General features: G+C 40.4%; 1 protein-coding gene across 2 annotated transcripts; it reads left to right on the top strand.

Annotated features, from left to right (window-relative positions):
* Positions 1-60606: 60606 nt before the first annotated feature.
* RIPOR2 (RHO family interacting cell polarization regulator 2) lies at positions 60607-140878 on the top strand. 2 transcript variants are annotated; one of them, XM_063096446.1, is made up of 22 exons: positions 60607-60768; positions 88355-88481; positions 89822-89977; positions 90704-90782; positions 92811-92834; positions 93958-94011; positions 97679-97828; positions 101263-101326; positions 108801-108844; positions 110019-110144; positions 110389-110537; positions 111915-112044; positions 115693-116385; positions 119590-119771; positions 122101-122269; positions 123747-123882; positions 125119-125280; positions 126241-126399; positions 128744-128946; positions 132539-132622; positions 135756-135846; positions 139650-140878. In XM_063096446.1, exons 1-22 carry the CDS (start codon positions 60726-60728, stop codon positions 139748-139750), a joined length of 3126 nt encoding a protein of 1041 aa, XP_062952516.1. In that variant the 5' UTR covers positions 60607-60725; the 3' UTR covers positions 139751-140878. The 2 variants fall into 2 exon arrangements, with proteins under 2 accessions (XP_062952516.1, XP_062952517.1); XM_063096447.1 differs by lacking the exons at positions 119590-119771; positions 122101-122269; positions 123747-123882; ... (4 more) ...; positions 135756-135846; positions 139650-140878 and adding an exon at positions 118410-118717.
* The last annotated feature ends 3301 nt before the right edge of the window (positions 140879-144179 follow it).

The raw sequence follows: 144179 nt of genomic DNA, 5'->3' as shown, positions 1-144179 counted from the left end.
CTGAGATGCTAACATCACTCTAAAATTCTCCCACCACAAGAAACAGTAATAAACATTTATTGAGAATTTACATGTGTCATCCCATTAATTCTTATAACAACCCTATGGGAGAGATACGATTAGCCCCATTTTATGGATGAGGACACTAAAGGATAGAGTGATTAAATATCCTGCCCAAGGTCACACAACTAAGTGGACTTTAGGATTTGAATTGCTTCTAACCTTCATTCACCATGCAGCGTTAGTGACCAAAAAATGAATCAAACTTAACCCTAATTAATAAATCTCTGAAGGTAGAATTTCAGAAACTGTGCTCCCTTGGTATGAGAGGATACGTGGAGGGGAGAAAGGGACATTTTTTCATGACCATTTGGCTGAGCCAATTGACTTTTATATTCAGAGATATTCAATATAAATAAGACCCTATATCCTATGTCTTTGCTATAAATAAGATTCTAAACTAGTCATTTAAAATATTCTATATTCATTTGAGGGGTGTGGGGGAGTGAGTGGGGGAATGTATGAATAAAAGTGGTAGTTTCAGTAAATTATAAAAATTTTATTTTATTGTATTAATATACAATGTAGTTGATTTTCGTGTCCCTTTACCGATTCCTTCCTCCCTTCTCCCTCCCCACTTCCTCTCCCGAATTATAATTAAAATTTGAAAGCACCCTCATACTGAAAATGACAAAATTCAGTCTCAGGGAAGTTAAAGGATATGCCTAAAACCATACAGGCGGTGACCTTCAGCTTAAAAATATTTCTGAAACTGTGATAAGCTGACCTGAAAAACAGAGCACATAGAAGAGTCATTCACATGAGAATCATATTTAAATACAGTTGTTTTTAAAGCATTTTTTACTTTAAAAGGTTTTCTTACTTATCTTAATGAGATAACAAAACCCCACTCTGGCCGTTGCCAGAAAGTTTCATTTCTCGCAGCCTAACACACTGAGTGCTGCTTTTCCTTCATGGGTTCATTTCAAAATAAACAGCCAGCTCTGCCTGCCCGTATGTTATCCATGTGTAAAATCCACTGTCGATTACACAGCTTTAGATTAATAAACGGGGGTGAGGAGAGAAGATTCCCACGCAGTGTAATAAATACTTCTTTTTTTGAAATGCTGATGACTTTAGTTCTCAAAACATTTACTTACTGAATAATTAGACTTTCAAGAGCAAGATGTTTATAGAAACCAACAAAAATCAGGGCAGCCTTTCAACAGAAACAATAGCTACCCTCCCACTAAAGATGAGCCAGTGGCTAGGCCTTGCTCTTTCCTTCCATCAAGATTTTTGTCAAAACTAAAAGCTCTTTATTATATGATTCCCCTGAGTTTTCTTATATGCAGTACTTCAGAAAGTTCGTAGAAAAATAGAATTGAAAGGTAATACGAATCTCTCCATGAACTTTTCAAAATACCCTCATGTTTGAACAATAAATGTGAAACTACTATCTTTTATTTCAGTGTTGGAGATATATATTTGGTCTCAATTTCCTCTAATGTTTCAGATAGAGCTGGCTCTTCAATGACAATAGAAGGTGGCTTGCTGGGTGTACCAAATTTCTCTGTTTTAAATTAAACGTTTACTTTTATTACGATTAAAAAGGCATACCCCCCCCCCCAAAAAAAGCCATGTTCATTGTAGAACTTTTAGAATGTTCAGAGAAGTTTTTTTTAAAAAAGGAAAACATTGGTAATCCTATGACTCTTTTGCTGTACTTTTTCTATATGTGTGGCTTATTTCTTGCAAAATTGTTGTCATACTATATATAAGAGTACTTAAAAAGTTTGTGGAAAAATAGAATTAAAAGAAAATACAAATTTTTCCATGAACTTTTTGAAGTACCCTCATATATGTATTGGGGTTTTTTTCTTAACATCTTATTTTCTAGTACAATTGAGTCATCTTTAAAAACACAATTTAATGGTGTATATATGTGCCATAATATATGTAACCATTTCCTTATTATCATACATTTGGTGGTTGACAATTTTTTTGTCATTACGTATAATGCCACAGTGAGTGTGTTTGCATGTATTCTTTGTTTCCTTGTTATCTTCTAGATGTAAAATTATTGCATCAACAGGAATGAGTATTTGGGGGATTCTCTCAACATGTGGCTAATTTGCCCTCCCAAGAGGCTGGACCAATTAACCTTCCACTAGCATTTCTTTAGCTGATAATGAATTTGCTTCTTTTCTTTTTTAAAAATGTTTAATTGTGGCAAAATACATATAGCATAAATTTACCATCTTAACCACTTTTAAGTGTACAGTTTAGTAGTGTTAGGTATATTCATATTGTTCTGCAACGAGTCAATCTCCAAAAGTTTTTTTGTCCAGCTTTATTGAGGATTATTAAATAAAAATTGTATATATTTAGGGTATACAATGTGATCTTTTGATATATGCACACATTGTGACATGATTACCACAATCAAGTTAACTTACATAGCTACCACCTTTTTTTGTGGTGAGAACGCCTGCGATCTAATATCTCATCAAATTTCAAGTATACTATGCATTGTTATTAACTGTAGTCACCATGCCGTATGCCAGGCCTCCAGGACTTATCCATCTCACAACCAAAGGTTTGTAGCCTTAAACAATATCCTCCTTTTTCCTCAACACCCCTTGCTTTTCTGAATTTACTGTTCATCTGTACTTCTGTTGAAATTCTCTGGCCTAGTTTTTTACTGTGCTATTCATCTGTTACTTATTTCTTTATATTTGTTTATGTGATTTGGAAGAGTTCTTTATTAAAGGATATTTCCTATTCTCTGATACTTGCTGTAAATATCTCTACATTCTTCATGCTTCGATAGACTTTTACAGCTAAAAGTTAGTAGTTTGGTGGAATTTCAAAATGAATATAGATGAGAAATAGATAGGTAGATATTTTTAGCTTTATTGAGATTTAATTCACATACCATACAATTGACCAATTTAAAGTGTGCAATTTAGTGGCTTTTAGTATATTCTCAGAGTTGTTGTATTCAATCAATTTTAGAATATTCTCATTACCCCAAAAAGAAGCCCCATACCCATTAGCAGTTACTTCCCACTTTCCCTTTCTTCCCAGCCCCTGGCAACCACTGATCTACTTTCTGTCTCTATAAATGTGCTTATTGTTTACATTTCATTTCAACAGAATCATACAATACTCACATGTAGCCCTTTGCGACTGGCTTCCTTCACTTAGCATGATGTTTTGAAGGTCCATCCATGCTGTAGCATCAATTAGAACTTCCTTCTTTTTTATCACCAAATAATCTTGCACTGCGTGACTCTACCACATTTCATTTATCCATTCATCAGCTGATGGACATTTGAGTTGTTTCCTTCTTTTGGCTAGTGTGAATAATGCTTCTATGAACAACTGGCATACAAGTTCTTATGTTTTCATTGCTCTTGGTATACCTAGGAATGGAATTGTTGGGTCCTTTGGTAACTTTAGAGGAACTGCCAAAGTGTTTTCCAATGCTGCTGCACTGTTTTACATTCCCACCAGCAATATATGATGTTTCCAATTTCTCCACATCTTCCTCAACACTTGTTATTATCATCTATTTGATATACACGTCCTACGGTGTGAAGTATTATCATGTGATCGTTTCCCTGAGGACTAATGACAGTGAACATCTCTTCATGTGCTAAATATCTTCTCTGGAGAAATGTCTATTCACATCAAATGAATATACCTTGACAGGTGCTTTCTTTTATTCACCGTTCATTCGTTCTTTCATTCGCCTCTTCCTTCTTTGCTTCCTTCCTCTCTTTCCATTACTTTATTCTCAGATTTCTGCCATAAGACAACCAAAGGAGCTGAAATGTGCCTGTGTCCTTCAGCAGTGGAGCAAGCCCATTTCCAGCCTCCTGGTCCAGGATTCACATTAACACATGTTTTCTATGAAGAAATCTTATCCCTGTCTCCACACATAAAATAAAGCCATTACTCAGCATTTCATAATTTATTAGTCAAACACAGATTTTTCAAGGTTGCAAAAGCTTTTAAAAAAAAATTATCCAGGCCTAACCACGCATGAGTTCCTTCTGTAACATACCCTGCCAAATTGTGCATCCAGTGACAGGAAATTTACTACCTCCTGAGACAGTCATTGCATTGCTGGACAAAGAACTTTACTCCTGGAGAGTTCTTTTGTTGTAATGAGCTAAAATATACCTCTCTGAAGATTCTACCTCCTAGTTCTACTCATGACACATTATAATATCTCTTTAAGATGTTATAAAACACCTGAGGCTTACCCAGATATCTGAAAACTTTATCCTATTACCCTCCTCTGAGATTTCTCTTCTTCAGGGTAAATATCACAATGCCTCCAACTGTTTCTCAAACATTGTGGCTTCTGTAAGGGGCCTTTACCATCCTTCTCTGAGTGGTCTCTTATTTCCCAGTGTAACTCCCAGGATGGGAGGTGTGAACTGACCAGGAGCAAGCAGGATGGACATTTTCTAAATTATGCAGCTTAAGATTGCATTAGCTGTTTCATTGTTGCTACTGACTACCTATGGTTGACATTTACAGTGAGTTTCATTGTCACCTAAAATGCCTGCATTTTTTTCCTATATGAACTGCTTAATAAACTCCATCTCTATATTTCTGCATATCTTTGAAGGATCCGAGAATATAGAATTTTGTCATAATCCTGGTAAATGTCATCTTGCTGAATTTAGTTCCATCAAGTAAAGATAATTAACGATAATAATAATATGAATAATAATATGTCAAAAGCTCTATGTTCATTATTATTCCATTTTGAACCTTACAAATACTCTAAGGGATAAGTACAATTACTCACCTCATTTCACAATTGAAGAATTTGAGACTTGGCAAGGTTCATTGACTTGCCCCAAGTCACTGCCATATCTGCTGACTTTCAAGACCCAGCTATCAGGCGATCTGCCATGTTGTCTCCTCCGCTTGGGAGCCCGTGCACACATCCCATAGAGTCATTGCCTTCCAGCATTCAGATTTGCCAATCTGGCATGCATGGCCTCTGTGGTTCCATCTGGCTCAGAAACTTTCAAACCACGGAGCCCTAACGGCTCCAAGCCTGCTTCAGAAGATGAGGGGCACCCGCCCCAATGTCAGCCCAGCCTTCAATCAGAGTAGCTCTGTTTCTCTCTGTTTTGCATCCCAGGCTTTCTCTTAACAGTGCATAGGAAGGAAAATATTACTGCCAAAAATAAATTTGCATAACATAATTTTTGACTGTGGAAAATGCCTCCAGACATTGCCAAATGTTCTCCTGGGAGCAAAATTGCCTTAGTTGAGAACCATTGGCATAGTGGAAAGCACAAGGATTTGTTACAGACTTAGGTTCTAATCCACAAGTCCTCCAACTGGAGGCCCGATGTAGGATATAGATGGTGCTTCTACACAGCAGGGAGTGACACCATCAGGAGCAGACACTGAAAATACCCTGAAGATGCTCCCCCAGGCAGAAAGGCTCCATCCGCTCTCTTAGCAGCAGCATTAGCTCAAAGCACTGTCAGATATATGAAAAACAGTCAAAGTCCTTATTTGAAAGATAGTGTAGAGAGGTCAAGGAGTAATGTGCCAAAGTTAACTGCATATAGAATTGATGTCTTACAGCCCAGACATGTGGCCCAAGGTCTGGGGTCTGAAGACCTGGGCTCCAGTCTCAATTTGAGTCCTGGCCACTTGGTCTCTAAGTCACATATCTTTTGTTAAACCTCAATTTCCTCATCCACATAGACATTAATGAAAATACCTACCTTTTAGGGCTATTTTGAGGATTAAATTTGATAATGTATTATCTCACAGGAAAACAACTAATATATTCTTTAGTTCATCCTGTAACTTCTGCCCTCGTGGAAGCTTTATGCCAGTTAGAAGAGGGACCAACTATACGTTATAAACAGATGTCCCAAGTACAGTGAGTCATGTGAGAAATGAGCACAGGGGGTGTCAATAGACAGGAGTTGCAGGGACTACTTGGCTTCTCACCAGCTGTGTGATCTTGGTCACTCTCACTATGCCTCAGTTTCCTCATCAGCAAGATGAAGGAGTAGGAGCAGAGGGTACCAGGGTCCTGTTTCTCCTGCATACTGTGATTCTGTACACGGTGGCAGTGGACAACATGTCTTTATCTTTTATACTGCACCTAGACAATATCGTAGACCAAACTTCCCCTGAAATCCTTCTTCTTACTCCCCACTTCCACATGCCCACTCACAGCCTCCTTCCAACTCACATCCCCAGAGCTCTGTGAAAATGAGCTCACCCAATTTCTCAAGCCACAGCATGCTCCTTCCCTAGCCAGTGTTCTGAGATCTGATATTGCTGAGCATGGCTGAGTTGGTTTTCTTCAAAGCCTTCTTCAAAGATTGACTAGTGCTCCCCCCCCCACTCCAATTATGTATCACTTCCCACTGGGGGACATTCCTTTGTTTGGACAGTTACTTAAATCAATCTATAAAGTTAAGAGGGAGAAAGACGCTCTTGTCCCTGTTCACCCTGCCTGCAGGATGTTGAGGGTAATAGGTTGTTACCAGGGAGAGTGATAGATCTGAAGTAACTCCACCCCTCCACCGCTCCCAAGACCCCCTTGAAGGACTCATCATGGAGAAAGAAACTAATACTTATGGAGCTCTTACCATGTACCAGAAACTCTGCCTTGTAGTCCTCTTTGAAGGAAAATGGCCTAAGCACATCTTGCATTAGATACAAATTCTTAACATGGCCAAGTTTAGAAGAAGCCAGGTACGCACAGATACTTCATTAAGCTCATCACTTGACCTTATTCTTTCCCTGGCTGTGTAATGTGGGTTCACCCAGCAGTGCTATACCCAGGATCGTGCCTTGCTCTCCATCCTCTTCCCATTTAGACAGAAATAAACACAGAGATGAGTCTCCTGCATGATGTGACTTCATCATGCATAATTGTTGAAATGAAAACCTCCTGGCTGCATATCTGCACAATGCCAATGATTACAGTGATTAAATCAATCAAGCCCAATTTCATAATCACCAAATGTATAATTTCCCAACTTGGCAGTGCCCCAACACGTGGCATCCCAGCTGTCTGATACAGGAATCAAAACCACAGTATTAAACAAACCATTGTGGGGAGGGGGGGCAATTTCATAAACTTGATACCGTATTAATAAGGATGATGTAACTCAATAAAATTCCATGAAAATTTTGTATTAAGATAATGAAATATTTGGTTCATGATTTCCCCAGTGGCAACTGAGTTCAGCAGCTCAAGTATAAAGAATCCACCTTACTTCCTACTTCCCCAAGAAATTGCCTCACTGAATGTTTTATTCTCAGAAAGAATTGTTCAATTACATGTGACAGGAAAGGTTTTCATCAGCTGAGGAACTTATTCCTAAAAACTAAACTGTCCATTCAAACTCTTTTAGACACATAGACACTATAAAAATTTGAGATTTATTGTTATGGTTATAGTTACATTTATAGTTATATATTTCTATAAGGAGCTTTGCAAGATGCATTAGCTGTGGTCATGCAAAGAGCTTGATGGTCCATCTGATGTGTGTGCTGCTTGATGCCTCTGGAGTTGACAAGATTGACATCTTTGGGCATCATTTTTAAAATGAGGAGAGCCTCAGATAGGAAGCATGGTCTCACCACCACTGTTCCTTCTCTATAGCTAAAGGGAAGAAATTGTACCAGAGCCAAAGGAGAAAGAAGAGAGATTATCTACTCCCTTTCATGCTTTTCGCCCTATCCCATTCTGTTGTTCTAATGAGGCAATCACTTAGTTTCCTGCTGCTGTTGATTGTACACATTTCAGAGCACTCTGTTTATTCGGATGTGATCATCTGAGATCCTACAGATTTCTAGAGTTTGAAACCCTTGCAAGACAGAGGAAAATGAATTTGTCCATAGTTGTGTCTAACATGTAATATATAATTTTGAAAGTTTTTGACTGGGATTGAGATAGGGCACATGAAGGGGCTTCTGCAGTGGTTTTCAAAGTTCAATTTCTAGACCTAGGTAGAAGTAACAATAGTGTTTGCCTTATAATAATTTATTAGCCATCCATTTGTTTTGTGTGTTTTGTTTATTTAGATTTTATTTTACAATAAAATGGTTTTTAAAAAGTCGTTGATCTGCATACAATTTGTAAAAGAAATTACAGATGGCAGAAAAAGGCCCACAAAGATGTCATATAATAAAATTATCAGACAAGACTATAAAATGGCCATGTTTAATATGTTTAAAGAAACACATAACTTTGAAAATATTTGCAGGAAACCAGGAACGATATAAGACCATGTAAAATAACAATAAAATTAAATACTCATTGGATGTGTTTCTCAGCAGATTAGGCACTGCAAAAAACAATTAGTGAAATAGAAAGTAGATCTAAAGACAACATTAAGAATGCAGCTCAAGGAGACAAAGAAATGAAAAATATGAAAGAAAAATTAAAAGACATGGAGAGTACAGTAAAAAAAAGATAATAGGACAAAGACAATATCTAGAATGTATAAAGAACTCTCAAATCTCAAAAATAAGAAAATAAAAACCAATTCAAAGAGGAGCAAAAATATAGACAGACACTTCACCAAAGAAGAGATGCAGATGGCAAATAAACACAAAAAGATGTTCAATATCACTAGTTATAAAGAAAAATGCAAATTAAGACCAAGATGAGATATTAATACACACCTATTAGAACAGCTAAAATAAAAAAATCTGACAATAGCAAATACTGGTGAAAATGAAAAGAAATTGGATGTTTCATACATTGCTGGTGCAGATGTAAAACAGTACAGCTCCTCTGGAAATTAATTTGGCACTTCCTCAAAAAACTAAACATTCACTTATCATATGGTCCATCAATCACACTCCTCAGCGTTTATGTCAGAAACTAAAATTTACGTTCACACAAAAACCTGTACACAAATGTTCGTGTAGTTTTATTTGTCATAGTGAAGAACTGGAAACAGTCAAAATGTCCCTCAGTAGGTGAACTGCTAAACAAGCCATGGTAGATCAATCACGGAATACTACACAGCAATAAGAAGTAAGGAACTCTTGATGTATATAACAACCTGAATGGATCTCAAGGACAGCATGTTGTGTGAGAAAAGCCAATCTCAAAAGGCCACATACTGTATGGGTCCATTTATGTAACATCCTGAAATGTTACATAGAACAAATGGCATAGAACTACTCCTCCTCTACACACACACACACACACACACACACACACACACACACACACACACACACACACACACACAACTACTGTTGTCAATTTCCTGGTTTTGATACTATTTGATAGTTATATAAAAAGTAACCATTGGGAGAAATTGGGAGAATACGCGGGACCTCTTTGTACTACTTTTGCAACTTCCTGTGAATCTGTAATTATTTCAAAATAAAAATCAGAAAAAGAAAACATAAGGTGTGAGAATTTTCCACAACAGATGAAAGAAACTTGTTTTATTCAAGAGGCTAAATGGATCCCAAAGAGGATCAATATACACACTCACATTCATATACATACACAAACACCTTTTTAAAAATTGAAATAGGATTGTGCTATGCATAACTCTTCTGCAGCTTTCTTTTTCTCTTCATATAGTGAAAATTCCATGAGATCCTTTTTATCCTTGTCTTCCCAAGAAAATGCCTTACATATTAGTATGTACATATTAATGTGTACGTATGTCCATGTACATAGGTACGTATCTGTCTATTTCACAAATGACTGCATAGCATTCTATTTTATTTTACATTTGTTCTTAGGTATCATCTGGAGATTTAAGAGTATACCAAATTTTTTTAATGAAAATAATGAGCATTATCTTTTCCTCTGATTACTAGGGATGGAGTATAGTCACCTCTCAGTCTCTTAGGACATTCCCCCATACCAAAGTCCACGAATGCTCAAGTCCCTAATATAAATGGCATAGTATTTGCATATAACCTACACACATCCTCCTGTGTATTTTAGATCATCTCTAGATTACTTATACAATGTATAATATAATATAAATGCTATGTAAATAGTTGTTATGCCGTATTGTTTTTTAATTCTTATTATTTTTTGTTATTGTAGTTTTTATTGTTTTTTCCAAATATTTTCAATTAGTGGTTGGTTGAATCTGTGGATCCAGAACCATGGATATAGAGGGCTGACTGTATTTGCTAAGTATTGACCTCTAATAAGGGCTTAAAAATTGGGATGCATGGGGCTAGCTGGTTAGCTCACTTAGAGCACAGCCTTATAACATCAAGGTCATGGATTTGGATCCCCATATCAGCCAGCCACCAAACAAACACAAAAATTGGGGTGCAGAAGGCATGCATTCTCTGCTGTGGTCTCCATAGCCAGTCAAAGAAAGGGCAAATGCAGGAGGACTAAATAATCCTGCTCCAGTGGGATTTGGAACTCCAATCCTCCCCAACCCAGGCCTCTGTCAGAACAAAGATATTTTAAGACATTCTTCCATTTCCAAACCACTGAATCCCAAGTGGAGAGCTCAGGAAAATTCAGTTATTGACTCTCCAATACCTCTACTGAAGATTAACAGGTATACATCCTATGACATTTTCATAGGACTAGTGTGGCCAGGATCATTTCTATCACCTTTTTACATACACCAATCTGCCATCTGTTTTAGTTATAAGATACCCACCTTTTCAAATGCTGTACTTTAAGTGGCTAAAAGCTCAAAACCTATGACAGTAAAGAAATAGGAAGTTCCCTTTATCCCACCTCTCCCAGGCAACACATGCTACCATGAAAAGCAAATAAAAAGATGATCTATCCATGGCATTAAGTGCCAGGAGAGACTAGTGTATTAAATATTTTTAAATGGAGCTAATATTCTCCCTTAGCACTGTCTTCTAAGCCTGTCCCTTCCTTTTCATTCCCACTGCCCCTTCCCTAGACACAAGCTGTATCATCTCCTTCTAATTAGTCTCCTTTACCTCCCAACTCTGTTCTCCCCAAACCATAATTAATGTCACATGAAAAATAATCGTAAAATAGTTTTTACTTATCTCTACTGCAAGGCCTTCCATGGCCACATGAAACCTATAATTTCAAGTCCAAACAATTTGTTCAAGCAGGAGAACACTAAACTGAAAAGAAGTTCAGTTGCAAGATATTCTCCTTACTCTAGTATTCAAGGTCATTTCCAACCTGTGCAATCACATTTCCCACTGTCACAGTCCTACACGAACCCTCCACCTTCAGGCCAGTTAGCATCACGGTTAAAAGCGTGGGTTCTGGCGCCAGACTGCCTGAGTGTGCATCCTGCCTCTACTATTTGCTGGCTATGGGACCCAGAGCAACGTGTGGCCTCTCTGGGCCACACCTTCTTCATATGTATAATGAAGTAAAAAAGTACCTACCTCACTGGATTATCCTGTGGATTAAATAAACTAACACTTATGTACAGTTTTTTTTTTTCTCTCTCTCTTTTTTTTTTTTTTTTGGCAGCTAACTGGTATGGGGATCTGAATCCATGATCTTGGTGTTGTAAGGCTGTGCTCTAACCATTTGAGCTAACCATCCAGCCTGAGTTAACATTTGTAAAGTGCTTAGAACAACACCTGTGCACTTCCATAAGCACAAAATAAATAAGGGCTTTTCTTACTCACTGCTCTGTTCTCAGCGCCTATGATAGCACCCACTTCATAGATACGGAGTCTGAGGCTGGGAGAGCTAAGTGTCTTGCCCCAGAGCACACCAATAATAGGAGTCCAAGCTGGAAGTCTACATATTTGACTTCAGAGCTGCTCTCTTGACCTCCACATTACACTGTATCTACCACATCTTCTGGCTTTTCACACAGGAAGGACTCCATAAATATTCAAATCGCTTACTAAAATATGTTGAACATTCTAGCTCCAGGCTCTTTTCATGCATTGTTTCCCCAGCCTGGAAAACACCCTTTCCAACAACTATCCCCCCAATTTCTTTCTTGGATGTTTGTGTCCCTCCAAAATTAGTGTTGAAACTTAATTCCCAATGCAACAGTATTAGTACGGGGGGCCTTTAGGAGGTGATTAAGCCATGAGGCCTGTGCCTTCATGAATCGTGTTAGTGCCTTATGAAAGGACTTGAGGGAACTAGCTAGGCCCTTCCATTCCTTCCACCTTGTGAGCACACAGCACTGAAGGCACCATCTGGGAAGTACAGACCAGTCCCTTACCAGATCTCAAACCTGCCAGTGCCTTGATCTTGGCTTTCCCAGCCTCAGATTTCTATTATTTATAAGTTACCCAGTCTCCCATATCTTGCTATAGAAGCACAAATGAACTAGGACAACATGCACCCCTCACACCATTCATTGTGTCTATTCTACACCTTCTTACAGTGTAAAGGGAGTATCTAAAAGTGAGTTAAATGTATCCTTTTCTGGAGGTTCAAGGAAGCCTAGAGAGACATCCTTTTTTCTCCCTGAACTTGGGAACAATTGAGACTTAGACAAGGAGACAGGCAGAAGAAAATAAAAATATTACCCGTATAACAGGAAATGCAAACAAACACATTTTCAAGGTAGATAAAGGCCGAGTTGGAGATGTGGCTTAGGTCTGTTGACCAAGTGATGGGCTAATCTTGACCCACCACAATTCGGCAGACTTACCTACGTAGTTATAAACAGCGCTGGGCAACCACAGGCCTTCCCCATGGAATGTTGCCCCAACACAAATTAGTGTGTGGAGGAGCAGAGGACATGCAGGAACTTGGCTCCAAAGAGGAGGGAAAGGGCTGACTGGAGCATGCCCACAGCCCTCTTCCAAATTCGCCAGTCAGCTAAGTCACCCTGAGCTGAGGACGAATGAGGGAGTGGTGAAGACAGGAGCATTTCTCCAATGTGAGTTCCTCCATTTAGAAACATAAAATCAAGGAAAGTGAAGTTCCGCACAACAGTCTCCAGCTGCCTTTCCCCATTGGGCTTAACCATTACGTCCATGGTCAACAAGAAGTGAGGCCCCCTCTCAGGGAGCAGACTAGCAGTCTATTAAAGCAACCCTACACTACTTCTGTGAGCCCGTTCCCCATTCCCAACCACTGTTCCTATGTGGATCCTCCTAGGACCTGTCATGGACATCATAGATTTTGCTCTGAGAGAATTCTGAAATAAATCCAACTTAAATTAATTCCAAGGCCACCAGTTATGATGAGTTGAATTACGTCCTCCTGAAAAGATATGTTGAAGTCTTAATCTCCAGTACCTCAGAATATGACCTTGTTTTTAAATGGGATCATTGCAGATGTAATTAGTTAAGTTAAAATGATATCATACTGGAGTAGGGTGGGCCCTAATCCAATATGACTGGTGTCTGTAGAAGAAGACGCAGAGACACAGGAAGAATGCCATGTAAAGACGGAGGCAGAGATTGGAGCGAAGGGTCTACAAGCCGAAGAATACGAAGGATTGACAGCCATTACCAGAAGCTAAGAGACAGGCACAGAACAGATCTTTCCGCAGAGTTCTAAGTAGAAACCAACCCGACTGACCCCTTGATTCCAGACATCTAGCCTCCAGATCTCTGAGAGAATAAATTTCTGTTCTTTTAAGCCACCTGGTCTGTGGTACATTGTTACGGCAACCCTAAAAAACAAATAGACCACCCTATGCCCAAGACTGAAAGTTCACTCTATTTCTCACCCCAACTATGTGCAGAAACATTACCAATGTAGATCATCAAGCATTAAAGAAATAACACCTCATTAGGCGTTGGTTATACTTCTTGGGAATAATCATTTTAATAACTGCATTCTGAGAAATCTTTAATTTCTTCTAGGTATTTATTCTTTTTTTCCTAGATATTAAAATAGAGTCTGTGCCTTGGGAAATAACTAAGAAAAAAAATGTGTTGAAGAAATATAATGGTGTTTATTTTGGCTTTCAGAAAGCGTTTAACTTGCATTTAACATTTAAGTAGCCTTTTGAGGAAGGAGTGGAAATGGGGCTAATGGATATTAATATTGTGCTAAATTAATTTTGTGCTTTGTCAGCACACATCCATCCATAGACCATTTTCAGTTAGGTGTGTATCTAAATTCTGCTCTGCTCATGTCAATATTATTTAGTATATGCATTTGTGCATATTACCATACTATTCCATGATAACCATAGTTATTATTTAGGGTTCTATAGCATTATTGTGAAACACATTTTGTTTATTCATTCACTGATTCTTAGGCATGGAGCTATTTTTACATTTTTATCTATTATAAATAACACACTTTAGGGCCGGCCCATGGCTCACTTGGGAGAGCGTGGTGCTGATAACACCAAGTCAAGGGCTGGGATCCCCTTCCTGGTCATCTTTTAAAAAAAAGAAAGATAAGAAAAAATTTTTTTTAATAAATAAATAAGTGACACACTGTGTGTGCATTTTTTTCCTTCTCTTAGATTATATCCTTAGGCTATTTTCCAAAAGACATTACCAGGTCAAACTATTAAGTTTGTTACATGTTACCAAAATACTCTTTAAAAAGCCTGATTCAGTTTACATTACCACCAAAAAGGTTATCAGAAGGATTTACACATTTTTAAAGTTTCATTTGGCAAATGTATACTACTAAACATCATGTACTTCTTCATGAACCTTGAAAACATTTTTTAAATTGTCATTATAATCAAATAACTTATGCAGTTAAACTACACTTGTCTCCAGCCCTGGCACAAGGGTAATTTCTCAAACATATCTGATGCATGAAGTCCTTGGGAAAATGATTTGCTATTTTTATGGGGCTTTCGCTTTACTTGTACAGCTAAAATTCACCAAATAGTTCTGCTATCACAAACTCTAAAACAGTAGGACTTGAGAACAGACTGGCTATTTTGACACTGAGCTGAAGAAAAAGAGATGGTTTTATTTGGTGTCCGAAAAGAAACCCAGGTTAATCCAACTCAGATAAAACCTTTGGTGCATACTCTGCTTCTTCTATTAAAAAAAAATGTACACACACACACACACACACACACACACACACACACACACACAGATGGATTTGGTTTTCTTTCCTTTCTTTCTTTCTTTCTTTTTTTTTTCCCTTTTTCCCCATTTTCTTGGGCGGGGGTGGAGTGGCAGTGATTTTAGAAGAAAAAATGTGTAAGGAATAAAATTTTACTTCTGCATTCCAAGACAATTCAACAGGGAAAGAATAGTATCTTCAACAAATGGCACTGGGACAACTGGATATCCACATGCAAAAGAATAAATTTGGACCTCTGCTTCACACCATATGCAAAAATAACTCAAAATGGATCATAGCCTAGATGTAAGAGCTGAAACTATAAAGTTCCTAGAAGAAAACATAGTGGTAAATCTTCATGAATTTGAGTTAGACAATAGTTTCTTATATGTGACACCAAAAACACAAGTAGCAAAAATATATAAATAAGTAAGTTGGATTTCATAAAAATTTAAGATGTTTGTGCATCAAGGACATCATCAAGAAAATACAACTCACAGAAAGGGAGAGAATATTTGTAAATCATGTAGCTGACAAGGGGCTTGTAAGCACAGTATATAAAGACCTCTTACAAAGACAACCCAATTTTAAAATGGACAAAGAATTTATGTAGACATTTACCCAAGGAAGATGTACAAATGTCCATAAGCACATAAAGAGTTGTTTGACGTCATTAGTCACCAGAGAAATGCAAACCAAAGCTACAGTGAGATACCACTTCACACCCACTAGGATGATTTAAATCCAAAAGACACACAGTAACAAGTGTAAGGAGAGTGCAAGGACACTGGAACCCTCACCCATTGTGGCGGGAGTGTAAGATGGTGCAGCCACTTTGGAAAATACATGACCGTATAACAATTTGTACATCAATATTCATGGAAGCATTATTTATGACAGCCAAAAGTCAGAAACAACCAAATTTTTATTAATTGATACATGTATGAACAAAATTGGTATATCCACACAGTGGAATATTATTCGGCCATTAAAAGGAATGAAGTATTGTTCTATACTATAATTAGGATGGACCCCAAAACATGATGCTAAGTGAAAGAAGCAAGTCACAAAAGACTGCATGTTATGTGTTGTTATTTACGTGAAATGTTCAGAATAGACAAATTCAAAGACAGAATGTAGATTAATGGTTGCCTGGAGCCGGGGTTAGGTGAGAAAACCGGAATGGGCAGTGACTGCTAATGGGTACAGGGTTCCTTTCTGGAGTGTTGAGAATGTTCAAAAATTAGATTGGGGTAATGGTTGCACAAGTCTGTGAATATACTAAAAACTACTGAACTATGCACTTTAAATAGGTAGATGTTATGGTATGTGAAATATATCTCAGTAAAGCTAAATGAAACATCTATTCTAAGTATATCTAATCCCACCTATCCCACCCACGGACATGCTACTCTTAAGATTTGCCATATTTATAAACTTTGTTGACCTTTCCTTTCTGAGAGGTTAGGGAATAGTGAAGGGGGACGTCATAGGAATGTTATGATTAGACTGTAGGAAAGGTATTCTTTCTCATCTGCATATTATATGGATGTCAAGTCTAATCTGTTTACTGTCCACATTTTTATCAAAGCCTTAGATATTAACATGGGAGACTTATAAGTCAAGCTGAGAGCCGGGTCGTAATCACTGACTCCCGTCTTTTCACCTACTGTCCAATCAAGCTCCTCCACAGCAAACCCTGAAGCCACTTGTTTTCTCCCCATCCCATTTCTGCTGCTCCAGTTGAAGGCAGCATCACTTCTCACCTACGTTGTTGCAAGAGCCCCCTAACAGTTTGCTCCACCTACCCTCACCTAGCAGCTAGAGTAATCCCTTTCCTGCTTAAAACCCTCCAATATCTCCTCTTATATTTAGGCTACAGTTAAAATTCCCTAAAGTGCCTCACAAGGCCCAGGATGATGGGCTTCAGTTGACCCTTCCAACTCTAGGACTCCCCACATCCCACCCTTTCTACCACTCCACAGTCTGCTCCAACCATACTTCATGTCTTTCAGCTTCTGTGCATAACATTCTCTCTTTCTCTCTTCTCTAGGCCCTTGTACTACTGCTTTCTCCAGCTTAAATATTTCTACCTCTACCTCCTACTTTTCACGCAGTTCCCCCCACTAGTCTGTGTCCAGCATACTCCTTGTGCTTTAGGAGTCCCGTGGAAGTCACTTCCTCCAAAAGTCTTTTCTGACTCCCACGGCCCTATCAAATGCCCTTGCTGAGAATTCCCCCCAGAACCCCACAATTTCCCCTATGATAAATAACACTCATTGCATAGAATTGGAATTGCCTATTCACTTTCCCCAAGCCCCCACAGACCTAAGTGACTTCAGCCAAGTTACTTAACCTCTCCATGTTTTATTGCCTCACATGAAAAATGGAGATAAAAATAGCATCTACATCATAGCCTCACTATGAGGATTACATGAGATAATATTTGTAAATCACTAAGAGTAGTGCCTGGCACATTGTAAGTGTAACGTGTGTATAAAATGTGTTGTGTACACCTCTAGACTATAAGTCCCAAGAGAGATTTTTTAATAATCTTATTCACTGTTATATCCCTATAAATGCTATTGAATGAGTAAGTGCATCAATCAATTAATCAAGGAAATGTACAGATAATTCAAAGCTAACTCATATTTTCAGGATCCAGGAGAGATGGTGGATAATAAATGAAACAAGTTTTCAATGAACGCAAGAGAAGAGAGAAGCAAATACAAAGAGTTTAAATTAGTGGAGAAATGATAGGTTATTCAGTAAATAAAATTGGGATCATTCATTAACCATCTGGAAAAAAACAAGGTGAAAATTTACTCACAGCATAAACAAAGATAATTCCACATGCAACTAGTAATTGAAAAAGAAAATCTTAAAAGAACCACAAGAATACAAAACTGAGTATTTATCTGATCCTGGGGTAGAGCAGATCTCTGCAAGCATGGCACAGAGCGTAATATTTATTGGTGTGAAAAGACATTCTCTGTATGTTGAGAGCTGTATAGATCAGTTGTTAAGAACCCGGCCTCTGGAGGCTTACTGCCTAGGTCCATATTCTACCTATACCACTCATGAAACTTCGAACAGTTTACTTAGCTTCTTTGGGCCTCAGTTTTCTCATCTAGAAAATGGGGATTATTGTTATAATTGCGACTACACAGTGTGTTGTGAGGATTAAGTGAGCTAATATTTGTGTATCACAAATAATATAGGATGATGCCAGATAGAACCTATTTTTATAAAATAGATTATATAAAAATTATGTCAGCTGATTATATCTCAAAGGTAAGGTTATGTGTTTCTTCCTTTTTACTGAAGTTTTTAGTTGTTCTACAATAAGCATGCACTGCTTTTAAAATAAGAAAAAAAACCCGAAAGTTATTTTTAACTTAAAATTATTTTAAAGTCTTATTGTAGAATATTTGTGGCCATACAAAAGTATTCATGATTTGTTGTAAGAGGGAAAAATAGATTTCTAAAATAGCTTATGCAGAATAATTACAATTGTGTAAAAAATGCTTATTTAATATAAAGATATACACAGTCATGCATGGAGAAAGCAAAGAATTTACAATGTCAGCAGCGATTATCTCTTCGTGTTTGAGTTACACGTGATTTTTATTTTCTCCTTTGGGTTTTCTTATATTTCCTAAATTTTTCAATATGGATATGATTACTTATGAAGCCAGAAAAAAAAGTTGTGATTTTTTTTTTTTTTTCTTCTTAAGAGGCAGCATGGACCTTGGACAGGGTAAAAGATAGGTTTTCATCTGAAACAGAGGGGAAGAAAGGAAGGTACAGATTTAAAGATGGAAGAGAAGGAAGCAAGAGAGTCACACCTGAGGGTCTATATTTTCTCTGAAATAGAAGGTGAGATACAGAGAATGGTTTAAGTTTTGAAATACCTGGCTAATTATAGATAGGTTTTAAAAAGTTGTGAGCAGGGATGAAGGACCTACTGTGTTGAGAAACCTGACCTACTAGTGTGAGCTGTGAGCCTTTTGTCTCCGAGTGCTCAGAAGTGCACACCTAGGAAATGGATTCATCTAAGGCTGATGAGAGGTTATGTATTCGTCCATTTCTGTAGCTTATAACAAAATATCTGGAACTGGGTGATTTATAAAGAAAAAGAAAATTTATTGCTTACGGTTTCTGAGGCTGGGAAGTCCAAACTCCATCTGATGGTGGTGACAGTGACCCAGGGGTCTCACATTGCAAGATGGTGGAAGCAGAAAGAAAAGACAGACTCTTCTCTCTTCTTTTAAAGCCCTCAGAAACATGCCCTGTAACCACCATTATTAATCCATTCACTACAGCAGGGTCCTACAATCCAATCACCTCTTCAAGGCTCCACCTTTCAATTACCATAATAGGATTTCCCACCCTCTTCACAGTCACAGTGGGGGCCAAGTTTCTAATACATGAAACTTGGGGGACACAATTCAATCCACAGTAGGTTACAAAGGAAATCCACCATGCATAGCAGAAGATCTGGCAGGTTATATGTCAAAACATTAGCAGTGGTTATTTCTGGCTCTTGAGACTATGGTTGGATTTTTAACTTCCTTCTTTAATATTACTTGCCTTTTTTTACAAGACAAGAATTATTTAGTAAGTAATTTTTTGGGCCAAAAAAAAAAGAAAAAAAGAAATTATTAAAAATGCAAACAATGCAAGTAAATATATAGATGTAAACTCTTCCCCCAAAACATATCATCCAGAGATAACCACTTGTTCACATTTTGGCCAATGTCCTTTTCTCTAAGCACATATGTCATTACCTTTCTACAAATCAAAGTATAGATGGCCACCACTCTTAATATTGTTTTACTGTTTGCTCACGTCTATATATAATAGACTAGGAAGAACTCTCTTAAGTTCTCCACATCCACCAAATTGTCTAAGAATCTCAAAGACTTTCTCATTCTAAAGGGCATAAATTTTATTATCAATGCCAGGAATCCTGGAAATTGGAAAATGTCATTGATCCAGGATATGTTGTTCATTTCATTACCCCAGGAAGTCACTGTGGAAGACTGGGCCTGCACAGTTCAGCAGGTGCCACTCCTCTGGTCAGTGAGCAGTCACTGTTCGAGCAGTCACTGTTCACCCAGTCCTTGCCTGCCCTGCTCTGTTTCTGAGCCTGGGCTCCACAGTTAGCGTTCTCCCTTGCCTAGTCAACACTCTGCCCAGAATGACGATTGTGTTTACATCTAAGGACACTGACTAGTGATAAGAGAAAATATTCCTGAATAAGGAAGCCACTTGCAGAGTTCAAACCAGGCCTCCTCTGTGTATTCTCAGCTGCTTGTGTTGAATCCACGTTACCAGTCTCTCCTCAAAGTAATTTTATTTTCAGACTCTGCATTAGTGTGCTCTGGCTACCGTAACAAAATAGCATAGACTGGGTGGCTTAAGCAACATAAATTTATTTCCTTATGGTTCTTGAGGCTGGAAGTCCAAGATCAAGGTTCTGGCTGTAGGAGAAAAAAAAAAAAAAAAAAGAATCTTTCTTTTCCATCTTAGGTTCACAGCTGAGGTCCCTGTAACAAAAGACAGATTAACAACAGAAAAGCACACAAAGTTATTTAAAATAAGTTTTAGCCTCCAGAAATGAAGACCTAAAGAGACAGAGAAAGTTGTATATTTTTATGCTTAGATTTTATGAAGAGTTGTGCAGATGTATGATTGGGCAAAGGGGTATGATCAAATGGTCATTAACTGGGGGGAACCTAGCAAGGACTGTTTGTCCAAATTCTTCTCTGTGTCCTTGTGTCTTCAGAAATAAGAACATACCTTCCCTCCAGGTATAGGGAGGGTACTTCTCAAATGAGGGTCCAATAACCTGCTTCAGGGGGAAGGATGTGGGAAAGATAAGAGTGAACTTCCTGCTTCTGCTGTTTTCTCAAGTGCCAAGGTGCCATATTTTGGGGTACCATGTCCTGAACCCCATCACAGCAGATTCAGTTTCTGGTGAGACTTCAGTTCCTGGCATATAGACAGTTGCCTTCTCACTATGTCCTCACGTGGTCTTTCCTCTGCATATGCACTTGCAAAGACAGAGGGCTCTCTGGTGTCTCTTCTTACAAGGACACTCATTCCATTGGAACAGGGCCCCATCCTTATGACCTCAGTTAGCCTTCATTACTTTCTTACTCTAAATACAGCCACACTGGGGATTAGACTTCCACATATGAATTTTGGGGGAACCCTTACATTCAGTCTATGACAGGGTCTCACTGAGATTCCCCACTACTTCTATACCCAGCACTTTCCCCTACTGAGCTGTCACATCTACTCTATGGCTATTGCTTATTTGCACATGTACATGTCCTCCTTCCTAGATTTAAAAAAAAAAAAAAACTTTCATAAAGCAGGTAACATACCTTATTTATCTCTGTCCAGTGGTATGCTGGAGCTAGCACATGCCTGCTTATGAGAGCCAATTGTTAAAGTTTCAGAAATGTCATGAGCTATAAATAGCCATGATTTAAAATTAAATTATATAGGTGTGTAATTAAATAAACGATACTTAAAACAATGTTAATAAATACTCATAACTCATGACTTCCTAATTACTACATTTTATTACTATCTGTAACCTGGAGGTGATTTACATCTGTTGTATCTGTTTGGTGGAAACACCGTGTGCTACCGTGCATCTCTTTCCGACTTTGTGTTCAGTGATGTGGTGTTAGTAACCATGATGGGAGCGTTTGCACTGTGAAAATCAATAAAGACTGCAGATCATCTCCCCCACCCAAGAGCTAGTGATCTAGTCTCTACCAGCATACCACTCACAGTCTGTACCCCAGTAGCTAGCATGACAAGGTGCTCAATAAATGTCGGATGGATGGATGGATGGATGGATGGACGGATGATGGGAAAGAATAATAGAGGAGGAGAGAGCAATAGAGAGTTGGAGACAGGAATAACAGTCACAGGAGAATGTTGGCTAGGTGGGGCATTTAATCTGCCTTTACCTTGCAGCCTGCCCAGCCAACAACCTCAATTGTTCTATTTCCTTCTTTTGTGTGTTTCTCATGTTGTGTTCTCCCACATTGTGCAAAAGAATGCAATTTAGTGCAGAAAATGTGGTCTTCCTATTTCTGAATTCTATGTTGCTTCATCAAGTTTCAAAAGAGGTGTAAATTTTACATTCCAGTTCATTCCACTGGAGACAACAGTGTAGCAATGCCCACTGAAGAACACAGGAAGCCCCACATTTACCATTCACTATATATATTTACGACCCGATCTGGCGGAAGGTAAGCAGGGGTGGAGTCCTTTTGTGGCAAGATAGTCTTTACCACAAGTTCCGTTCCCATATGCCCTCCTAATCCAGTGAGTATAAAGAAAGAGGAACTAAATATTACTGCTAAAGCTGATCATTCTGTGTATTAGGGACCAGTGAAAATCCTACCCAGTAAATACCAGAAGCAAGGTCTGGACTTTTTTTAACCTACCAATATCTACCATGATTTTTCCCTTGTATCAGTTTTTGATGTTTTTATTAAATGTCTTTTAAACAGTTTTCTTTTATACAGTTTTCTTTTTGCATAAAAACAGGGGAAGAACTAGGAAAAAGAACTATAGCAGCAGAAGCCTGAGGCAAAAGAACTGGAAAGAAAGTAGTGGAGAAACATTTATTATTGTTATAAACACCCTTGCTTTGGAATTCTTTATTAGCAGCTTACAAAGGGATCCTTTTATGGAAGTCTTAGCTTTGTCAATAAAATCTGAAGACCCCTATTCCCTTAGTTGGCAGACAACACCATGTAAAAATACCTATTTAACTGCAAAACTCCTGGATTAGCTGATTAATTTATATGAGAAAATGTGTATTTGTCCCTCTCTCAGCCCTTGAGAAGACAACACAAGTTCTTCCAAAGATGACAGCCACAATCAGGCGCTGTGTGATGATGGTTCTTCCTCCCCATATTGGGAGGTGAGACAAAGTTCACTGTAGGGCAAAGGAGTGTTCCCAGCTATCTTGACACCTGGGACCTGGTCACCACCCACTGCTCTCCTGAGTGCTATTTCACCACTTCTGTGTTGACATAAACCTCCTAAAGTCTTTGATCACTGATGCCTAGAGAATTGCTGGGAATCAATTACTCATCATTTTAAAAATGTTTGTGGAACAGTGATTCCCAAGCCTCATGCAAAGGTCTTTGCCTTCTAGGATCTCACAGTCTAGCAGAGCAGACTGGTTTAAAAACTCATTTTAAAAGGACCTGGATCTTATAGCTGCAAGTCTAATGCCTGGACTGTGTTCTGTGAAACTGCAGAGGTCAGGATGGAAAACAAGCCATTTGAGAAACCAGAACTAACACAGCAAACCCTATGCACCCAAACCCACCCACTTTGCCTGTGAGATATCTGCACTGTGGGGCTTTTTCACATGAATATATTTTCCTCTCATTTGGATGGAGCAGTTCAGTCATCCCTGTAAAAGCTCCCCTGGCATGGGTTTCCACAATTTTGACTCTTTGGCTCTTTGAAAGGGTTTTGGCTTGTTCCAGTGACCTTGCAGAGGTACACGTGTCCTATTGCCTATTCACCTAGTTTTTGTCCTTGATCACCCTGAGGACAGACACACTGAACTCCCTTCTTACCTCATACAGAACTCAGAAAAACAAGCAACACACACTCCTCTTTCTTAGGGAAAATGTGCCTTTATTGCTATTAATATTGTCATCATAACATAAACCGTAAGATCCCAGGAGTGTGCAGGAGCAAATGCAGGACCCAAATTTTCCTGAGGGTAAATGTAGGATTATTGGAGAGGAGATGAGGGAGGAAGAAAAGGGAAAGAATTTTGCGTTTAAGACAGACATTGCCAACTTTCTTCCCTCATAGAGTGATCTGGTCCCAACAAGTACTTAGGATTATTATTATCAGATAATATCTGTATTCAATAATAGCACATTACAATGGAATAAAGTTTTTATTAGATACAATCCAATGAAAGAAACACTACAAGGTCCCATTCCAAGAATATTTGCTACTCAGCAACCTGCTTCCTACTGACCCTAGGGCTTTTATACCAGTCTATAAGTAACAACCACCGAACCACGTGGGTGCAACAGGCAGCTGGTTGTATTTGCAAAGTTTTTGACATCAGGTCATGTGTAGGTTGAGCAGTGAACACAGATGGGGAGTAGAACTGCCCCTGCCTCTCCACCTCACCCACACACAATACTTGACACCTCCCCTTTTTTGGTATGTTGTTAAAACATTGGACGACATTTTATAAGAAAATAATTCGCCCAGTATTCTAACATTTCTATCCAGTTGCCACCCCTTCCAGGGTGTGGGGTCTGCACCCCAGAGGCTTTCCTGAGGGAAAGGAGCTGGGCCCTCCTGAACTCTTAAAAACCAGCTTCAGATCTCTAGGGAGGTCTCTCCTTTAGCTCAGGGTGGTCAGTGAACCCCCTGCCCCAGGATATTAGAAGATGGGAAGTTGATATTCACACTGCTTTTGGCGTCTGCCAAGTCCTCCTTGGAGGAAGCACACAGACTCGACTTTACCCACCACTGCCTCCTTTTCTCCAAGTTTGTGTCTTTCCCTGCAGAACTGAGAGCCCCCAGAAAGCTAGCCCAACCTATTTCACAAAACCCGACCCTAAGGGTATCTTGAAAAGCACTGAGACCCTCACCTGCAGAGCCTGCGAGAAGAATCTCACACCTCCCATAGCCCCTACTGCTGAACTTGCAGGGATTGGGGTCTATAACCCTTGGGTACTTCAGCCTGATGGGAGAAGTCTCCAAAATCTGCAGCAAAAATGACTTTTAAAACCTTCAACTTCATGATAGTTTCATGAGGTTTGAGTTTTGTTTCCTGCTTCTTGTTTTGGAGGGCTGGCTGCTTTCTGCTGCCCCCTCCCACTTGAAGCTTACGGGGCTTGTTTTCTTCTTGCTGCCTTCCCCTGCTCGGGCCCCAGAGCGGCTACACCCTTGTTTATAAGTTTTGGTTCACGGGGCTCAGCTCTGTTTGTGGTCTCAGAGAGGATGGGTGGTACCTTTTAATCTGTTATCACACCACGTATGGTTTAGGAAAAGAAAAAAAGGTCTTGTTTTGAAGAGGTAAGCAGGAGACACTGACATGGATATGCAGAGATGAACCATAGGTTGGTTTTTTTGTTTGTTTGTTTGTTTTTTCACATTTTGCAGCTAAAGAGAAATCACAGAACAGGGACAAGAGGGAGCTCAATGGGAGAAGAAAGGAAGCCAGTGCTGGTGCCTTCAAAGAAAGATGCAGTCACAACGAGGTTTCTCTGTGGGCAACCTGAACTCACATTAAAAGGGAAAAACCTCTTTTGAAATATGCAGAGTGATTAAGTACGAAGTCCCCGTGTGCAATCAGCTGAGAGGGACAGAGGGGCCAGAGAGGAAGAGGAAGCTGAGCTCATCTTCTAGTAAGAAGTAGCTTAGATGTTTTCTCCAGGGTCAAGTTCTGCGTTTAGAATGGAGGCAGCACCTTCTTTTTTCCTCTTTCTTTCCTTTCTTTCTCCTTCCTTCCTTCTCTTTGTTACTCCTCCTCCTCCCCCTCCTTCCTTTTTCCTTCCTGGGCTGGCTTTTTCCTTTAGTTAGAGGGAAGAGAGAAAAGGTAGCTCCTCTTTTCACTAAAGTTCGAGGCTGCTGATGACCCGTGAGGAAACAGGGAAGCGTTTGGACCGTCCTCCTTCCCCACCAGCGTGGTGGCGTCTTCTGGCCACGTTGTTTGCAGGGAGGGAAGCAGCGTTTGCTGCTCCAGTTCTTGGAGGTACAAGCTGTGGATCACTGTCAAGCTAATGACGGGTTGGGGATATTGGGAAGCCCGAGACAGGGGAACAAGGTCCCCTTAGTCCCGCCTGGGCAGGACGGTTCCATAATTCAGCACCCAGGACACATTGTCTTCTCTTTTACTCTGGGGTTTTGTTTTTGCTGTTCCGTTCTTTATTGGGATTTATATTTCAAAACAAAACATTAAAGGAGGAAGGAGCCTTCAAGGTTGAGCCTGCCAGTGCACAAAGGAGAAGTGGTGATTCCTTTGTCTATAACTCTCCATTTCCTCCATCCAAATTGAACCAAATGCATTTAGGCCTTTCTGGATGCCCGACAAAGCAGGTGTGGAGCTTGTGCAAGGTGAGCCAAGAGCCTGGGAATGAGAGTGTGAGTGTGTTCGGGGGTATCCAGGGCCCACCTCTGCCCTGCAGCATTGATAGGCACGGGAGCCACATTTCCCGATATTTCAGACCAAGCAGTGTCTGTGGATATCCTCCCACAGAACCTTTAAAAAAAACAGATGCAATCTGGGAGTATTTTTCTTCCAAAAGAAAAACATTCTGCCTTTTTCCCTCATGCTCACTGGCTTTTCCTCCCTTCCTTCCTTCTTTTCTTTTTTCTTCCTTCCTTCTTCCTTTTTTCTTTCTTTTTTTCTTTTGCATGGTTTTCAAAATGTCTTTCTCCAAATTATTTTTCTGTTCTCTGTATAGTCAGAGGTCACCGAGACACATATATTGAAGAGAAGCTACACTGGGAAGAGTTTTCAAAAATATTTGGCCAACATCAGAACGTAACGGGTCCCAAATTCCAAATCCTTGTCTCATTGCTTCCCCAAGGAGAAAAAATTCTGAGGCTATGAAGAAACAGGTCACGAGACAAATGGGTCACAACCCTAAAAGCTAGTACATGCAAAGGGATGGAGCTCCTAGGCCTAGCTTCTGCAGTGCCCACACCCCATCCACCTCTGCTTTCCTTAGGCTCACCAGGGTCCTTGATCACAGGCCCGGGCCTACGGGGCCTGCTGTGGTCCTACTCTGCTCCATATGAGATCTGCACCAGTCGTCTTTGGCTGTCTAGTTTTTAGAACCCAAAATAAATTTTGAAAAACTATGTCCCTCAAGTATCTAAAATTTTTTATAATAAGTTTTGAAAGTTACAAAGGATGGAATTTATGGGGTTACATATATTAATCTCACCATTGTCCATATAAAAATATACATGAACATGCTCTTTGGGATTTGGGAATTTGCCTGATTTCATTTTCTTGTTGAATTTATATTTCTATTCTATTTGCCCCACAGAATCTTATCCTAACTGTTAAACCAACTCCTCAGATAAATTAACAAAGTTTTATTTTAAGCTTGTCACAGAGAATGATTCCTGACGGAGTCACTGTAAATATTCTCTATTGATAGAGATTTGATTGCGGGGGAGGCCGTTAAGATACTAGACCTCTTTCTTTAAAGAATTTCTAGTTTAAGATCATTAGGCTCAGTATAAAACCAAAAGGTAGGCAGGTAGGATAAATCAGTATTCCAGAAGGGTTCTAATCTCATTAAAACCTATTGGAAAACTGATAGAAATTTTTTAGGAATGCTAGATAACATTTTGTTAGGAATGCTAGATAAGTCCCAGACGGCAGTGCTGATGCTATCACAGCAACAAGTTCTAGTTCAGCTTGATGTTCCCTCCTCATAATGAAATGTATTTTTATACTTGGAATTCTTTTTTGAGTATTCTATCATATTTCTCTGTAAGAAAAAAGAAGTGTATATATTTTTTAAAATTTTTCTTGTGACTGTGGTTTTAAATATTAAAATATTTGTCCAGATAGAGTTACCATTACGATTATTATTGACACACCGTTGATCAAGACAATATAAATATATTACACATTTTGATAAACAATTACCATCTTCAAGCCTGAAACCAAAATTGTCTTGGAATTGTTTCTCTTAATGAGATGGATGGGGTTGACTTTCTTTCAATTAGTTCATTTATCCATTGATGAATACTACTTTTTTGCTATAATGAGACAAGATTAGTTATTTTTTTAAATATTTTATTTCTATAGGAATAAGCACTAAAAAGCCAATTTCACAGAAATAAATCAATAAGAATAAAGGGAATTTTGTTATAGTATTATCACCCAATTCTTTGTGTTAAATGGATACTTCCTAGTGTACAATTTTAATTTCCTTTTTACTTCTTTTACTATATTTTATATTTATTTTCTTAGTGATTTCCCTGGAGATTACAATTCACTTCTTAATTTATAAAAATCTAGTTTTAGTTAACACCACCTTAATTTCAATCGTATATAAAAACGTTGATCCTCTGAAGCTCCACTCATTCCTTTCAATTTTGCCATTATTGTCATACAAATTACATCTTTACGTACTGTATGCCCATCAACACAGGCCTATAATTATCGTTCTATGCAGTTGTCTTTTAAATAAAATGGGGGATTACAAACAAAAAATACATTTATACTGTCTTTTATGACTACCTATGCAACTACTTCAACCAGTTTTCTTTATTTGTCTTATGGCTTTGAGTTACTGTCTAGTGTCCTTTCATTTCAACCTAAAGGACTCTCTTTAGCATTTTTTACAAGGCAGGTCTACTGGTAATGAATTTCCTCAGCTTTTGTATATCTAGAATGTATTTATTTCTCCTTTATTCTTGAAGGATAATTTTGCTGGATATAGAATTCCTGGTTGACAGTTTTTTCTTTTAGGACTTTAAATATGTCTTTATGGTGTCTAATGAGAAATCACTTGTTGGTCTTATTGAGGATCCCTTGTATGTGATGAGTCACTTCTCTCTTAATGTTTTAAGATCTTCTCTTTACTTTTGACTTTGATAGTTGATTATGATGTGTCTTGGTGTGGATTTCTTTGAGTTTATCCTACTTGGAGTTCTTTGAGCTTCTTGGAAGTATAAATTAATCTTTTTCATCAAATCTGGGAAGTTTTAAGCCATTATTTCTTCAAATATTCTTTCTGTCACTTTTTCTCTCTTTCTGAAACTCCTATTATATATGTTGGTATGCTTGGTAGTATCCCACAGTTCTCTGAAGCTCTGTTCATTTTTCTTAATTCTTTTTTCCTTCTGTTCCTCAGGGAGAACAACCTCAGTTGACCTCTCTTAAGTTTGCTGATTCTTTTTTCTGCCAGCTCAGATCTACTGTTGAACCTCTCTAGTGGATTTTTTATTTCAGGTATACTTTTCATCTCTGGAATTTCTACTTGGTTCTTCTTTTTATAATTTCTTTTTTGTTGTTATTGTTGATATTCTTCCTTCAATTCTTTCAAAACAAATAATTGGAAAGCCTGTGATTTGCCAAAGGATTAAGTACCAGTCATTTAATGTCATTCACTTTTTAAATAACAATGTGTCATATTGTCCCTTGGTTTGGCACCCAGGGATTTATGCACCACAGAGCAATCTCCCATCATAAGATTTAGAATAAGTGAGATATATGCCTCTCTTTAAAAGTTGAGAAAGTTTTACCCTCTCATCTGTCCTTCTTTCTGTGGAAAGAAATATCCTCTTGGATCTGAGGCCACAGACTGGGAAGGAAGGTTGTAATTCTCTCCACACTTTCTCCTTTAATCTCTCACAAACATGGAGTACTATTTCCTTCTACCTTCTCAAAGTTTATTTCCCTCTGTATCTTCTCTCCACCACTTCTCTCACTCTCTATAACTCCCATATCAAGAAAGCTGCCTTGAGGTTACAGAAAGATAGGAGGGCAGACTACCCAATGATTCCTGGTAACCATTGTAAAGCTGACTGTAGGGCCACAGGGAAAGATTCCCATTTCAGTTAATGTCTCCAGAACCCTGGGAGGTAAACTTTATTATCAGTGACAGTCACAGGATATCTTTACTGGAGTAGCTTTGAGATTGCATTCTGGTTGAGACAGAGGGTACAGGCCAGAGAGCAGCGCTTAAAGTTGTATTTATTTAACCAGCACGATGTATTTTTAATTTATTAGTTGTATTTTTAATTGAGGGCAACTCGAGGGGCGAGTCAACAATTGCTCAGCCACTAACTGTTGTTCCATTTTGCAGATTCAGAGTCAGATTCAATAACTTCAGCCAAAGAGATGAGTAGTAGCAAAGCCAGGATTGAAACTCAGTCCTGTCATATCCAAAAACCAGTGTCTTTTTATTCCATTTTTTTTTTAAAGTTGCTATTGCACACTAACCATTCCTAGCCATTGTACCCTTAGCCCATGACTATAACTTTGCCAACCATATCCAATGTGAGTCTCACCATATGGACTGATTTTTTGCTGGGCTCTTCTCTCTCCTTCCTGAGGGGAAAACATGGATTTGTTCAGTGGGAAATTACCCTTATTGTCTTTAGTCCTGTTGAAGAAAACTGTCCTGGACTTTTGTCGGCTTGTCCTGCAGGTTTCCCCAGCACCTCAGTGAGTGGCCCTGAGTGTGGCTCCTGCAGCCTAAAGATGCCCCTAAATCTGGGAGAGGTGGGCAGGAAGACTTCCAAAGGCTCTGGTAGGGTTGTCATCCCATGGGGTTGGTTCCTCCTCCTTGCAACATGAAAATAGGAACACTGAAAATTGTGTTCCTTTAGTCCCAGCTCTTTGGATGTAGCATTTTGCAGTTAGGCACATTTTATGTGCATCTTTACTGGTAAAGTTGACCAAACATAAGATTATTTCTGGCTCTGTGGTTTTTCTTTACCTTCTTTTTCTTTCTTGATTCCAACCACTCCTCACAGTTTCAATTCCTCTCTCCCTCTTTGTTGTCCTTTCTGTTTCTGGACATTTTTTACCCCTAATTGTTTCAGATTATTTTATCTCTTCAAAGTTTGTGTATCTGAAAATTAAGTATTTTAAAACACTTTCTGGGGGGAGTGGGAAATTCTCCAGAAGTGCAGAGAGAAGATTGTGAGACTTTTCTTCTGCTGGAAACTAAAGCCCACGTTGGATGGTGACATTTTCTTACCAGCGTGGCTTCCTCCTCGAAGCACTTCACAGATGGTATTTTTTTTTTTCAAAGCAGCAAACTCTGCAGAAGTGTTTAAAATTGATAAATAAATCAATGATTATTATAACCTAAATTCTCATACCACAAAATAATAATACTGTGTTGATTGTCATGTGTTCAATACAACACATGTACAGTTGCTTATATACTTAAAGGTTTCCCACATTACCTGAAATATAGTAGGTATTCATTATTACTTTTCAAATGGATAAATAAACACAGGAATGGGTGAGTAACATTCCTCAAAACGCAGACCTGGTATGGCACAAAGTGGGCACCAACTGTTTAGAGTATAAAAGCTTTGCCATGTTCCTGTGTTTATGACTTTGATGAAGTTCTGTTGCTAAACTTAGTCCAGGTTGTCACAAATCAGCCTTTGATCAAATAGCTGGTTCATAGTTACCTTTGATCTCTTCCTCAAATCCAATTATTGGAGGACTGAAAAGCAAGGTCCTTTGGGTCCAGACTCACTCCTCACTTCTTAGTCAAAACTACTCTCTGAAACCTGCAACTCCCTTAACTAAGCACTGAGTTTCCCTAGCTTTAGCCTTTCCTTTCTAGTGTGCATTTGAAGGGGATCAGAATAGACCCCCCCCCAACCCCAAAATATGCCATGTTAGCAAAAGGAATATTTCGAGCTGAAGGCAATTGAGAAATATAAGCAAAGGAAGAATTAACTGCCCTACTTCTTTCTGCCTAAAAGCAAGGTATATTATTTCCCTTTGTAAAGGTGATATAAATCCCCATTTGTAAAGGTGTTCCTTCTTTCATACCAGGAAGGTTATGACTCTTAATCACCAGAGATAGCACTGAAAGGAGTCTACAGAACAACCTTTATCATCATACATTTCCTGTTTACCTTCCCAAAATTGACCACCCCTAGGACCACCACCCCCACCCCACTTCCTTTGTCTACTCACTTCTTCACAATGTATCACCCTTTGTTAAAATGGTATTTTAACAAAGCCCCCAAGTCTAACCACTTCTTTGGGGTTTTCACTTCTTTTCTGTTCAGTCCCTGTGCATGTAAAAATATTAATAAAATTTCTATGTCTTTTTTCCTATTAATCTGACTTTTGTCAATTTAATGTGCAGGCCCCGGTAATAGAACATGAGGAGAGAGGAAATTTTCCTTTCCTCCCTTAAAGATTTTAGGGCTAATTCCTAAGTAAGAATTCTTGCTCTCTCATATTCAATTCACACTAGAGCTTTCTGCCATTCGTTTAGTCATTATTTACTCATTTTAAAGATGCATATGCATACTGGCCAGCCACCAAAAAGAGAAGAAAGAAAGAAAAGAAAAAAGAAAAATGCATATCAACCAATGACTTTCTGCCTGGCACTATGCTAAGAGACTGGAGATACAAGATTTAAGAAGAAATGGCCCCTGCCCTTGAGGAGTGAAGGACGGGAGTAAAATAGACATATAAATAAATAAGTGGCCCAATGGAGGGGGGAAGTATTTCCACTTGGGGATGTCAAAAAAGGCTTCATAGAGGAGATATTCCTTAGATAAAGTCCTAAAGACAAGTGAATATTCCCACATTGGTAGGACAGACAAGAGAAAGGGAGCCTTCCAGGCAGAGGGAGCCACGTGAACAAAGGCTTAGAATGCTTGAAGTTAGGGGGGCTGCAAAGAGCTCAGCATCCTTGTAGCATGGTGTTTACAGAGTGGATTCTGGGGCCTGGATCAAATCTCAGCTTCGCCACCACTTACCAGATGCATGACCTTGACATTTCGCTTCTCGGGTCTTAAACTAAAATGGAAATAATAATTATACCTATAGCGTGAAGTTGGTATGACAATGAAGTGAATCAAGGCATTTAGAACGGTGCCCCTCAGCCAGAAGCCCCCCATGCTCCCAATTCGACATGGGGCTGGGGCCAAAGGCCTCAGCCCTGCCGCACTGATGTCGGCATCCAGCCCGGTGATGACCAGGCAGCCTCCACAAACGCCCTGGGCTCCCGGGCCGGAGTTGGGGGCACTGAAGGCCTCAGCCGTACCCCCCACCTTCCCCTCCGTCCTCCCCTCCCACTGCTCCACGACAGCATCTTAAAATGTAAAAAAATAATAATAAATAAATAAATTTTCTTTTTAAGTAATAAAAGAAAAAAGATAAAGAACTGTACCTGGCACTATATAAGTGTTAGCTAGTATTTGTTTATATATATATATTACATATATATGTATATAATTTTTTATATATTTTAGAAACATTTTTATGTATATTTATATTTTTTATATATATTTTTAAGATACATATATATGTGTGTGTGTGTGTGTATGTGTATATATATATATATATATATAGCCCATTTTGGACATTTATGTAGATATAATCATACCATTTTTATGAGACTTTTTAAAGTCAATATTGTGTTTTTGAAATTCATCCATGTTGCTGCACGTATCTGTAATTCGTTAATTTACCTTCTTAGTTAACACATCATGCGTGTACACCTTATCTCTCTACGGTGCTTATGAACTTTGGAGAGCAAGGACCATATTTTCTATTTTCCTTCCTTTCAAGGAATTCTTGTTGGCATTTGTGATTTGCTCTTTGAGATTGTTAGCTATGTTTTTAAGATATCTAAATTGGAGAAGAGGACACTGAAGGAAACTTACTAAGGTATACTGCAGTTTAGTACACAGCGTAGTGAGGGCTCATTCTGTATCCCTAATGAGGCTTCAATCAGACAAACGCCCTAATCTGCCCTGTGAGAGATTTAAGTTGGATAATTATAACTAGGTATTCACTGTGTATCATGTGCTATGTCAGTTCCTTTACACAAATTACTCTATTTAATCCTCAAAACAAAGCAAGCAAGGTAGCGTATTAGTTTTCAAAGGCTGCCATAACAAAGTAACACGAACTGGGTGGCTTCTACACAGGGATTTATTGTCTCACAGTTCTGGAGGCTGGAAGTCTGGGATCAAGATGTTGGCAGGGTTGGTTCCTTCTGAGGGCTGTGAGGCAGAATCTGTTCTGTGCCATAGCTTCTGGTGGTTTCCCGGCATTCTTTGGCATCCCTTGGCTTGTCTTCATGGTGCTCTGCTTGTGTGTGTGTCTTTGTCTAAGTCTCCCCTTTTTGTAAAGAAATCAGTCATATTTAATTAAGGACACACCCTACTCCAGTATGGTATGAGCTCATCTTAATTAATTACATCTGCAATGACCCTATTTCTAAATAAGGTCATATTCTGAGGCACTGGGGGGTTGGGACTTCAACATATGAGTTGGGGGAGGGGAGGGAGGACATAATTCTACCCATTTTAAAATAAGGAAATAGGTCTAACTCACTGAAGTGGAATGGCTGGGACCCTAGGGTTCATTTGGTAACTTGGTGATTCTGAGGTGGGAGAACCATATTTGGGCCTATTTTAATTAATTTCAATTTATGTAATTAATTCTACTCTTGACCAGAAACATCATCGGAATGAGAATCAGAGTAGAGGGCGGTAGAAGTGTCAGAAAGGAGGCATGCAGAGGAAATCAAGAGAGAGGGACAGCTCCAGCTGCCTGCCTCTCAGTATTTCTCACTGGGGTACTACTGACATTTGGGGCCGGACAGTTCTTCCTCTTGAGCCACCATCTCACGCATTACAGGAAGGTTGCTATCCGTGGCCCCTGGGCACCAAGACATTAAATACCAGAAATAACCACCAGTTACTGTGCAGCCCCAAACACCCTACACATTTCCAAGCTCTCCTCTAAGAATGGTTCCAGCACTGATTGAGAGCCGCCAAAGATCCCAGCAGAACCCAGTCTGTACCCAATCTTTCGGAACCTCACAGCAACCAGCACAGGGACGAACCCACTGCTGGTGCTCAATTAGCCCTTAGTGACCAGTTCTTGAATTCTTCTGGGGTGATTGTGTCTCACTGCTGGACTTCTTCAGCCCCGTTACCCATCCTCTGGGAGAAACTAGTGCCATTTCAAGGGTGCAGTTACAGGAATAGGAGATAGGTTTTCAGCTTGGAGGGCAGCATTGGGAATCTCCTCAAAACCACGCAGTAAGTAAATTTGCCAGAAATAAACACCTTGGGTCAACAGCTCCTCATCATCATTTCTATTTGCTTTTTCTGAGCTTCTGACTGCCTGAGAGGTCTTACAACACAGCGGAGAGCTCTGGAAAACCCCAAATGAGGTTGCCATCCCACTCAGAAGCATGTTTATACAGCCGTGCAGGATCTAACACACTTTGGGTAGTTCAATAGGGTGATGCCAGGCACTGGTACTCACTCACGTGAGAGCACATTGGCTACTCCTCCCAAAGGGACGAACTGCTTTTTGAGTTACGTTTTCTTCTTTCCCCTTTAGTGACAAGTCTGAAATATTAGATTGAGTAAACATTGTGAAATGGAAGTTGTTTGATCAAAATCACTTATCTATTCATTGACTATAAATTTAATTGAGCCAATGAGAGTCTAGATCTGTGTTCAATTTGGTTTAAATGTTATTAAGTTTCCAATCCTCAAACGCAAGAGGTTTGCAAAAAAGAAAAATACAGCTATTACTGAAGAAAATAAAAGCTCTGTCCTCCCAATGCCTGCTGTGGTTTAGCATAGTGGCTTGCTTTACTTTCAGATAAACTGTCATTGAAGCAAAACCAAGATATGAGAAACGTGAACTCCCTCTTTCAACACTACCTATTGTGCTCAAAATCATAAGCAAAAAAGTTAAGAGCCCACTTTGCTCTTTAAGAAAATATGAAAGTTGTCACTTTGAAACAGAATTCATTGCACTTAGGCTTTGAGTGATATCTGTATTCAGATCCAACCAGATCTGCAGCCCCCTTCCTAAAAGTTCTTTTTTCTCAGTGGTGAAAATTACCCCACCTGGAACTCACTCTTCAAAAGGCTCAAGAAGCCTATTCATATGAATGAAACTGCTTTCTTTAGGGCAAATGCGGAAGCTGCCCTCCCTGAGGACTTGGGCAACCCTGGGAAGGAAATCGCTCACGCCACCTGCTCACTCGGGAGGCAGTGGCAGTGTAGCTGCTGGGACTGCCAGGGCTGTGCTTGCTGCCTCGTGCTCTCTGTGCCCCCCAGGATGCAGTTTCTTGATGCTGAGGAGGTCCTGGTCGATGAAGAGGATGATATTTTTGGTGAAGGTAAATGCATCTTTCTGGCAGGAGCCATTCTGGCCTGCTTTGCTTTGTTTTGACACTACTGGAAACTTTAGTTTTGCTTGGGCAGGGACTTGAGTATTTTTTTTTTTTTTTTTTTTTTAAAAGATGACCGGTAAGGGGATCTTAACCCTTGACTTGGTGTTGTCAGCACCACGCTCACCCAGTGAGCGAACTGGCCATCCGTATATGGGATCCGAACCCGGGGCCTTGGTGTTATTAGCACCGCACTCTCCCGAGTGAGCCACGGGCCGGCCCAGGACTTGAGTATTTTGAAATGGTGAAAATGAAACATTCTGAATGAGATCGTGGATGTGCATTTTGATTTAGGCACTGAAGGAATACAAGGCAAGAGATGGGACAAGGGAGTGGAGTGGTTTCTCCAAATACTTTTTTTTTTTAAGTGATGTCTAAATAAAGATTTATTTTAGGTCAGAAAATAATACTGAGTCTTCCCCCTTTTCCTCTTCTGTGCTTTCTTTTGTCTATCACCTTAAGGGAAGTCTGTCATAGTGCTTTGAGCACAGCTAGGGTAGGGGTTGGACAAACGGACCGGGAGTGGCTCTCCATGGTACCATATTGCTTTGATCTGCATTTCCCATCTCTGTCCTTCTCTCTCTCTCTCTCTCTCTCTCTCTCCACACACACACACACACACACACACACACACACATTTATTTGGCACCACAACTTTCCATTCCCCGTTCCCTTTTTCTTTTCTCCCCGGTGGGGATGCTGAAGTACTGGTAGCTTTTGACACCCACTGGCACCATTTAATTTCCATTCTCATTTCTCTGCTCTTCCATAAATTGACCTATGCAGTGGGATTTGACTGTAAGGGTTATGACTTTAGAGAGCTAATCTAGTAATCTATAGCTGTCTTGTTCAAATGCTGCCCATGAGATTGGGCCATAGGCAAGAGCTTTTCTGGAACTTGTTGGAACTGCCTAAGTGGAATCTGAACACAGGGACCTTGTGAACTTGGTTATTCTTCATAAGAAGCCATGTCTAATAAGTTTCTCTAAAAGCTCTATCAAGTATTGTGTGTGTAATTACCCAAGTAATACAAGTTCATCAAAGAAAAGTTACAGTATCACATAATAAGAAACCCTTGTAATCTAGTCATCTAGGATGTAACCACTGTTAATGTTTTGATATCTGTCTTCGCATTATTTTGTTCTAGCCACAGAGATATTTAAAATCACAATTTGAGTTTTTACCACAACTTAGATCAGTTGGAGGAATATCTACTTGAGCTCCACGGCTGCTTACTGAGTTCCCAATTCAGTTAGATGATGGGCATTTAGAGACACCATTACTCTGAAGTTTGAGTTTGATCTTGGGCTTTATTCTTTCGTTTTCACTTGTATTCGAAGATGTTTTCTCTGATTATACCTACTTAGATACCGTCTTTAGAATTTAAAAAAAGTGTTCACAACTAGGAAGATAAGCCTAGATGGGACGATTTGGTAATTATTCACCCACCCCTCCTTCCAGGAATGACATTCCAAAATGCCTAGCCCGTATTTCATACCCCCCGAGGGCTTTTTCTTTCACAGATGGCAGTGGTGCTAAAGAGCGCCATCTACAGGCTGACGCGCTGCGCCTTGGATTACGTGTGCCCCACCCTGAAGGGAAGAGTTAAGACCTCGACAAAGTAAGGCTTGATGAATGTGGAGGATTTAGCGTTTGTGATTATCAAGGTGATTGTTTTCACCTCAACAACCATGGTGTAGGGTCAAGTTGAGAGACAGACAAGATTCTCATTCAAATTCTGCCTGGTACTACCTGTGTGACTTGACTTCGGTTTTCTCAGTGGTGAAACAGGACAGTAATTACCTATGGGGTTGTACAGATCATAGTCATAGTAGATTCATAATATTTGCATTTCACTTCAATGTGATATGCTTTATCCTTTCCAAATTGATCATCTCATTTAACTTAATCCCTAAAGATTAGAAAGAGAATCCTTGCAAGACCAACATTCAGAGTATTTTTAATTCAGTTTTCATAGTCATGGCTCATGTTTGCTAATTTCTGCAAAAGCTTGTCCAACTGCTGCCTCATTTTAAGCAAGCTCAGTGTGGGGTAATAGTTGCGAGCTTCAGCTCTGGATTTGTACTTCCTGGGCCTTGCCAGTTAATTTACTCTGTGACCTTAAGCAGTTTACTTAATCTCCTATGCCTCGGTTTACTCACTTTAAAATGGAATACAAACCTCATAGGGCTGTGTGTGGATTAGACAGTATTATAGGGAAAGTGTTTAGAATAGTGCCTAAGACGTGGTAAGTACTCAATAAATACTAATTGCTACTGTGTATTTATAAATAATGGGTTTATAGAACAGTGACATCTAAAGGGGATTCAGTACAGAGTTTTTTCTCATATCTGATTAACCTGATAGGTTCAAAATAGGACTTAATGTAGAAAACTTCAGTTTATAACAACTTTTCAGGGTTTCATATGATGGAAACAGTACTGGACAAGTAGTGAGGAGCCTGGGTTGCAGCCTTGCCCCAGCTGTTACATAGCTATAGGATCTTGGGCAAGTATTTCACTTCGTTGAGCCTCATTTCTTATCTAAAACAATAGAGTTGATTACACGTTTTCTGAGATCTCATTGTAAAAGATTACACCATTCTACTACGTACTTTTCTGCATTGTGGCATGTATCTACCTGGAAGAATTCATACTTGTTCTAGGTTTCATCTATGCTTTCTGCTCACTTAACATGCCTAAGAAAGCAGAAAGCTTTTGGTACAATGAGCTTCCTCTGATATACAGAAAGGAAAATGCCCAGAAGTTTATTATTAGGGCAACCATATTTCCTTGCAACGGACACGTTTTTAAAGGACCCTTTTCCCTATAGAGGAATACAGATTTAGAATTTAAGTTCATTTGGTTAAACACATGTATATAAATCCGTTTAGATATATGGGCTGCATAAAGGTCTGGGAAGAAAAAAAATGAGTCATGCTCACAATGTATTTTTTTAACTGCCTTTCTGAGATCCTGTTTGCTTCTCTATTGTTTTCTGTGGTTAAAGAAAATGTTAACATTCACTGAGCTAAGAAGCACTGGTGTCTAACTTTGCTCTTGTTCTAGAGCAAGGTCGCATATGGTTACTGAGAGAGAGAATGGTCCTCCACCCACACATCAAACCTCAATATTTATTTTCTCTCTGTCTCTCTTTCTTTCTCTATCTCTGTCTTTATTTCTGTCTGTCTCTATCTGTCTTTTTGTTTTTGTCTCTCTCTCTCTCACACACACACACAGACACACACATGCACAGCCTTAACTTTGCTTTCTATACACCAACGACATCATCATTTCATTTAGAAAATGGTTACTATCAGGTAGACTTAATCTTTCTTGGGGAAATGATTGATTTGATTATCAAGGTATTGAAAAATTAGTAATTACAATTAGAGGCTCTTTTCTCATGGATGTTTCAAACTTATCAAATTAAAGGGCTCTCATCTGTTTTGTCACTTTGTGATCTTGACAGCCAGTCTGGTGAATGTTAGTGGAAACAGCTGGATGGGTAGTAATGGTAATAATAACTGTAATGATGATGATGATGATGACAACTGAAAAAAGAAAAAAGGAAGGGCCATGCGCAGTGGAGACCCTTAGCCTGCTTTCAATAATGGAACAGAATTCACGTGTGGGAGGAAACAGTTCTCTACATGGTGGTCAGTATTTTAGCAGCCAAAATAACTCGTTGGCACAAGTTAAAGCTGCAGTTGCTTCTTTCCTTAGAAACCCTCACTGCCTCCACTTTCAGCACTGCTCAGTAATCTGCTGTCAAATGCAATGATTAGAATAACAAAACACCAGAAGCCCAGAGTATGCGTGCAAAGTATTTCTCAGGTTCTTACATTCCCTGGACATTTATGTGCCTTTTAAGATCTTGCATAAAGACCACAGGAAACTGCAAAGCTTTTGCCAGCTTTTCAAATGACTCCTAGAGCAGGTACAGTGCAGCGTGGCACGAGAATACTTTTCCCATCTTGGATGACTGTATCTAGGAAAGTTGTTTTAACCTCCCCAAAAGTGGAGGACTCTTCCAGATGGAGACAAACTGGCAAAAAGACATCCATCCAACCCCTAACTGCCTGTTGCTCTTAAAGAGACCAACAGATGGTTGGAAAAAATGCCACTCGCTTTTGAACCAAACCTTCCTTCTTTCCCCAAGCCAAGCAAGTTAGCACTCTTTCCCTTTGAAAGGGAACTTCAGCTCAGAGAGAGCGAGAGGATTGCAAAACACTAATGAGAAAAAGAATTGTAATTAGGATAGATGCCTACTTTTTGTTTTTCTATGTAGACTGTTTATGAAACCAAGGTAGCTTTTTAAAAAAATAAGTAAACTATTATGCAATCTGTTGTAATCGGGTATATTTTGATATTGTTTACTGAATTACATTTGCCTGTACCAAAATTAAAAGAAAGAAGAAAGGAAAAGAGATTAAGTTAAGATTGTGTACAAAACCAATAAATTCTGAAAGTTCAGACTGGTGAAGTCATTCCCTGCATGGAAAAAGTAAGAGAAATAGAACATAAAAGTGTGTGAGCCTTGGCTAGAAAGAATTGGAGCTTTTTGTTTGATTATGTCTCATCTTATATCATATAAATTAACATAATCATTGTTATTCAACTATGTTGAATCTTTCTCAAAAGATACCTGGGGCGCTGAAAGGGACCCAAATGATGGGATTGAAGAAGTGGCAGGAAGAGGCTGCCCTAGTTTAGAGGGTTAAAAGAATTGGTCACTCTTTGCTTTTGCCATTTGCCAAGATTGCTTGGATCAATTTCCACTCCTGGATTTCTGGATAAATGCTGTGGTTGGAAGTCATTTTCCCTACTTTATTTGTCACCAGGTCTGGAGCAGACACAGACCTCCCCACAGTAATTCATGCCTGTGTGACCTTGGCCTTGGATTACTGCAAAACATTCTCTTCCCATAGATGTCTAGGAAGCTTTCTTTGGCTGGTGCCAAAGAGATGGTGTCATTTCAGGGGCACGTACTAAAATAGCACATTGCACTAAAGCTATGCAGCTTGCCTTAGCCACCAGTGCACCCCTCTGATTTATGGTCACCAGTGACCTCAGAGCAACCTATTTAGATCAGGCCAATGCCAAAAGGGGCCAAATATTACAAGAAAAAGCATTTTTAAATGTTTATTTTAGTATCTCTATGAGCAGCCAGCAAAGTCTTAACTTTTTAGGAATAGTGTAAGACATATTAGTGTATGTCTTCTACAGGAATTGAGATGAAAACTAAAAGTATATGCATACCCATTTTTTGTGTGGCAATTTTTTTTAAAAAGTAAAAGAAATAAGTAGTTATTATGACCAAAACATTGAAATATATTGGGAGTATTGCCTTTCCTCTTCTCTCCTTGATAGAAGCCACTTCACTTATTCGAGCCAACATGTTTATTAAAGAGATGTGATTTATCCATTTAACTATGCCTCATGTATTTTATTGTGCTTAGCAAGTGTCAGCTAACTCAACTTCTCATTTCTTTTTGGATAGCTAAATTTTGGCTATTGATTGTTTGCCAAAAGCTGTGATGCTTAACTAAGATGTTTAAAATTAAGTTGATTCTGGAAGAGGTTTTACAGAAGGAAAATGTATTAGTTGAGCCAAATTAAAATGACTGTTTCAAGTACCAGAGGAAGGATAGAGAAAAAAAAACTAGTGAATGGTCCTAGCAATTGAAAATGGAAAGAAATAAAATGAAACCAGATATGCAGTTGCTGGTGGGATGTTGAACTTTCTTGTACTTCCTCGCCATTCAGTATGTTCCAGGTTGTGTCAGTTGCTGTTTTCTGGGGAGCCTGAAATGTGGATGTGCTTGGCTGACTGTGAGGGTGATAATTCCAAGCATCTGCATACCCCAGAATGAAGGAGGGATGTTGTGGAGAATCTGAACTGTTCAATCCTTGTTGATGACATATCTGGTCATGTAAGCTGAAAAACCACGTCACTTTGTGCCGTGTAGACAGAGCATCTCATCAATCATCTAGAATATCACTTCAGGAAAAAAAAAGAACAAGCTACTTGTTCACTTTTAGATGTTTTTAAGAGAAAGGTTTGACCTATGCTGGGATAGCAATCAAAAAGCAGATATAATAGCCAGTTTTACTCCAGAAGGCAAATTAGTGATGATTTATATTATAATTTATCTGTATCTTAAACTTTTCATGCCTCACCTTGCTTAACAAGTGCTTCAGGCCAAAGAAACTTAAAGAGACAATGCTGGTTACAAGGTAAAAATCTTGGACCTTAAAGTAGAAAAGTGAGGAAAAGTGAACTTTTGGGGGAAGGCAAGGTGTTTCTTCTCCCAACTGAAGGAGAGAGAAAACACACTTGTATCAAGCTGTGTAAAGACTTTCATTAACAGAGAACCTAGTAAACAGAGAGCAAAGATCCGGAGGCTATTTCATCTTCTGCTGGATGCTAGATTTAGCCCTAGAAAAATCACCATTTCTAAATAAGATAAAGAGAAGAGTTGCTGCCTTCTGGAAAGTGATAAGGTTACGGGGCTCCCTTTTTCTGCTCATTTTTCCTTCTCTGTCTTTGGATTACTGTGCGTTAAAAGTTTAAATATTTCCACTATACAATTCAAACAGCAACCAGGGGAAGATCTGCTGGTCCCTTCTGCCTCTTGACTTCATCCTAAACCATCCATTCTGAGTGTGATGTAATGAGCTAAAATATAAGAAGAAAATAATTTGCCTTTCAGATCACAAATTGTGTCAGCTGGCTGAGCTATTGAATACAATTTTTTTATTCTCTCTAAATTGGCCTTCAGAAAGCTCTGAGAGGAAATAAATATAAAAACATTTTCTATGGTGGGGTTTTTCTTTCTGGTTATAACAGCACAATGCACTGACAGAATGGTATTTAAAGAAAAATGTGCCAGAGATTCAAATATGCAGATATGCTTTGTGGAAGGTACTCTTAACTGCCTTCAGATAAATTATGTGACTAAAATGCTAGGAATAACAAACTCTTTCTCTTCAACTTCTGATTTATATGCTGAGGGGTACCAAGATGTCTTTGGGGGTGGAATGCACCTTGACTCCCTGTTAATCTCCACTAGCATCTCTAAAAACTTAAAAATAAATTAAAAATTTAAATCTTAATATAAAGCAAATAAAAAGCTTTTTTAGAAAATATTGCTATTTTGAGTGACCTGCATTCTATAGTCTGGGTAAAAATCACGTGCTTGCTCTGCAAACAGCTTCCAGAGGAGGGCCAGACCCCTTTTCCAACCATATTGCTATACTAAGTATTTTGCATACAGAAATTCTGAAGCTACTGTCATTCTTACATTTTTTTATTTTTGCCATTCAGATGTCCAGGCTGAGGGAAAGTAGCATATATGCTGTAGAATGAGCAAAATATTTAAATTCGAAAGACCTAGTTCAACTTACTAGTTGCTTAACTTTTGGCAAGTTACCTAACCCCTCAGAAGCTTTAATTTCCTTCTTCCACATGGGGATACTAATAATAATTGTGATGGTGATGATGATGATCATAATAATGATGATGGTGGTGGTAGGGGTGAGGGTGATGATGTTGGTGGTGGTGAAGGTGATGATGACGGTGGTGGTGATGGTGATGATGGTGGTGGTGGTGGTGATGGTGATGATGATGGTGGTGGTGATGGTGATGATGATGGTGGTGGTGATGGTGGTGATGATGGTGGTGGTGATGGTGGTGATGATGGTGGTGGTGATGGTGATGATGGTGATGCTGATGATGATGGTGGTGGTGATGGTGGTGGTGGTGGTGATGATGGTGGTGATGGTGATGGTGGTGGTGGTGATGGTGATGATGATGGTGGTGATGGTGATGATGATGGTGGTGGTGATGGTGATGGTGGTGGTGATGGTGGTGATGATGGTGGTGGTGATGGTGATGATGATGGTGGTGGTGGTGATGATGGTGGTGATGGTGATGATGATGGTGGTGGTGATGATGATGGTGATGGTGATGATGATGGTGATGGTGATGATGATGGTGGTGGTGATGGTGATGATGATGGTGGTGGTGATGGTGGTGGTGGTGATGGTGGTGATGATGGTGATGATGGTGATGATGGTGGTGGCGGTGATGGTGGTGGTGATGGTGATGATGGTGGTGATGGTGATGATGATGGTGGTGGTGATGGTGATGATGATGGTGGTGATGGTGATGATGATGGTGATGCTGATGATGATGGTGGTGGTGATGGTGGTGGTGATGGTGGTGATGGTGGTGATGGTGATGATGATGGTGGTGGTGATGGTGGTGGTGATGGTGATGGTGGTGGTGGTGATGGTGGTGATGACGGTGATGATGATGGTGGTGGTGATGGTGATGGTGATGGTGGTGGTGATGGTGGTGGTGATGGTGATGATGGTGGTGGTGGTGATGGTGGTGATGATGGTGATGATGATGGTGGTGGTGATGGTGGTGGTGATGGTGATGATGGTGGTGACGGTGATGATGGTGGTGGTGATGGTGATGGTGATGGTGATGGTGATGGTGATGGTGATGGTGATGGTGGTGGTGGTGGTGGTGATGGTGATGATGGTGGTGGTGGTGGTGGTGTTGACGGTGATGATGATGGTGGTGGTGATGGTGGTGATGGTGGTGATGGTGGTGGTGGTGGTGATGGTGATGATGATGGTGGTGGTGATGGTGATGATGATGGTGGTGGTGGTGATGGTGGTGGTGATGGTGGTGGTGGTGATGGTGGTGGTGATGGTGGTGGTGATGGTGGTGGTGATGGTGATGATGGTGGTGGTGATGGTGGTGGTGATGGTGATGATGATGGTGGTGGTGGGGGTGATGATGGTGGTGGTGGTGATGATGGTTGTGATGATGGTGGTGGTGATGGTGATGGTGATGATTATGCTGTTGGTGATGGTGATTGTGATGATGATGCTCATGGTAATGGTGGTGATGATGATGATCATGAAGATGATGATTATTGCCCCTTCAAAAAATGGCTGAGGTTAAAGGAGATAATGTATGAAATAACAAAAAATCAGTAAGGGCTTACTACATAAATATCAGTTATTATTTGACTATGATTTTCTCAGCTGTCCCTGTCTCACAAGTCTATATAAGTCCTCTCTTCCACTCCTGTCCTTTGTCACAAACCAGGAAGATCTGGCTTAATCAAAGACACAGGCTGATTAGAGCAGAGCTACTGAGACTTCTCACTTCAAATGCTTTCCTGGGAATATAGAGATACCTCTCCCTCATGAATTAGCAAGCCTGGCTGCTATCTGATCTCCACCGTGTGACCGAGGCAGGGCTCAGCAGACCCCCATTGCCTGGCACAGAACAAGTATGTGGTCTCTTACCCATTTACTACTGCTTTATTCAATCTGGTCTCCCTCTGAAAATTCTTTGAGCAACAAAGAGCAATCTAATCTATGGCAGTTTTCTTGTGTGAGGGGCCGCTTGGCTTGTCCAAAAATGCTGGAGATAAAGAGTCCTCTCTTTAGCAGTATCTTTAACTATGCAGGACCTGTTTCCCGGATAAATATTTACTTGTGGTAAACACATCACAGTTACTGCCTCCCATCACCCTTTACAGGGTTCTTTCAAAAAGGTAACCTGAGAAAGACTAAACTTTCTACATTTGTTAGAACATTTCTAATTTGAAGATAGCACCCATTGAAAACTTCAACTATATATGTTACAGCATTTTAGGACAGTAATTAAGATTTTAAAAGAAGTCTCTACAATGTCCCCTGAGGTGGTGCTCTATTTTTGTTTTTACTTTCATTACCCTTTAAATGTTTTCAGTGGTAAAACCTCCTGGAGGAAATCACAATAAACTGTTTATGTATTATTTGTGTGTAAATAGAATTGCACACAAATGTACAAGAAGATAAACATTAGCTCAGTTGCTTCATAATAATACGACACGGGGCAGAGAACAAGTGAAGAGACTCAACCCTCTGTGAACTAATCTGCAAATATTTATTGAGCACCACTCGTAAAAGTTATGACCAGGGCACATACTTGGTCAGTTAGGTCAGAAACGGTACCAGCTGCAGCAGGGTAGACCAGGAATGGATTGACCCAAATTCTACTCACTCCTGGACAGAGGACTGATGGTGGTGAGAAGCATCATCTTCTCGGTGTGAAAAGACAATGTATTTTATTTACAACAAGGACTACTTTTCAGGGGACAGAAAAAAGCCCTGTGAATCATTCTAATGATGATACGCCCAGAAAGACAGGTATTTATGCCTTTATCTCCCACCAGGCAATCCTGAGAACTGCACACAGTGGGTCAGTGGCTCTCGGGGCTGCTCTTGGCCTAGACAGGGGTGGCAAGCCACGGCCCACAGGCCAAATCCCACCTGCAGCCTGTTTTCATATAGCTGACAGGATAAGAATGGTTTTTACAGATGAACATTTGCAATTGGTTTGGTGATAAGGATCACTAACCTTGAACCTCAGTGAAGCAAAATGTTATCCCACCCAAAGAAAAAGAATTCCATTCTTCCTCTTAGGAGAACATTACTACAAAAAAAAGTGCTCAATTATTATTATGTTTTGAGTTCTGTCAACTAAAAATGTGTGAAATTACATTTTCTTTCTTATTATATGTATCTACATAATTTCCTCATTTTTACTTCTTGACCCACAAAGCCTAAAATATTTACTATCTGGCTCTTTACAGAAAAAGCCTGCTGACTCCTGGTCTAGATCACCAACTTCCTTTTTTTTTTTTTTTTTTTTTTAAATTTTAGTTCTGTAGCAGTTTTTTCTTTTTTTTTCTTTCATTGAATCAAAATTGATTATACGTATTTTGGGGCTTCAACATTGAGATATGTTGATCAAATCAATATTACTAGCATATATATTGTTACAGATCATAATTATTCCTTATACCCCTTGTCCAATCTCTCCCCATCCCCCTCTCCCTCCCTCTTCCTCCTCTAATTGCCCTAGGTTTCTTCTCTCCATCTGAAAGAGTAATGGTTACTCTGTTGATTTGCTGCCTAGATGATCTGTCCAATGCTGAAAGGTGTGTTCAGGTCCCCCAATATTATCATAGAGCAGCTGTTTCTTCTGTCACTCTGAAATGGGCTTTGTGGAGAGAGACATCGTCTTCTTTTCTTTATCTCTGCTGGTGACTCTCCTTGTGTCAGTGCACTCCAGTGGTTGGCAGACCATCTGCGTGGTGGTTGTGGTGTCTAGCCGCTTTTGCAGAAGCTGTGGTTGTTAAGGTGGCTGTGGTGGGCCACCCACATGGAGGTGATGTTTTGGGCATGCTCCTTAGCGCTGGTGGTTTGCCTGGTTGTGGGGTATGTCTAGTCCCCGGCTCCATGACTCGGGTCACTGGGTGGACACCAAGGCACTGGTGCAGTGTGCCTGGTTGTGGGAGTGGAGTCCAGTCCCCTTATCCATACCTCGGGTCCCTGGGTGGGCCCTGAGGTGCTGGTGTGGTGTGCCTGGTTGTGGGAGAGGGGTCTAGCCCCCGGCTCCATCCCCAGCATCCCCTGGAGGGGCTGGCAATGTGCCTGGTTGGGAGAGGGGGGTTCAATCCCCAGCTCTGTACCCCAGGCCCTAGATCTACTACCAAATCATTTTGCTTCTTAAGGTCATTGAGAGTTTCTTAACCATCTCTTCCTTGACCCCTACCCCTTTTCATGTCTGTTGGGAGGGTCTTATCATTATCAAATCCCCACTTAAGAGGGGATTTATCCCCATTTATGGTTATTATAAGACTTTTAAAGAGAGTATATGTCATCATATTACTTTATTCTGTACTACCAGTTGGAAGGATGATGAAAAATTAATGGTCTAATTCAAAATGCCCTTAGGTGGGGTGGGAGCATGAAGAGAAAGCAACATCATTGTACTAGATTGAATTATGTCCCCCTAAAACTCCCTGAAACTTGAATTGTGTCCACCCAAGTTTTATGTATTAGAAACTTAGCCCCCACTGTGACTGTTAAGAGAGTGGGAAATCCTATAATGGTAATTGAAAGGTAGAGCCTTGAAGAGATGATTGGATTGTAGGACCAAGCAGTAGTGAATGGATTAAAAATGGTGGTCAGGAGTGTGGTTTTGAGGGCTTTAAAGGAGAGGAGAGTGTCTCTCTTTCTCTCTCTGCTCTCTCTGCTTCCACCATCTTGCAATGTGAGACTCCGGGGTCACTGTTGCTGCCACCAGATGAACTTTGGACTTCCTAGCCTCAGAAACTGTAAGCAATAGATGTCATTTTTCTTTAAAAATCACCCAGTTTCAGGTATTCTGTTATAAGCAACATAAACAGACTAATACAATCATGTAAGGGGAAAAACACATCAGGACTAAGGATCTATTCTCCAAGCCCTCCAGTAAGTTCAATTTCACACTTCAATAAAGGTGAAAGAAAATAGCACACGGAAAGTGTCCAGGGTCCTCTGTACCATTTCACTCCCCATTTGACTCTTTGGGTTCCATGTCTCTGAGATCTGAAGCCCTTGGACCTACTCATAATGAGTTAGAGATATGCAAACGTGACTCAAGGCTGTCTTGGCTCTTCCACACACACACCAGACCCCCAGTTCACCAAGGAGTGATGCAGCCAGGCCTCAGGGAGCATCTCCCAAAGAAACCACGAATTGGAAATATAAGTACTTTATCTTTACATTAGGAGATTACACAGGATTAGCTGAGCTTTGATCATCCAAAACAGTGCTGGCTCTTGCCCACTGCCCTGCGTCTGCAAGGCAGACCAGCGTGTGTCTGCTCAGCCTGCATGTTAATTTGAGAACAAGGAAGTCTTTTCAAAACAGACACAACAGGAGGGAGCTCAAAGCACTGCCACACACACCCATGCATGTTGCGTGGGGGGCACTATGCTACTGGTTGCTAAGCATTAGAAGAAGCAGGAATGTTTAGCTCTATTAGGCATCTCTGAACAGTTCCAACTTGCCATAGGGGGAAAAAGCCTTGCTATTAAAAAGAGTTAGGAAACTCTTGTGCGCTGTTGGTGGGAAAGTAAAATGGTACAGCTACTGTGGAAAACAGTACAGTGGTTCCTCAAAAGATTAAAAATAAAATTACCATATGATCCAGCAATTCTTTTTCTGGGCATATACCCAAAAGAATTGAAACCAGAGTCTTGAAAAGATATTTGTATGCCATATTCATAGCAGCATTATTCACAACAGCCTAAAGGTGGAAGCAGTTCAAGTATCCATTGACAGAGGAATGGATATACAAAATGTGGTATACACATACAAAGGAATATCACTCAGCCTTAAAAAGAAATGAAGTTCTGACACATGCTACAGCATGGATGAACCTTATGGATATCGTGCTAAGCAAAAAAAGTCAGTCACAGGAAGACAAATACTGTATGATTCCTTATGTGAGGTACCTAGTGTAGTCAAATTTATAGAAATAATAAATAGAATGGTAGTTACCAGGGGCTGGGGACAGGGAGCAACGGGAAGTTGTTTAATGGGCATAGAGTTTCAGTTTTGCAAAATGAAAGAGTTCTGGAGGTTGCTGGCAGAACAATGATAATATACTTTACTGAACTGTACAATTAAAAACAGTTAAGATGGTAAATTTTATGTTATGAATATGTTATCACAGTTATTATATATATATCCACATTTGTTAAAAAAAAAAAGAGTTAGGAATGGGTATACCATAAAACAGAAAAGTATGAGACAATTCCTGAAAGTCTGCAGAGGAGTTGCTTTGTCCTGAGCCCTGTAAGTTTACCAGTAGGGAACCGAATTTGCACAAAAGGTAGAAGTGGTTCTGGGGAGCGACTCTGACCAAGGCTCAGTATATGTGACACAATCTTAGAAAGACTGTTTGCTTCTTAATAGCATGAGTAAGAGTTTGGTATAAGATTCTTTCTACTCATTTCTGCCTAGCTGGAAATCAATTTTACGATCTCTGCATGAATACTTTGAGATTAGCATTTACTGAGACTCCTCTACAGAGGAATAACATAATTAGGAGATGTGATCCCCTCGGTTGTTTATTGATTCTTTAAGGATAAAAGATTTATTTTTCCAGTCATTTAAAGATTATCTATTGAAAGCCTACCATGTGCTTGGTTTGGTTCTATTGTGGTTCTTGGGATACAGCAGTGAACATAGCCCTTGTGAAGTTATAGTGTAGTGGAGGGAGGCAGATAAGAGACAAACGTGAAACACGATGTGTCAGATGCAGGTAAGTGTCATGGAGGAAAACGAAGTGCAGCACGAGAGGGACAGGACACAGTGGCCAGGGAAGACTTTACTGACAGATGCCCAGCGGCTTAAAGGAAGTCAAATCTGACCATATGGACATCTGGGGAAGAATGTTCCAGGAATTAGTGAAGAGGCCCACATGGCTGCAGCTCAGTGTGAGCAAAGTGAGATCCAAGAGGTCTGGGGGAGTCCAGTTCTTGTAAGGCCTTATAAGGATTTACATTTTGACTCTATTTGAGATGGGCAGCCATTGGCCAGTGTTGACCAAAGTGACATAACCTGATTAGCCTTACAAAAGAGTCATTCTTACTGTTGCCTTGAAGGTAAAGATGAGGGTATAAGGGGCAAAAGCAGAGGCAGGTTAGGTAACTATTGCAGTGATCCAGAAGAGAGCCAATGGGAATCTTAGCAGGGCTGCTGCTGATTGGATACTGGGGGTGAGGGAAAGTAGTCAAAGATGACTCCAAGACTTTGGCCTAAACATCTGGAAGGACATTGGTTTTTACTGAGATGAGGAAGGCTGCCAGAGGAGCAGCTTGGGGTGAAGAGGGGTACTGCTGTGATGGACAATCAGGAGTCCAGTTTTGGCCAATTAAGTTTATCTTATACATATAAATAGTGGATGACTTAATGAAGTCTCATTCTAAGTACCCAGAATAATGGGCACTCAAAAAATATCTGTTGAGGTGTTGACTATAAGGCAGCATATACATCAGTGAAAATTATTCATAGATTTATCTGTAGCTTATGGGGACTGGACTATATAACCATACGGACTGTTCCATTAAAACCGGGGAGTTCAACAAAGCAATGCAAACTGTCCAGAACACTAAAGGGAGATGAAAGAAAGATGAGAGGAGAAGGGCAGAAGTAAGCTGTCAGGCTTCTTGGGGGTAAATATTTGAAGGTGAGTGCTTGACATCCTTGGGAGCAGTGTTATGATAAACATGATAACCATGGAAATGCATTTATGAACTCTCCATCTTCACGTGTTCTCCTGCACTTGGCGCTATGCACATCAAGTTCAAGTGCTTGCATTTTGTGGTGGGGGTTTTTGTTTTGGTTTTTTTGGGGGGGATTGCTCCAAGGCTCTATATAATCTTGGCAGAAAGATACCTAAAGAGGTTTTTGGTCCATCGTTCTAACAGTGAGCCATGGGGTCAGTCCTACTGCTAAATTCCCTCCCTTCTTCCCCTTCCCCAAGGAGATTTATCAGCTTCCCTGAGTCACACATCCACTTAACAATCAATAGCTAGCAGGCAGCACATTCGCTTTTATTTCAACCCAAATCCTACAAACTATGTCTTCGATCACTTTTTATTCTAATCTTAGGAAAAAGTTGTTCTTTCTCCTGGAAGATAGTCCTTTGTATCCTCAAAAACCATGAAAAGAACACAGTAACACATCAGTAACTCTCCAAACACTGAAATAGCCAGGCCAATATTTGTATTCCACCGGGCACTACTGCTGACAAGAAGGCAAGTGTATTCTGAGTGGTGAAGAGGCCAGAATGTCTGTGAATTAGGATCTGAAATGCAGAGGCACACAGCCTACAGCTGTTGAACTTGAATTCCCCTGTGAATGCAGCACCCAGGGCTGAGAGGCACTTCTTAGAGAGGACCTGCCAATGGCGAGTGGTTATACTCACTCTGTCTTAGCCATCATTTTGTGTGCAGAGAACAAGTGAGAGCAGGTGTTCACATTTATCTTCCTTAAGGAGCCCCTTGAGGCTCTTTGGAGAAGGGTCAGTAAAAAAAGAAACTGAAATAAAGCTTTCCATCCCCCGCGTCTCACTCCTGCCAGCAGACAGCTGTTTCAGACTCTTCCTGCTGCTGCTAATGAACACATGGCTGGGATCCACCAAAAGATATTTAATATGGGATTGCTTGGAGAAGCCATTGCTTTGGAGATTTGCTTAAACCAAAGCACTTGGATTTGTTACCATTGCTGTGAAATTTTCACCTCTGGCAGCCCTGGCGGGAATGACCTATTTTGAATGTGACAGCTGATTGCACTTCGTCGGCGTGAATAATTTATTAGATGCAAGAGCACTGTCAACGTAGTGATATTACAGCAGCCTTGCTTGCCTGGCTAATTAAGGAGGATGACAGTGCTCTGTCCTGTTGTCACAGCTCCTATCTGATGCTGCCAGGGACGTGGATTGTGCGTGAGCAGAGAAGGAAAGAGGGAAAATGGGGCCAAGGCCTAGCTCCTGCTACCAGAAAAGGCTTTGTGGGTTGAGCAAGCTGTGCTGCAGGAGTTAGATTTCCACCTTCACATCTGCAAAGTGAAACTGTGCGGCCCACAGGGATGGATCTTGTATCCGATATCCTGATTTTGCATAAAATGCATATTAGTGGGGGGAGGTGCAGGCTGTGAAAGAGTGACTTAGGAAGGGAAGAGGCATCAGACCCTGAAGCTAGCTAGAATATCTAATGGTTTCCAGGCCTCGCAGAGGAGGCACAAGCCTTTTTAACACACAGCTGGATTCAGAGGCCAGGAGGGGAATATGAGACATGGTGAGAGGGAGAAAGAGCCACACAACCAGGAGGAACCTAGTTATGGCTTCAGAATGTGTCCCCCTGTGTTTTGAAGCTGCCTCTCTCTAGCTCTGCTTGAGTAGCAGTGACAGCTCATTTAACCTCCCTGAGACCTCAGTTCCAGGTGTAAATTAGCCTCTAAAATAATGTCTATGAAGATTGTGAAGATTAACAGCCAGTGACAAAGTCTTAAGTAATAGGGCTTCTGGGCACGTAATTCTCCCTAAAATCGCCTCCTGAAGTTGACAGTCTCAACTTTATGAGTTAGGAAGGAACTGACCTTTCGAAAGATGTTTGCAAAGTTGGGGGCAGGGAGAGGGAACAGAGTTAAACAGCGTTACATGCAAAAACATCCCTGGCCTAAAATGAAAAGAGAAATGAAAATTAAATGAAATTAAAGAAACTACCTGAAGAAATATTTTAAAAATATGAATGACTGGATAAAAGCAAATTTTTTAAATTTTCTATAATCAGTAGGCAATTATTAATGAGTATCAATCAGGGCAATATCAGGAAACAAATGGCTACCTCAAATTAGAGTAATTCAAGGAAGGTTTATTTACAAAGAGATGAATTACAAAGGGGGCGGTACTGGGTACTGGGGCCTGCTGCAGCAAAGGTAGAACCACTGCTGGCCTAAAAAATGGGAGAGGAAGAAGATGCCAGAGCATGCATGGAGAGAAAGCTGTGTAGAGAGGGTTTCTGGGAGGACAGCAGTCATATTCAATGAAAGGACACTGCCAGCCCAAGGTGATCTCACAGGGAGAAGCCAGGGACTTCGTATTCTGACCTCACTCCTGTCTCCTACTGGGGATTCCCATTGGCCAGACCCGCTGGACATCACAGGGCAGGGCAGCGGTTGACACAGGGAAACCCCTGGGCAGAGAGCAGGAGAGAGAAAGATGGAGAGTGGACAAGGAAGAGACAACACAGAATAACCTGCAAGCCAGGGCATGCATCAGGCCCAGCAACACAAAAGAAATAAATCAATTTGGAGAACCTCATGGACAAATCTCTTCTTTTAATGTTTCCCCTGAAAATGAGAGAAAAGGGGAGGGATTTATTGTGAAGCGAATGTCAATTTAGAACCTTTAAAAAAGCCTGCATATCACGTACTTAGCATTGTGCTTACACAGAGATATTGATAGTTTCCAATCACTTCTACATTCACCATGAATTATTTTGTACTCACTTTTGTATCTTTGTGTAATTATACTTCTTGATTAATGTATACTGTTTACTTTCAGCCTGTGGGGTTCAGACCTATAAAAATTCGTAACGTTAACATTTTGCCAGAATTTTTGTCATTCTAAATCACTGGTTCTCAAAATATGATCTGAGGACTCCTGAGGTTTTCCAAGATCTTTTCAGGGGGTCCCCAAGGGCCTCAATATTTTTTAAAAGTATAAAAAGGTCTTATACTTTAAAAGTATAAAAGTTTGCAAATTGTTGGTCTAGATTATATTATTGCCAAAAATGACCTCTATATGCAGTATAATAATAGTGCATGAGAAATCCAATCTCAAATTTCCAGAAATAAATGGACTATTTGCTACAGTCAGGGTGTATTTTATTTCCCATCAGCTTTGAACATGTTGCAGATTATCTTCTACCCATGCAGTCTTCCAGGTCACTTGGTGCAGAAGCTAGAAGTGGCGACAGAGGTGGGGTTTAAGATTGGGATAATTTGCCCAAGAACCTAGGCCTGATCTCAGCATCCCTGGGACATTCATTCCTGGGATATACTAAAATGCTAAGTATGTTGGACGAACAAGTTTCTCACTGTGCAAGCCGATATGTGGGACAATGGCAAGGAAGCAGCCTAAGATGTCTACTCCTTTGAGGACCTTATCATCAGTACCAGACACAGGCAAAGGATAACGGGGTCTTGCTCTCAGCCGTTCAGAAAGCAGCGACAAGGATCCCGCTGTCATTTGTCAGGTAAAACATGCTTCTGTAGGTGCAGCTCAGATGCCAATAAATGGAGGCTTGTTATGCCAGCAGGGGCAGTGTTTACTCTCATCACTCATTTAGTCAATATTTATTGGCTTTCCTCTACACTCATTAATATAAAGGTTACTTTACTGTATGTGGCACAAAGCATAACTCCTGACATCGAGGAGCTTATAAACTAGTGAGGAGAGGTGGATTAAATAGCTACAACAGAGGGCAGGTACGTGATTGGGTCTGTACTCAGGGGACAGAGGACTTACAGGAGGACTCAGGGTAGAGCGTGAATGGCCAAGGAAGGTGTCATGAAAGAGGGAGTGTTTGAACAGGACATTATGTGCTAGGCAGGATTTTTAGAGACAAACCTCAGAGGTAGGAGAAAAAGTGATAGGCAAGGGCTCAGCAGAGAATTTCCAGGCAGTAGAAGTGGCCTGAGCAAAAAGGTGGGAGCAGGAATTGTTAAATGTCAGAGTCAAAAGGAAGTTTGGCAATCAGGTTGTCAGATCCTTCGTTTGACAGATGAGGACAGAGAGGTCCACAAGGTTGAGATTTTCCCTGAGTTCTCTATTGGCAACACTGAAAAAGAACCCAAGAGACTGAACTCTTCCCAGGGCTGTTTCCTGGATTTGTGGCAGGAAGAGCCAGAGCCATGCATGGCAGAGTGGTCGGGGTGCCAGAAAAGGCTCCTGGACCCACACTGGAGTGTCCGGGGGGCTGGATGCCTATTTGCACTTGATCCAGACCAGTGTTTCCCAAAGTGCATTCTGAAATGAGTGCACTAGAACCATCAGTGTGCTTGTTAAAACAACAAGGGGGAAGGGGTGACCTGAAAATCTGCATTTAAAACTTCTTTCCAGAGTGATTTTGTATGCACTTCCTAAATTAGAAAATTAAAAATAAAGAGAGTGGCAGAAAGATTGGTCTGAGCAGCAATTGAATTCAATAGGTGTGAACAAGGTGGAAGGCAAAAAGTGATAGTTTGAGAAGGGAGTTCAAGAATCTCAGAACTGGCAGCATTCCATGCCATAATCTGGCCATGCACTTGGGTGGCCAATTGCCTATAGAGAAAGGTCATAAGAGTTTAGAGGGGACTTCAAAATCAGGGTGTTAGATGTGCTATCCATATGGATATGAAGAATCATAGTCATGAAGAGAGACTAGATCTCTGTTGTCTCTCTCCATGACTAGTCAACTAGGCCAAGAATAGAAGCCAGAATTCACCAGCATCATAGGCACAAGGTATGTATAAAAATATAGGTAGGGGTGGGTAGATAGAACTGAATCTCTAAGAGACCTTCCAATTAGAGCATCAACTTCACTTCATAATGGCAGGGGGTCTTCAAGCATGTTCTGAATTCTGCATTACATATCTGAAGCTCTAAATCAGGTAACTGAATTTGTTGCATTTTGGATGCTCTTCTGCTTTCTTCTGATGAATTGTGTATTTACTAGGATTGATTGATGGCAGAAGGAACAATCAGTTCAGAAAAAACAATTGGCTTGGCCTGTTATGTCCCCCAACCAAACACTGGCTTAAAAAATGCTCTTGAGAAAACAGGAGACTGTTGAAAGAGACCATTTTCAGTGCTGCTGAAGTTCAAACACCCTGCTTTATGGTACCAGAAATAATCACAGTTCCCATAGCACCCACAGTACTTCCTCTTCCATCACACACACTCGCTGATTTACACCTGTTCTCCTCACCAGACTTCATGAGGCAGATTCCACGACTGCTGGGATCGCCTCTGTGTCCCCTGCCTGCAGCAGAGTGCCTGGCACTTGAGTTTGCACTCAGTGACTTGTTGAGTTAATAGCTCTCATTTGTACTTAGGGATGTTTTCTTTTCTTTTTCAAAAAAAATTCTTTTATTTATTTATTTATTTATTTTTTTTGGTGGCTGGCAGGTTCAGGGATCCAAACCCATGACCTTGGTATTACTAGGCTGTGTTCTAACCAACTGAACAAACTGGCCAGCCTGAGGGGTGTTTTCAGTTAAGATTGATATATGAGAAGGGGGAAAAAAACCAACTTGTGTTAAACTGTTTTTCTTTGGAAAGAACCATTCCTTTCTGTATGCATGAAAGAGCAATGTTTCCCTAGATGAGGTTGCAAGGTTTCAACCAAGGGATCTGAATGCTCTGTTCAGTGAAGTTTTAGGGATAAAAGAATCCAGCTTAGGGAGTACTAGGAACCTAGACAGAAGTAAATGGCATTATAAGAGAGAGAGTGGGGACAAGGAGAAAAAACCACCCAAGAATGAAGACTTTGGTGGCCACAGCAGGGGCAGTGATTTGAGAGGCAGTGTGAAGACCTTTGGACTAAGCACCAGGAGACCTGGTATGGGCTCTTTATTTGGTTATGTGACCTTGGGCAAATTAATTAACTGCTCTGGGATTTGGACCAGGTAATCCAATAAGTATTATGTCCCGGTTGTTTAGACCTGTGCTGCCTGGTTCCCCACTCATGCATGTACCTGATCTCTAGGAATGCTAGAAATTATGGGTGCTATAAAGTCACCCAGGACAGATCCTATCTCCAGGAGCTTCCAATCCAATGAGAAAAACGGAGTCTGCTTGCCCTTCATCTGCCATACTCCCATGTTGTGCTGCCTTCCTGAGGGAGCTGGCCCAAGGGGGGTGCAGCTTACTGTACCCTCTTCCTTACCATTCAGAGCTGCAGTCCTGAATCCAGGATGCTGAGTGGGGCCACCTCAAGGAAAATCTAAAGGGAGCAGCCTGGGGACCCACTCCATGCTTCTCTCTGGTCTCTGCTCTGTGTGTACACATACACGCACACACTCTCACCTGCCCCCCACACATGTGCAAGCCTCAGAAAGACAGCCCCCAACCCAAAAGGGGAAGTTGAAGATGGGGAGTGGAATGTACTGCAGTAAAAAGTGCATTCGATTTGGAATCAAACCTGAATTTAAGTAACATCTCTTTTGTGATCATGAGCAAGATATTTGCTCAGCTCCTCAGAGTTATCAGTTTTTTCATCTTTCACATGGGGACGGTAATGGGAAAAGGGATTGTGCAGGCTTCAGCGAGGTGTCTGTGAAGCACCTAGCATCATCTGCTTATACCCTCTGTCCATCCTCTTCCTCTTCCCTCCTATAAATTTTGTACGTCACTGACAACAGCCCCATTCTTGAGTCAGGAAGGCAGTGGAGGTGGAAAAGCAGGGAAATGGAAAGTCAGTTTCTCTCCAGGGTGGGGGACAAGCCCTGCTCCTCCCTCCAGATTGGTCCTACGTAGCCTCCTAGCACTGATGTCAATCTGCAATAGCTGTGTACCCATTTCTTCCAAAACCTCTACTGCATATCTGTGCTACTTTCCATGTCTCTTTCTCCAGATTGAGGCAAATAGAGAAATGTTTAGAACCATCAACTCTACACAAATAGCCATAATACAAGGTAGAAGGTGCTGGGCATGTTGAAAGTGAGATGCTGCAAAAAAGATGAGCAAAGATGTTAGAAAAGTTCTGGAGTGACAGGGTAGGGAAAGGGACCTGGGAAAAATGGATGCGGAGTGGGGTATTTAAACTGGATCTTGACGAATAGATGTGGCTCTTTGGTAATGGGCAAAGGCGATGCAGTTGGAGATAGACTGGGAGGTGAGATTGACAAAAGAAATAAAAGGATGAATGTAAGAATAAAGGGATGCTTCAGAATGGCAGGGTTATCCACCTTGCATTCAATATGTAGTTAAGGAGCTCCTGCTCTGTGCTGGGAGTACAGTATAGAAGACAGAGGTGGTCCCTGCCCTATGAGCTCACAGCCTAGTGAAAGAGAGACAAAAAACAAGTAAACAGGCACGTAAAGACATTACAATTTACAGTTGGTGCTAAAAATGACACAGGGTATTGAAAATGAGAATAAATGGGGGAAAGGATGTACTTAAATACATGGGTGATCAGGGAAGGCCTCTCTGGGAAGTGGCTTGGTGTGTGGCCTGAGCTTAGTTGAGAGGGAAGAGAGAGGTGTGATTGAGGCTGAAGGGACTGGAAGGGATTGGCTCGCCAGGGTCTTGTAAGCATTGGTATGGAGTTTGGATTTTATTCTGTACTCCAGATGAGAAATCAATGCAGGATTTTCAGCAGGAGAGTAACCACAACTACATTTTTAAAAATTACTTTTTCTGCGGTGGAAATGTATTAGTTTTCTGTTGCTGCAAAACCAGTTGTCATAAACATAGCCATTTAAAATGGTACACGTTTATTATCTCAGTCCAGGCACAGCTTAGCTGTGTCCTCTGAAGAGTGAGAATCTGTGACACAATCCTGTAGGGTCACCACAGCCCATGTTTCACAGGTGCCCAAACCTAGTTTTTGCACATGTATCTGTGTCGTAAACCATTTTGTACATAAACTGTGTCATCTTGTACAAGTTACATTAAGTCTCTTGAACCTTGGTTTCCCCATCTATAAAATGGGAATAATAATACCTATTGCAGGATTATAGACAGGAGTAAATGATTATAAAGTATCTGCTCTAGAGCCTAGGATATAAGAAGATAGTCAATAAACTGTAGTGTTCAGTACCATAAAAATTGACTCAAGTCATCCAAACTCACTAGAGACTCATGTATTGACCAGACTAACAATATTAAGAACATATGAAGAATAACTTGCCGGGCAGATTGGAATATTCATGTCACGTGGTCAGTACGCTTTGTCCTCTGAAGGAATGTCTACATGGGAAGACTGAGGGCTGTCAGAAACTCTTGTAAGTTGGAGGAAGGGCAGACGGAGGTGGGTCTCTGGGAAAATCCAGCTGTAATGAAGGGCTTGGACTATCAAGGCACTGTCAGGCCACTGTTGGTGGTATAAGGCAGAGATGTGGTAACAAGTGCTCACTCTTGGGTGTTCTTTCCAGGCATCCAGCAGACTCTGTTCCTTTGATCATATCACTGGGTGGTTTATGACACAGTTAATTAGGCTATGGTTTCACCTGCTTGTATTCTAGGCCTGAGATGCAGTCCCTTGACTGCAATTGGACACAGGTGTTTCTTGAGTTGACACCATCTCCTAAAATGTTCCCTTTTGGTCATTGCTCACTGTCCAAGCTCATTGATTCTTACAAATTCCCTCATAAAGTGACTGAAGCCCAATTTAGGGAAGGGTGGATAGACCTTGAGGTATTGTTCTATTTAACATTCTAAATATATAATGTATTCAATATGGTGGCTTTACAGATGAGGAAACTAAGGCACAGCAGGGATTTCCTATTTAAGAGTGGAGGCAGAGTCCAGACCTCGTCCCTGGATCCTTGTAAACTCCCAGTGCCATACAATTTCTGCTCCAAAAGACTCTTTCCATGGAATGTTTTTGTCTGTCAGGAAGACCCAGGCTTTCCCCAAAGAAAGCTTTATGTATAATCCAAATCCACCAAAACAAAATAAAAAAGAACTGTTTCTCCCCATCATTTTGAGATCTCTGTCCTAATAAGTCCTAGTAGAGTGCCAGTAAAAAGCAGCCCTCCCCAGTGGGGGCTTTCCAGCACAACTCTTTGAGCCAAGGGCAACCACTCCTCACCCACACCCCCGACCCCCACCCCCGCATTGTTTTCCATGCGCAGCCTCTGTTAGAGATCCCTAACGGTTAGCCTGAAGGGCCGGTCCTAGCCTCGGCTGGTCTCCCTCGCCCCGTCCCTCCAACGCGGTCTACCCGGCTCTCTCCACCGGTCTCGCCCAGCGCGGTTCCACCGATCGCTCCGAAGCGGCCACAGCCGTTGTGCCCGCCACCAGCCCAAGGCAGGCACCGAAGCGCAGGCTCCTCCTGGAGTGGGCCCAAGTCACTGTCGAGCAGCTGTCTCCTCCCGCCCACCCCTCCCTGCACGATGACGCCGCCGGCCCCCGCGCCCGCCCCTCCCCGGTCCCCGCCCTCCGCGCTGGGCCGTGCCCGCTGCGCGCTCCGCCACCCTCGCGCCCGCGCCCCGCAACTTCGTCCCGCGCACCCAGCGGCTGCGAGCGACGCGGGAGGGCAGCCGGCGCCCGGGACCCGCGCGGGGACCCCGCTCACCCGCGCGAGCGAGCTCAGGCTGTCCGCAACGCCAGAGGAGCGGGCAGCCCCGGGCACTGCATGGGCACGAAGGGTCCGTATGCCAGTGTCCCCCTGTCATGACAAGGAGCCTTCGACTTTAGGTAGGTGCACCTTTTTATTTGCCCTCTTTTTTTTTTTTTTTTTTTCCGTCTGATTTTGCCTACAAGCCGGTGAGGACTGCGTGAGGAGGGGGCGTCCTCGGCTCTCTCCACCCCGCCGTGGCGAGTTCGGGCATCTGACGCCCATAGGTAGAGCAGGGAAGTTGCTGAGCAAAGGCTCACTCGCACTGCTTGCAGGCACAGCTGAAACGCCTTGAAGAGTTGCAGGAACGGGCCGAGGAACCCGCGGCAGTGCCCGGGGCTGGGGCGTTTCTGGGGTGGGCAAGCGCCGGGCCAGACGATTTGGTGCCCTGGGCGGCGAGGAGGGCTGTGTATGCGAGCGCCCCCGATGGGGGTCCCGGGGGACCCCCCTTTTACCGAAAGACTTCCCGACTTCGGCACTCTCAGCGTTTCTGGAGAATCCAGCTCAGGGCTGTGATCGCGGTCTCCAGGGTCTTAACTTGCCCCAAAGCTGCCTGACGAAGCTCGGCTATGAACCAGCCCCTTCCTCTCCGTGTCTGAATTCCACATTGGCCCGGTGAGGGTGGGGGTGGGGAAAAGAATTGGGAAGAGGGGCAAGACAGGAGCGATGTGTTGCCTTGATGCCGACCTGTGTGTGGAAAAGGTGGGGGGCTGGAGAATACACCTGAGGACAGGCGCACCCCAGCAGGTGTCTGTGGGCGGAGCGCGCTGGAGAAGCGAAGCATCTGCAGCTCTGTTGCCCGCGACTATAACCTCCTGGCTCCGTCCCCTAGGGCAGGTGGCAGCGGATAGACACCCCTCACTTTAGATGGTAGTAGGTGCTGTTTGAAATTAGATAAGCGGAAGCCATTCAGGTATTAAGGTGGCAGAAGACTATGCGAAGTGACAGCTCCCTCAGGAGCAAGAGAGCAAGTGGAAAACCAAAAGGACCAGGCTGATTCTCCTGGGGCGGGGGTGGCAGGAAGGGAGACTGGCAGCCTCTCAGGTTCTTGTCTTCGAGGTACCTACATGTTGCTTGGGTGACTGAAGAGAAATGTATAAGCTTCTTATCTGGGAAACAGTTGTGATCGTCTTAGAAAACACATTGAGGCTGTATTTCCTCCCTGCTCCCCACTTCCTACTCTCTCCCGTCCATGCACTTAGTTGAAGATCTAGGACTGTGAGCAATTATTGCCCTCATTCCCAAAGATATTGCACCTGGCTCTCCCTATGGGACTGAGCATCTGGAATGAGCATTTGCCTTTTTGTTACCAGATGCACGATCATTTCTTCCTTTTTGTTTTCTATCAGGTTTGTCTAGCCCTAAGAATGTTCCCTCCTCCTTTCCACCCGACCCCAGTATTCCTACTGTTACTTCTTACTTCCCCTCTTCCTCTTGCTCCTCCAGCTTTTTTGGACCAGCCTCTGAGTTTGCCCACTCACACCGTTTCCCTCCATCAAACTGTATTTTAGCTGCTGTCACAAGCAGGGGATGTCAACGGTGAACTCTCCAAGAAGCAGCAGCCTCACGGCTATTCTCCAGTGGTTAATTAAGAAGCAGCCAGTAGCTAGCCTCCTTCTGCAGGAACAAATTGCAGGGGTGTGTCTGCTTAGGGTAACAGCAGCTTGAGGAAAGGGCCTCTCCCCTTCTCTACCCGCCCCCTCCCCCAGCCCTGCCCTCAGGATGAGCCTCCTGTGCTCAGCTGCCCCCTCAGCTCAGACACTGCCAAATCGTGCCTTTTCCCCAGGAAGGGAATGTGTTTGCCTGTCCGAAAATTTACTGCATCCAAACATCTGAAAACCTGAACACTGGTCTCCTGTATTTGTTGCTTTTTCAAAAGACACCCCCCCCCATTGGTGTTGCTTCCCTCTGACACTGTATGACACTCTTCCTCTGACACTTTAATGTGAGATTTTGCTTTGAATATTTTATCCTCAGTATAAATATAAAGAAATAGCAAGCTACAGAGTGGGGGAAACTGAAAGCATGCACTAGAGACTTGCATAGAATTCTGATTACCCAAATACAAATTCCAGAAATGGCTCTCCTTCCTTTCATTAACTGCAAAGTAAGGTTATTTCCAGCAGAGAAAGGATCCATCTCATTTCAAGGGTGACCTGGAGAAGTCAAGGGGGCTGGGGAGGAGATATTTATATCTATAAATCTTGGTAGTGAAACTTACATAAAAATTCTACTCTTTAGTATTGAAGACTTGAGACCCTGCCGATGACTGTCAGTTGTCCTAGCCTATGTCTGAGGTCACTGAAATGGAAATATCCCTACTATGATAAAAATCCCTACAGCCCAGCTGTGATACCAACCACATGCTGGCTTCTAAATATTACATTTTTGGTTAATTCACAGAGTTTTGGTTCACCCCTCTGTCAAGAGACTAAAATGCAGACAAAGGCAGCTATGGAGGGTGAGCAGCACAGCTTTCAGATTTCGTATTAAATGGTCAGATGGTGCAAACAGCAGTCCCTTGAGTTGAAGAGTTTGCAGACCAGGGTTATATTTTATTGTTCGTTGCATTAAATGGGTTGGAAAAAAAATAAAAAGCTGTCTTGTTTTTATTCTGAAAAGAAGTCAGAAGTCTAAAACCAGTTTCTTGCTTTTCTTGGGAGGAAGTGGTGGTAGAAGAGAAAGTTCATTTTATTTATACGATGGTTGCTCCTCGGGGCAATGGTAGATTTGACTTCCCACTTGGGTTTCCTCTGCACTGGTGGCTGTGAGCAGGGCCTCATGCTTGTGAACAGCTCCTTTACCAGGGTTATTTTCATCTGCCAAGCTGAGCTCCATGAGCTGGGGGAGATAGACAGCTTGTGTTTGTGGCCATTCAACCAGAAAGGAATACCAGCTGAAAACAGACAATGAAGCAAGGCAATTGGGGATGGGAGCAGGGAGACGAGGTACGATAGCCCAGTGGCACATAATTGGTTCCCCAAGGGCAAACCTAGGTGTGGGATGGTGTCATAAATCAGTTGACATGTAAACATCCTACAATGTGGCTATTAGAAAGATCTGTTCAGAAAAGGAAAACAATTATGAATATGTGCCTTTTCATCTAGAAGGAGCCCTTCTTTTGGCTTCATTTCTCTTCACTTTTGAAATCATATCCTTATAGGCAGTTTCTCAAAACAACATTTTCCTCCTGAAAACGAAAACCTCACCGTTATGCACATGGGAGCCTTCAAGTAGATTCAACTGAATAAAATCACTCAATATATCATGTGTCTTGAAGGCATTGATACTGAAACACCCAGATGTCTTCTCTCCTCTTCTGTATCTTTTCTCTGAGGCCACCAACTTCCTCTCTGGGTTAATGATCCAGGTTTTTGTACTTGGTTTGGTTTTGGTTTTTAAATTATAGTAAGCTCATCCCACTAAGGCTGGAAATGTTTCCTAAAAATCTAAATATAATAGCTGTTTTTCTGAGTGTGGCAGGCTATCTAGAAAAGATCATTTACACATGGCCCCATGCTGGGTTGCCCTCTCTCAAAGGAAACCCAGAACACAATTAAGAAAAGAAGCTGCTCTAATTTATTTTATTGTGCATTGTTTACATGACACTGATGAGGGCTGTGTGGAGGAGATGAATGTTTTCACACGTTCATTACACTCATTAAAAAGGAAATTAGATTTTTTCAACAGTGAAGGCAAATGAGGTGCAATATTACTATGCTGTGTTCCATAAGATCAAAATGAGCACTCTGCCAGACCAAGAAGAAAGGAGTCTTAAACAAAGGTAGTATTTTTCACACTGTTTAAAATTCAAAAATAGAATTAACTGATTAACAATCATTTTTAATTCCAAGGCAGATTTTAACTCCAAGTCGACAGTGTTGTGTAACTGAGGAGAATACCACCTTTTTCAAGTTAAGCATGTGTTTACTGAGCAATTCTTCTGGGATCTGGCCAAAGTTAGATTTCTCACTCAATATAAAAGTGTGAGATATGGATTACGCCTTCCAGGGAGTGCAGTCTGGTAGAGAAGCAGAGGAACCAATTGTACTGGACAGTATGCTGTAGGTGGTCACACTCGTGGTTTGCTCCGTATACACCTGCTGTTACAGCGTAATTATCAATAGCATCCTCTTTTTCTCAGTAGTGTTCAGGTTGGGACGATAAGTCACATGGTCACCTAAAATAAAGGGCTACGGGAGGTCAGAGAAAGGAGAAGCCTGTGATTGGAGTGGTCAGTGAAGATTTCATTCCTGTGCCTATCGCAAGATTACAGATAAATGGAAGGGAAAAGGGAAGACTAACCAGATAAGAAGACCAGGAAGACTGTGAGCTCCCTGAGAGCACAGAGGATCTGTTTTGTCCTTTCCTATATCCTCAGATCTTACACGCTGCCTAGCCAATAGTAGGCACTGAATATTAACTAACTGCATGTGAATCTATATTTAAGATCAAGACTGACGGTAGGAAAGTTCAGGACAGTGAGGAGGCATGCCTCACAAGGAACAGATAGGAACAACTGTGAAGTAAGGCTATTGTTAATAATGATGATGATATTAGAACAAGGTTAGCCAATGGCCATACTAAAAACCAGCCTTATGTACAGAAAACAATGTTGTTTAACTCTTTCTTGTGTTCGCCTCTTACCTTTTGGGTTTAATGCTATTGGCCTTCACCTCTAGCCCTAGACATGATCTCTTCCTTCTCAAGCAAATTGTTCAGGAAGGAACTGAAGAAACAATGACTCCATTGTCTTCGAGCTCATCTCTTTCCTTGTCCTCCAGGAGAGCCCTTGGAAGGGAGGCAAGGGCAGGGGGCAGGGAGAGTACCTTAGAAATACAAAAGCAGTGCAGACAAACACAAAGAGCACATGCCTTTTTCCTCCTCGTAATAGGAAGAACAAATTCAAAGTGACAGTTTCCTGGAGCTAATGCAATTCCCAAGAGGTTAATCCCGGCATGGCATTTGATTTCCTCACTTTTTGCTACATATGAAGTCCTGGACTGACTTGGCTTTGGCCTTAACTATGACATTCACTTTCCAATTAATGTGTACCCATACTAGGTGCCCTGTTGATATGCGGAGATTCAAGGTTAACCTACCCTGCATGAGATGCCAGGATAACTACTAGCTGGCAACTCTTGAATGGCAAGGCCGTTCTTTCAGTCTGTAAGGTTACTGGTAGCCTTTTCGCCACTTTGATATGATCCGTATCCTCCCAAGTTCTAATGTAATTTAGTGTCGTCTTGGTATGCTTCGTCCTCAGAAATAAGTGAAGCTTATAAAAGAGAGAGGTGAAGCTGGGATGATGGGCACACACAGGGAGTTCAGCATTCATCAGGGTTCATTGCAGAGAACAAAATCTACTCAGCAGAAAGGACATGGAATAAAGTTGCTTACAGAATTGTTGGGTCAGGAAGGCCAGGGAAACCCACTTTAGGTTGGGCTTTCCAGAACGACACATTGAAAGGCACATTGTAAAACTGGGCTGCTAATGGAGCCACTCCCTGATCTACAGTCAAGAAGCTGCCTACTGATTTGAGAAGCTAGTGAATTCAGAATGAGGCTGCCACAGCCATGGTCAGGAAACAGCCAGCCAGGAAGCCACCACAGAAAAACCAGTCACTCCATGAAGGTGGCTGCCAGCAGTAATGAAAGAAGCAGGACACAGTATGGTAGGCAAAATAACAGCCCCCCAAAGGTGTCCGTGTCCTAATCCTTGGAACCTGTGAATAAGGGACTTCGCAGATATGATTAAGTCAAGGACTTGACAGTATCCTGGATTACCCAGGTGGACCCAGTTTAATTATATCGGTCCTTAAAAGCAGAGAATCTTCCCTAGCTGTGGTCAGAGAGACTGCCTGTGGAAGCAGAGTCAGAGAGATGTGACGTTGCTGGCTTTGAGGATGGAGGAAGGAGCCACCAGGGAAGGAATGTGGAGGCCCTAGAAGCTGGAAAATACAAGGAAACAGATTTTCCCCTAGAGCCTCCAGAAGGGAACACAGTCTCGCCAACACCTTGATTTTAGTCCAGCTGTCCTCCAGAACTGTAAGATAATGAATGTCTGTTGTTTTAAACCACTAAATTTGTGATAATTTTTTATAGCAGCCCCAGGAAACTAATGCACCACATTTCTACCTTCAGATCTTGTGCAAGTGCATCTGAAGGAGGCCCCCACCTCTCATGTGGAATCTTAGCTGCAGGGGATTCTGGAAATGTTTGTCTTTAGTTTCCCAATCTCCCTACAGGAAGGCACCCTAAAGGGGGATGGAATGATGTGAGGGCCAGTCGAGTATATCCAGTGCAGCTGCCACGGGAAGTCATGAGGATCTTGGGGAGCCACAGGTGTGTATGCAGGGTACTCTCAACTACCCTTCTCTGAGGGATGGTGTCATGTGGTAGAACAGAAGTGGATGCCTGAGATTTTTAGGAAGTTTAACAAGTGTTATTAAGTCATTAAGGGGGAGGGGAAAGGAGGAGGCACCAGAACAGTTGCCTGTTTTGCCACATTAGAAGTAACTATCTGGAGACTGAAGAGAGATTACTAAGTGCCTATATCAGGGACAAGTATAGACTTTCTACAGCTTAACTAGTTACAGTCCATCTATATGGCAGACTATATTTTCCAAAGATGGCCTCAACAATATCTCCCACCACACATGATCTTCCTACAAAGTGACTCTGATACTTCTCCAATCGAGAGAAGGGGGTCTATGTTCCCCTCTCCTCAAAATTGTGCTTTTCTCAGTCAATAAAAATGTGACTTCTAATGCTAGACTAAAAAAGATAATTCACCTTCTATCTTTTTGGCTGTCCTTGAGGCTGTCAGCCACCATGTACACTGTCTGACTGTCCTGAGACTGGCATGCTGTGAGGAAGCCCAAGCTAGGTGACTGCATGGAGAGACCTGAGACTAGCAGGGAGAAAGATGCCTAGGCAGCTCCCAACAACTCCAGTCTGTACTGTTCCATGTGTAGCCACCACCTGACTACTGAGAGACGGCGAGCCAGAACTGTCCAGCAGAACACTTCCCAATGCCTGACTTACTGTTGTTTCAAGCTACGACATTTCGGAATGATTTGTCACACAGCAATAAAACACTAGATTTGTCCATACAGTCAAATGCAGAAAAAGGTCAATTAAGAGCACAGTCTTGTATATTCCTATCAAGTTTTTCACTGTGAGGTAAATATGACAGCAGTGAATTATAGAACAGCCAAATCTAAAGCCCACTTTCTCCCCCTGTAGAATATTGGCCTAAGAAACGCATCCTTAAATTTTACATCAGAAGCAAACCATTGCACATTTTGGTTTGTTTGGTAGGAGAGGATTTTTGAAAGTAGAATTAGTAGCATTGAGAAGGAGTTTCAAACTGGCTAAATCAACTTGTGAATAAGCAGGAATCCAAATAACTTTTTCAAGTAGAGCTGTCTCAATGTAGCAAGTATAGGTGCTGTAAGCCTTTACTTTGGAGAGTATCCTCAAACTGAGGGCCTACTTCAGAGACAGAGAGAAACAGAAGAGCAACTGGACTAACAGCAGTGATCTGCACCCAAAGCACAATTGGCCATGGCTGGCAATCCCTTACTTCCCCTAGCAGACTGACTGCTAGTTTTCCTCTTTCTACCACTTCTTTTCTGCACATGCCTCCTTTCTTGACACCTAAAGTTTGCCATTCCTGTAGTTCAAGTTCAAGGTCCCATTGAGAATACATAATAATACAGTCCCAGTGGTCATACCTTATATTTCTATGGATTTTTGCAGTTTTCAACAACTTTCACATCCATTGTCCCATCTAAACCACAGACTGACCCTGTGATGTAACATCAATGCCCCTGATTTCACAAATGAGGAAACAAAACAAAGGAGTTCATTGGTTTGTCCAAGATGGCAGTGCTGGTGTGCATGAAAGGCTGGGTTAGCGCTCAGGTGTTCTGACTCCTCCTTCAGTGTCTCTTAACCCCAGGATTCCCATGTGACTAGCCTTTGCAGCAAAAACAATGTTAAGCTGGAGAAAAGGAGGGTGATTTTTTCTGCCCCTTCAATCACCAGAATATGGCCTATATGAAGCCAAAATTCACTGCGGGCCTGACGTATGACTATTTTCTCCTATTACCTGACTAATGCCCTCAGTTGGATTCTTTGTTTTCAAATGGAAACCTGCCCCTACATTAACATAAGGAAAGTCAGGAATTGTTCCCTTTTCTGGCTCCCATGACATTCCAAAAAAAGTTTGCCCTTTGAGTTTTGTCCTAATGGTTTTAGCCTAAAATAGGATAGAAATGACACGTGGTGTTTCTTTTTCAAGGGTCATTTTTTTTTTTTTAGATCCTCAGTGTGTGTTTCTTCACATTAAGATATTTTCCAGATGTAATTTTTCTTTGGCTCTCTGATTGTCAAAAAATGGCTCTTTACCCACTGATGGAAGAAAATAGCCAAAGCAAGAAGAGGCTAGGGGGCTATATTAACTCAAGGTGTTTTCATAAATGTGAATATACAGTTATCAAACTAGAGGTACGGAAAAAACAAATATTGAAAGGATGTGTAGTGTTTCACTTAGGGGACTAGTCTCCTTCCTTTGTAATCCAATTGGGGAAAAATAAACCTGGTCCAACCCTGCACATAGGATTCTACATATGGCAAAAATTACTTCCCCTCTGTGCTCTCCCTTTAGGTAAATCATGTGATCCTGAATGCAGGTATGAGGGAAGGACTTCCTGGGCACACGGGGAGTCTGAAGCCATTGCAATTTTTAAAAATAAGTGCAAATTCTGAATTACAGATGTGTGTATATGAATCTCATATTGCTTGATGACATGTAGCCTCTTATTTAATGAAACACTGAATCTAAATAAAAACTTTATGTTATAATAATAATGCATTTAATAGCATTTCTAATGTGCCAGGCACATGTGTTAATTCACTGCATCCTCACAGTAACCAGAGGCTCTTTTATCATCTCCATTTTATAGATGGGAGAATTGAGGCCCCACAGAATTATTAAGAGGCAGAGCTCAGTTTTAAACCTAGGCTATCTAGCATGAGAGTCGGGACTGTGACTGTAGATGTAAATACAAAGACTCCAGATTCAGAGCTACAGCTCTCACAGCAACTGCCAGTCAGTCGTGTGTTCAATAAGCCTGAGTTCTCCCACATAACTTAGCTGGGTTGTGGCTGCCAGATCTTTTGGTTTAATGACTCATAACACAGACTGTCCATGTAGGCTGAGGTTCTCAGTTGATATCAATGTATTAATGAGACTCTTTGAGACTATTGTAATCACTGAGAAGCTTTCTCACATTATCCAGCTGAAACGTTCACTATTCCAGGTAAGTAAGCAGTGTGTCTGCAAAGGTAGCCCTATCACTGGAAAATAAAATGGGCACTTTTTCTGCAGTAAGCAATGCATCCTGATAAATAATGCCCTGCAAGCCTCCTCCTTCCTCGTTGCAAACGACTGTCTCTCACAATGCCTAAGTGATGTGAACAGCCTCACAAAAGGAGAACGAAAAAGGAGAAAAAACAAACTTGAGAGAAAAAAAGAAATCATTCCTTTTCTTTTGTGAGGACTATTGTCTCATCCATGCCCACATGTAAATTATCCCTTGATCAATGTTGTCTTAATTACTGAATGTAGGAAAACAAGATCATTGTTAATTTATGCAGTTTTAATTTAGGCAGAGGAGAATTATACAGGATAATTACCTGCAGTTGAAGAAAAATGAATAGCGTCAGATCTAGTTAATACACGCATGGTTTACCCTTCTATCTCTTTATTGGAAAAGATTTAAAGTGGTAACCAATCTGAATGATATACAAAATTGCATTGGTTTGGGAAGCAGAGTATTTTTTTCCCTTTGATTTGCATCACAAATAGAGTTCTCAGATTTGGACTGACTAGATTTGAATATGATCTCCAGAACAATAGCTGTAATTCACTGACAACTCTTATTTGATGAGAAGTGCCCATTTTTCAAAACAGTGCAAGAGAAGTTATCTTCATGGGCTCTATGCAAGCCTGAATATAATTTCTTTTATGGGGATAATTCAATGGAAATGGTGATTATTTCCTTTATCAAGATTATGGGGGATTTATAGTAATGATCACACCACTAGTTCCCATGTTGTCCCTGAACCTTCACGATTCAGTGTCTTCCAAAAACTAAAACTAAAACAAGCAGCTGGAACAAATTAGGAGGCAATGAATGGACATGGATGGAAATTTCCTGTGACTTTTGTCAAGGAATAGATAGCTGCTAAGGCCTCTTTGAACTTGAAACATGGTAGTTGAGAAAAGACAAAGACTTGGATAAAGTTTACTGAAAAAAGTGTACTCCATGATCATGATTTGAAACAAGTTATAATCATGTACAATAAAAAGAGAGAGAGAAAATCAGTATCCAAGGGAAAACCCAGAAAAAGTAATATGTCAACAATAAAGAATCAATGTTCTTGCTCTGATTAGCAGTAAGTATTGTTCTGAACTTCCTTGTAGCCAGGCAAAAAGGGGAACATGGTAAGGTAATCACTTAAATTATTGCTATCAGAAAGAAAGAACAGACATACAAAATATAGCAGTTCCCTACAGGGCAAAATCCCCTAACGATGAATTATAAAAGAATTGTCTTATATGGGAACATGTACGTAGGCTGTTAAGTTGAGCTAGCTAACCCGAAGCATTGCAGTAGAGTTCGAAAGGCAACATTGGGCTCATCTTCACTCTCATTTCTTATCTCTCCATCAAGCTCTCCTAAAGATCCAAAAAGGGCAAACAAGGGAAATCTCATGAAGAGAAAAAGAAACATCTATATTTGGACCTCAATTGCCCTTTGGGGGTGGGGGGGGAGTAATAGTACTTATCTAAGGCAAAGTTATGTGCCATAATCAGATTTTGTCTTCAGAAAATGTTAGCACGAGGTGGTAAGGATGACTTACCGCTTGCCCCACACCTCCTCCCATGGAAGTTCATCTTAGACAATTGATTTACAACTTCATAATAATCTTATTACTGGGCCCAGTTTATCACTTGAGATTTTACATTCTAGAAAACCCAGTTTGATTAGCAAAACATAACAGAGCACAAAAACATAAAATTATTATTGTTTAGGTAAAACCATTTGTCTTTTCATCTTTGACCTTGACCATGATAATGATGATGATGGTGATGGTAAGTATCACTTTAACTGAGAGCATACTTTGTGCAGAGCATTATACTTTACAGGCTTGATTTCCCTTAATCCTCTCAATATTAGGGTGATGATCCCCTTCATACAGAAGAGAAAACCAAGCAGAGGTCATTGTTCCAAAGAGGAGGTTCACACCAATTGTGTGACTGCAAACTGATTATCTAACCACATACCGCACAACTCAGTGTGTCTACCTGTGCACTTGTGTGTGTTTAAGCTCCTGGATCCTGCTACTTCCTTGTTTTCACTTTCTACCTCTCTCTACTCATTATTAAAGACACTGGCTGTGTGTGACAATATCTAAGATTCTATGTAACTTCAGACCCTCAGTTAGAGAAGTGATGGCATGAAATTGTCTCTAAGACAACTCTCAGGAGATACGTAATATATACATGTGTAAAGTTTGGGTGTACTTTCATTTACTGAGACAAATGCTCTTACTTAAACAATTTTCCTTGACTCTGGAAGTGCTAACGGAAACATGGCTGGTAAATTTGATACTTGCCGTTTCCTGCTGTGAATATTAATTGTGGCATACACTGTAATCTGGAATCCAACTCCGGAGGGTGGCAGAAGGGTGGGGGGTGCAGTGACTGGCTGTGTCCAGCCACCTGTCCACACTGTTGCCCCCTTCTCTCTTTGCCCTGAATACCCCAGTGTGAACAGTTGGAGGGCATCTGCTCTTGGGGCTGGAACACCCGCATTGCTGACTCAGAAACAATAGACCCCTCCTGCCAAATGATGTATTTTTGGTGCAGAGAAAAATTCTATCCCTTCTAGGGCTCAAAATACATTCTTATGTGAATGCATGTCATTTTTGAAAGACAGTGCCTAGTTCACATTCTGAAGTCTGCTCGTCTCATTTGATCGTATTCAACACCCACATTCGATGTTCTTTATACTTTCAATTCCAAGGTCTTGCCGTGAGGTTTGAGAAACATACAGTGTGGATGGCATCCTTCCAAAAAAAAATGTTCAGAGCAGCTGATTGTCTGGAGGATGTTCATGAAAAAGCTGACAAATTACACCATAGAAAATCAACTTTAAAAAATGCCTGCTTAGTGGTAAAATATCCTAAGATCCTGCACCACGTTTAATACCAACTGCTTTTCTAAATAGGAAGAAACAACTATTTTTTACCTTCTCGACAGACATTACATAGTCTCTATAACTGTAGCTTAGCTCAGCCTACTCACCCAACTTTCAAGAGAGTTGCACAGTACTTGCAAATGAGAGCCCAGGTACGTTATAAAGTTCATGAAACCAATCTCCTTTGAAATTTTTCCACTCTGGGAGACACTCGGGAAATCTCAATGTAGACGTTATTAAATTGGAATTGACTTGATAATATTTCATTCTCACTGTAACAATAAGAGTAATGAACCCTTTCACTGTTCTAAGCAGTTTACATTCATTAACCTATTTAATTCTCATAACGACTTATGAATTTGGTCATTTTATCATCTCCATTTTACAGATAAGGCAATTGAGGTCTTGAGGGTTAAGCAATGCGTTTGAGGCCACACAACGTAAAGCAGAACTGCTGGGCCACAAACCCAGGCAGGCTGGATTCTTTGGTCTCAACACCCCTGACGTGGAAGGTGTTTCTTTTGTTAATGCAGCGTTGGAAAACAGAGGAACAGATGGCTGCAAGTTCCAACTCTGACACGTGCCTACTTTTAAGTCTTCACAACAATGCAATGGAAATGTTCTTCTTGAAATCCTTAGATTCCTAAAATCATCCCCCGTAAGCCACTAAACAGAAGATAAAATCTTATCCTGTTTTTCTGATAAAGACCTGCAATGCCTTTTTGAATATTTTTTGTAACAAAGTTGGAGTCAAGCAACCACATAACATTAATGACTCGGGGTTTTTTTTACATATTAAAAGAATGGAGGCAAATATGGTTGATGATTACTGCATACTGTGTAAATGGAGAAAAATTAAACCCTAAGGAGACTTTTTTTAAGTACCTATGCCCAGGCCCCACCCCAGATCAACTAAGTCGGAATCTCTGGGGATAAGGCTCAGACAATGACATCTTTGAAAATCTCCCCAGGTAATTCTAATTCATAGCCAAATTCGAGAACTCCTAAATTAGATGGTGCATTCTATTAGGCTCTCTCTAGAGGTGACTCAGAGTTATATCAATAGGAAGATGAGGAGACTGGAACAAGGATAAATATTTATTTTAGTGGAGCCAATATCTTCAAATAAACCCAACAACTCAGTTCCTAACAGTGGACATGACTTTGCAGATTTAACCACAAAAGTATAGATGCAGGCCATTACTCCCTGAATAGCAAAGATTACTCTTTTATATTTGTTGAATCTTAAATGATGTTATTATCATTATACTGTGTTAACCCTTAATGACCTTAATGAGCACCTCATGGTGGGGAATGGTAGCAAAGGGCAAGGGAAGGATGGGAGACACCAGTTTACTTTCTTGAACTATATGAGCATGGGATTAATACTGATCGACAATGTTTGTGGGGCCACAAGGTGAACCATTATTTGATCTCTAAAGGGTCACCTGCTCCTGGTAGCAACCAGTACTAAATTCTTTGGAAGCTCCGTATGGTGGAGAAGGCCTCTGTCAATTGGCTTGAACACCTAACTTCCCTATATGGAGATTATTTCATCTTTTCACTTTTGCATGGCTAACGTGACCCACAACAATCCTTCTAGTTTGCTCAAAGTATGCATTTATTTCTTCAAGTCCTGACAGCTGAGATTTCTCTATCCCTCTGTTTATGGTGAAAGTCCCAGAATAATTCCACAAGCTTCTCCCTATAAGCCAGAGTTCAGAGGCAAAATCTGAAGCTTCCTGAAAACACAGTTCCCTTTCCCCGTTGGTCTGTTCCAAGTCCGAGAGAAATGGTGTCCAGTTTGGGGTTTCTGTGTTTACACAGATGTTGACCTGAATGGAGTGGAAAATTGGGTAGATCTGGAACTTATTAAAGCCAGTTAATTTGACCACACTGGTCAAAGCTTCTTATTTGCTTTGAGGTGGGATAGGGTAGACCCAGCAAGCTAAAAGACCAAACTAAATCTCTTTCTTCTTCTAGAGAAAATAGACAAATGTATCTTCTCTATGACCTCTTTATCTGCACTGAGATCTGAGGACAGGGTTTTTCATGTGTTGCCTTCATCCTACACCCCCCATTCTTAAATTCACTGTGTCCTAGGGTGCTCCATAAAGGGGATAAATGTTAAGAATTACTGTGTCTGAGAGTACACATACCTGCTTTATGCTAGATGCGTGCCCTGATACTTGAAAGCTATTCGGGATTGTCTTATATCAGCACTGGGTTAGTAGACACCTAATATGTTAATAAAATGTTCAAACATACACATAAGTAGAGTGAATGGGATAACAAATCACTGAATATCTATCACCCAGTTGCAAAGATTGTTAAGATCTTCTTATATTTGCTTCGTGTATCCCTTTGGTGATTGTTGCTGTTGAAGCATCTTAAAGCAAATCCAGACTTCACGTCATTTCACTCCTGCACGCTTCAGTGTGCATCTCAAAAGCATGGACATTTTCTGGCATAACCCTCATCTCTTTTCATGCCTATCAAAAGTAGTAGTACTTGTTTAGTATCATCAGATATCTAGTCCATGTTAAAATGTCTCCAAGTGTCTCCAAAATGGCTTTTCAGTTGGTTTGTCATCATGATCAAAGTGGGGTCTACATCTGCATCTGGTTGGTATGTCTCATGCATCTTGTTATCCTCCTCCATATATTTTTTTTTCCCTCATGAATAAATTACTTGATTATTAAGGAGTCTGAGGCCCAGTGAAGTTCTGTCAGCAAAGGTCTGTTCCTTGCCTGATTTCTCCCAGGCTGTCCAAAGAATCAACACCTCTCACTTTGTTGTTTATAACTTCCCAGGCTGATGGGATGAGGACTCAGGAAAATAAGTGAAAACGGCTTTCTCTCCTATGAACCAGAGAAAAAATTTAAAAGACAAGGGCCGAAAGAAGTCCAAACATTGCAGGGTGAAATGTAAGTCCCAGAAAATAAAAAGTGGCTCTCAAACAATTCTGGTGTGACCCAGAGGACAGAGTATGTTCTGTGAGTGACCATAGGGAATGACGTTAGGAGAAAACTGGGTTTAAAACTGGTGAGAGGGAGATCAAGTGGAGCATTAGGGGAGAGGAGTCTTGGGGAAAGTCTTCCAAGCGTCATGTCCCTGCTCCATAAAAATGGATGTGACTCCCCTCGAGGTAAATTGGCTAAGGACAATAAACACACACAAGTGTCGTAGAGAGCTAAGAGTAGACGCTATCTTATTAGCCTGAGTGAGAGCTTGGTGTGATTCTATGAGTTATGTGGCCACCTGAGCAGGGAAACAACGTGACTTGTTTGTAATATGACATTTCACATGTATACAAATAAGCCTCTAATGTATTCTTTTGTCTTTGGTGTTGGGAATTTGCCATACATTGATGAATCCAGTGCTGGATACATAAACATTTGTTCTTTATACTAAGCTGTACTTAAAGCTAAGAATTAGATGGATTTCTTGCCTCATTACTGTCTTTACAGCTTCAAATCCTTTGGACAAAGCAAGGGATAGTAAGAAATTATAAAAACTTATGGTGTACAATAAAAAGGGACATGTTTCTGCTTTGTTGATAATCTAGGTATTTGCACATAGCTATACCTAACTGCTTTGCATTCTGATTATAAATTATTTGTTTTTGGCAACCAAAAATAACTTAGCAGATGTTATGCATATGACCACCTCTTGGTATGCAGCAGCAAGGACCAGTAATGAAACCACTATCCCAATTATAGCAATTTAATTTGCTAAAATTACCATGCATAGAACATGTGTACAGGCCTCTGGGAAGCCAGTCAACTTTGAAACTGCTGGCATATGACGGCACATGCATACATAGCACGGCCTTATCCTGTTAGGATCCTAGAATAACTCTGTGACACTGGGTTCTTCTGCAATGAATCAGTTTTGGTTTTCTTTCTTCAATTTTTTTTTTTTTTTTTTTTTGGTCAGCTATACTTTGTTCAGTAATAAATCACATGATTTCATACAAAATGCCACAGATTTAAGAAGACAGGTAAAATTATCAGAGAAATTCACTTCAAGGCAGAGAGAATTAAACATGATGGATAAATTTCAACCTATTAATCCATAAATGCCAACATTCAACTAGCTCATTTCCTTAGTAGAAACATCTTCCTTTTTCTGTGTTGCTAAAAAAAAGTTAAAACATTAAATTTAACGAACACTTTTCTGCTTTTATCAGACTGTAGTACAAACACAACAGGTCACTGATTGATGTGACAGGTTCACTCCAACAGCAATATCCCTTTATCCATTATTAATTTTCATAGTAATTCTGTGTTCTGAGAAGGCTTTATTTCCATAAGTTATATTTACATAAATGAATCAGTCTGATAGCTAACAATAAGCAAGTGAAATCAATCAGAACACAGCATCGTTTAAACACTTCTAAAAACTGCATTATACAAGCTGTAATCAAGAGAATGAAATATATAAGGTCGTGAAATTATTTCACAAATACAATCACAGAATAGAGACTGTGAATAATAATATGTATCTTCCCACATAAATTCTTGAAGCTTTCCTTCCCTGGATGAGCGCTCACTCCCTTGAGGGGAGAAAAAAGCAAAGTTAAGCAGCTCTGGGGGCCAAAGCAGAGAAAGGAGTCCAGGTGCTCTAACTCTGCATCCCTTGATGATCACCAGGCCCCTTTTCAAACCTTTAGCAGCAGCACTTCATACCCGCATGTATTATTTTCAAGTCTATAATAAGATGCCTGAATGCTAAGCATTTGAAGTGCTGCTTTTAAAAGTGTTGTCATAACAACAGGAATAAAATGACGAATGCAACTGAGTTTAAAAGGACTGCCTCAGTGTTAAGTCCATTGCTTTACCTTCTGCTGCAACGGTTTAACCTCCTACTCAAAAGGTCATGATCATATGACAATACCATAATTGAGTCAGTGTTTTTAGCTATATTTGCCATCACATAATTTCTAGGCAATCCTCCATCAATTCAGTTTACTTCTTAGGATGTCCAGAAAGAAATTAATTGGACATATGAAAAATTTATTAGTTTGGTTATGCAGGCTGTATCTGAAAAGCTTTCATTTAAGATAATTTCTTCTCCTTTCTGTAAGGTGAAATATAGCATGCAGCTTTATTTATAAGGCTTGATTTCACTTTTCTCCTGACTCTCATGCCCATTAACGAACACCAGCGTTAGTCACACATGTTGGGCAAGGGAGCGAGCACATGGTACATAATTATACTTCCCAGCACACTGTTGGGTACATTCGCCTAGAGCCTAATGGCTTTTTCTGTTCAGGATTTCCAAAGATGTAGCTCAGTTCTAGTGAGAACAATAAAAAATGTGAGCTTATAGAAATGGTACTTATTTCAGTAGAGTCAAATAGCAACAGAAGAGACGTCAGTATCATGTTGATGCTATTTTGAAGTAAAGAAACAACAATCACTATCAGCCAGAAATGAGTTGCCGAGCTCCTTGCCGAGCTCTAGGGACAAACAGGCAGCATCCAAATATGCCTGAAAGGCTGATAATGCTGGGCATGGGGACATTTTCTTCTGTGGAGGAGCGTTTTGTGTTTTTTAAATTTTTTTTTAAGTTTATTTTAATTGACACATTGTAATTGTACATGCTGATGGGGCACAATCTGATGTTTTGATACACATATATGTTGTATAATGGTCAGGTCAGGGTAGTTAATGTAACCATCAGCTCATGCATTTTGAATATGGTGATCAAAAATGAGGGTTCCTGGTGGGTGTATTTTTCTCTCAGCAGGATCAGCAAAGCTGTCTCTGAAAACCATGTCCCCAAGAGATGTTCCCTTTTTGATATACATGTGTTTTGCTATTTTTTAAAATAGGCAAATTTGTTTATTATTGCAAACAGCTTCAGCCTTCATTTAAGTGCAAAATGCTCTTTTTTTTCCTAACCAGAAAACAGTTGTTCCTGTTTTGATGTGTGGTGTGCACCAAATGAAGGTCTCCAAGTGTTCCAGATTTTGTATTTTAAAATGAGTTATGACAACATGAGTCAAAATCAACCCAATCCCTCATGAGATTTAAGCGAGTTTTATGTCCCAAATCATTTCTCTTCTAATTATCGTGAGGCCAGCTGCTACTCACTGCATTTATTTAATACACCAGAACGAAAGAAGAAACAGAGTTTTCATTTTCCCCAAGGCTAAAACAGTGTCAATTATCTAGAAATTTCTACAGTTGACTGCCCCAATGAATAGACATGCTATTAACATTTCTTCTTTACTCTTTAAATGACTCAGCCAGACCCTTAAAATAGCTTCAGCATACTCTGCTGTCATTGCTTTGAGGAGGAATAAAAGAGAGAAAAAGGGGAGAGCAGTAATGTCAGATTACTTCATCTCTATGTATTTCTTCACCTGTACAATGCGTATGGGTTTATAATTAGCACATTCCATTTGATTGATAAAAGTCAGATATCTTCAAATTGCAAGCTCTAGTTAGTAGGAAAGATCATTACTCCACACTAAGCCCTTTACATAAGTTATCTTATTTTCTCCTCCTAACAACCTTAGTGACTTAGGTATTATCCTCATTTTATTGACAAGAAAAATTGGGGCAGAGAGAGAACAGGTGGCTTGGGTGAAACCTGGGTCAACTTGGCTCCAGAGCCAATGCTTTTGCTATCTTACCCTGTACTGAGCATCAGAGAAGTTTCAAAATGCAGCTGGTACCCACCCTCAAGCTTGGTTAAAGAGAAGAGACAGTCAAGAAAATAATTAGAATACAAGTGAGTTACCAAATATGTTAATTCCCACAAGTAATTCAAAGTTTTGTAATTCACAAGGTGAGATTCCTTTGGCTTTGCTGCTCAGAAACTGCTTCAAGAAACAATTGGCTCTTGCATCCAATGATAGTAATGGGTTATAACCCACTGGATAAAATAAGGATCCATGAGTTCATACTGACAAAGAAATAAGTGAATGAATAAAAAGATTAGGGAAAGCTCTTTCTTACAGTAGATGGAAGGATGGAGTTCAAAGAGTACCATTTTGCCACCAACATAGTAATAATTGATTTGGGCAAGAATCATCAATAGATGCTGAAACTCCTGGGTTAAAGAAATAAGATATTTGCATAGCCTCAAAACACCTCCTCATCAACTACCTATCATTTACAAAGGCAAAAATGGTAACTGTCTGGAGGAGAAACTGGCCAACAACACCTTAACCAAGTGATCAAAGTTAACATCACCAGTACTGGGACCATATCTGTATCCTATCTGCAAATTACTTAATGGAGGGGGAGGAATGTATATAAATGTGTTCATGCAAATTACTCTCAAAGGATTCAGAAAAAATAATATGTATGTGTGAGTGTATGTATATATATTGGGGCAATGACAAAGTAAATGTGGCAGATGTCAACAAATGGTGAATTTGGATGAAGGGTAGATGAGAGCTTTTTGTACTTGCAACTTTTCTGTAAGCTTCAAATTATTTCAAAATCAAAAAAGAATTTTAATTGACTTTTGAACTGGCTTCCAAATTGCCCGTGGTTTTCATCCTTATCATTCAGTTTTTTTAATTACCTAAAAATTGTCATCTTCAAAAAGCTACCATGTCAACCTTCCCCAGCTTCTACCTCTTTAGCTCACTTCTGGATGTAGCCAAAGTTTTATCTTCCCTATGAAACTTCCTGGCTATTCCTGTCTCATTTACCTCCCACTCTTTTTAGAGAACTCCTTGTTGTAAATTATTATTAACAGCTAGTCTTATTAAGCACCTACTACATACTAAGCCTTGTGTGTATTGTCTCATTTTCACTGCACAAAAATCCTCTGAAATGTTCATCCTTTTATGCAAACAAACTGGGTTTCAGAGAAGTTAACATGCAAAAGTTCAAATAGCTGTAAACTGTAGAACCCAAAGGGAGCCCGGATTTGTCTGACTCCACAGTCCACATTTTTACCATCTCTACTCTGCTGCTTCCCTTGGAGCATTAGAAAAAGGTACCACTTAAAATTTCACTTTGTGTTATTTCTTACATCAAAAATTGTCTCCCCTCTGCTTTATGTACTGTCATATTGTCTTCTCAATTAAATTATTTTAAAAAAATTTTTTTTTAAAGCAGAGCTCAGTCTTAGGTTCTCTTTGGATCCTGGACAACACGTAGCATCCTGCCAGTGCTGGGCACATACAGTGTGTTTAAGAATGATGTGTTGATTGATGGAATCTTAGAAAACAGGGAAAGTAAATAATTGATGTCAGTCTCCAGAGATTCTGAAAAGTAGTTTTTCTTTTTCTTCCTTTGTTTTTTTCCAAGTTAGTTGAACCTAAGTCTTTATTGTAGCAATCATCATGTTTCTCAAACACTTTACCTTTTGTAAAGCACTTCCTCGTTTTCTGTGTGTGTTTAAGCAGAAGTCCAGCCATCTACAAGGATAGGGGGAAGTCAGTTTAGAAGACACCCATGTATCCCTGTGATTGTAAGATTGGATGATGCTTTGATCTCAGTTGAACCTTACAGTGCTCATCTGTTAAAATGGGGAGGAATTACTACATTTATTCTACAGATACAGAATCTGGGGTTCATCGGGCTTAGTACTTGCCCAAGAGGCCAGTTAGAACACCTGCCCATTTCCCTTGCAGAGGAGGGAGACTATGCTAGGTTGTTCCATAAATCATTTCATCCATTCACCTCACTTGTCTTAGTCAATCAGCGCAAGGTATCATGCATGTATTTATTCTTTGGTTAGCAAACAATGTTGCCACTTGAGAAGCAAATATTAGACTGCCTTGATTTATTTTAAAACAGCCATACATTAAAAAAAAAAAAAGCTAATGACAAATATATCTACTTAAAAAAAAAAAAAAGATTAGTCAACTGTTCTGTAATAGGTACCTTGTGACCATATAATATGCAGACACCTATTTTTAGAATTCATCTTAAATAATCATTTAGCAAGGCAGGCTATTTACATCTGGCCCGTGTGCCTCTTTCAGACAACTGAATTATACTTCTGCTCCTGACCAAGATGTAGGGGGAGCATAAACAGGATGGCATTGTTAGGAAAGGAGAAAGGACGAACCCGAGTTGGGCATGAAGACATGACTCAGAAAGTGCCGGGGGGGGGGGGGGCAGTGTGCTGCATCTGACGTGGCCTCGCTGGGAGAAAAGATGAAATCATGAAAGCATCCAGGTTTCAGGTGGTTGCTTATTGATTCATCTTTTCCTTTCCAAGTCCTGATTTCCTGGCACTTCCTCTTGCAGAAGGAATGATAACTTTTTTAGAAATTGGTAGTGATTTCTTAAGTTTTATTGATGTAAAATTCACATACCATAAAATTTGCTCATCTTAAGTGTATAATTTGAGTTTCAGTAAATTTGTGCAACTGTGCAACCATCACCACAATACAGTTTTAGAACATTTCCACACCCCATGAATGTTTTCATGGCTCCTCTGACTGCTCCCATCCCTGGCCTCAGGCAAACTCTTGAATTGGTTGCAGAATTTTTTACTTTTGCCAGTGACCTGCCAACTGCTCTGTTGGTCAATTGTCTTGTCTCAGAGGGTTGGTCTCCATCTAGCTTGTGACGATGGCATAGCTTTGAAATGGACAACTATCGGTTTCTAAATTGGCATTTTGCCCTCATGAAAAATGATTTGGCAAGAACTGAGATAACCTTACTACCTTCATTCGGAAAACACAGACTTCTCTTATATTTTCTATCAGTAAGGATCTTTCAGAATTACCTGTCTGTGTTCTTATTAGATAGAAAATTTGGTTAAATTTTTAGAACAAGAAAACACCATATGAGTTAAGACGATAACATCCAGCTATTGTGTGCTTGTATTTTTAATTCTGTGATGCTCGATGTGCTGCAACTCAAGCATGTACAAATGCTCATGTACTCTCCTATTTCCCATAGAAAAGCCCTGGTTTTATCCTTGCAGGAGCTTCCTTTGCCTTTAGCCAAAGCTGCCATATCTTAAAATCAGAAATAAAAAGCGTATATAATAAAGACTAGTTGGTTTTATTATCCAAAGGAGCCCATGGAATATGGGGTAGACCTGAGTATCCTTTTAAAGATGGTTTAAGAAAAAAGCTAATTTATAAACCCTTCAGCATAGCTCTAAAAAAAGAATCTGATAGAAAAAAGCAGGATACAAAATTTAGCATGCAGTATGCTCAAATTATCATGCTTTATATGGAGAGGGAAGGTTGAAGAAAATCAAACACACCAAAATTCTACTGGTGGTTCTCTTTGGGTAGTATAAGCAATGCGGGTCTTCTCTCCCCGTCCCTCCCTGCCTTCTTTCTACTTTTCTGTATTTTCCTAATATAGGAGAGTGCTTTTATACTTGTAAAAACTAAAAATAATCTAATGAATCCTATTTCCTTTAAGGAGTCTCAGTATATTTAATTCTAACCCTCAATATTGAAATTTCTTCTAGACCACTAGTCAATTTGCCCAGTTGCTTGGTAGGTTATTAATGCCTCCAGCACTTTCACTCTGAGCTAGTCAGTTTGGAGATCCATGCCCGGCAGATGTTGAAAGGAGGTCGGCCAGTTGTTGGACTATCAGGATCCTCACCTAGCCGCACCAGCCTCATAGTGGAATTGTTGAAATTTGAAGAGAGGCTTGCTAACTCAAGCTAATCCAATTCCCAAGAACGTACAAGCCAGAATGCCAATTATAAAAATAGAATGGGAAGTAGAACTGTCACCTAGACTGCACTTCCCAAACATTTCCCACCACTTGCATAAGCCTGCTCTGTGATGGATGTCCTTCACTGCCCAACTCCAAGCAGCCCTCCCATGTTGATTCCTATCAATTATTCTTAAGAGTGAGGTTATCTCTGAGTTCTTTGAGTAGCTAGCAATTTCCCTGCTGAATTGCAATCATATTCCACTTTTTACTTCAGATCCAACCAGAGCAGTGGGGTGAGGAGGGAATCTCTTGATCCCTTGATCTCTTTTTATCTGCCTCAGTGCTCTTGACCAAAATCTGCCTTCTGATTTGATGAGTTACCTTCTAATTTAAATAGACACAAGGTGTCCAGGTCAGGCGGTGGCTCATAGCATCCACAAGGCCCAGTGTACCTGTATCACAGTGTACCTGTATCTCATTGTAATTCAAAAGATGCTGCTGTGTGTTTAATTGGGACTTTGCACTGCATAGCCAAGGAGAAGGCAGCAGTTTTCATTGTCTGAAGAATGGGGAAGAGAAACAGCTGTGGCTTTCAGGCTTCCGTGCCAAAAGGCTCAGCTGAGATAGGTAGGGTTTTTCAACTCTTAGTCAAGGTCATTGGGATTCTTTCCAGAAAGATCTAGTTTCCACTGGTTATGAAAATGGCAGGGCAGGGGTAGCCACCTGGTGTGATTGCAGGGAGGAGGGTCCTGCAACAAAGTAAACGGGATTTAATACACAAGAATGAGTGTTATTTCTGCTGGAATTTTCAAAAAGACCAGATGAGGAGACAGTAACGTAGGGACTGCAGGCATTTTTCAAAGCCCCAGCTGTTCCAAGTAGCAGCATCCAAAGACAAGTTTGACGTTTTATGTGGAATTTCTTGCTTATTAGATATGGTATTTGGTGCCCCTTAGCGATATATATCAGGTATAGTGCATACTACCAGGAGAACAGTCTCACCTCTAAAAGTTTTGCAGATGAAAATAATGAAGTTGAACTCATAAGGACTTCATTGGGGAATATGAATAGTTCTGATGTAATCAGAATTTATAAAAGCTAATACATTATTTCTTGGAAATCATTTCTCCTCCAGAAGACGTAATATAAACAACTACATAAACATAGTTGTTACCGAACACAGTTATATCATATGATGTTGTATGTGAGCTCTCTCTTCCCTTCACTCCCAACTCTAGACAACTCCAAATGTCTGCAGTTTCAAAAAGAACTTTGCATCATATGAATAATACATGAATACATTTCCTCTGTAAAAATTAATATGATGCAGAAAAAAAAAAATGTTCCTATCACTCAATCCCACTTCTCCTTAGCTGTCTGTGTATACTTTCAGAACTTTTCTATTCATGAACATAGTTTTATATAATTTTGTTTTTAACATTCCTGGTATCATACTCTGTTTCATTCTGCAGTTTGTCTTGGGAAATCTATGTGGGCATAGTGCTGTTAATGCTACTTAGTATTCCACACTGTGGTTATACCACAGTGTATTAACTAACATTTCCCATTTTCCCACTGTTACAAACATTGACCATAATGAACATCCCTGTATGTGTCTCTGTGCACTTGGGTATTTCTCTAGAGCAGATACCAAAGAATAGAAGTGTCACATTAAAAGGATAAGTGTGTTTTACATTTTAAATAGATACCACCAAATTATTTTCCAAAATTTTAATATCACTTTACACCCTTACCAGGCATGATACTGCAATCAAACTGCATGCAGTTCTTTCTTCAGGTTAAGGCTTTTGGGCCAATGGAGCACCTTCAATTAAAATGCTAATTACTTTGGCAGGAGTAAGTATATCCTTAAAACCTGAAGATGAGTAATATAGGTTTAGGGGCAGTTTTGCTGGAAGCTGGAAAGACAGCAGGTCTATTGGACTTTCTAGGAAGTCAAGGAGTGGTCTGAAGACATAGGGTGCTGAGAGGTAGGAGTGGGGTGGTTAAAAAGATAACAGAGAGCTGCAAGATAACTTGCAACTGGGGAAGAGCTGGGGAAGCTGGAAGAAGAGTAGCAAAGAGCCATCACCCTTGCATCAGAATTAGGGGATATGGGGAAGCAGGATGTTGTATACTCTTATTCTTAATACCCCCTCCTCTACCCTGCCCCAAACTATTCCTTTATTTCTCCAAGAGCCTGATGTTGTGCATGTGCATGCTTATTTTACGATTCTCCTTGGGCAGTGTGTCAGCCTTTAGGGGAATTGATGGCTGGATAAGGATCTCAGCTCTCAGCCAAATTCTTTCCTGATAGATAATGATTTCTCAGACCACACAGGCATACAAAACGCTAACAAAACTGCTCACCCAGTCACGTTCCCAGTGGTCATCTATTCCACATGTAAATTTAATGAAAAGTTTCTGAGGATTTTTCCCCTTCCCAAAGCATTTTACAATCTTAGAATCCTAGATAAACATTTGTTTCATTCTCAAGAGCCTTTCTTACCTATTACAGAAGAAGAGGAAGAAGGAAAATTATTTTACAATCTGGTACATATGTTTTACTCTCTAACATTCAATTCATTTAATGAGTCAGTTCAATTTTGCAAAACAGAGTTTAAGACTGAATAACATTTTTTAAAAGTCAGATTTGGTAAATTCTTATTTATCAATAATAGGTTATTTTAACAGAAGTTTTAAATTTTCAACCAACCTGATTTTTTCCCTATCACTAGTGCAACTGACTGTATAGTCAAAATTTCTTCTAAGGTGGTGGCTCCCAAACTTTGCTGAACATCAGAATCATTGGGGAACATCTTAAAAATCCCCATACCCATCTCAAACCTCATATTAATTAAGTCAGAATGCCGGATGGTGGGATTCAGGCATCTGTAAACTACTGATCCAGTGGATAAGAGAGAACATTTTCTTGGTTTAAAAAATACAATTTCTAGGAGCTACACAACAATGGTACAGTTAAATATTTCAAATACTCTAAGTCTTTTCCTGTGACTAAAGAATGTCCATAATGCAATAGACGTATTGAACAATAATCTACAAAATGATACAATACAAATAAAATTTGCCAAATTAAGACTTTAAGTTCGGTGTTTGCTTATCAAATTATCGGGTGCAGAAAGAACATAAACCACCATGCTTTCTCGATATTTACTAGAAGTTTGCATGTTATAGATACAGTGACAGCATAGGCCTGCTTTACGGGCATAAGGAATGTATCCTTAATGAAATGTAGACAGACCCCTTAGTAACCAGCAGAGAGCAGTGAGGAGAACTTTATTAAGGATTTAAGGGAATTGGGGTTATTTCTGAGCCTCGGGGGTGGAGAGAAGTTACTGGAGAGAGCCTTATCTGCACCTGCATTTTGTCTGGCCATCCCTGCACTAATTTTACTTTTACTGCTCATACATACTTCTACTTCATTACTTTTAAAATCCTGAAGAATGCCCCAAAACTTAAGCTTCCTCTCGCCAGCTGATATGGGATTTGTGTCCCACCCAGATCAAAGAGCAAGCCTATTGCCAGACCTATTGCCGAGTGAGTCAGCACCTGAACCCTGCAAGAATGCATAGGAACTCCAGAGCTGCTCTCTCCTGGAGAGGGTGGGAGGGGATTTAAAAACCTGCAGCGGCTTGGGGGAGGGAGCTGTTTGCTGTTCTCTGTTTGGGGCAGTAACTCCAAACCTTCCTTGCTGAGCTGCTGTGTAGCTTTGATGAGGGCCTAGTGAAGTTGGTCTTTGCATTATATCTGGATGCACAACAGGAGAGTTCTGCTGCTGTTGTTTAGTAGCTCTTCTTCCTTTTTCCTTGGGTCTTTAAAGGGCATTTGTTATTCAAACACACCAGTTTGGTGTCTGCCCACCTTTACAGTAGCTATCTCACCTTTTTCCTGCTAGCACGTCATCCTCTCTGGGCTGAAGTCACCTGGTAAGACAGTGGTATGTGCCTTGAGTCTTCCTGATCTAATGAGACTAGAATTACCTAACAGTTCTAGGGCAATCCTTTGGGAGAAATAATCTTCGGCAGCTGAAGTTGTGTTGTGATAACACATCTTGGTCCATTGTGGTGAATCTTCACGAAAGCCCAGCAGGCAACTGGGCTTTCTGGGCAGGGGTTGTATGCTTTCTGCTCTGTTTCTCTCTTACTTTTCTTCCCTCTCTTGCGTTCTTATCTAACCTAGATTACCACTTCTTTTGTGAGCACTCCCTTTACCCTTCTTATTTCGCACTGCCACAGTAGTGGCACAATCTTATCTTTCAAAATAAACTGAAAGATAGAAGAGAGAACAAGTTTAAGTAAGTTCATCTCTAAAGAAACCTAGTGTTTTTAGCCTATGACTTCTAGGTGTAGAATTCCACCTTAAGATCCGACTACATTTTGAGTTTGATACAGGACCTGTCTGAAGCTTTGATTTGGCCTATTTGTGTGTTGTTGTTCTTGTCTGGTTGTTGCAAACAAACATTGCAAAAGTTTTCATGTTTGTGAAGGTAAAGAATTCTTGAAGGAAACCTAAAGTGGTTGATAATATTGTGTGATTTATATTTATTTTTGTCTAGGTAGGTGGATATCTTTTTTATTTACCTGAGAGTTGAACCCCTCGGCTTAAAAAGAACGTGCCATCGGGAGGACTGCCACAAGCATCTAATACCCACATGACTCACTTTACCTTGTGTCACAGCTTTTATCATTGTTAACAAGCTTAGTGTATTTTCTGTCTGGAACCTGCTTGTAAGTTCCCATAATCTTTCCACTGTGTTATAGGACTACCAACCAGACTCCCAGAAATCATGTTGGTAGGATCCCAGTCCTTTTCACCTGGAGGGCCCAATGGGATCATTAGAAGCCAGTCCTTCGCGGGTTTCAGTGGCCTTCAGGAAAGGCGATCCAGGTAAGTTCTGTGTGGTTCTCTCCTGGGTGCAGCTCAAGAAGGAAGTGAGCTTTGATGTTCTGGAGAGGGTCTGTGTGCATGTGGCCTCACCAAAACACACACACATACACACACACACACACACATGCTATTTTAATCTTTTTCATGGAAAAGATGTACCAAAAATTAAGTGCTGTAGTTTCTTTTCTGTCATCTAAAATTTCTCCTGCAAAGAAAATGGCTGAGGATTTAGGATAAGCTAGCTATATACATATAGACCTCTGCCTACCCCCATCCCTTCTTGAGACACATTTTCCATTGCATTCAGATTTTGGAGACTATGTTTGGTATGAAGTTATGCAGTGGATAAAGACTATGCTTCTGCAGATTGACTCTGGGAAGCAGATGCTATTCACACAAGAGTTGTGAAAGTTAGTTTGCTGGTTTCCTTGGGATCCCCTTTCATCCAAAACAGGACGTAAGGGAACCCAAGCAAAAATCACAGGTAGTGAAAGGTAACAGGTCATAACATCATCTTCAGTTTTTCTTACATGATAACGGTCCTACCCTCCGAGGAACCTTACTGGGCTTTAACCTATATTGTTCCATTTGGTGCACATGGTGATGGCAGAGGAGCCTAACTAGTAACCTACCTGAGAGGCACCCAGCAGGCACCTGCCAGACTCGGAGGTCACCAGATCAATGAGTGGTCTGGCCTCTCAATCTCCTAATCAGACCAGTCCTTTGGGTTCGAGTTATCAGGTGTTCATCTTGCCACTGCAAACTCCCTCCCTGCCACTAATGGTGATGTTGAATTTTTATGTTATACTTAATCATAATTTACTCCGTAAACACAAAGCTTTTAAAAATGCTGTCCGTCCAGTGACATGTGCTTTCCTTTAATGTCATATAGAATTAGCCGTTCGTCATGCTTATGGCTCCTTTTTAGGATTCTTTCACATCCTATTTGAATTTAATGCTTATACATGATATTGCATAGTGCACATGTTTTTTCTGTTGAATTATATACTTCTGCCTGTTCATTATTTCTGCCTGGGACTGTTTGTCCTTGGCTTCCTACAAGGTCTAGTGCAATGATACGTTTTCACTGAGAACACACATCACCAAGCTTCAATTCTGGGTAACCTCTGCCCAGCAAAGCTTTCAGATTTCAGCAGTTAACAAATCTAACACCAGGAAACGAAATGTAGGATGGCTCCGATCTGTCAATATACAAGGGAACGTTACCTTCCCCAGAGGACGCTCATCAAACACAAGATGATTAAAGAGGCACTTCTTTGGTCAAATCCTTTTGGATTCTCAGGGCTCACAATTTTTTCTTTTCTTTTTTTCCCCCATAGGTGTAATTCCTTCATTGAAAATTCCTCAGCTCTTAAGAAGCCTCAGGCCAAACTGAAGAAAATGCACAATTTAGGACACAAAAACAGCAACCTTCCCAAAGAGCCTCAGCCTAAAAGGGTGGAGGAGGTCTACAGGGCCTTGAAAAATGGACTTGAGTAAGAACATTCAACCTGATGTTGCAGTCCATAGAAAAAGAAAATCTGTTTCCTTTCTAAAATGGCCAGGGGGTCAGAGAAAAGCTAATCTTATGAGACCATTTTTAAAATGTCTATTTCTGTAGTAGGTATTTTATTCTTACACCATGATTGAGGGAGGCTTAAACAAATCCCAAGGATGTGAAATATGTTGGGGTTCCATATCACATCAGTAACATTGAAGGAGGCCTGAAACAGTAATCTGTTTATATTTAACTCCATACAGTATTGGATTTTCCTTAAACAATGGTGGACAGGTATATATCCATTCCAGAGACTGCTGAAGAAGGGTTCTGAAACCTCCCTGAGTCTATTGCAGGGATCGTTTGCCCAGAATAAAACTTCCCTCGTGTGCAGTGAGACATCCACATTCAGTGTTGTATATAACTAGACGGAAATCTGTGAACCCAGACCCAGGACTGACTCCATGGGCATCTTTCCCCTTTGCTCCCCATTGGACTTTCAGCCTGACAGGAGTTCTCCTTTTTGACCAGCTGGATAGTACCAGATGCAACTGCTAGAACTTTCAAAATGTTGAAAGACTAGAAAAAATATAAAGCCTCCTCCCCAGCTACAGAGCCAGGTTTAGATTCTCAATCCCCTTTCAGCAGGAAAAGGTCAGCAACAGCTCCGGATTCCAGGTAACAATCACAGAGTTCACGAGCATGGCTTGTCTTATCTTTGCAGTGAATATCTGGAGGTTCACCAGACAGAGCTGGACAAGTTGACAGCTCAGTTAAAAGATATGAAAAGAAACTCTCGCCTGGTAGGTACCATCCAGTCATTAGGACGTTAACACAGTGTTTTGTTGTTGTTGTTTTTTTTTTGGCTAAGTATCTTCTTTTACTGGATGGGAGTGGGGAGGAAAGTTTAAGAAGAGCAGATCGAGGCTGGCCAGTTTGCTTAGTTGGTATAGCATGGTGCTGATAACACCAAGGTCAAGGGTTCAAATCCCCATACCAGCCAGAAGCCAAAAAAAGGAAGAAAAGTAGACTGAAGGAACAAAGTACTGGCTGCATCCTGGTATGTATTTTAGAAGGAAGAAGAGGTTGAGTTTTCTTCTTAATGCTTTATTCTTAATACTTTTTAATATTTACCAGGCATGTTTATGCAGATAAACTTTATAATCAGGAAAAAATTTTTTTTAAAATCCCTATTACCCCCCATCCCAAATAATATAAGAAAATGAAAAATTGGAGTTTTCCCAGCATATTGTTAGTATGTACAGAATTTGGAACCAAGAACTTTTACTTTATCTCCAATTTTTTAAAGATGTAATAGGTCATGATGTCAGGGAGGGAAAAGAGAGAGACTCAAAGGTCTGAGAAGTTGAAGGAGTCCTTGCGCCAGTTTGATTACACATTGTATTGCAAATTTCCTCTTTCTAGGGAAAGTAAGGACTTGTCTGGTTGAAGAGGTGTCTACACTGTTTTAAAGGATTTTGTTCAGTTATAAATAATATTACACCTTAATGTTTCAAGGCATGAGAAAGCCCAAAAAAAGTCTACATACGTGTAGACTAGTGTGGAGTGGGACTGTCACCCTTTTGTTCTGGACACTCTCGGGAGTTTTCAGTGCAACCTAGAGAAAATTTCTCTTTGAGGGAAGCTATAGGTTAGCAGTTGTTGGCTTTTCCTTTTTTTAGAAGATGCAGTAAAATGTATGAGGGTGCTTCAGAAAGTTCATGGGAAGATTTGTATCATCTTGTAATTCCATTTTTCCATGAACTTTTTGAAGTACTCTTGTATAGCGTTTTTTCCCAAAGGCTTAGAGGTTAAAGGCTTTATCAAGGTTAAAAGATTTTATATTCTATTAATGTCAGAATATAAATAGCCCCGATCTATGTGGAACTCCTTGTGGGATGGCCTTCAGAGCTTTCGAATGACCTTGACATCCTCATTGGCTGCAAACTGTTGCTCCTTTGCAGAGTGACTGGACAGAGAGGCTTCCGCCAGGACCTAGTGTGCGTAAAAACCCTTCAGATGGGGCATGTGAGGATGGTGCACCCATTATACTGTGATATTGTGTGCACACAGGACATGAACTTGCTTTAAAAATAATCAGTGAAAAGCATTTCACCACCCTCGAGAACTCTTCTTAAATACCAATTTTATGTGTTTAAATAGCAGAGCAAGTATTTTTTTAACACACATATATATACCATTACTACATTTTATGTTAACACCATTTATTTTTAAAAATTTAAAAGGTGAACATGAATTTATGTGCCCCTCAGTATGTAGACACAGGAGAGCAATCTGTCGGAAGAGCTCAGAGCACATGAAAACCTTGAAACTCTGAAGGGGCAGAGAGGATTGGGTGTAATTCTTGGAAAGAGTGTAAGAAGATACTGGCTTTTAAAAATACTCTTACTGATATTGAAAATAACCTGTTGAAACTCCACATCCGTGAAAATAAATAAATAAAATAAAATAACCTGTATTTTTACTCTTTTAAAGAAAATGTCAAAGGGCCGGCCTGTGGCTCACCTGGGAGAGTGTGGTGCTGATAACAAACATCAAGGCCACGGGTTTGGATCCCTATATAGGGATGGCCGGTTAGCTCACTTGGGAGAGCGTGGTGCTGACAACACCAAGTCAAGGGTGAAGATCCCCTTACCGGTCATCTTTAAAAAAAAAAAAAGAAAGAAAATGTCAAAAAATCTAGTGGAACTTTGAGGAACTGATCATTATTTCACAAGTAATGTGGAAATGCAGGCTAGATTTCTCTGTTAATATTAGTAACAATTTTGTGGAAGATATGTTTTAATCAGATACTTCTTTTTTTATTTTAGGGTGTGCTGTATGACCTAGACAAGGTAAGTTATCATTCTATGTTGGGATGTTGCTCAGAAATAAAACTCTGCCTCCTTAAGTAGACATCAATGACAGACCCTCTTAGGAAGAGTAAAATCCTAGAGAACTGATGGTTTTCCTAATCCTGGAAAAATTCATGCTTTTTCTGATAAGAATGATAAAAGAACTTTGATCTACAATAAAGTGTTTAAGGTGATTTCTGTAAAAATGCCACCAGGTTATAGAGTTTCTGATTGTTTTCATAAGTTTAAGAACTTCCCAAGTATTTGGAGGTCCTAAACTGTGTTGTTTCTAAATATTAACTACTATATTTTAATCAAATCTAAAACTTTTTTGATTGGAAAATATACCATTATTTTATGTGCCACTAAGAAAAAAAAAATGATTCCAGTTAAACTCTGATGGTTCTTTCTTTCCACTTATAATTTGTACTTTATACTTCCTGATAAAACTCTAATAGGCTATTTAGAAGTAGCGGGTTTTTTTTTTCTTTCCTTTTTTTTTTGTTGCATATGCTACTGTTCTTTCCATGCCTTTCTGTATACAGAATAACTTTATCTAAATGCTAAATCATGCTATATTCTTTTTGAAGATATTTTAAAGGGCAATTAAATTAAATACATGTAATAACAATAATGTTCATAACTCAAAGAGATGACATGTGAACAACTATGATTACCTTTGAGCATGCACAGGCAGCTGTCTGTCATTTGGCCAGTAGCAATTATAAAATGCACTCCAATTTCAGAGACAATAAAATCTGAAGAAAAAACAGACATCTTAGAACAGAAAATTATATTATTATGAAGAAATTTAAATATACTCCAATGTGATACTGTCCTGCTAGAATTCTGATGAATTCCATTTGATAGGCCTCCCTTGATACTAAATTGCAAGGATTTCAAAAACTAACTCAAGTTCATCTCTCAGAATATTTTTTAAAAATATTTTCTGAATTGATATTAGAGAATCTTTAAAATAACAACAGAAATTGGAGGGCAGGGGAAATATTTAGCATTTTCTGGTACTTTTGAGTATGAGATAATAAAAAAGATATTCTCACAAGCCTAAATCAATTGAACTGGAAATGGCTTCATTTTTTCAAACTTATTCTTTTAATTTCAGCAAATTAAAACCATTGAAAGATACATGAGACGCCTGGAGTTTCACATCAGTAAGGTAACTGAAGTCCCTGTTGTCTTTGCCTCTGTTTTTCAGTTCTCAGGGACCTATCAATACACCTTTGACTTGAGCGTAGCATCCACAGAGAATAGAGAATGGAGAATTTCTAATCTAAAATAAGATAAGCTGATTAGCAGTTAAGGCCTCCAACAGGTAGTAAAGATGGAGGAATAAGAACGGAAAGCCTGATCGTCTAGCACAGTTGGTTCTCTACTTCAGTCCCACATCTATTGAGTGCTTTCTGCACGGTATGCATGGTGCCTGTTGGAGGGCTTGTAGCCTCAGTGATGGATGGGTAGAGATGAGATTGAACCAAACTGACCCCACAAAAAACTTCATACTTGCCTAATTTTACCCTCTGGTCCTATATACATCTTGGTATTTCAAATACTTAAAGACAGTTGTCGTTGTGCCTCCCTAATTTTTCTCAAGCTCTTGATTCCTTCCCCATTTGGCGTGGTTTCCAAGTGCTTTTTCATCCCCATTGCCCCTAGATGTGCACCAATTTGTCAGGTCCCTGACATCTAGCCATGAACCCTGTAAATAGGTCGGTGATGGTCCAACCAGCCTAGTGTGGAGTGAGACTCTCACCCTCCCTGTTCTGGACACGATGAGGAATTTCTTGTGCAACCTAGAGACTATTTCCCTTTGGGGACAGCTAAACCCCATACCATTAGCAATTCCTGTTCCCATCCATACCTGTCAGCCTCTCTTCCAAGTGGAGAGACTGGGGGTTTTAGCAGATCTCTCTACTAGAAGTCAGAAGCCTGGGGTTCTAGTCCCAGCTCTGCCACAGACTCAATGGTTATGTCGTTGGCTGTGTGGACTTGGCTTTCCACTCTGTGAAATGGGCTGGGAAGGTACATGTATTCAATCTAGATGGTCCTAAGAATCCTTTCCAGTTTAAAATTCTGTGGTGATTTATATGTATGTATAGACATGTGTATGCTACTGCTTTTGTACATTCTCACTTTGACAGATATTTATTACATATGCAAATCTGAAATTGCTCCTATTTCTGTTAAACTCAGTAAATAAAACAATGACATTCATCAGAAGGTATTTGTGTGACAAGAAATCTTTCACAATTTATTCTGTTTAGTTCAAAAGATTGGCTAGAAAACAAAATCAATATTAGGAAGGGGGTATTTATTCATCTTGTACCCACTGTTGTTTAATACAACAAGCCTAATGGTTTTTAAAGGTTAGCGGTACTGTATGTGCAGCACCTTATGCACAGGAGGCCTAACAAAATATATGTAACTGAATGAGTCAATTAATCAGTTTATTTGATGAAAACCACTGCTGACTTATAGGAAAGACAAATATTTGCCAACAAACGGGCCAGTTTCTACTCAGATGGATACATAGGTATCCTTTGTCCTAAAGTTTAACTCCATTTGGCTAGGATGGTTTGATATTTGGGGGGGTGGGGAGGACAATGAAGAGAGACTATTTGGCAAACAGTTTGCAAAACAGGAAGATAGAGCCTTCCATACAAAAGTGCGCTCTGCCAGATCAAGGAGAGGGACTGTGTTATAAGGCAAAAGTTTCCACCCAGGTTCCCACTCAGGTCCTTTGTACAAATGAGGGATTCAGTCTCGCTCAGTCATAGGTTGGTATTTAAGTGAAAACAAATAATAAACTTTTCTTTCAATGGAAAGTAATGGATTAAGTCATTACAACTGTATTAATGGTCCAGTGAGCACTCTTTCCTTGTTGAGAGGATTACAGTCTCAGAAACTTTGGAGTACCCAATGCAGGGGAAACGTTTGAAGGGGCAGTTTCCCAAAAGACCACATGTGTGAAACAGCCTGGCCTGCTTTGGAAGAGGTATTGGCACTTGTGTTTCTAAACACTGCAGTGTTTAGAAACACAGGTGGGGATCCTTTGCATCAGAACAATCTGCAATGTTTAAAATTCCAGATTCCTGGCTCAGCCCTAACCCATTGAATCAGCACCTCAGAATGGGGCCTGGGCATCAGCATTTATCAAGCTCACCAGGTGAGTCTTAGGTTAGTTTTAAAGTAGGGACATCATGGTTCGTGCCAGTACCAACCAAACGATTTTATCAGCATTTATGCCACCCCTTGAGTCTTACACTTCAGAGATAAATTCTTTGACCCTGAAGACAAAAGACTCTTCTTTTCAGTTTGGGAATTCATCTCAACAAAGTTGAGTGAATTGTTAAAGTAAATCGCAACTACGAATCTTTTAACCAAGAGAATAACTTTCTTTCTCTTCATGTTCACATTCTAAGCTAAGTGTCATGGATGTTTGAACAGAGAAAGCAATTATGGAATATTACAGTACTCTAATAGGTTAGTAGTATGCTTTTTAGTGAGCAGCCAAAAATTTGCCTTCAGAACAAAAGTAGAATCTTAAACTGTAAATCCAGTATATGCATCTCCATCGTCTTCTGGATCTACAGCTTAAGCCTCTTTTTTGAGGGAACGAAGTTTGTACTGAAATGAAAATTCAAATAGTCCCATTTGGTAATTTTCTCCCAGAAGCAATAGGTTTTATTTGCTTCTGCCAATGCCTGGTGATAGTGTCCTTTGTTATATGCCTGAAGATTCCTATAGTTCACTGTGGTTGGTTTAGTGTGTTGATAACTGAAGATAGTACAAGACTATAGAAATAAATATCATCAGGAATAACTTTAGAACAGGTTTTCTCATCCTCAGCACTATTGATATGTTGGGATAAGTCTTCGCCATGGGGGCTGTCATCTGCCTTATGGGATATTTAGCAGCATCTCTGACCTCTCCCACTAGATGCCAGTAGACCCCTGGGAGTCAAAATCACCTTGGGTTGATTGAGAATTACTGCCTTAGAAGCATTCAGCGATTATCAGGCTTATGTGATAAAGATAATCAGTAGTCCTTTGAAAGGGATATATTATTATTTAGAAGCATGAGTGTAGAGATGTATAGGAAAAAAGTTCATTTATACTGCTTTGATTATTTTTTAAAATTGTGGTATAGTTTACATACAAAAGAGTTCACAGTTTTCTTAAGTGGACATTGTGATAAGTTTTGACAATTGTCATTTCACGCTAATTTTAAGAATAACTTAATACCTTTATTTTCTCTCTGTTGTTGAGCCAAGACTTTACAAAAATTGTTTTCAATAAATAGCCCCAAGTTCTTAAAAAAAAAAAAATACTGGATTTGGATGTGTAAATATCACCTTTTGACAATACCTCTTAAAATGAAGTGGTAATAGCCAGTTATACTGCAAAGTTTTTGCCTTGGTGTGAAACTGCATAAACTCTTCCAGTGTTTGCTCATATGTAGAAAGCTCTCATCTTGTCTTCATTGTCCAGTTCTTGACTCACACCGTCCACCAGTAGATCAACTAAATCATACAAGGATCATTTTCAACAATTCCAATGATAACCTCAAAAAAATGCATGAGAGTCATTTTCACTTTGTGTAATTTGAAAACAGGATCAAAGTGAAATCTGTTTTGAGACAGAAAATGGGTCATAATGACTAAAATGAAAATAACTGGTATCTGTCTAAAAGAATAACACTCCTACAAGATTCTCCTTGTTGAGGTCAGAAACAAAGTACCTTAAGCATGTAACAGAGACCTATGTAACTTCTTTCAATCGTGACAAATATTTATATCTCTGTCTTTCCTGTTTTGATTTTGGCAGGTAGATGAACTCTATGAAGCTTACTGTATCCAAAGACGCCTCCAAGATGGTGCCAGCAAAATGAAGCAAGCCTTTGCAAATTCCCCTGCCAGCAAGGCTGCCCGAGAGAGTCTGTCAGAGATCAATCGGAGCTACAAAGAGTACACAGAGGTACAACCTGCTAATCTGCTTAGTTGCTGGGTGCCACCTGACCTGATCTGAATTGTTGGTCATGGCCTTGAACCAGGCGAACAGCAGCCCACAACCTCATTTCACTCTCTAGAGAGATAAGTTTTACTGTTAGCCTCAAAAAAATGCAAGGCAGGCAATCAGTGGAATTGTTTGAAGTGAATGAGTAAGACACAGTGCCCTGATTTGTGTCATTTAAACACACATTCAAATATTTGAGTGTACAATCTAATCTAGCTTTATCCTTGGAAGTTGAACAGACCCTGTGGTTAATACAACTGTTCTGGATGTCAGTGCTAGATATTAAGTAATCCTCCTGATTACAATTTTTTTAATCATAAGAACATCTTATCTTAAAGGACACAAGATAAAAAACCATGAACAGAAGTGTGCTTTCCTGGTTTCTGACTCTCTGGGGCCCAAGCATCTGACACAAAGAGGTCTTCACTCCTCCTGGGATCACCTAATACCAACGTGTTTGATGAAATGACTGAATTATTAAAGCAGCACTTCTCACTATCCCATGAGTCTTTATTCAGAGATCAAATTTCATGACTGAAGTCATCGGCCTGATGAGGGTCTGTTGGACAATTCCCAGAGCTGAGCATCTGTCAGCTCTGGGACTGGAGGGACCTCTTAGATGACTTTCAGCAGGATCACTTTGTGCATATACTGCAGTGTTGCCTGTTGTCTGAAACAAGTTTGTCTCTTTTCATAACCTAAAACAGGGCTTCTTTACCTAAGTTCCCCTTTTCAGAATAATGTTTCTTTAATGCATAAAATAAAACACATAGTCATTCAAGGGAAACAAATTATTTTGCAATATGGTTATTTCAAAGTTGTCAATACAGTTGTCAAAATATTTTAAGAGTCAATTGTGTGATGTGTTTTGCTGCTGCTTCATGCACGCACCAAATTACAAGATCTAGCAGTGGCTCTAATAACTACTGAATTTCAAAGTAGTGAAAACTATAAATGATTTTTTAAAGTTCTCTGCAACAAATGATGTAATATGAACATATATATGATTTCTATCAGTGTCAAAGTCACCCATGTTACTAATACTACTGTGGCTTGTTTTCTACATTTGTGATACATGGGCATGCTAAGTTTTAGTTAGAGGTTAGTGAAAATAAAGATGTGACTGTTCCTACCCCCCACCCCATCCAAGTTTACGGACCCACAGTTTGGGAATCCATAGTTTAGAAGCAGCCCCAGTTCATTAGACCTCATTTCTACAGATCTCTGAAATCAAAAGAGCAGTTTCCGATTATAGAGGCTGTGCATAGTACACAAGCAGATAACTGATCAGCAGTACGCAGGAGCTACATGTTCTGGAACATTCGCAGGTCGTTTCAAAAATAGCCACCCTTGGTCAATGCCAGGACATGGCATCCTGACTTTGCTCACAAATTCAAAGATGTAGAGTGCAATTTCAGCAAGAGGAAGGGCTGTCTTAGAGAAGATAGAAGTCAGGACTTCTGCAGCTTCGTACCTCACCTGACATCAGCAGGTTTTGAAAAATGCGGGTTTAGGGCAAGATGGCTTGGGGCACTTTTGCACGTGCATCAATGGCTGCATGGGTGAAAGGAAAGAAAATTTTGACCATGGATGTCCTCAGCTTTTAATCCAGCTGCCCCCCAAGTTCTTCAAAGGCACTGGTAGCAATCTTGATATGCACAATAAAATAGTTGCTATTTCTGGAAACTGTAATTCACTCCTTCACAAAGATACCCAGTGCTCTGAGGAAGTAAATTTGTTTACAATACTGAGACTTTTGTCCAAAGCTTTCAAGCTACACAGAGCTCAAACTTCAGGAAGTTTTTCCCAGCTTCGATAAACTATTTGAGGTGCTGTGGATTGGAAAAGGCAATGTTATCTTCTTTGCATTCCATGAAAGTGATCATTTGAGCAGAACAAAGGAACAAATGAGAATCAGAACCTCTAGCCTTACAAATCAATCCTGAGGTCCTCTGCATACAAAGTCCCAGTGGAAGCAATACCTGTCAGTGCTGACCCAGCTGGCCATGCTTTCGTCAGAGCAGCCAGCCCCGACTCTCCAGCCTTGATGGAGGCTGACTACTGAGGAAGAAGCCTGCAGGTGCTGCCCTGGGGGCTTCGATGAAGACTGCTGCTTAGTATGGAGAGGTGGCATCCAAAGTTTAAGCTGGTGGAGGTGCAGAAGGGTATCTGTGGGGATGGCCCCTGACCACAGCACTTTTCCTTTTGATTTCTAACTCCGAGTGCTCTATTTAGGTCCTCAGATACTGAGGAAGTAGGCTGGGGGTGGTTATGTGTCTAACCGCATGTGCAGATGGTGTTGCTGCTTCTGCCTCTGCTGGGCATTAGAGTGAGGAAAGGACCTTTGTCAGACCCAGGAATCATTTTGGGGGTGCTGTGGCATCCCAGCAGGAAGTCTCATTCACGTTAGCAGAATTGAGCCCCTGTGCTCTTTTTGCCCCAAATTTTTATTAAGAAAAATTTTAAACCTACAGAAAAGTTGCAAGGCTAGCATATTAAACACTATATATCTTTATCTAGATTTATCAATTACATTTTCCTATACTGGCCTTTTCTCCCTGTCATCTGCTCAATTCAACCCCCAACCCCAGTCATTTGACAGTACATGGCAGACATGATGACATTTCACCCCATAAATATTTTAGCATGGAATTGACAAGTAAAAGTAGTGTATACCCGTGGCGCTCACAACACCAAGTCAAGGGTTAGTATCCCCATACCGGTCAATTTAAAAAAAAAAAAGTAGTGTATACCTATGGTGTACAACATGATGTTTTGAAATACTTATACATTATGGAAAGGCTAAATCAAGCTATTTAACATATAGCATGCTCTCTTGATAGTAACCTATGTAACGTGCATCTGCATAACCACACGCAATTATCACAACTAAGAAAATGAACAATCATCCTATAGAATTATATAATATCTAGTCTATTTGCAAATTTCCCAATAATGTCTTTTGTAACTACTTTAGTTCATTTGCTTGTCTTTCACATCGGGACATAATCAAAGTTAAGGCGTTGCATTTGGTTGTTATCTCTTTAGACTGTTTATCTAGAATTTTTTTTCTCCATGATACTGCTTTTTTTAGAGTCCAGGGCAGTCCTTATACAATTTCCCACATTCCAGATTTGTCTGACTATTTTTGATGTAATTTAAATTGTTCTTCTATGCCCTAAATTTCCTGCACACTAATAGAAGGCTTGCTTAGACTCAGGTTAAACGTTTTGTCAAAAATGTTTCATAGGCTGTGCCGTGCAATTCATTGCAAACAGGTCAGTGCCTCCTGATGTTGGTGCAATGGTTGTCTGCTGCTTTTAAAATGTCATGTGTTTTGAGCTGTTGTGTGAATGCAGGCTGGCTCTAATGCTCATCTCCTGTCCTCTTCCCAGAATATGTGCACCATTGAAGCGGAGCTAGAGAATCTGCTGGGGGAATTCTCCATCAGGATGAAAGGTATTCTTTTCCCTGTTCTGAGTGAGTGTGGAGCCATCTCCACAGAGCTCCTTGAAGTCTGAGAGTGCACAAACTTTTTAATTTTTTTTTCAAAGACGTTGTGCCACCTACTCTCCACCCTCCTCACCTATGTTGATTTATTGATGCTTCTCGTCCTGAAAAGATATATTCATTATGCTTAAAAAATATATTTATCATGACAGAATCTTAAACATACACAAAAGTGGAGAGAACGTTACAATGAATCCCCGTAAGCCCATCACCTAGATTTGATAATGAGCAAGATTTTGCCACATTTGCTTCATCTGTTTTTTTTTTCTTTGTTTTTCCTTTGATGAAATAGAAGTCTTTGGTGACACAAAACCCAGATATGTCAGTGTGCCCCTGTGTACTTCAATATGCATCCCTGAAGGAATAGGGCCATCTTCTTACATAACCACAATGCTAAGTACTGTCACCTTATCACATCTAATGAAATTAATAAGCCTTTATTATTAACCCATCCTTATCAAATGTCCCCAGTTGTCTCAAGAATGCTATGTACAGTTGGTTGGTTCAAATGAGGATCCAAACAAAGTCCATGCATTATAATTGGTTGATAGGTATATCTTTCAGATTTCCTTTAACCTAAAATAAACTCCTCTCTCCTTTCTTTCCTATCATTGGCCATTGTTATACAGAATGTCCACATTCTTAACTTGTTTGTTGGCTTCTTTGTGGTGTCAGTGGTTTCTGTAAACTACCTACCAATTTGTTATCTCAGTGTTAAACCCGCAGAGGGCTGTGCCTTTCTCTCTCTTTTTCCCAGTGCCTTTCTGGTGTTTATTCCAGAAAGTTAAAATCTAGAAGCAGTATTGATTTATACCACAGCACCTTCAAAATAAAAAGGAAGTCTGGTTTTAGAAAATGGAGCATGCCCCAGGTGTTGTGAGATTCACAGCCCAATGGCCAGGCAGGGCTGTCAAATAAGCAGCAAGTTCATTTCTCTTTCAAGTTCTGGTCCATTTGACTGCAGCAAAGAGGTCTGGTGCTTATGTATCTCTTTTTTTGAGGTTTCTTAGCAGCTTGATCCCTGGGTTGCTAATGGGAATTTAATCACCCTCTTGTCTACTTTCTGCAATTAAGGGAGTAAAAAAAGGGATACTTTTTTTAAAAAGTGCTCAACGGGAGAGCTTCATTTTCAAATGAGTCATCTAACTCTGGAGGGAAATTATTCTGTCAAGTACTGTGCACAACATGTGAGAGCCTCTCTGAATGAGTATAGCTAGAATTAAAATGACCTTGACCCTCAGTTTCCCAAATGGCTGTATTCATCTCTTCCAAGAGATGTGGTAGAGAATCAGTTTGGTTTTCGGTGTTAAATCTCAACATTTACCACCGAGTCAGGCATCTGGCTTTTTCAGGTTTTTAGGTCCATTCTCTTTATTTTGAATCCTCACCTGAGTCAGCGGTTCCAAAACCACTCAGGCCCTGCCCCCACCGCAGCAAGTCAGAATCCATAGTTGCAGGGTGGGGCTCTGGAATTTTTTTTTTTTTTTTTTTTTAACTCAGGATGATTCTATCAGCAGCCTGATTCTGGAAAGCAACTGCGCTGGATCAGCAGCGTTCAGCAGATTTCCCTTTACTTCCCACAACACTCAGGCACCACCCATGTAGACTAGCAGAGTTGTACTAGAGTCTTGAAGCCTAAGAAAAATTCAAATCACGTCTTATCACTGTCAATACAAAGAGTACCATATTTTCCCTGTTTTTGATATTCACTATTGTTGAATGCATCTATTTTGGGTGGGTCAGTAATTTCCCATTTTATAGATGGAAATAGGGGTCCAGAGAGGTTAAATGACTTGTCCCAGAAATCACACAGTGAGTTAAATCAAATTTGAAACTGCATTCCAGGGCTCTAGGCTCCTAACGTACTCCCACCCGCAACCCCACATTATGAGGAAAGCACTAACAGAGCTGAGCAGATACCATAAACCATTGCTCAGAGAATGGTCTCTCCTGATCCTCTTCAACCTAGCACACAGGCACCCCGGGAGTGCAGCAGGAAGAAAGGGACAGCCCATCCACCAGATCTGGAGCCTCAGACCTGGTGGTCAGTGAGGGGATGATGTTGGGGGCCCTGGCATCCACTGGGGGATCTGACCACCCAGCTAAATAATAGCTCTGGGGTATGATGGGTTATCATGATGGACTGATGGAAACTTCTGTTGCTGCTGATCTTTAATCCCTTCCTCTCTCTGTTGTTCTTGCTTTCCTGTCTGATCTGCTTCCTTTGCTTCTACCTAAACTCAGAGGTTCTCCCATGGGGTCTCTCAGACCTGAAACTGATTCTTCTTTTTCATTGATAGACTCTGCCACCTCCACTTTCCTAATCTAACGTGAAAACTCAGAAACTACATCTGTGAAGCCTTTCAAGGGTAACACCCCCATGGAAATCTTCCTCTACGTCGATAAAAGGAAAAGGAAACCCTCTCATGCTGCCAAGAAATCCTCTGTCTTTGCAATTAGCTGCTTTCTTATGTATTACTCATTCTGGTAAAAAATAACTAACCCCAACATACATATTGACAAACTAAGAAAGTGTCATAATATTCTCAGACCAAGAAACCCCTAACTTCCTCCCACTACACCCGTCCACATTTCCCTTTTTGCCCCACCCCCAACACACAGACAACAACCTTGGGGTGGGGGGGTGATGATAAAGACAATGGAGCAAGCACTTGCCCAGCACCTGCTATTGGCCAGGCACTAGGCTGCATCCTGATGAATGGCCCCAGCCTTGAGTTGCTTATGGTCTCCTAGAGAAAATGGTCATATGGGCCAGTGCATTTTAATTCAATGGAATAAATAACCAACAGGACCAATAATGTGGCCAGATTGCTGCAGAAGCCCGAGAGGAGAGAAGAACGTTGCCACCCACCTGTCTGGAGGAGAGGGGAGCAGGAAGGAGGAATGTTCCCCAGTGTAACCTTTGAATTAGAATGAGGACTGTTCTGTACAGATGAACAGCACCGGAACAGTATTCACCAAAGGGGGGAAAGCACATTCAAAAATGATAAGCAGACTGGTGTGGCTGCAGTGCCTGTTGAGAGAAGAGTTATGAAGAGTTAGTTGGGGCCAGGTTTTGAAAAGCCACAAATGCTAAAGAGAGAGCACTAGATCCATGAACTGTCAACCAGGATGCAGGTTAAGAGATGTGGTTCCTCAGGGAAAACTGGTTCTTTCCCCAATTACTACTTTGTTCAAATTAAGTTCCAACCAGTGTATGTATCCAAAAGTCTGTGCTAGCCTCTACAGCTTTCAGGGCAAATCAGGGCTCCAGAGAAGGAAGAACTACCAGGGAGCTAGTAAACCTGCATTATTTACACATGGTCAATACATCGATAAGGTCTGCAGGAGGAGCTCCTGACTCTTCAGCTACTTGGCTGTTTTCCTCAGAGTAGGAAGTGTGACTCTTGGAAAGGAAGATCATAGAACTGGAAAAAAATGATGGGGAGCATCGTCCTGGCAGAATGATGTCTGAGCAAAGGAAAAGGGTGGGGGGCTGTATACTCTCGCATCTGGGTCCCCCAAGTGAGACTGTATGGAAGAACTGTCATATCAGTAATATGTGAGCACAGTAAAACATCCAAAAGGTATGAGAATATGTACCATGAAAATATTAGTTGCCTGGCCCCCCCAACCTCGCCATGCCCATCCCCTGGCGGTCACCCCCGTGATGGTTTGTTGAGTGGTCATAGTGAAAGCTTTCTAGATAGTGCAACAGGGATCACAAAACTGCTGAGCAAACATCCAGCTTTCCCCAACTGTAAAAATGCCAGCAGGCCCCAGACCAAACTCTGAAAAAAGCTGGCCAGGCCTCCATGACAGGCTGTAACTGTCCTTGCCCCACTGTTAGTGATAAGTCTGTGGCCAGTACCACCAGTGGTTTGCACAGCAGATAGAACTTTAAAAAGCACAGCACAAATTACTGTTTTATGCCTGGCTATGGCCATACATTATTGCTATAAACAGAGTGTCAGTGATACCACAACTAGAAATTCCAAGAAGTTTTGCTTTAATAACATAGACTAAGAAGCTCAAAAACATCACTACCAAGTACCTTTCTTTCATTCAGTTAAGTACTTCAGATACAAAATTTATGGTAATTTTGAAAAGGTAAATAAAACCTTAAGCAAAGGATTTTCTTTTTCACTCAACTTCATCTAGCAACAATACTAGGTCAGTTTCTTTTTCACCACCCTTCTGCTTTAATTGCACTAGTAAATAGGCAATGGATTAATTAATCTGCAGAGGTTTATAAAGAGCACTTGGATTTTATTGGAATTAGCATGTCCAGTTTTAGATTTATAAAAGCCAGTTGGTTGTATTTTTTCTCAGAAATATTTTTTTTAAAAAAAGCTCCAGAAAATTATTAGTGAAAATAGACTTCTTTAATTCTGTTCATATTGGGCCGGCCTGTGGCTCACTCGGGAGAGTGTGGTGCTGATAACACCAAGGCCACGGGTTCGGATCCTATATAGGGATGGCTGGTTGGCTCACTGGGTGAGCGTGGTGCTGACAACACCAAGCCAAGGGTTAAGATCCCCTTACCGGTCATCTTTAAAAAAAAAAAAAAAAAAAAAATTCTGTTCATATTTCAGTAAGACTTCTTAAGTGGCTAATTATGTTCTTATTAGTAGTGAAAGTTGTTCCGGAATGGACTGGCTCCTCTAGTAGGAATGCATGACACGCTGATGAGTTGCTGCCATCTACTGACATGTGATGGTAACAGCATGGGCTTTTTAAAGCATCCTTGGACCTTTGCTATTATCTTAACCATGGCCATGGCCATCAGGCACGTGGAAAGCAGAGTTGTTCATTCAAGGAAGGGCCTTCCACCTTATTAACAGGGCTATTCATAGAAGGCAAAACTCATTATGTGATATCATCCTCATCATCTTTATACGGGTGAAATCATGTTTAATAAAAACAACTCAGAACTCAAAGGTTATGAATGGTAACTTAAGGAAGCTAGCAACCAAGGGATCAGTTTGTCGTATAGATGTTTTTGTGTGTGAAGGGATCTAAGGATCACAGAGCTTTTTTTTTTTTTTTTTTTTACCAGTTAATCAAAATTATTTCCCCTCAGGCTGCCTCTTTGAAGTCACTGGATAAACAGGGAATATTGTTTGTGTTTTTTTGAATCTCTTTTTTAATATTTTGAAAGTGTTACCTTCTAATTTTTAAAAAAATATTGAGAAAAATACCAAAAAAACTAAAATCACACGTAACCACTCTACCCACTGCTAAACTTTGTTAAAATTATCATAAATATCTGAGCAGACTTTTCTGTCTGTGTATGCTGCCTTCCAACATGTATGATCTTTTTAATAACTTTTTTCTTTTTTATTACAAATACATGATCTTAAAGAAAATCAAATAAAAATTGCAATTGAGTGCCAAAAATTTAACTTTCTTTATAATCCCATCCTATCAGAAATAATTATTTTGAACAGCTCGGTATGTTTTTCTAGACTTTTTTCCTGGATACATTTATATATATTTGAGGCCATACTCTATATAGGTTTTGTGTCCTGCCTTTTTTCCTTAATATTACATTATAAATATTGCCTTTTATTAAAAGTTTACTCTAAACATTTGTGCTAAATTCTTAATTGAATTTTTTATTGTATAATTTTGTTGGCTCTTTTCATCAGAAACTTAAAAAGTCATAAACATTTTTGCCCATTTTTATTAAATTTGCTTTAGTCCTTGTTTAAAACTTGCAGTCTTTGGGTCCCTGTGAGTGTAAAGGGCTTTGCTTTGTGATTGGCACAGAAACAACCAACTGAAGCCGGAAACTACTGATTAAAGTAAAGCTGGGATTACTGATAAGCCTCTGGGGATGAGCTTAGTTCCCTACATTTATTATGCATGGGTGACTTGCATGCCTTCCTCCCCACCCCCTACCCCCACCTGTTCAGGTTGGACACACTGTAAGCATTTGAGAAATCTTGTCAAAAGCGCACATGCCGATCGCTCAGCTGGGAAGTATCTGCACACCCATGCCCTCATCTTACTGTGATGAAATTCTGTTATTCAAATGCTATTTGCCTCCATGAAACTATCCTACATTTAATGAGATAGTCTTACTTTTTAAAACTTTAATTATATAAGAAATACATTCTCATAAAAATACAAAATACAGAGAAAAGCAAAGATCTCCTTCTACCATCTCTGCATTGCTGTTCCTCTCCAAGATGTGCACCAATTTGCTCTTTTTATATAGATTACATCTTCTAAATGAATAGTATATGGCATGTGTTCACAGGTAGTATTATCCCACTCCTGGATATATAATCATTACCACACATTTAGCACCTACTATGTGCTAGATGCCATCTGTTATCCTTACCAACAATTCTATGAGGTGGATGTCATTATCTTTTTAAAAGATGAAGAAACTTGGGCTTAAGTCGATTATCTAGAGTAGGCTAGTTGGTAGATAAAACAGAACTCAACCTCAGGCTTAACTCCATGTTACAGCCTACAGGTCCCTGTCTGCTTCATTCCTGTGGGCTTTAACCATACTTTGCTCTACTTATGGGTAAAATCTTTCTTAATTTCCAAAGTGTTACCTCAGTGCCTAGCACAGACCCTCACACACAGTCGACTCTCAGTAAATATCTATAGAAAGAAAAGAAGTGACTGATCAAGCCCAGGGTTCCTGAGATGTCCCAAGATGGTGTCATCTAGTCTGTCAAGATTTGTTTTTGCTGCTGCACCAGGTAGATGTCATACCAATCCCAAATTGGGCAGATCCAGTTAGAAATAACTTGCTGATTGGCACAGTAGAAGAGAAGCCACATCTGTATTTCAGGGGTATGGGTTGCTGTCATTTGGTAGGTTGGTTTGATTTTATTTGTTTTCTTAATTACTAGTTTTTTGTAAGTGATAATTCATGTTCATATCACGGTAGATGGTGGTATCATTATACCAGATTAAAAGGATAAGGAAAACAGAGGAATGAGTGAATTGGGGAGAGGCAAGGGGAGTAATACATGAAATCTTAAATGGGAGGCACTTAGAAATTACAAATTGGGGGGACAGAAAGAAAAATAGGAGACCAATTTATTTTCATGGGAATATGTTAGGAAAATAAATGAATATATCTTTCTGGCCCTAATACCTGATCCTGGAATCTGCTTGGACCTTAAATCAGCCAAAGACACACTGAGCTCTAGCTCGCATTTGCTCAGCTTTCCCTGCCCCAGAAACCACCTCTACCCTCACCCCATCAAGCAGTGTCCTGTTTAGCTGTGACAGATGTAGTTCCTGAAAAAGCTGTTCCCCACAGATGGTCCCCCAAAATATTATGAGTTTTTACAAAGGTCTAACACTTTACTTGTATTTTTAAAATGTGCCAGTATGGGATCTATAAAGAAGGGAAATCTGTTCTGCACCTCATTTCCCAATCGCTTGCTTACAGGTCTGGCTGGCTTTGCTCGCCTGTGTCCTGGAGATCAATATGAAGTAAGTCCTGTGTTGGTCTAGGTGTTGGGATGGAGGACTTGAAGGGCAGGGGCTAGTTGTCATTATTTTGCTACTTAAATTATCTTTGCTTTTAATTTTTTATTTTGAAAAACATTTTAAGCCAGTGAGGAAGTTTGGAGATTGATACAAGACCTCCCCTAATATACCCGTCATCTAGATTTGCCACTTTTTAACATTATGCCACGCTTGCTTTATTATTATTATAACTGTTGTTGGTGTTGTTGTTTTACCATTTTAGAGTAAGTTGCAGACATCACAACCCTTCATCCCTAAATTCCTCTCCTAAATGGAAGGACATGCTCTCCTACAAGCATGCGCAATTCTCAATGTCAGCGAGATGAACTCGGCATTTTAGATAATGTCATCTGATGTATGATCTATATTCATATTTTGCCAAGTGTCCCAATATTGCACTTGGGATAGCCGGTTTTGTTGTTGTTGTTGTTGTTGTTGTTGTTTTCTGATCCAAGACCCAATCCAGGATCATGACTGCTCTTCAGTACCATGACTGAAGAATATAATATAATAGATCTTTCTTTATAAAAATGTACTCCATAAAGTAAAATAGCCTTTTCTCTTTTCCCCCTTCAAAGGGAACTTATGTAATAATTTTATCTGTCTCCTCCAAAACCCCAAATAATCATACCTCTTCGGGGAGGGGGGCGGAGGGAGTATCTTCCCCTAAACATTAAAGCCGTCCAACCGAGGGCAGACTGCACACCCTCTCTCCAGAGTGTGTTGCATTTCAGAGTCCCTGTGCAGCTGCATCTCTCTCATCCAGAGGGAGGATGTCTTTATTTCTTGCTTCCGACTGCTAAGTAGGTTTCAGCTGATGGTTCCTTATCTCTCTAAAGGAGCTGGGCCATGTGGAGGATTAATCCCGATGGCTGTTCTGAGTGAGCAGAAGGGCATCGTGCAATGACCTTTTCCTGAAGATGCCCCTGCACACCCTCCGTCTTAGAGACAGAACTTAATCCCTCTTAAAAGTTTCCTCACTCATCACCAGCTCCACCAAGAACCCAGAACAGGCAGTGGAGTGAGGATGATGCAGAAGGGCAGCTGCTTTATTTCCTTGCCCTTTTGATCCTGGTGTTCGGTAGGTAACGGGGAGAGGGTCAGTGGACACAAGGGCCATTTGGTGTCTTCTCCCCAGATTTTCATGAAGTATGGTCGACAGAGGTGGAAGCTGAAAGGCAAAATAGAAGTAAACGGCAAGCAGAGCTGGGATGGAGAAGAAATGGTTTTCCTGCCCCTGATAGTTGGGTTCATTTCCATCAAGGTATGGTACTGTCATTGCCTTCTGTTGTCTTTCCGGGTGACGTGGCCGGATGATCCCCTGGTGGGGAACTTTTGCCATAAGGTCTGCTGCTGCCCTCCATCCCAGGGACCCCGCTCTGTGCTACAAGTCCAGCAAAGACCACTGCTCTCAAGTCAGAGTGGGCAAAGGAAATTTAAGGTGGGCTTTTGAAAGGTCCACCTCTGCTGTCACGTAAGGCCTCTCCCCCTCTTGCTCTCTCTTCTAGGTCACAGAGCTCAAAGGCCTGGCAACTCACATCCTGGTGGGCAGTGTGACCTGCGAGACCAAAGAGCTGTTTGCAGCACGACCTCAGGTGGTGGCTGTTGACATCAATGACCTTGGCACCATCAAGCTGAACCTGGAAATCACCTGGTAGTAAGTTGCCTTTTTTGACTTCATCGGGTAGAAATATGCACTACTGGCTAGTGTTATTCAAAGGTTGGTGCATGGACCATCAGCATTGCCAGGGAGCTTGTCAGAAAAGCAGAATCTCTGGACCCATGCAGATGTACTGTCAGAACCCCTCAGGCCCAAGGATCTGTTTAACAAATTCACCAGGTGATGTTCATACATGTTCAAGTTGGAGATAGCCGGGTCATATCACTAGTCTCCTCTTCTACCTTCTATTTTAAAATGTTTTTATTCTGCCCCCTTTCCTCTCTCTCTCTACATGCAAATATATATAAAGAAATATGTCTCTCACAGAGACTAATTTAAAAGAAAATAACTATCCAATATGAGATATTTTGCCCTCAGAAAGATTCTGATTCTTGCTGTATTGCTTTAATTGCTATCCCTCTTTATTTCATATACCTCATGCTGCTCTGGAAATTTTTGAATATCCTTAGTCCCCCCCACACTCTATCTACTGAAATAGAATATTTCCAAAGGGCAAGACATCTTTGGTCAAAGCAATGGACTTAAAAGTGGTTTTCCGAAGTTACCCCATGAGAAAGGTCATGATAAGTTATTAATGCTGGTAACTCACAACATTTGCTGTTATGGCCCTGGCATATTACCAGGTAAATGTGACCTGTTGAGCATTAACGTTCGGGGTCTCCTTTACAAATGAGAGAATTGGGGGTGGAAGCAGCAATTTGTCAATAGCATTGACACTATTTCAGGGACAAGCATCAGCACCTCTGCCCAGCCCTTTCCTTGGAATCTGTATTTGAGAGTTGATATCCCAAATGCAAGCTCATTCTTCTGGCTGGATGAATCGGATGTCATGATGATAAGTGGCATCATTGTGAACAGTGTTAGTCTCTTCTCAATCACGCAAGAGGCTCGGTGTCAACTGAAATGAATGGGATTCTACCTTTGGGTGTTTTTTTTTGTTTGTTTGTTTGTTTTAGAGCAGAAAAATAATGTGTTAATCTCTTGTATTGTTTGAGTAGCTCCACAAAGCTCAAAGAATTTTTGCAGACTTTTCAATATTTTGTTATCTTGGGGCAAGCATTAATATGTTTGTTTCTAATATTAATGAGGAAAAAAACACATCTAGGTGTATGGATAAATTGTGCTTAAAGCCGTGATAATAATCCATGGTCCTTAGGGTGCATCTAGACTGTTTTCTGCTCCACTTTCTTTTTATCTTAGTTTATTTTCTGACAAAGCAATTTAGGCAAAACCAGCCCAGTTCTCAATGGTTTGAATTTACTTTAGTTTAACAAGGTGCCTTCTTGGCCTGTGGTCTATTGATTATAGATGATCTTAACAAATGTGCATACATGGGGACCTATTGTTTTGCAGTCCGTTTGACGTGGAGGACATGACCCCATCATCAAGCACTGGGAACAAGGCGGCAGCTCTCCAGAGGAGAATGTCCATGTACAGCCAGGGCACCCCGGAAACACCCACCTTCAAAGATCACTCCTTTTTTGTAAGTTCAGTGTGATTTCTGGAGTAGACACAATTAGCCTGAGCTAGCGCTTGCACCCAATATTTGAATGCTTAACAGGCAGTGTTAGGGATTCTCAATCATTCTTACTAATCTGATCTTAAAGTTCACCTTAACCGAGTAATGACTAAGGAAACCATTCCAAGATGCCTGTCGCCGTATGAATACACGTGGTGAGCCACCTCGGTCTGTCCTCTCCCTCGCCCCACTTTACCTATTGCTTTGATGATGACATGTAGACTTTTCTGAACATTCTCTAAGATCAGCCTTTTAAAGAAGTGGGTATAAATAATAGCCTTCTTGTTTTCATCAGAAATGCTTGCTAAAATGCTAACAAAACATGGTAACCTGATTCTTTCCACTAACTGGCCCATCTTGCTTTGAATTCTGAAGAGGTGGTTGCGACCTTCACCAGACAAGCCAAGGCGGCTGTCTGTCTTGAGTGCCTTGCAAGACACTTTCCTTGCCAAGCTGCACCGCAGCCGCTCTTTCAGTGACCTGCCCTCCCTCAGGCTGAGGCCCAAGGCCGTGCTAGAGCTTTATGTGAGTGTGGCCTGCGCGGGTGTGAAGTGCTTGACATTGGGGCATGTGGCATGTTGCTTCCGCATGTCTCTTGTTCTGCCTTCTCTGTCTCTCTCACTGGGCACTACTTACAGCTGTCCTGCCCTTGGGGTGGGAGACTTGGCCATGCATGCAACTTTGCTAGAGAGGCTGTTTGTCCTTCTCTTCTGATGATTCCTGTTTTTGTGCTGTGATTTTCCTCCACTGTGGTAAAGATATCCAGGGTAACAAGATTTTCATTTTTCGAAACTGCAGTTACACTTAATGTCAAAGAAGATTTATTTCAGAAGGTCAACTAGTTTATCACTGATATCAGCCTTTTTAAAACTGGCATTCATAAATACTACTATAATTTGTCAATTTACAATAACTAAAAATTTTAAAAACTGTTATTCAAGGAACTCAGAGAATTTAAACCAATTTTGCAAGAGCTATTTCTATTTAAAGAGGTTCTTAGTTTATTATAGTGTTTGTTAATTTCATAATACTTTAGTAAGAGAAACCCTTTCATTCATAGGAATGAAACAGGTAACTTACATTACATATGATACATTATGTAATGGGAGAAGACACACACATACACACACGTATACATACATACATGGAATAGTCTGCTCTTCACAGACATATAAAAGTAATTTTTGAATGTCCAGAAAGGAAAAGATTAAAAGTCTTCTAGTTAATAATAATAATAATTGCATCTTATTCATCGAATTAAAAAACACAGGTGAAAAGGACCAGGCTAAACTCTAGAGGAGTGTCAAAGGAAAATGAGAAGAATATATGGAGAATTCTTGAGGTCATGTACCGAAAAGCAACAGCGCTAGTACAACTGCAGTGTGTATGTTCATGCTTCTGTGCTGCAAGTCAGAGGGTTGTGGGGAAGAGTTGGTAGAGGTTCAATAGCATAATTTAAACAAGAGCAAGATTAGAACACAACCTAATGGATTGATGGCTTCCTATAGCCTTTTGGATAAAAGTAAAGGTCCTCAGAGCTGCCATTCCCATCTGGTCACAGTCCACTCCTTCAGGCCCATCTCTCCCCTCTCCAGCCTCTGCTCAAGCCACTCTGAGCTTCCCAGTGTCTTCCAAATGCACCACATCCTTTCAGGATCTCATGTCTGTGCACACGTTGTTCCTTCTAGAATGCACTTCTTCCTCCCTCTCCTGTGCTCTGCCTTACCATCTTCCAAGGCTGGGTTCCAGGACCATCTCTTTCTCATGCAGCAGCCCTCCCCTTGCAGGGACCCTCAGCTCATTTTATCATACCTCAGTCATGACTTGCATTCCAAGCACTGTTGCATGCCAGTTGCCAGACTCGTCCCCTTGGTAGACTCTAAGTCCCCTTGGGCAGGGCATCTCAATTTATTCTAACTCAGTATTTGCCACTTATGTAGGTGCAAATTGGGCTTGGGAATGTGGGACTCAAAAGAAATGGCTGGGGAGGACTTTGCAATTTGAATCAGAAGCTTGATTACCCGATCCCCCTTTCACAGCCAATGACTCCATCAGTGCTACCAGATGTGTGCACAGAAGAGCAGGCAAGGCTGGCCAGGACCACTTGGAGGACCCAAGGGTTCTGTGAGATGCCTAAGGGCCCCCTTTGGTGGAGGTGCAGGGAGAGCTCCGGGCCTTCCTCCATTTCTCCCCAAAGCTCCCCCTTTTATCTGTCCTAGAGGCATAAGGTGCATATGGGGGAAGGGGGTAGTGAGCTTGGGTGCAAATGGAGACGGGAGGAAACTGAACTAAAGCTGGAGGGAGATGAGCCCAGAGCCCACCACCCCCCAAGGACTTTGAGGAGCACAGTTCAATAATCACATAAAAGAAAACCTCCATTTTGAGGTGAAGAGACCAAGCCTGCGAAGTTCCCTGAGTGTCCCAGTGTCACGTCATTCTACTCATCTGCAGTTAGAGTAAATCATCTTCCAACCAGACCAGAACAGACAGTTTGGGTCAAACTGACTGCATGTGTTGGGGTCTGGTGGCCTTAGATCCAGCAGCCCTGGGACCAGGGACCCCTCTGGAGGAGGACAGAAGCCTTTGTCTTTCTGTTTGCTCCCCATTTCACTCACTGTGACGTGCTTGTTTGCTGGGCTGATTCCCAGCTCCATTGTGAGAATTTGTCATTTTACACATAATTAAAATAGCTGTTAGCTTGATACTTACCATTTACTTTAAACATATAATCTGGAATCCAAGAAAAATTAACCATTTTGAAAGGGGATAATCTCAAATAACTAGAAAACCTTATCCACAGAGCAACATTTGGCATTTAGACACTATACACAGACTGCAGTGCAAGAAAAGCTGACTTAGAAATTGTAATGCCTACATAAATTATCTTGGTTACCTGGATATTTCTAAACTCTCTCTCATCAGAGTTCTGCTTCATGAAGCACAGCATACCTGTGACACAGCCTGGGTCTGCTTGGCAGAGGACTCGGTATTTCTAGACACCATGAGAGCCCTGGGGTTTGCTTCCTGGAAGATAGATGTTTGGTTTATTAGTCGTCTTCTCCTATTTCTAGAGAAGCTATACAAATGTATTGCTGCCTTGAATTTTAGGCATGGTTGCTAAATTAGTAAAACATTTTCAAGAGCTTGGGATTTGTGGGTAGAGATTTTCAAAAGATCATTTTTGAGAGCTGAAGCAGAACAGAACATCACATCTTTGGAACAAAATGTTGGAAAAACCTTGTAAGATAGATGCCAAAAAAAAAAAAAGAAAAATCAGTAGTGTTATTCATAACTATGGCTGCCAAATATTGGGAGATCCTGGGATTTAGAAAACAAGCACCATCCCTCTGCTCCAACCTTTTCTTTTGAAAAATGTCAAACCTAAGAATAGTACCATGAACTTTCACCTAGATTCAACAGTGGAAACAGTTTTTAATGGCTTGCTTTCTTTTGCCAGTCTTATACAGACATATACAAACCAAAAAAGAAAATGCTAATATTGTGAAAGTTCTGGTTTTTTAATTTTAGTTGCCTTACATTTTGTCTGGGGATAAACCATGCCAAATGCATCATTTATATTGGAAATAATAATGCAGTGCCTTTTATCCACAGTCAAATCTACCTGATGACATCTTTGAAAGTGGAAAGGCAGCTGAGGAGAAAATGCCACTGTCTCTCAGCTTCAGTGACCTGCCCAATGGGGACTGCACCCTCACCTCCAACTCAGTTGGCTCTTGCTCCAACTCATGCTCAGCAAATCCAGAAATTACCATCACTCCTGCAGAGCTGAACCATAGCAGCCTATCCTCCCAAAATGAGGGCACGGATGACACCAGCTCAGCATCTTCCAGGACCTCCTTGGGAGAAGGCCAAGAGCCAAAGTCACACCTGAAGGAAGACACGCAGGAGCCTGGGAAACCCACCCTAGCCACGACTGAGGCTTGCTGCCAATCCACGGGTGCCGGGGTTGAGCGCCTGTTTCTTGAGAATGGTGTTGCGGAGGCACTTCTGCAAGAGTCCGATGAGGCCTCTGAACTCAAGCCTGTGGAACTGGACATGTCTGAAGGAAACATCACAAAGCAGCTGGTCAAGAGACTCACCTCAGCAGAGGTGCCAGGGGTCACAGAGAGGCTGCTCTTTGAGGGCTCCATCAGTGGAGAATCCGAAGGCTGTAGATCTTTTCTAGATGGAAGCTTAGAGGATGCCTTTAATGGGCTTTTCCTTGTGTTAGAACCACATAAAGAGCAGTATAAAGAGTTTCAGGATCTGAACCAAGAAGTTATGCATTTGGATGATATTCTAAAAGTAAGTACCTTTTCAGAGAAATTGGATTAGGTTTGGAGAGAGGTGCCCTAAGCCAGAAATCTATTTAAGATAGTGTATCTTTTTTTATTTTTTTTTAAATCCTGTCCAATCACAGGATCAATAGATATTCATCATTTAAATGGTATTGATTTTTAATGCCAAGAACACATGTTAATTTTTATTTTCCAAAGATCAATTTAACTTTAGTTTTTTTAACTTTTTTCAACTTAACTTTTAGTTTTCTTGGGAGTTAAGAGCTCTGAAGAAGGTCTGAACTCTTCTAGTCCCAGCGTTAATCATCCCAATCCCAAATGTGAAATGGTGGCAGTTTGATCATCATAATCTCACAGATGTTACTGGGCAGGGTCCCTTCCAAAGTATCAGGAATTCAGGAACACCTTCCCTGATCGGAGTCAGAGTTAGCCAGACCTGATGTGAGAACCACGGGCATCTCCCTCACTCCTACTCCAGCACTGCCTGTGGGAGGATTCCTTTCTCCTGGATTTGGCCCAAATCAGTAAATTCAGATCTCAGATTAATCATCAGCAAATAATCATCAGTCATACTCTAGAAACCAGGGAACCCCGGACTCCACCAGAGGTAGCTTCCTCAGTCCGTGGTGATCAGACAGCCCAGCATAGAACTGGGAGGGTAGGAGTGAGAGGAATGACTTCCTCTTGGGTGGGAGGTCTTAATAATGAGCTCATTATGGCTATATCAGAATGCATCTATCTCCACCTGGCATACAGATCAAATTTTTTAAAAGCATTGCACAAGATGACAGAACTTAAATTTTTGTCTCAAATCTCACTGCCACTTTTAGCATTCTTTGCTTTGCCACTCTGATTTATATTGTCATTTGGAAGAGAACTTGGATCCTTTCTCTTGAAAGAGCAACTCTTTAAGGACCTGTTCTATAAAATAGGCTTGAAAGCAAGGTGGTAGTGGCAAACTGACAACCAACCTGCAGAAGGCTGTTGCATTCTTTTGTATGACTGTTTTAAGATGTGGCCTTCGCAATGACAGGTGGAACTACATTCCCAAGGCTTTTCTTTCCTTTTTTTTTTTTTTTTTTCCTTTTTTTGTGACCGGTAAGGGGAGCGCAACCCTTGGCTTGGTGTCGCCCGCACCACGCTCAGCCAGTGAGCGCACCAGCCATCCCTATATAGGATCCGAACCCGCGGCGGGAGCGCCGCTGCGCTCCCAGTGCCGCACTCTCCCGAGTGAGCCACGGGGTCGGCTCCCCAAGGCTTTTCTGACCATCTTATCCCTCTCTACTGAGTCATGGTAGCCTAGCTCTGGAGGGATTTGTGACCAAGGCAGTGATAATTCAGGCTCTGACTCTCTAGGTCTTTGAATGTTTATGACAGATTAGTTCAGCCTCTGAGAAGCAGGGAAGGGTGCTCTGAATCTGCTTTCTGTAAAACAGCTTGAAAGCATCAGCTCAGGGCTCGTGCATGGAGGCTGCTTATTTGGTGCTCAACTGAACATCTTTTCTGCACAGTTAACCAGCTTTGCTTTGTGAGCAAAAGATGTTCATTTCAAAGAGCTAAAGCACAAATTGACTCCACCTAAAGCAAATGCCTTGAAGAAAGCCAGTGGTGATGGCAGCTCCTGTTTCCAGGCATCTACGATGCTGATAAGTAGCTCAATCCACCAGGAAACATTAAGCATATTTTCTGTTAGTCTTATAAAAACCTGGTGGTCACAGATTTCTTTCCAGAGTATTATTTCAGTCTGCTGCTGTTCCAAAACTATCCTGTTACTAAACTCCTCAACTGCCCCTTTCTTTGTTATGACCAATATTTAAACACATCCATACTGTACAAGATTATGTTGTGCAGATAGCTTGCTTAGGAAAGAAGACCCTACAAGTGGTTGAGTCCAGACCAGCTCCCTCTCTCCCCTTGAGACTGAAAATGTCAGTAGAGTTTAGGTCTGGGGCAGGTGGCTTTGTATCCAGCTAGAATTAAAGCATCAGCTGGACAAAGCTTTCTCTTTCTTTCCCCCCTTCACATTCCTAGGCTACTAAACATCTTGAGGATCAGAAACTAAATGACGCTGCCTCTTGGATGGAGATCACTGAGGGTGAATGAGACAACTGTGATTTAAAAGACTGAAAGGCATTTTCCCATGTGCTTTTGTGCCATCTTGAGTGTCAGAGACAGATCTCCACAAGGTCCTTCCTACCTTGTGCTGAGAAATCAGCAAGGAGTGACACCTAACTGGATGAAGGACATTTAGTGCTTCTTACTTGCAGGACTTGTCCTGTTCAATCCACCCCAGCATCCTCTTGAATATTTGGAAATACTTTTCTCCATTTCTGTGCCCATAGCAACTGGAATTATTCTGTTTGTAGTGTTTCTGCTTATGTTTGGTAATATAGAATCCTCCAGTCTGTAGGATGGGTTTGTTCCCATAACTCCAGTTCCTCATCAGGGATGTAATGGGACTTGTTCCTTCAAAGGCAGAGCTCCAGAGGAAGCAGGGCTACTTCTTGTCATGCCTGTGCCATTCATTTTCTCCTCGATGCTTAAAGAAAAAATTATACACTGTGAATAAACATTAAGGTGCAGGACTTCTTACTTCGGGAGCATGAGCTAGGTGAATTTGAGCAGTTTTCTGTTTCTGGGATTTGTTTTGTTAGTCCTTCAGAGCAGGTGCCTTAGATAGCTAGCTCCTGTCTCAGGACACTGAGGATATTGCCACTTGGAATTAGAGACTGGTTAGTATTCAGCTCTGACTCAGTGACTCTTAACATTTGTCTGCTGGTTGTACTTTACTTGGGAATGAGCATGAGGCAGAGGGACTATATCTCTGTTTCCCAAAGCTTTCTGGTTGCCTTTTTTTTTTTTTTTAACATTTTGTTTTAAAAATTTCAAGCAGAAGTAGAGAAAATTATATAATGTATCCCAATGTGCCCATTCTCTAACTTCCCCAAACTCATGGCCAATCTTGTTTCATCTATTCTTTTACCTGTTTACTTGCCTCTGCATTATTTTGGAACAAATCCCAGATATTGTGCCGATTTATCCATGGTGATACTTCTTTTTTGAATATGAAGATGATAAATGCATTTTTAAAATGCCAACAAAAAATAAAAGCTTGAAAAAAGAAAATGTCACATCTCCATCTGGGTGTCGTGTGTCCTGTTTCTCCTTCTGGATGTGTTGATGTTCTCCCTGGTGCGTTCTACCTTTGCAGTGCAAGCCAGCAGTAAGCCGCAGCAGGTCTTCCAGTTTAAGTCTTACAGTTGAAAGTGCTTTAGAAAGCTTTGATTTCCTGAATACCTCTGATTTTGATGAAGAAGAGGATGGTGATGAGGTTTGTAATGTTGGAGGAGGTGCTGATTCAGTATTTTCAGACACTGAGACTGAAAAAAACAGGTAAGTCTGAGGTGTCTGCTTATATTTCTTCTGTCATAGCTGGGACAGTAGATCTTTGTTACTATCAGAGGGGACCTGGTGCACATTTTCAGAAAGATGAAACTCCCTACATGAATAACTGGGCTTACAATTGACATACGGTTCCTTTTTATTGTCAAGTACAACTTTTAAATATTGTTTACTTCTTTTGGGTTGCTTAAGAAAAAATAGTTGCTTTTCTTCCTTATAAATAAAGGGGAAATTTTTGCATGACAGTGCGTGTGTACATGTACATGTGTACACATACGTCTTGTAGGGCTCACTGCCTACAACTTGACCCTGATGTAATTAATTCCAAATTAACTATGTACACTACATTTCTAGAGAATTCTTATGAGGTGATAAATTTGGACCTGGTTCTCCCTGGTTTGCGTCTTACCTCTGACATGTTTGTTTTGTGCTTTGCTTTCCTTTATCTGCTTCTTGGTTCCCTTCAGCCCAGTGAGTCTTTGCATGAGATTAAGCTCACCAATGTATAGATCAAATCCATAGATCATGGGTTTAAGCCCCACGGTGCATATTTCCCTTAGAATGTAAGAGAGAATGACTGATAATGGCCACTGGATCGACAGCCCCCTACGTGGAGAATGTGACCTTCTGGGAGGAAGGAGAGGAAATGAAGTCATTTTCACTTTCTCCATCAGGGGTCCTTGTGCAGCCAAACCATGTTTTTAGAGCTAGAGCCTGGGGTCCGTTTAGTAACTTCCAATGAAGCAAAACAAGCACCTCCATCAATTGCTGTGAAAGAATATACAACGACTTTCCCAGAAGAAGGGTGTATTTCCCACCCGTCTTTACCTTTGGCACAACGTGACATAAAAAGGTTTTCAAGTTACAACAAGCAAGGCTGTTCAACCTTCACAAATCTCTCTGTGGGAGATGTTATTGTTGGGGGTTTTTGTTGTTTCTCAAAAGTTTCTTATTCCAAAATAAAACCAGGAAAAACAAAACAAAAACATGGGAGCTAGAATTTATCCCTTGAGCAAACTGGGGGCACAGCAAAGAAAATGTATTAAATGAATGTAATGTTTAAATTATACTTCTACATTCTACATTGAGATTTGTCTAGCTTCACTGAATTTGTGAAATGTTTCTTAACCAAAAATTTTTCTATATCCTTGTTAGCTTAAGCTGCTACATGATATATCAAGGTCAGATATCGTTCCAAACATTTTTTTCTTCTTGCTGTAAGAAGCATTTTAACCAAAAAAATGTTTAAAACATTGCAGTTTTTGAACATACTATAGAACATTGATATTAAATATGTCTAATTTGATCAATCTTACTGTCCATCATCAGAAGTATTAGGAAAAAATGCGTGCGTGTGTTTTAAATGTGTGTTGACGGCCACGTGTTGACTGCCAGGACACAAGGTCATGTTTTCTCCTTGGAGGTAATTGTGAATGGGAGTGAAGCATTGAAAGCCTCTAAGCTGTGGTGCATGATCTTTTAAAATTGTGGACACAAAGGAGTGTGGGGCTAGAGGCCAAAATCTGCACTGTATCTGCCTAGCTGTGTGAACCAGAACACTCTAGTTAACACTTCTGCTAGTCAGTCCTTCCATCTGTGAAAAGAGACTGCTATTCCCTCCCTCCCTAACACACAGATTCATTTTAAGAATAAAATTAGCTAATTTAAAAATTAGCTAGATTTTTTTTTTTTTAATGTAAGTGCCCATGATGATACAACTTTAGACAGTTCAACAGTGGGGTTTAAACAAAGCATGAGAGGCAGGACTAAGCTATGCCTCTAAATATTCAAACACCCTTTTTAACTTTTGTCCACAGTAGAACACTGTGTCTCTCTTCTTGGCAGCTTTCCTTTTTCCTTTTCTTCAAGCAGCAATTGATCTGAGGCCAGGAAAAAGCCTTGACAGATTATTTCTTAATGGTACTGCTCTTGGAAACCACAATTACAGAGGACAGTTTAATCCCAGAAAATTTGGCAAATCACCCCATCAATAGAGTAGGAAAGTGCAACAACTGCAAAATGAGGACACATTTCAAAGACTCCTTCGTGAAGTAACTTCATAAATGGATCATTGTGCTTGAGGCGCAAACAGAGAACTCTGGAAGCAATTTGTTTGCATGGTCTTTTAACACTAAACAAATTGGTGACTGGGCTGACTTAAGTCATTTTTGAAAGGTGTCTTTATTTTTCAAGGTAGGCAAATGAAAGACTGTTTTCAGTGGGTGCTGTTAGGGGCCTGAACTGAGCCGTTTTGAGTTGACGTGTGGCTTGTACACAGACCGAAATAGCTAATGTCTCGCCCACCTTCCTGCTTCACCAGTTACAGGTCAGTTCACCCGGAAGCCAGGGGGCATCTTAGTGAAGCGCTGACTGAAGACACAGGAGTTGGGACCAGTGTGGCAGGAAGCCCTCTCCCACTGACCACAGGAAATGAGAGCCTGGACATCACCATCGTTAGGCACCTACAATACTGCACTCAACTCGTTCAGGTAGGATTAGAGACCACACTTGTGTCTGAGAGCCCGGGTTGATTACATACCAGGAAAGTGCTCCCGTTTCTTAGTTTCCCTGGGGAAAAGAGAATCAGGAATAAGAGAGCAGTCCTGCTTTGATCTGAGCAAACATTCTGATGGCCATGCCTGTTCTTCCTCAACTCATCAACTATTTGAATGAGAGTTCTCACACCTCTTTACACTTGCTGAGCCTGACAGTGTGCCAAGCAAACCACCTGTTTACCTTTTAGAGGTGTTATTCTATGAGTCATAAGAGTATTCTCTTCCATGCTGGAGTGAATGTTTTCTCCCAAAGACTAATCGACATGCAATAGTCATTGCAGTGTTTGTTCCTCTGATAAGACCACGGTTATAACAATTCACCTCTTCTGTGGGGAAGCTCAGCACTAGAAACACAAAAGAAGTGGCTATAAAGACATGGGTTGAAAGAGTGAGGATTAGAGACTTAATTTCTCACTTGCACTCCTGAATCAGTGAGTGTACTTATTCATTTATTATCTAATTACAGAGAGATAAAAATGGGCTTTCAATAAGAATCATATAATTATTAGCTATAATTATTTTTTAAACATAGTTTATTTCTACTATATTTACTTACATGAAAGGCACTCATACATAATTGTTATACTAGAGTGTTGAGTTTGAAAAGCCTATTTGTTTTAGAGTCCAAATGCTTTAGACAGTCCGGCATGGTGGTACAGGTCTGCCTCCTGCATCCATGCCTACCAGCTGACCAACCACCAGGCAGCAAGTGACTTGTGTCCTTTCCTCTCTCAGGCCTCTTCATTCTTGTGACATACACACAAATGAAACCACTCACTGCTTATGTGACCTTGGGCAGGTTACTTAACCTCTCTGTGCCTCAGTTTTCTCATCAGTAAAATCAGATATCAATAGGACCCACCTCTTTGGGTTCTGAGAAATAACATGAGCTGATACATATATAGGGCTCAGATCAGTGCCTGGTATACAGTAAGCACTCATTAATTCTAAGATAGCTCTAATTGTAATTCTGATTATTATACGCTCTGTTCTTAGTTTTCAGCTTGAAAACAAGAAAATAAAACCATGCTGTGGAAAATTACTGCACTTGTAAAACAAATTTCTTTCTGCTTACATGCCAAGATAGTCTAAATGTGCCCTCCAAGTTTCAAAGAGCAAGATCAGATTTACAACACATAAAAGGAAAGAGCTTTACAATAACCTTGCAGCTCTACTACTGAGAAAATTCCAGAATATATACAGGCATGAAAAAAGTCTAAAGCAGCAAAAACTTGTCCGATTTCATCAGATGTCGTAACTGGCATGGAATGAGGAGCGTTATCAAGCTGGAACAAAGGCACTGTATGCGTTTATTTAGCCTCACCACCACATTCAGGAAGGATGAGGCTGGGGAGGGAAAGCTCTGTTGACTATAGCATAGTTGAAACAGTGGTTTTGTTTGTTTTATCAGCAAATTGTTTTCTCAAGCAAAACCCCATTTGTGGCAAGAAACCTCTTAGAGAAGCTTTCTAGGCAGATCAAAGTGATGGAGAAACTAGCAGCTGTCAGCGATGAGAACATAGGAAACATCAGTTCTGTGATTGAAGGTAAGCATCTGCCACTCACAGCACCGCCCACGGAAGCAATGACTCCACTAGCCCACTCCAGTGTCTGTGCCTGTTCGCTGCTTTGTCGGGAAGACGGAAGCACATTCTTAGGCCATAGAGCAGGGTAAGGTCTCCATACTAGTTGGGCTCATTATGCCACAGTTCAGCCTTCTGAGTCAAATCAGCAAACACATAGCTCCTTCTACAGGGGCCTCCACCTCCAGAAGTCAGACACAGAAACAGTGTGCACCTCACAGGCCAACTTTTACACTTTTTCTGCTAGTGCTATTCTCTTTAGGGACAGATAATCAGGATTGTTCTGCACCATGGAGCTGGCTAAGACAACTTCTATAGCAGCTGAGTGTCAAATGGAAGATCTTCCAAACCCTGCTGGGAAAAGGTAGAAATATGTGGATTCGGAGGCCTCCAGGAGAGTTCCTGGGGCTGAGAGTTTTAGATGGAGAACTTGACCTGGGGAAGATGCCTTTGAATTTGTGGGGTCTGGCTACAGGGCTCTTTTGTAAAGACAGACATCTATGTCTGTTTTCAAGTCAGATATTCAATGGAAACAAGGTCTTCTAGGTAATCTCCCCTTCAGCCTAAAACACCCTCTAAGTCTCCCTGTACATTTATGCCTCCTGCATCTATTCCTACTAGGAGCAAGTGACCTTGGCAGGTATCTGAGAGGCATGAAAAGGGGCAGTACATTCAGGCTTCAAGTGACTCATGTCCGCTCCTCTCCGAGAGCCCTCTCCATGGTCAAAACCACACATGAGTGAAATACTGGTCATGTGCTCCGTGGTACCATGTTGTTCAGTCATTGTGGTCTTAGGGCCACCTGGCAGCCACCTACTGCCATGTTCCATCCCCTTCAGGAAAATCTCCTGATGTTTAAGTCTCTGATCATGTACTGTTTTTTTGCTGCAAAGTTACAGATGAGCTGGAACGTTTCCCAGGGGTAGAGCTGCTGTGTTTTCTGTCACCGAGAGCAAACAGCTTTACTTTTTCTGCATTTCTCTTCATTCCCCAGGCAGGATGAGTTCCTCATCATAACTTCTTTACCCTTTGGACCATCTGCCAGCCACAGAGGAATCCTGTAGCAGTTTTAACTGAAAACTACAGTCTTGGGCAGGGACGGGCCCTAATAATGCCTCCCCACCCCCACCCAGGGACATCTTTTCATCTACTTCATTTCAAACATGTATTGTGGGATGGGGGGTTACCCTTCTTTTCCAGCCATACCAGAGTTTCACAAAAAGCTGTCCTTGCTGTCATTCTGGACCAAGTGCTGCAGCCCGGTTGGTGTCTACCACAGCTCAGCTGACAGAGTGATTAAGCAGCTGGAGGCCAGCTTTGCCAGAACTGTCAACAAAGAGTATCCAGGACTGGCAGACCCAGGTACAGGCCAGCAGTAGGGAGAGAATTTCTGTCCTTCAGTGCCAGAGCGAGTGCAGGTAGAGTCCCACCCACCACTGCTTGCCCCACAGTGGGTGGGGGGCACACAGGAGGCCAGCCCTGGAAAAATGGTGCGTTCTCCAGGGAAAGCATCATCTACTCAGTGATGTAAGAGCATATTTTAATTCAGAGTATCAGCAGTGACTTTTAAAGGTACTACATATCTGTTTTGCTGTTTAGATATATATAGTCTTTTCATTAAAATATCACCAATATGGGAGTGTCAAATGGTACAACCACTTTGGAAAAACTGGTCATGTCTACTAAAGCTCACTACATCTCCCACCCTGTGATACATTTAGCAATTCCATTCCTAAATGTATGAAGTAAAACAAGTGCTTATGTTCACAAGAAAGGGCATGTATAAGAAGGTTTATTCACAAAAGCCAAAAATTACAAACAACGTGAATGCCCACAAGAGAATGGATAAATCATAGTATATCCATATCATAGTGTATTACACAGCAGTTTTTGAAAAGGAGAATCAATTACTGCTACAAGCAGCAATTTGGGTGAATCTCAAAGATACTTTGTTGAGTAAAAGGTACCAGATACAGAAAGCATATACTGCATAATTCCTTTTCTATACAGTTCAAGAACAGGCAAAACTAATTCATATTGATAGAAGTCAGATTATTAGTTACATATGGTGGGGGTGGGGTAGCTATAGACTGGAAAGGGACACAAGAACCCTTGTTAAGGTTGCTGGCAGTCTTCTCTATCTTGAGCTAAATGGCAGGTACACAGGAGTGTGCATATGCAAAAGGCCCCCAGCTGTACAGCGAAGATTAGTTCACTTTACACACCTCATTCTATCTTATACGGAATGAATTATTGAATGAATGAATGAATGAATGAATGGTCATGCTTTTAAGCTGCTTTGTATCTTTCTTTTCCAAATAGTGTTTCAAACCCTGGTGTCCCAGATTCTGGACCGGGCTGAGCCTCTGCTTTCCTCCAGCCTCTCCTCAGAAGTCATCACTGTTTTCCAGTATTACAGTTACTTTACCAGCCACGGTGTGAGTGACCTAGAGAATTACCTGAGCCAGCTGGCCAGGCAAGGTGGGACATGTTCTTTTGTCACATTACAGTGCTGGCTCAATTTAGTTATCTCTGGTCTTTTTAATCTTGGTTCTTAGTGTTGGTAACTTTTTTTTTTCCCCAAGTCCACAGTCAAACTGAGATTTGCCTTTTAAATGACTTCTGGGCTTTAACATCAGTAGCCTCTTGTTAATGAAACAAGGATTTACTAAGAGCATCCCAATGTCCCAGCAGAGGTGTACAATGAACAGGAAGATGGTAAATGATTTAAGGTGTCACTGTAATTTCTTTCCTTCATTAGTGTATTTGTCATTTCTAGGATCAAACTCTCAGGTGATACTATTTTGTATTGCCCTTTCAGGGGGAGTTTTCATTAATGTTAGGCAAAAAATGGGATTTATAAGAAAGCAATGGGGTGACACAGTGTGAAGGGATAGGAGGAAAAGGTGGAAAACTAAATCCAGGGCTGCCTACCCAGAGCAAGAGGAAAATGGGCACCAACGTAGGGGGCTAGCAATGAGGTTTACTATTGCCGTTTCACTAGCACTTCTAATATTAAAAACACAGTAACTATCTGTATAGAGCGAAAATCTCTTTGGGGGTGCAACCAGGCAGTAAGGGGCTGGTTTCTGATTCCCAGGATTGTGCTCTATAAATCCACAGAGCCTTGTGTGGGTTAAAATGGACAGGAGGAATGTGGTGTGTTCTTTGGGACTAGGTGGAGAGTTTGGCCTAGCACCAGGTAGCAGCAATGTGTCTGTCACAGAGCCAGGTTTGGCCTTTCTCTTTCCAGAACATTAAACCCTGTGACAACATGGTCAGCACATTGGTTGGCATCATAGTGAAGGAACAAAATCTTCCTCCACCCAGCGTGGCACACGGGACAGTCTGCCTATAACCCCTTACAAATAGCAAATGGTAGCACAGAGGCCCAGGAAGAGAACGCCTGGGCAGGAAGGCCCTGTTTTAGGACTATGGGTTTCATTTTATTGTATTCTTCATTTCTTGATATTAAATTTATCACAGCCTAAATCAATGTTCTGAGCAAATGTCTCTATTGCTCAGTTTACATTGGTGGCAGTTTATATCTCTAAGCCTCTTATTACATGGTCCCCAGGAAGGCCACTGATTTACCAGTCGAATGGGGAAGGGCGACGAAGAAAAACCCCAACCTTTTAAGTGTCTCTTTTTCCTTCATTATAAAATGAAAAGGCCTTCATTATAGAAAATTTAGAAAACAGAGAACTATAAAGGAAAAAAATTCAAATCACCCATTCTCCTGCTTTTAAAATTTAAAGTTTTTCAGTTGAATATGCACAGGTTTTAGATTTCAAAGTTGTGATTATTCTTTATAGGGTATATATCCTGTTTTCTTATTTGACATTATATTCCATATTATTAAATATTCTTTGAAAATATTCTTATTTTATAATATCTGCATTTGAATGTATACTAATATATTCGATTGTACTGTTGAACATTGAGGTCTGTGATTTGTTTATTTAACTGTTACAATACATAATATTATCTCAAGACTTTTTACTAGGGTATTTATTTACATAGCAGTGTAACTGGCAGAACATCCACAGCAGGGAAAATAGGGAATTAAAACCAAAAAATCTAATTAATTCAAAAATTTGTCCACTATGTAGGGAATGTAGTTCTATTGATGGAACACAATATTTTAGCTTATATTTTTCCATCTTTGCTGACCAGAAACACTCTCATCCTAGCGATTTTGTGACTAGTGGATGCCAATGATGAATATCTAGTTAGGAATTAGAATATATTCTTTAGTCATGGAACATGATCAATTTGTTCAAATGGGACTCAAAACCCATTTTTTAAAAAATCATATTGTCTTCATATTCCAACCAACTAAATGGGTTTTTCTATCAGGTCCCAGAGGCCTGAGTGCAGGCAGAGAAATAACAGACTTGGGCTCACCCAGGATTAGGGTGTTGCCAGATGGATATGACTAAAAGACAAAGGGCAACTGAGTTTGATAGATAGATAGACTGATTGGTTAGGAAGATTGTAAAAAATGTTTAGATATATTTTCTTCACTGTATATTTTTACATTTGACTATTTAATTCTATAAGTTATTTTCACAGCCATTATGAGGTGGAAATCAATCTTCACTTTTTTCCCATATGATTTACCTCTTGCCTCAACATAGTTATGTAAATAATCTGTCCTTTTCTCACTAATTTGAAACATCACCTTTATCATAGACTAATTTTTCATATATGCTTGCATCTGTTATTATGTATATGCTTTCATATATACTTGAGTCTTATTTATATTTTTAATGAGCACATTACTTTACTGTTACATAAACTCTGTTTCCTTCTTACTCTCTAGTTTCCATGGTTCACACTCTGCAATCACTAAGAAATGAAAAACTGCTACAGACCATGAGTGCCCTTGTGCCTGGCACCCTCCCGGCCCAGCAGGAAGTACTCAGGACTCTGGCTTTGCTGTTAACCAGAGACGACAACGAAGTTAGTGAGGCTGTGACACTTTACTTGGCAGCAGCCTCCAAAAATGAGCATTTCAGGGAAAAGGTAAGACACTAAGTCATGGCCATCAAGCCAGAAGTTTGTTTAATTTTCTGTCATTTAACATTTTAGCATCTATTCTTTTATAAAAAATAATCTTCCACTTATTAATAATACATACTTTAAAACAATTTAAAATACAGAAATATAGTCAAGTGCCCCATAAGTCCAGTCCCCAGAAAAAACTATTACTAACTTAATGTCTATTCCTTCAGATTTTTTTCTATACATACACCAAGATATAAAATTAATTTTTTAAAAATGAGATCACACTGTTGTTTCATAACTGATTTTTTAAATATGATATATCATGGTTATTTTCTTTCCATGTCTGAACATATTGGTCTAGTTTATTACACTTCTGGATTAATAGCACGTCAGTATATGGATATCTTATCATTTATTTTCTTATTCCATATCGGTAGGCATTTGTGTAGTTTCTAACTCTGAAAAATATTATGCTAAAGTATATATGTGTACTTATGTGCGTACATACAGGCTTTTTATGACTAGTTCGGGGCCAAGTCATCAAACTATTGGGTGTAAGAGCTAGAATATTTTTTAATTTGAAAAGCCATCACTTCTATTGCCAGGAAGAGGTGATTTACCTCTCCCTCAGCTTTCACTCAATAGCTGTCCAAGATGTAACAGGAATCTGCAATTCAAGCACTTTGGGACCCATACAAGCAGGGGGCTTGGTCCTCTGGGAGCCCTTTACAGTTTTTACTGTCATTCTAAAAACTAACTCTTGTCGATGTCCAGATCAGCTTAAGAAAATGAAACATGGCCCCTTCTTGTCCTTGAAAAGGTCAAATGTTGAACTCTGAGAAGAGTTTGTTTAACTTTTCTAGGGCATTACCTAATCTAGGGTGTGGTGGGATGTCTGTGTACTCACGAGAAGATATTCCATTCTAATGCCATTTTGGCCCAAGAGGGTGAACTTCATGTTCTTTCCTACAGGGTCTGGTCTTTTAGTGGAGTTAGCTCAAAAGGCTGTTCTATGGGCCAACCACTCTCACCCCCACCAAAAAGAGAGGAGGAAAATTAAAGAAGCGTAAGCCCTGCTAGTAGCAGTATGGACGCACATCTGAGTGTGTAAAGTTTTCTATGAGCGGGACTCTTTGGTCTAGAACTAGTGTTCTAGAATGCCTTTAGAAACAAACATAAGAGTTATGACACAGCCCTCCTTTGGCTTTCCTATACATACCACTTACTTTCAGGGTACATGCCACAGGCTAAATGCTCTCTTTTTGTCCCAACTTAGCTCTTATGTTCATTATCTCTGATTCATTTTTCACAAATTAGCTTTATTAAGTGACTGCTGTGTCCCTGGCACTGTATGGAGAGTTTTGTGGACACAGTAGAAATAAAGGGAAAATAGTTCAAAAGAAATACTAACCGCCAATTACTGTGTACCTACTAAGCACCAGGCACTGTGCTACAACACTTAGCTACCTTATCTCTAACAAGGTGGATGTTATTATCCTCTGTTTTACAGGCAAGGAAACTGAGCCTGCAAGGAGTTAAACTTGGCTAAGATTACACACTAGTTAAGTGATAGAATGTGGATTACCAACTAGAAATGTGACCCCCAAAGCCTGAACTCTTTTTATTTTTTCTTATATGGAATGGCAAAAGTTAGTACATTAAATTCTTGAAATTATATGTGAAGGGCTAACATGATAGAAAAATACCTAGATGAGAGCTGGTGTTACCATAAACCTTGAACCTTGCTTCAAAAATCTGAGCTACTGAAACAAAGTAAAATTTGCTTGTGTTGATTTTTTTATTTTATGCTTTTTTTTCCTTCCACCTAGACAAGTAGGAAATATACACTCTTTTCCAATTATACTGTTGTATTAGGATGTTGTTGCTTCTTTAATCATCTTGAACCTGCCAGAGGAGATGCTGATGGCCTCTGCATTAAAACAGGGGGCTTCTTGCTTCACATTGTGCCTTCTGTTTGCTTCCTGGAACTAATATCAATCTGAGTGTCACCACAGCCACCCTTTCTTAGGCAACCACTCAAACTAAAGTGAGCAATATATTGGTCACTTGTTTTGTACTCTGCAAGATCCTGGGAAATGCCAAATACTTTCTCAAGCTGTTCTCCCCCCAGTTCCCACTCAAGTCATAAAGGTTCAGTCCTTGTGCTCAAAGGAATGGTGTGGCCCAGAGGCCGGGCACTCAGTAATCACTGTTGTCTTAGTTGAGCACAGTGCCCTGTTACAAACTCCTATGGGAAGTTACTCTCTGAGATGAAGTTCACAGGGTCAGGTAGCATCCGTGAACATAATATAGACAGGTTTGCCCTATCACCTAGCATGTTAACCTGACATTTAAGTGGCTCGTCATTTGTTCATTGGAAAAATGAATTAATATGTTTTTATATATTTATACACATACTTACATGTGTTCCTGAAATGGGACAAACAGAAATAATGTTTCTACCAAGTTAACCAAATTAAATGGATTATGACTCTTAGCATTTTGCATAGCCAACCTCAATCGGTTTTTGACCTCCAAGGCCAGCCCTTGTTAAAATTATAAAGTGTATAAACTTTAGCACATGTCTCCTCTCTACTTTGCCCATTTCTCTCCTTTACCTCTCCTAAGGGCCATCAGGGTTTAACCCCCAAAACAAAGGTTTAACCCTTACCAAAACCACGTATTCCAAGACCTAAATGGCTGATAACAACTTAAATTGCCCTTTCTCCCAGGCATGATTACATGATAACAGTGACTCAACGGGGACGAAATGCTAGATGTAGTCCTGGGCTTCAGTCCAGTAATGGGAGCTTGGAGGGGGTCAGTGGGAGTCAATGCCCTCAAGGGCAGTCACTTTGTTCCTTTCATAAGGGATACTAGCCCCCCGTGCAGTGGCCCTGTTGTGGTTTATTTCCTCCCCTTTTTGCTGCTCACTCCCAGGAAGAAGATGGTAGAGGTCAAAAGGCTAGCCAGAGAGAGGTCCTCAAAAGCCGAAGCCCAGGCTCTACCTATTTAGGCCTGGTATAATTGAGGGCTAGTTTCTGTTATTGCTATTATTCTTTCTGTAATAACCTATACTGCATATCTCTGCTTCCTTTAACAGTGTTCAACTGTATGTCCACACAAAAACTTGTACAGAAATGTTCATAGGAACATTACTCATAATAGCCAAAAAATAGAAACAATCCAAATGTCCATCAACTGATGAATCAATAAACCAAATGTGATCTAGCCATATAATGGAATATAATTTGGCCATAAAAATGAATGAAGTACTGATACGTGCTACAACCTGGATGAACCTTGAAAACATTATGCTAAGTGAAAGAACAAGACATATAAGGCCACATATTGTATGATTTCATTTATATGAAATGTCCAGAACAGACAAATCCATAGAGATAGAGAGTAGATTAGTGGTTGCTAGGGGCTGGATGGAGGGGACAATGGGAATGCCTGCTAATGGGTACAGCATTTCTTTCTGGAGTGATGAAAATGTTCTGAAATTACATAGCAATGGTGATTTTTAAATATACTAAAAAACACTAATTTGTACCCTTAAACTACAAACAAATCAAATGTCTCTACGGCATCCCTCTTTTTCTTTCAGGCTTTGCTCTATTACTGTGAAGCACTAACAAAGACAAACCTCCAACTCCAGAAGGCAGCTTGCCTGGCCCTGAAGAGCCTTGAGGTAAAGTCCAGCCTCAGAGCCCCTTAGAGCCATTCAGCTTGGAGCTGGGCTAAGCCACGTGTGTATGACAGCTTTCTTTCCGTATTTGAAAGCACCTCTTTTAGCAGTATGTCTCATCTCCTTTGCCTGTATATTCGTTTTGAGGTCCTTTTCTTCCTTAAACAATAACTACATGTGACTTTGTTTTGTTCAAATCAATAAGGGGCAGAAAACAATTATATTTTGCCATAGCCCAAGGAATCAGTTCACCTTTGGGTTAGAATCAGAAAAGTATATCTTATCACAAAAGAGAGATGATATGGTGACCTCACCAGTTTTTATTGTGTACCAGTAAATAGCAGGGGAAAATAAAATTTGCAAAGTACTAACATTTAATGTGCCTAAATTCCCAGATTCTTCCCCACAAACTATTTATTAAGCAACTAATCAATCTTAATTGTGTCAGAGGGAAGAGTAAGTGAGAAACAAGAGACCTAAAATGTAAATGAAAAAAGAAAAGGGTGAGAATTCCCAACATGAAAGTTTCAATAGGCAAGATTTAATGTTTGACGTATGTTCATCACAAAAAATAAGATGAATCAGTTTTGGGAAAAGAATGAGAAGGCCACACCTGAGAACATGCTGAAATCTTGGATGGGCACAGAGGACAGGGGCAGGGACCTGCAGGCCTGATGGGACATGAAGAAAGGGATTAACGCCTACAAAGAAAAAGTTAATGATCTGTGAAGGAAAACAGCTCTAGGAAATTTTGCCTTCTTTATTACTTGGTCAAAAACTACCTTCAGGTGGCCAGAAAAGCCCACAGTGATTGCTCTTTATTTGGATGCTCTCTTGATATACATATCAGTGATGGGTGTCTGTGATACAGGCTTAATGTAAATAAAGACTTGAAGATACAGTGATCTGTGTGGATTTTTATGGATTTATGTGCTATAAAGGAAAGTACCTCCTTTAGTGATATTTCTCATCTCCTTTTCACTGGATATGAGTTTTAGAGTTCTTTTTTTCCTTAAACAGTAACTACATGTGACTTTGTTTTGTTCAAGTCAATAGTGGTAGAAAACAGTTATGTTTTGCAATAGCCCACGGCAATCAGTAAGGCGGAGGCTACAGTTTTAAACTCTGGCATATCCCAAGTCTGGAGGCACCAGGTTCCTCCTCTTGTTCCTTTTCTCCTAGAAGATAGAATCCTTTATGCTGAACAAAAAGACCTCTTTCTAAACCATCCCTGCCCTCCTGGCTCCTGAAAGGGATTCCATGTAGCTCAGTGTGAAAAACAGTGCAGACGCATGATTTTATCCACCCAAATCAATCAATCCTAGCCAAGTTGTCGGGAAACTTTTTTCTTAATTAGTGATAGCATGCAGATGTCTCACAACGTTCTCTTCTGTGATCAACCTGAAAACAACCTTGAGAGATCATAGTCTTTGGATCAAGTGGTCCTCCAATTTTAGTCTCCCATCTGTCCCAATGGGGCAAAATAACCCATGGTCTACCCAGGCTGCTCACTCCAGTTTGCCACAGTCTGCACCCAGCACCGCCACTACCACTTCATAAACCTAGCTTTCTTCCAAGACTCAACTCCCCAAGAATTTCAGTAAGAGCATGTTTGTCTTGCAGAAGACAGGCTCCCTTTCTTCTACTTGCCCTGAACATGCTAGACCCTCTGCTCCCTCATCATGTTCTCCCTGGAGAACTCCCACGTCTTTTGTTATCATCTGTACACTGATGACTCACAATATTTCCAGTCCAGGTCTTCCCTTCCCGTCTAATACCTAGCTTGCTGTTAGATATCTCTACTAGGAAACCACTTCAAACCCCATTCACCCCACCCCCACCTGTAGTCTCCTATATCTTGGTGGATCCTACAACCACTCTCCCAGTAGCTCATGCCAGAAACCTGGAAGTCAGCAGTGATCCCTCCCCTCACCTCATCTTCCTCATCCACTCTGTCTCTCCATCCTGTAGATCTCACTTCCAATCTGTCTACTCTTCACGATCCCCATCTGGACTCTGTTCAGATGTCTCTGTCTCTCACCTGGATTAGAGAGCAACCTTCTTACCAGTCTCCCTGCCTCCTTATACTCTGAACTCTATTCAGTCCATCTTCTCCACTGCAGTGAGAATGCTCATAATAAAATACAAATCCTGTTTAAAACTCTTCCGTGGCTTCCATGATCTGAATACTTAGACATGAATTAAGGCGTGGACTTAGAATTAAGTCCAAAATCTTTAACATGGCTTGCAAGGCTCTCCTTGATTTGGCCCCTGCCTTCTTCTCCAAGTGCATCTCCAGCCACCCTTGGATTCTGGGCCCTGTCACAAGCCATTTCCCTTGCCTAGCACTGTTTCCTTCTCTACACCCCGAAACACCCGCCTACCCCCACCTGACACACAATGTACCTACCAGGTGCCCAAACTTGGCTACCTCTAAGGGATCACTCCCTCCATGAAGACTTGCCTGACCATACGGGATCCATTTCCCAGTCGTGTTCTGCCCTAGCACCCTGACTCAGTCTATCACTCATTGCAATAATTCCTCTACTTATTTAACAATCTGCCTTCCCACTAGTCTATAGACTCTTGAGGGCCAGGACCATGTCTGGTTTATTGCAGAATCTCCCACACCTTGTGAGTAATCTGGTTCATAGAGTACGCAATAAATGTTTATAGTTTAAACAAATAGAAGAGTTCCCATCGTTCACCTTTGTTCTCTCCTCTGTTTTAGAATATAAGCTGAATATTAGGAATTCTTAAATTAAGCTGTCTTGGAAACAGTGGGATATGGTAGAAAGAACTACGAAAGATGGGTTCTGTTCTGTAAAGCAGGCTAGTCACTTCACCCCTCCAGACCTGGAGTCCTTCGTGAAATGAGGAATTTAGCTGTTCATTGGAGTTCCCGCAAGTAGGAATCCTGGGCTCCATCCCATGAAATTCCGATACAGTGCATCTGAAGTGGCACCTAGGAAACTGCATTTTTAAGGGAGTTCCCTAAGTGATCTGATGCTCAGATAGGTTGGGGAACCCCTAGGTTAGATGGTTTTTAAAGTCCCTCTCAGCTATGAAATGCTGAGTCTCATAGAACCCCGGACCTAAATGTCAGAACACTATTTAAAGTATTTTTCCTCCCTAGGCTACTGAAAGCATTAAAATGCTGGTGACACTGTGTCAGTCTGATACTGAAGAAATCAGAAATGTGGCCTCTGAAACCCTCTTGTCTCTTGGTGAGTTTTGGGGGGTGGTTTTTTTGGTTTTTTGTTTTGTTTTGTTTCGTGATTGTTTACTTCTGACACTCTCAAAGGGAAAAGTTTCATGTACCCTGTTTTAGCAGTTTTTTTCCCTGTAGGCTGTCTATTCACATACACACAACAGAATATGAGGAACTGATCAATATTCATCTCACCTCAACTCCTTGTTCTAATGGCCTGGATGCTAGGAGTGAAGTTTATTCTCTGGAGCAGATCTAGATGGGTTAATCAATCTGTGCACTATTTGGAGTCAAGAACACAGAAGTCAAGGTCTACCACAGAGGCCAAAGGAATCCTTGTTGGGTTGCTAGGGTGGGGTTGGCACTCCCTGGCGGACAACGATTGGTTGAAGAACCAGCAACGCATCCTGGGGAATGTTGCAAACCCCCAGGTGTCTTAGCCTCCCCCTGACTCCCAAGTTAACTCTGATTGCTCTGCCGGCCTTAAGCCCATCTGAGTCTTGACACCAAGGAAAAGAATTAAAGTATGTATTTTATTCTGAAATATCCAGGTAACCCATCTTCACTTCATTTTATAAAGGTTCATGCCTAGAAGGTTTCATCCTTTCCTTCTTTTTTGGGATATAGGAGCGGGGAAAGCCTTTCTTAACCCTGCGTTAAAAACTATAAATAATTGTTATAATTTTAAGATACACTCTTAAAGTGTAAAAACTATACTTATAAAAGTCCTCAAACATAATCCAGTCAATAATACTCGATGGAAAAAAGCCACCCTAGTTTGACTATCGTAGTTTAATAATGTGAAGAAGAATCTCATGGCATTTATAATCACCGTGAAAATCCCATTCATTATTAGGCCTTCTTTCTTACAGTTATGGGTTTCATAAGGCTCTGTTCTGCTATTGAGTATATTATTCGTTGCACAGAAATCTTAGCCAGCATGTGTTTGTTTAAAGGATAAAACAGTTATTCCTTATGGCTGTTTTGGGCATAGAAATTACTTAATTCTCTAAAAAATGTACCAGGGTATTATTAGTTTAAACTCCTTTATCCCTTAGTGTTCTGAAATAACAATGAAGGTAACCCAGACGTTTGTAAAGCATGGCCAATGATGCTTCTACTTCCAGTGTAACCTAAGGAAGTTTATCCCTCTGGAATGTGCCCCATGCTTCACTTGTGCTGTGCAAACAGCAGCATCTCCAGAAATGATCCTCATCCTGCTTCAACCTTAGCTTTTTACACACGCCGCTCACGCCAGCCCCATGCCCTCTCACACTGCCAGTTTGTGGTTCTCAAAACTGGCTGCACACTGGAATCACCAGGAAAGCTTAAAACATAGTCATGTCTGGAGTCCACTGCAAAGATTCTGCTTTCATTGGTCTGAAGTGTGCCTCAGCAGTGGGAGTTTTAAAAGCCTCCCAGGTGATTCTAATATGCAATGAAGTTTGAGAATCCCCTGAGCTCAATATTATAAATCTCCTTTGACCTCCAATACACAAATACTAGTACATTTTTCTCTTACACAGATGACTGAATTAATATAATTAAATAATAATATAATGAAAATAATATTTTCAATGGGAATCAAAAAGACATCTTATGGTGAAAGGCTGAAGGTCATCACAGGCACTCAGAATGCTCAAAGCAGCAAATGTTTTCCAACCACTATGGAATTATTTCAATATTTTAACCCAGAGCTGTCTAACAGATCCCTCTGTGATGATGGGAATGTTCTATATGTGCACTGTAAAATATGGCAGCCAGTAATCATATGTGGCTATTGAGGAGTTCAACTTGGCTGCTGTGACTGAGGAACTAAAGTTTTAACTTTACTTAATTTCGAGTAATTACCATTTAAATTTAAATAGCCACATATGGCTGGTGGCCCCTATATTAGACAGAGCAATTTTTACCACAGCCATGGCCATTCCAGTGCATCCCAGCTGAACCTCAGTCCTGCTTGGAACCACACTAGCTGATTCTACAAAGCTGGGTTCTTTCTCCTCCAGCACCCTGCCTATTTCACAAGGCTGTTAAAGGACAAGCAAAGGCGCCAACACAGATCAAAGCCCCCTGAAAACAGAACATTAGTGAGAGTGAGATGCCCTAAGAACCCGGCCCTGCTGTGTCACTGTAATAACATTGGGTAATACCCATGGAAAACTTGCTATGTGCCAGGCACTGTTTTGAGGGATCCGAGTGTTAGCTCATTTAGTCTTCCCAAGAATTCCATGAGGCACGTTCAGTCCCATTTTACAGAGGGGCCCACTGAGGCATGCAGAGCTTGCATAACCTCTCACAGATGGAATCCTGACTCTCTAGGCCACTAGACTCTGTGGGACTCTGGCAGGAGAACTTAACTCTAAACTGAAATCGATTCATGAGTGAACTAGGAACTGGCCTGGCGTAAGTGGTTCTTCAAATAGATTTTCTGAGCTGGGGTAGCCATGGGGTGCAGGGGAGGAGAGTCAGCAAGGAGAACTTAGAAACAGACCTACTTTAGGGCTCATCTTCCCTGCCATCAACTGGAAAGGTCCTGTTTTTAATCTGTTTTATGTATCAGGGTTTTGCATAAACTTTTTTTCAAATAAAAAGTTGAAAATTACCGTACTAGGAAAAATATAGCATTTGCCTCTGAAAAGTCAAAGCATGCAGAATCAATTAACAAAAATCTCTTTAAATTAACGGACTTTTGCTTATAGAAGAGTTCACTGCAAGTTTCTTTTAAATTCAGGCAAATCTCTATTTTTGTATCTAATATTTTCCTGAAAAAGTTAAATGTGCAAAAAAACAAAACAAAACAAAAAAACCAACCAGATTTTTGGCTGATTGAAAGGTTTCTGTTTCCAGAGACTATATTATAAAATCCATGATTACAGTCATGGACTCTAAATCCAGCTCATCAATATATTTCCAGCATTTCATGAATCTTTTTTTACTTTTGTTTTCCTTCACAATGAACTTCTGATTGAGCACAACTAATTTTTTCCACCTTCGTCTCACTTGTACTAAATGTACGAAGGCCTGTTTCTTATCATTTGTCTCTGCACTTCATTTTCCCATTTTCTAATCTTTTCTTAAATTTTATGTATTTATTTATTTTTAAACAAATTTATTTTTTGTGTGTGTGTGTGTGGTGGCTGGCCCAGTACAGGAATCCAAACCCTTGACCTTGGTGTTATCAACACTGTACTCTGAGCTAACCGGCCAACCCCAAAACATTTTTTTAAATAAGAAAAATAGAACAAAATATTAAAATTATTTGCAAATATATCTTGGCTGTTCAAGACAGTGCTGTGAACAAAATGGAACTAGCTGTTGGCTGATAGAAGGCATCACCATGTTCATATAGCAAAGGGTAATTTTCTGGCTGAAGTTTGAAAGCCTAAATTTGACTGTTACCAATGATCATTTATATGTATCAAAATATAATGTACACAAGTAAAAGTTATCTTAAAGTTCAATTCACTGAGGTCAAGGATCAGCCATACTGAAATCCCTAATGCACTTAAAATATAATCCATATGATAACTCGGGAATAAATCTCTTACGTAAAATTATCAGCATCAAAAGTACTTCTATTCTGTTTCACACCCTGGCATTCTTTTGGTTTCTGGCATTAGCTCAAAAGTTCTTGGTTGTTCTAAACATTACCTAGAAAACAATAACATAATTAAGAGTAACAGAAGATGACTTTTCTTTACCTAAAGTTAACATAGCAAATGATAGCAATCCATACCTAAACAATTCATACTAATTTATTTTGAGTGATGAATAAAATAGTTAAGTTTGAATTCATGCTTAATGTTCTTTATACAGGAGAAGACGGGCGGCTGGCATATGAACAGTTGGACAAATTTCCTCGAGACTGTATTAAAGTTGGAGGTCGTCACGGAGCCGAAGTTGCCACAGCCTTTTAATTACAAGCTAACTCTGGTAACAACCGTCATAATATCTGGCTCTTTTCATCAAGATGGTGCTGTGATTTAGCTAGAAAGTGTTTAGAACTTGAAGAGCCCTGCTGAGATTGTCTGGAAATTTAATATGTTATAGAAAGAATTCAAAGTCCACTTTCACAGTATCTATCTACTTTTCCTTTGGCCAATAGAATATATTCTGTAGATTACATTGTTGATTGTGTCTGAAAATACTATGTAAAAGAATCCATCTTATCTTAATATGTATGAAATTTTAAAATAGCCATCTTTGGAAGTTCTTCTAAAGCTTGAAACAGTCGTGCGGTATTTTGATAACTATCATATGCCTTGCAGTTTTTCTCTGTCGTGTTCTCAGGGTTGAGGGGCCCCATTAGCTACCTAATTTTACTTTAAATACAAAGCACAAAAAGGAATTTCTTCAAATAAAAGTTTGCCTGCAGAACCTGGCAAAATGACCCCATCGTAAGAGTTTAATTTTTTTATTTTACTTTTTAAACTTCCCACTATTTCTTTTGTTTCTTTCCTCCATCCTGAAAATTCCAAAATCATGTTTCCATTATGGTAAAAAGATAGATAGACAACTAAGAACCACCTTATTAAGATTATACCCATACTCTTAAAAAAACAAACAGAAAACTCAAAGCTTAAGCTTTTCTTTTTTTAATTAAAGAGACCCATTTTTTATGATACCCTTACCGTAGAGGTATTTTGCTGCTAAGACAAATCAAAACCAAAAGTTGAGGATTTAAAAAGCTGTGATGCTCTTTGAGGTGGAAGAACCTGGAAGTTGGAAGAATCTTAATGGGGTAGGAGTAGAGGGACATTAAAAGTGGTCCCTGCTTCTGTTGAAATGACCTTGAGATTAGGAAAGATGCCCTGAAGAGTGGTTACTGTCTCAGAGAAATCATTCACCACCAGATGGAATAACCCCCTGGCCAAATAGTTAAAACAACAGCTCTCATTATTGCTTCAGTATCAGGGTAGCAAGTACATTAAACAATACAAGACCATTCAGCAGGTCTTACCAAATAAGTTTTCTTCCTCTAAAGAAAGAGTATACAAGGTGGGGTATGCCAAGGTATCAAAACAATATGTGAGTGTAATTTAAACTGTGGAATATCAACTGTATTTTGGATGTGTTTGTATAAAATATCATTTAGATGTCATTTTAAATATTCACATTTTAGCAAGACTTTTAAAAAAAGACTCATTTCCTTTTAAAGTGAAAATTGTTTGCTAGGCTTCTGGCAAAATAGTTCTTTCAACTGTGAAGTTATAATGTACATATTTGTATATTTATAAATATTATATATATGCATATATCCTTCATTTTAAAGGTACATTGTACAGTCTATAGTTAGTATATATAGTCTGTAGTCTACATTAAATGGTTGAAATGGTTCTTTTTATAGAAAGTCAAATCACAAATGTTACAGGGTTTTTTGTTTGGTTTGTTTTTGTTTTGTTTATTATTTTGAATTTTGCATGAGTGATTAATTCCGTATCTTTTGTATTCACTTCTATGTTTTATTTTTGGTTGAGGAGGTGCTTTTAGTTTTGTGGCATTTGTATTCATCACCCATGTAAGTTAAAATAAAAGTTATTTTTGAATTACTAGTCTCTTATACAGAGTCTGATTTTTTGTTTGTTTGTTTTCCTGGATGGTACAAGGATTGAACCCCAGACCTTGGTGTTATCAGCACCATGCTCTAAGCAACTGAGCTAACTGTCCAACTTTGAATGTACTTTTTTCACATGCCCTTCTTGAGTTGGTATTTCCACAACACACTACACCTCATTCTCAACTTGAGTTTATTCTTATCTTGAAATTCCTTCATCTATAAATGAGGATATATAATAAATCTTCTCAGAGTTATTGTAAAGCTAGTTGGAGAAAAAAGAGCTGCATTTCAGAGCTGTGGAATCTACGACCAGAGACCGGGAGTTCCTTGAAGACAGAAAAAGCCCTCAATTTACTTGTGTATCTTCCCAGCCCAAACCCCCACTAGCATCATCACCAAGGAGCCCCTAACACTCAACTTTGAAAGTATTTATCAAGAGACTCATTAAATACCAGTAATTGCTTTTACTGAGTCAGCAGTAAAAACAATTTCCCCTGCAAGGTTTGTTGCTATCCAAGGGTACTTCAAAAGTTCGTAGAAAAATAGAATTAAAAGATAATACAAATCTTTCCATGAATATTTTGAAGTACCCTCATACTGTTTAACTGAATTGCCTTAGATACTTCACAAAATTATAAAGTAAAATTGTAAACTTACATTCAGAGGAAAACACCAGTGCTTCTCACTATATCAGAAAAACAAAAAAAGGAAAAAAATATTTTTATCTCTGACATTTTCCTGGAAACGGTACTTCTTATTAAACTATTATCTTTTGATGTATAGAAAGTTCTAAGTACATCTTGGGCAGGAAACAATAGTTGTTTGCTAAAAACTAGATCTCTAACCTCTCAATTATTTGTACAGCAATGAAGAAAAAACAAAAGGCAAATAAAAATCCCTGGCCTCCCAGGGCTTATGTCCTGGCAAGGGCAGACAATAGGGCAACGAAGAGGAATAATGACTGCACAAGCTTGGGTGAGAGGAGGTTAGATGAGCGGAGAAAGATCACAAGTTAAAAGAGAGTGGTCAGGGAAGGCCTCATGGAAAATCACATTTGAGTAATGACCTGAGAAACTAAGGGAGTGAGCCATGTGGATATCTCTGGGAAGAACATTCCAGGCAGGAGCAAAAATAAGCATAAATGCCTTAAAAAAGGGCTATGCTTGGCATTTTAGATTTTCTAGTAAGCACATTTTTAAAAAGTAAAAAGAACAGGGAAAATTAATTTTACTAATATATTTTATTTAACCTAATATACCTAAAATATCATTTTGAAATGTAATTAATACGAAATTATTAACGATATATATATATTTTTAATACTAAGTCTTTGAAGTCCAGTGTGCATTTTACACTTACAGCAATTCAGACTATTCACATTTCAAAAGCTCAATAGCCACATGTGGCTAGTGGCTACCATATGGGACAGTGAAGGTCTATTGTCTCCCCAATTGTACCAATAATATCTTTTATAGCACACACACATGCACACTCACTCACACATGTATGTATAGAAGATTCAACCAGGCACTACACACTTAATATTGTTGTCATGTCTCTTCAGGCTCTTAATATAGAAGAGTAACCCCACTTTTAAAATTTTTTTAAACTTTCACACATTAATATATATGAAGAGTACAGTCAGGTACATTTTGAAGAATGTCTCATATTTGGGATATGTTTTGAAGTGGAGCCAATACGATTTGTTGATAAATTGGAAATGAGATGTGAGACAGATAAAGCCAAGGATGTATCCAAAATTTTGGACCTGAACGACTGGAAGGATGGAATACCATCTTTCAAGATAGAGAAACTGAGAAGCAGAAGGTTTAGGGAGGATGACCAGGACCTCTGTTTTGGGCATGTTAAGTTTGAGAAGTCTCTTTGACATTCAAATGAAGATATCAAGATGGTGACTGGGTATGAGTCTGGAGTTCAGGTGAGAAGTCCAGTTAAAAATGTAAGACGGGCAGTCTTCAGCATATGGATGGTATTTAAAGCCATGACAGTGATTTATCTCATCTAGGAAGTATAGATAGAAAAAAAAGAAGAGATGCAAGAACTAAGCCTTGAGACACTCCAATATTTAGAAGTCATAAAGAAGAGGGAAACTAACAACAACAACAAAAAGAATGAGCGGCCAGTAGGAGAAAAATCAAGTTTTGAAATCTCAGAAGCTAGGTGAAAAAAAGTGTTTTAAGGTGAAAGGAGAGCCAAATGCTGAGGACTGACAATTAGATTCAGCAGAATAAAAGTCATTGGTGACCCTGATCGGCAATTTCACTGGAGTCATGGGGTGGAAATCCTATTTGGAGTCCATCCAAGAGAGAATGAAAAAAGACTTGAGATGGTAAGTGTGGCAACTTTTTGAAGAATTGTGCTATAAAGGGGAGCAGAGGAATAAATGTACAGTAGCTGGGGCTGGGGTGGGGGCAGGGAGGATAGGTATATGAGGTCAAGGGAGTTTTATATTTTTAATGAGAAAAAAAGTATAGTATGTTTTTTGATTATGCAAAGGATCCAGATGAGATGGAAAAATTATTAACAGAAATGTAGAGCAATATCCCTGAGTAAGGTGAAAGGAGTTGGTTGAAAACTACTGCACGAATCAAGAGGGCGACCATCATAACAGGAGAAAAGTCAGAATATACAGGCACAGATGTAGATAGGTGGGTGGAAGTTATGGAAGTTCTCTTGATTTCTTCCACATCTGTGATGTAGAGAAGAACTCTGATTAGGTAACAAATGAGCAAAATAGAAGTCTAGTACATATTAAAATAGAGTAGAAT

Source organism: Cynocephalus volans, chromosome 5 (genome assembly GCF_027409185.1).
Source record: "Cynocephalus volans isolate mCynVol1 chromosome 5, mCynVol1.pri, whole genome shotgun sequence".
In the NCBI taxonomy this organism is placed as follows: domain Eukaryota; kingdom Metazoa; phylum Chordata; class Mammalia; order Dermoptera; family Cynocephalidae; genus Cynocephalus; species Cynocephalus volans.
Note: the sequence above shows the minus strand (reverse complement) of the source record. Positions and strands in the feature narration are given on the sequence as shown.

Coding starts and splice junctions, on each gene's coding strand:
- RIPOR2 (XM_063096446.1), top strand. CDS start 60,726: ATGCCAGTGTCCCCCTGTCATGACAAGGAGCCTTCGACTTTAG. Junction 90,783..92,810: donor TGAAAAGAAACTCTCGCCTG/GTAGGTACCATC, acceptor TTTTTATTTTAG/GGTGTGCTGTATGACCTAGA. Junction 128,947..132,538: donor ATGAGCATTTCAGGGAAAAG/GTAAGACACTAA, acceptor TTTTTCTTTCAG/GCTTTGCTCTATTACTGTGA.